This window comes from Oncorhynchus tshawytscha, linkage group LG01 (assembly GCF_018296145.1).
Source record: "Oncorhynchus tshawytscha isolate Ot180627B linkage group LG01, Otsh_v2.0, whole genome shotgun sequence".
In the NCBI taxonomy this organism is placed as follows: Eukaryota; Metazoa; Chordata; class Actinopteri; order Salmoniformes; family Salmonidae; genus Oncorhynchus; species Oncorhynchus tshawytscha.
Genome location: NC_056429.1, coordinates 85,299,355 through 85,421,250, shown reverse-complemented (window position 1 = coordinate 85,421,250; position 121,896 = coordinate 85,299,355). Strand labels below are relative to the sequence as shown.

The 121,896-nt window shown below is 43.6% G+C and overlaps 3 protein-coding genes across 19 annotated transcripts; all 3 read right to left on the bottom strand.

Moving 5' to 3' along the window:
* Window positions 1–2,687: 2,687 nt before the first annotated feature.
* On the bottom strand, window positions 2,688–11,322 carry LOC112258746 (transmembrane protein 184B). 4 transcript variants are annotated; one of them, XM_024433298.2, is made up of 9 exons: window positions 10,885–11,319; window positions 8,219–8,432; window positions 6,218–6,383; window positions 5,160–5,250; window positions 4,836–5,003; window positions 4,475–4,644; window positions 4,104–4,298; window positions 3,669–3,695; window positions 2,688–3,378 (listed from the first exon to the last, which is right to left on the bottom strand). In XM_024433298.2, the coding sequence occupies exons 2-9, from the start codon at window positions 8,285–8,287 to the stop codon at window positions 3,149–3,151; spliced, it is 1,116 nt and encodes a 371-aa protein (XP_024289066.2). In that variant the 5' UTR covers window positions 8,288–8,432; window positions 10,885–11,319; the 3' UTR covers window positions 2,688–3,148. The 4 variants fall into 4 exon arrangements, with proteins under 4 accessions (XP_024289066.2, XP_042182864.1, XP_042182862.1 ...); XM_042326930.1 differs by lacking the exon at window positions 6,218–6,383 and having other exon boundaries at window positions 11,192–11,322; XM_042326928.1 differs by lacking the exon at window positions 6,218–6,383 and having other exon boundaries at window positions 10,885–11,321.
* A 190-nt stretch (window positions 11,323–11,512) lies between these two features.
* On the bottom strand, window positions 11,513–29,731 carry LOC112258765 (casein kinase I). Of its 14 annotated transcripts, XR_002954780.2 has the most exons (13): window positions 27,840–29,731; window positions 27,413–27,513; window positions 27,068–27,178; window positions 19,150–19,298; window positions 18,108–18,336; window positions 17,150–17,320; window positions 16,061–16,209; window positions 15,471–15,657; window positions 14,409–14,548; window positions 14,164–14,227; window positions 12,951–13,316; window positions 12,695–12,763; window positions 11,513–12,514 (listed from the first exon to the last, which is right to left on the bottom strand). XR_002954780.2 is itself a non-coding variant. In XM_042326892.1 (12 exons), the coding sequence occupies exons 3-11, from the start codon at window positions 27,486–27,488 to the stop codon at window positions 14,195–14,197; spliced, it is 1,245 nt and encodes a 414-aa protein (XP_042182826.1). In that variant the 5' UTR covers window positions 27,489–27,513; window positions 27,840–28,235; window positions 29,332–29,731; the 3' UTR covers window positions 12,539–13,316; window positions 14,164–14,194. The 14 variants fall into 14 exon arrangements, 11 of the variants coding, with proteins under 11 accessions (XP_042182826.1, XP_042182843.1, XP_024289110.1 ...); XR_002954778.2 differs by having other exon boundaries at window positions 12,695–13,316; XR_002954779.2 differs by lacking the exon at window positions 11,513–12,514 and having other exon boundaries at window positions 12,539–12,763.
* A 379-nt stretch (window positions 29,732–30,110) lies between these two features.
* LOC112258695 (trinucleotide repeat-containing gene 6B protein) lies at window positions 30,111–84,597 on the bottom strand. Its single transcript, XM_042328431.1, is given in 23 exon segments — window positions 30,111–32,144; window positions 41,153–41,292; window positions 41,448–41,518; window positions 41,891–42,100; window positions 43,357–43,449; window positions 43,966–44,109; window positions 44,328–44,489; window positions 44,856–45,017; window positions 45,351–45,531; window positions 46,670–46,798; window positions 47,950–48,120; window positions 48,533–48,661; window positions 51,183–51,290; window positions 51,603–51,815; window positions 56,234–56,308; window positions 56,486–56,682; window positions 62,343–62,501; window positions 73,284–74,048; window positions 74,748–76,277; window positions 76,500–76,859; window positions 82,594–82,615; window positions 83,887–83,974; window positions 84,359–84,597. Coding segments are annotated over 23 exon segments (5,862 nt in total). The 3' UTR covers window positions 30,111–31,630.
* Between the last annotated feature and the right edge of the window lie 37,299 nt (window positions 84,598–121,896).

Genomic DNA, 121,896 nt, shown 5'->3' with positions numbered 1-121,896 from the left:
GCTGTTTTTGCCAGTTCTTCCCCACTGGCAGGTTTCATAATGTATGAGAGGGAAGCAGAAAGGAGAAGAATGAAACCATAGTGTATAACAGCAGGGAGCGGTTTCTTTAGGGAACTACAACTACTGTTGACTAGGGAGGTTAAAATAACTTTCAGAAGAGAAAAGCAGATATAATGTTCATGTCAAATTTACTTTCAGAAGAGAAAAGCAGATATGTCTCCCCATAAGATTTCCCACTCTTTCACTTGTGATTTGGAGCTATATTTATCATAAAATCATAAGACATCTAAGAAACAACCAAGTTCTAAAAACACTATTGAATATGAAATAGCATAATAATGACAAGACTCCTTTAAAACAAATAATATTTTTTTCTCTGAATATTATTTAGATGAAAAACAGAAGCATAATATCAGCAGCTTTATGACATAATACAGAAAACTAGTCAAAAGAAGAGAGTTTATAGAGCGACATCTTGAGTCTTCTACATCTGGTTAATAAAATGCAGGACTAGATAAAGAGAGAGAAGATATCAGAAAAATAGAAAATGGAGAATGAAATGGTCTTGTGGTGTGATTCTCTCTCTACCAGAAACTCTAAATGTTTGGGGATGAGTCCAAACCATCATAATATATTCAACGTGTTAGAGGACTCAACTGAATGTTACAGGAGACATCATAATAAGCTCTCTGGCCTTTCCTCTCAAGGCCTAGTTTAGTTCCATAACATGCTACACACTGGCCTCCACATTATAATTAAAGCAGACATTCTGACCATACCTTAATGGCAGTGGTGTAAAGTACTTAAAGTAAAAATACTTTAAAGTACTTACTTAAGTCGTTTTTTGGGGTATCTGCACTTTACTATTTATATTTTTGACAACTTTTACTTTGACTTCACTACATTCCTAAAGAAAATAATGTACTTTTTACTCCTTACATTTTCCCTGACACCCAAAAGTACTCATTACATTAGAATGCTTAGCAGGACAGGAAAAATTGTCTAATTCACACACTTATCAAGAGAACATCCCTGGTCATCCCTACTGCCTCTGATCTGGCAGTACAAATGCTTGGTTTATAAATGAGTCTGACTGTTGGAGTGTGCCCCTGGCTATCCGTAAATAAATAAAAAACAAGAAAATCGTGCCATCTGGGTTGCTTAATATAAGCCATTTTAAATGATTTATACTTTTACTTTGATACTTAAGTATATTATAGCGATTACATTTACTTTTGATACTTAAGTATATTTAAAACCAAATACTTTAAAACTTTTACTCAAATATGATTTTACTGGGTGACTTTCACTTTTACTTGAGTCATTTTCTTTTAAGGTATATTTACTTTTACTCAAGTATGACAATTGGGTACTTTTTCCACCCCTGCTTAATGGGAAATATTGACCCATCCAACAGACAATAGCCTCTCTGGACCCTGGCTTTCCTACGCATATTGGGCCGAGCTATCACACATTCACACACAGCAAAAATTGAGAGGTCAGGATAGATGGAGGTTGGCACTCCACGACACGGCATTCCTTTCTCTAGCAGACAGAATGTGTAGGCTGCAAGCATAACGTGTTACCATGATCAGTCTGTGTTTGATAGATTTGTGTGTGTGTCTGCCTGTGTCAAGTGACCAAATATAAGCATGGAGCATGGACTCAACGTGTCTTTACTGTATAATGGCAGCCAGTCCCGTATTACTCACTACCAGGGGCACAACTTTTACCGGGGACAGGTAGACATCCCCCCCACATTCTGAAATTGCATTTGTCCCCCCGTTTTATCATTGGTATGTGATTTTTTTTTTTAATCTAAAAGTCAGTGTGCTTTAGGACCATGCGGACGGCTCTGAGCGGTCGGGTAGGCAGTTTGGAGTGTTTATCTGACTGAAAATATATATATGTCCCCCCCTCCCACGTCTCAAATCAAAGTTGTGCCCCTACTGTCTAGAATAAACTAAAATCTAAACTATGGATAACGCAATTTATTTTCTCTGTAAGCACTGAACATTCACTTCTGTGTAATGAAAACATGTATACCACACTAAAAGTGAGTCTAAAACTGACCCACACTTCATTACAAAGCTGAATATTTTATTGTATCGAGTTACACTTTATTTGTCTGAAATTGTGCAGTGTTTGTCTAATTGGAATTGTAAGTATATAAAAATGTCCTACATTATAACCAAGTAGCATGACATCTAACTTTACTTCTTAACTTCTTGCGTTGTCTGATCACACCGATCGGTTTCACTAAGGTGTTTACCCTACATGACTTTAACCTACATTAGAGGCCAGCAGAGGTCTGGTGACAGAGTGAGCCTCGCTGGATGAAGGCCTAATCCTCACCATACAAATAATGCCCCAATTACAACAGTATAATCCAGACTACCACACTGCTCGTCTGCCCTCATCCTGCTGGTCTGCATGCTACAGCCACTAAACACTGGAGCAGTCCTCTTCATCTGGAATCCGATCAAGTGCTGTCAAACCAACCATTATCCCTCCCCTTTCCATCCCCCTCTCTCATCTGTCCCTGTCCCATACTCCAGTCCACACAGCTGGTTCTCCCCTAAACCACTCCCCCACACCATCGCTTTAAAATCAACTTTAAAAATTGTCACCATGGGGAATGGTCTTAAAACTGAACATTTTAAACCAAAACGACAAATAAAATGCCATCCATAGCCAAAGTACTTTAATATAAATATAGTATGGGCCATCATCGTCATTGGATGTTAGCTAGCTAGCAGACACATTTTGTAACGATAAAATCACTTTTATTCAAACCATAAATGTCTCTCTAATAAGTGAAGTATAATTCTCTCAGAAAATCCCTATAAGTCCTATATAACCAACCATTGAAGTTTTTCTAGACAATGGTGTCAACCATAACATCAAGTTCCCAATAAGCGTATATTCTACCAAGAGAAGAGTTCCTGTAAAGTCCTGAATTGTGTGTAGTAGAGGATATTGAATGGACCAGGCTAAGTGATATGGTCCTGTATCCCTGTATTGAGGTCGATGCCAACCCCAAACAACACACTTTAAATCCCCTACCAATACTCCATAAGACCAGGAGGTAGTACCTCACCCCAACAGTCAGTAAAGAGGTGATTGGCTGGGGCTGGTGTGTGTTAACTTAGAACTCATCATCCGAGCTGAGCAGCAGGGTCTTCTCGTTGTCGCGGGTGCTGATGGTGCTGATGGTGCGGGACACAGGCGGGGCAGAGTGACCCTGTTCCAGGGTGGACTGCTGGGTGTACTGCTGGTAGGCCGGGGAGAAGTTATGGATAGCATCCTGGACCATGTCTCCAGGGTTCATCGTCTCCTTCAGGCTGCTGGAGATGCTCTTCATGGGGGCACAGCGACCTGAGAATAGGGGGGTGGAGGAAAGGACAACAGGTAAGAGATAAAATATCAAAAAGGTCAAGTAGGAGTTGTATAGTAATTGTGAATAATGTCAAACGTAAACACAGTGAGAAATCACTGCTGGAAGCTGGCTGCAGTGAATGTAAAAACAGCAACAAGGACAACCACTGATTTGACAGAAAGCAACTTTTCATAGAAAGTAAGACAAAGGGAACACAACATTGAACATAGGATTGTAAAGAAGTAGAAAGAAGCGTAAAGCTGAGTAAGAGACTCAGTGGCAGACCTACCAGACTCTCCATACATAGGAACTGGGCCTTGATAACACAGCATGGGGAAAGAGAAAGAAATTATATGGGAAGAAGAATAATAAAGACAAAATGACCCAGAGTATAGGAAGAGGAGGGATGACCAATGAACCAAGATAGGAGTTTATAAAAAGAATGAAGGAAAGGAGGTATTCCAAAAACAAAGATGAATGAAAGATGATAAAGGAAAATAAAGGAGTATGTAGAGGACGAGGACACATTTGGAAACGTATGTTGACAAGGGAACAGAGAGAAAAGAGAGTGTGAGTCAGTGACAAGAGAAGACCTGACATCATATTATAGAGAGAAGATCTGCAAAATGTGAAAATATTACAGTACCACAGTCCAATGACCTAGACCAATGTCAAGTAGGTCGACGCCACAGTAAATAATACAACTAAAACTCAGTCTCCTTACCCTGAGAGTCCAGCCTCTTGTCCATATAGATCCTGTATGTGAATGCATGACGCAGGGCCAGGGAGGCAAAGAACATCTCGATGCAGACGATGAAGTTCTGGTAACCGGCGGCAACCGTTCCCTCTCCCACTGACACCTCGGGTGAGTTGATTTTGGGGATGGCCCCACACTTCTCTAGGATGGCCAGCAACATGCCTGATGGAAAATAAACAGAGATTAATTAACAAATATTGATAATATTGACTTGGGTATGGATATGATATGAATGACCTCATTCATAATCAATTGCCAACAGCGCTTCAATTACCTAAAAATGTCAATCTGTATTTAGATGCTTGGTGTGTATGTGTGTGTGTGTGTGTGTGTCTCACCCTGCCAGAAGGAGAGGAAGATGACAGATTTGACCATGAAGAACTTGAGCAGGGGGCTGTAGGGGCTGAGCAGGTCCCGGGTGGAGAAATAGAAGAGGAAGAGGGCGTAGAGAGACAGGCTGACTGAGATGTTGTAGACGATGGACACATACAGGTACCCACTCTTCACACTGGGGGGGACAGACAGGGACATGACAGTTGATTAGATTTGAGTGTAAACCAGCATTAGGACGAACCTGTATCACTGGATTGACATCTAGCCACACAGAAGCACAGTGTATTTTGGGTAATTGAAAGTCTTATTATAAAGAATTGGTATGAGATATTCTACGATTGCTTAAGAAGAAGCACAGTATCATACTTGAAGTCTCCGTCGCGGTACTTTCCAAAGGCCTGTAGGATGACTGTGACCATGGCCATGAGGGGTTTGACCACACAGAACTGTAGCGTGGCCTGCTTAAAGAACCGCAGGAACCCAATGGAGTAACTCCTCCCCCAGAGACAGCACGTACCGTAAATACAACTGGACCTGGGGACGCAGGAAAACACATTGTTAAATACAGCGTCAGGTAATGAGATGTTCAACATACACACACAAATAGACTACACAAAACTACACACACACTGACTATACACACAGACAGATTACACACACACACACACACGAGTGGAAGAAAAGACTCACTGAATAGGTTTTCCTCTGATCTCAGCCATGATGACGCTCTCTCCTCCCAGGTACTCATAACACAGGCTGAGGAAGTTATAGATGACAAACGCTGCACAGGAGAGACACACACATCGTCAAAAAGGGACCACTTAAGAAGTCAACAACACAAACATTTAAACTACTCGGACATGTTTAACATCATAATTGCCCTCCTAATATGGTCATGGAACAAAATCTCAAACCCAGTACTCTTCCATTCCTCCAAGAGACAAGATAAGACCATGACTGTCATATCAAAGGAAATGGACACACACACACACAATCCATTCTCACCTTTGACTGAACAAATTAAAGACCACCTACAGGATGTATCCAGTGGCCTGTCTATGACCTTCTCTGTCTGTAGTGCATCAATGTGACCAATATGACAGATAGAGGAAATGCCCAGCCCTGATCCCTCACTGCATATGACCAACACACTATACACCATTGTACTATCTATTAACCCCTGAAGGGGGATTCAAGTGTGTGTAACAGACAGTATGGGAGGGTGTGAGTCCGAGTGTGTGTTGGGTGTGTAACAGACAGTATGGGAGGGTGAGTGTCCGAGTGTGTGTTGGGTGTGTAACAGACAGTATGGGAGGGTGTGTGTCCGAGTGTGTGTTGGGTGTGTAACAGACAGTATGGGAGGGTGAGTGTCAGAGTGTGTGTTGGTGAGTGTGTACCTTCTGACTAGGAGTATTGCATAAGCCAGACCAGATAAACAGCTGACTCGCTGATAACGGTGCAGGTTGTCTTCTTTCTCTGTGTGTGTGTGTGTGTCCCAGCAAGTTTGGTTGAGACCTCATCATTAGGGCTGCCCTGTAGGGTGAACAGGGTTGCCATGCAACAGGTTTTCCTACACAGAAATCTGGGCAGGCCTCAGAACAACAAGAGATAGCGCTGAGGCAGAGCAACATTTAGCCATCTGTCCATGGGGCTGCACCATGACCTCCACACACTGGGTGAGGAAGTATCACAATACAGCTGATCTCCATGGTGAAGCCATTCAGTTCTGTTCTACGCTAGTCTCTTACCCTCATAGCAGTCCCTGACGGTGTCAAAGTAGACATAGTACTCCTCATTAGTGAAGAAGAGGAGGCTGAGCCAGGAGTCAAAGGCATAGATGGGCACAATGAAGAGGATCCGCACAATGTGTCTCTGCTCATTAGGAGAACTGTAGTACCGCAGGTGCATGTAGATCTGAGAGAGAGAGAGAGAGAGAGAGAGATAGGGAGGGAGGGAGTGAGGGAGTGAGGGAGTGAGGGAGTGAGGGAGTGAGGGAGTGAGGGAGTGAGGGAGTGAGGGAGGGAGGGAGGGAGGAGGGAGGGAGGGAGGAGGGAGGGAGGGAGGGAGGGAGGGAGGGAGGGAGGGAGGGAGGGCGAGACAGACAGAGATGGAGGGAAGGAAGGAAGGAGATGGAGGGAGAGCGAGACAGACAGAGATGGAGGGAGAGTCAGGGGGAGGGAGGGAGGGAGGGAAGGAGAGAGAGAGAGAGAGAGACAGAGATGGAGGGAGTAAGGGAGGGAGGGAAAGAGATGGCGAGAAAGGGAGGGAGGGAGGTGGCGAGAAAGGGGGAGAGAGAGAGAGAGAGAGAGAGGGGGGGGAAGGAGAGAGACAGAGATGGAGGGAGGGAAGGAGAGGGAGACAGAGATGGAAAGAGGGAGGGAGAGAAAGACACGGTTTGAGTGTGTCAAGCAAAGCAGCGTTGCAGTTCTTCAGTGAGCCTGGCACCTACTACCATACCCTGTTCAAAGGCACTTAAATCTGTTTTGCCCATTCACCCTCTGAATGGCACACATACACAATCCATGTCTCAATTGTCTCAAGGCTTACAAATCCTTCTTTAACCTGTCTCCTCCCCTTCATCTACACTGATTGAAGTGGATTTAACTAGTGACATCAATAAAAGGATCATAGTTTTCACCTGGTCAGTCTGTCATGGTGTTCCTAATGTTGATACTCACTATTGTAAGTCGCTCTGGACAGAAGCGTCTGCTAAATGACTAAAATGAACATTCAGTGTATATAGAGAGAGGAGGGTGGGGATAGAAATAGAGGGAGAGAGTAAGAAACAAAACTTGTAAGATACCAGCAGACTCTCATTCCCAACAGAAGGACAGGTAGCCTTTGACGCGGTGGGTGTGTGCAGTATGTGTTGACTTGTTCAGTTAAACAAACAGAGATTGTGTGTTGTTGCTAGGCAACCTGTGCTCTCTGAGCACTGCGCAGATGCATCTATTCCTCCAGCATCACCCCAGGTGGAACCTGTAGTTACATAACCCTCCCTTCCTCCACTGTATGACCTACAGGGACAGACAACACCTAGACACCTGAGTCGGCCACAGCCAAATGTCGACAGAAACACCAAATGGTGTTTATTTTTAGTGGATTGAGTGTTTTGTTTAGAGATGTGGGGAAGTCAAATCAAATACAATTTTATTGGTCACAATTTTATTGGTCACATGCAGATGTTATTACGGGTGTGTTTCTAGCGCCAACAGTGCAGTAATATCTAACAAGTAATATCTAACAATACACACAAATCTAAAGTAAAGGAATTAAAAATATATAAATATTTGGACGAGCAATGATGGAGTGGCATAGACTAAAATACAGTAGAATATAATACAGTATATACACATGAGATGAGGAATGCAAAATATGTAAACATTATTAAAGTGACTAGTGTTCCATTCCTTAAAGTGGCCAGTGATTTCTAGTCTATGTCTATAGGCAGCAGCCTCTAAGGTTCTAGTGATGGTTATTTAACAGTCTGATGGCCTTGAGATAGAAGCTGTTTTTCAGTCTCTCGGGCCCAGCTTTGGCACTGGCTCTCGTGGTTGTTGTCCTTGATGATCTTTATGGCCTTCCTGTGACATCGGGGGCTGTAGGTGTTCTGGAGGGCAAGTAGTTTGCCCCCCCCGGTGATGGGTCGGCAGACCGCACCACCCTCTGGTGAGCCCTGCGATTGCGGGCGGTGCAGTTGCCGTACCAGACGGTGATACAGTGTGTGTCTGTCTGTGTGCGTGTATTACCTGGTGGCAGGTGAAGAGTAGGGCGGTCCAGACGAAGAAGCCTGACACGGCCTGGGCAGCGGGGGTCATCAGGAAGGTGGGCTGTTCTGAGGTCAGCTGGGGGGCCTCTGGGAACCAGGAGATGTTTGGGCCCGGGGGGCATGGTGGGACGGGGACCAGGGGGTAGTCCTAGCCGATCAGACAGGGGCATGTCACGCCTCCATAGACGACTCATCTGGAGACCAGCGAACAGAGAGAACACATCCTTTGTCTACATTAATGATACATAAACAGTGTAGACATACGTTCCAGTTATACTGTACATGTGGAAAGCAGAGCCTTATTGGAGAGACTGTAACCATCAATCATCAACCAGTTATCGGTACTGTAATTTACGTTGATGAGAGCATCTGATGAAGAAAGACACAATGAGTCAGGTGTGTCGTACTGTTTACCGAAGAGTCAGAAAGAGAGAGAGATGGAGAGAGACCACTGTCAAACCAGTGTTTCACCCTACTACTAAACTGTATAGACAGGGCTTTTCCCTCCTGTCTAACATAATTTGGTTTCTATTGACAGTTTTGGGTTAAACAGGCTGATCTGAAAGCATGTACTGTATCATTCAACTTTTCTGTTAACTACAGTATTTTCCTATAGAAGACCAAATACAAGGAAAATACAAAAATTGCATTTTGTCATCATGAATTCCTATTTCAAACATAGTTTAGCATCAGATGTTTGTATTGCCAGGATCTGCAAGGCGATAACAAACTCAACGTCAGTTGGTGCTGTCATTGGCATAATCATAGAAAAATAAGAAATACAGTCCACTTCAAAAGGCCACACAATAACACGTGAGACTAAAAATAGCCTGCTATGACTCATAATGCATTTCCCAAGCACAACAAAGACCTTGAGACCACAACAGTGGACAGCACATAGAGGACGTGTCTAAACTGACCTATCAGGGCTTGGCTGCCAAACCGCATAGCAACCATAAGTCACATTAACAGCAGCATAGCATGAGTCATGACAAACTGTGCCAGTATATTGTTTCCACACACACAGGCATGCAAACACACAGCTGTGTGTGTGTGTGTGTGTGTGTGTGTGATAGATAGATATATAGGGGTCATTTGTATTGGTTTGCAGAGAATCAGCAGATCAGCATGCAGAAAAGGGCTGGAGTGAATGCATCAGTGGCAGACAGAGGGACACACAGCTGGGAAGTGAAGTTCTGCTGAGGCAAAGGGACATTGTGTCTCATTTGAAAGGAAAAAGGGCAGTCAGTAGAATGATGTGGCTGCCTGACAGACTGAGGAACACATAAAGCAACAGATGGAAGTGTGTGAGTGCGGTAATAATATTAGGTAATGAAATGGGTCACAGCCAGCTAGTGGCTGAGAAAAGAGGAAGAAAATGAAATTCTGCAGGTAGGGAATAGATGACGCTTGGCAGCAACAAGAAGAAAAAAAAGTTTCAATGGCATAAAGTCAAGTGTTTTGTGTGTGGGGGGATGGTGGTGCTGATTAGAATTTGTTTGCACGCACTACAGATGGCTAATACAGGATGAGTAAAGGTCCAGTGTACTACCTTTGTACTGTTCAAAATTTGGGGGTCACTTAGAAATGTCCTTGTTTTTGAAAGAAAAGCAAATTTTTTTGTCCATTAAAATAACATCAAATTTATCAGAAATACAGTGTAGACATTGTTAATGTTGTAAATGACTATTGTAGCTGGAAACAGCTGATTTTTTAAATGGATTATCTACATAGGAGTACGGAGGCCCATTATCAGCAACCATCACTCCTGTTTTCCAAAGGCACGTTGTGTTAGCTAATCCAAGTTTATAATTTTAAAAGGCTAATTGATCATTAGAAAACACTTTTGCAATTATGTTAGCACAGCTGAAAACTGTTGTCCTGATTAAAGAAGCAATACAACTGTCCCTCTTAAGACTAATTGAGTATCTGGAGCATCAGAATTTGTGGGTTAGATTACAGGCTCAAAATGGCCAGAAACAAAGAACTTTCTTCCGAAACTCATCAGTCTATTCTTGTTCTGAGAAATGAAGGCTATTCCATGCGAGAAGATCTCGTACAACACTGTGTACTACTCCCTTCACAGAACAGCACAAACTGGCTGGCTCTAACCAGAATAGAAAGAGGAGTGGGGGGCCCCAGTGCACAACTGAGCAAGAGGACAAGTACATTAGTGTCTAATTTGAGAAACAGACGCCTCACAAGTCCTCAACTGGCAGCTTCATTAGATATTACCTGCAAAACACCAGTCTCAAAGTCAACAGTGAAGAGACGAATCCGGGATGCTGGCCTTCTAGGCAGAGTTCCTCTGTCCGGTGTCTGTGTTCATTCGCCCATCTTAATCTTTTCTTTTTATTGGCCAGTCTGAGAAATGTATTTTTCTTTGCAACTCTGCCTAGAAGGCCAGCATCCCGGAGTTGCCTCTTCACTGTTGAGTTGAGACTGGTGTTTTGCAGGGACTTTTCAGGTAGTGCCTTAAGACCGCTGCGCCACTCGGGAGGTCTATTCATGCCAAGAGGCTAAACAACTGGCAGAGAAACATTGTTTTCAGAAGAGAAACATAGTAGTAACCACTAATGCAGTAAAACAATACATTACTTTAATCCATTTTATTTCTCTTCAAATGGGCAAGTAAAATCACTTTACCTATAATCGATAGTTGAATATAGAGCAAACTTCGGCCGGCGCAGTTTTAGTGCCAGAAAGAAGATAGAAATTGATTTAACTACACAAAGATGCCATCGTTACTCCGACATCCATGTTCATTTTCCAGTCCTGTTCAACTAGAAATCTTTCCGTTCTGATCCAAGAGTTAAATCCGTTTTTTTAAAATCTGTTATGGCTTGCATCTAATTTGAGTGTGTCTTGGTATTTTCTTCATTCTGTTATGAACAATACAGGTAACATATCAGTTTTGTCCTGCTCTGTAAACGCCGTCATTCCTTTCTCCTACCTAGGCGTTTGCCACACAGACGGAATCCACTAGGATTAGCCACAGTAGATCAACTCCGTTCGGTCCTGTCCATTACGTAGCGTAGGTACTATAGAATGAGATGTAGCCTCCTGTTTACACCAATCACATCCAATGAACAGCTAGGGCCAGGAAGTGGATGGGTCGTGATTTGTGACAACGTGCATGCGATAGGCTACATCTATTTGGAGTCGAATCACATTTACGGCCAGATCTGATCCTAGGTCTGTTAAATTTTACATTAGTTCTTAAATAATAAAGAAACATCAAAATGACTTCAAAAGAATTACCTAAAAACACAAACAGACAGTATTATAAGTTGTGCATATCTTTATTGACTCAAAATATAACCCCCCCTCCATTAATATAAACGGTATGAACTATAGTTTAGGCCTATCCCATGAACTGTGTCCGCAAGTGTTGATTCGTGTATTATAGCACGTGATTTACATCGTTATATCTATGTATTTATGCACTATATGTGGTGATGCTGTGCTGTTGAGTTTGAGATGCAACAAGGCAACTTTACAAAAAGGGACACAAAATAATAATAATTATACATAATATTGTTGTAATAAAGACTAAGCATGGTAAAGAACCCACACAACCACATTCCATCTTTATTATGATCTGCCCTGGCCCATGCAGGCATAGGCCTACCTTTCATCTGACTCCCTCCACCCAACCAAACCCTCCAGCAGGTCAATAAATCTCTATTACTACATTGGCATCTTAAAACAACCTAGCACATTCTGGCTTTACACAAAAACATATTTACAGAGATAAAAAAAATCAAATAAATAACAGCAATTGAGCATATAACTTTGAAATCCAACCTCTTCATTTCTCCCATGCTCCTTCTCACATCTTCAGAGTAATACGGCTTGTTGACTTATTATCATAATAACCAAGACCAATACTCAACAATATTCTTGCAAAGCCTCCACCTCTTAATGATAAGGTCCTGTATTACATTGTCCACCATCATTTGAAGGAATATTATTAGCTCTCTGCTGTTGACTAATGTAAATAGAATACTGTGAGCACACACACACACACACACACACACACACACACACACACACACACACACAGCAAAGAGGAGTGAAACCTCAATGTAAATGTGTCAATAATGTTAATAGGAAGTGTTGTAGAACCAAAATGTCCTTGTTTAACACTTGGTTAAAATCTACTCAGAATTATTCCTAAACAGCGAAGACGTTAAGAGAAAATGGGTGACAGTCCATCTCTCTAAGTCTCCTACCATCCCCTTCCTCCTCTGACTTGCGGTCGGTCCTTGGCTTGCTGAAACCAAGAGTACGAAAAACAAACAGTAAGACAATAAGACATTGACATATACAGACTATATGCAACCCCACCTCTATTAAGCAACTCTGATTCAAACGCTTTCACATTCATTCACTTTTACTATTCACCCCCCACCCCCCCATTCCTGAAACTATGTTGTTCCACATCTCTTCCTACCTCTCTCTGCATATCTTCCATTTCCCCCAAATTCCTCTTGACAGATCTTCTTGCCGACTACTTGACCCTCTGTAATATTCCCAGATATTATTATAAACACACACCTTAGCTCGAAATGTAGCTGTCATAAATTGGACATTCAATGTGAGACAAACGGTTTCGACTGTGTGTTTTTAACCAACACATTTGCCCTTACAACACCACCTCAGCAATGAAAACAGCTAGAATAATCAGAATTTGTCCATGTTGTACTGACATCTTTTTTGGGGCATTGAGCTTCTGACAGACGTGTATGGTCCCACGGATCACATAGCCAGCATAATGAGAGTGAACCAGGACTCATTCACCAGCCGAGGCGAAGGTCTCACAAGCCTGGGAAGCAAGGCTAGGCCAAGAGCGTGTCTTTCACTTCTCAATCCTTCATCTTTTCATATTTTCTCCCAGTTAACTACAGTCATATTGGACAGGCGTTCCCGTCTCACATCCATTGCAACTTCCTCTCCTTTTATTCTCCTCTGTCTTCATTCTTTAATCCGTCTTCATTGTCGTTGACCCACTCATGTTTTTTAATCCAACAATTTCAAAAGTAATTGAGTAGGTATTTGATACCCTGCTACCATGGCTGCAAAAAAATAGTGATATATTTACTGTTTTTACACACATTTGCAACAAATTTCATTCAATTAAGCATAAGCATACTTAGGGGCAAATCCAAACTTGAGAGCTGTGTATGTGACTCACTAACATGAGTAGTGGGGCTGTCTGGAATAGACGGTAGACTAGAGCATGGCGCTTGCAATGCCAAGTGTTGTGGGTTCGATTCCTGCTGGGACCACCCAGACATAAAGTGTATGCATGCATGACTAAGTTGCTTTGTATAAAAGCGTCTGCTCAATGGCATATATTATAATACTGTATAAAATAATATATATATATATATTTTTTTTATACTGTATATTGCGATTATATACATTATTATTACACACACAGATAGACGGGTTGGCTAACAACGTCACGAATATGATGTGAGCGCATTGACGGGGCCGGAAGCCGTGCTTTGTTGTGATTCTGAACAGTCAGATGGCAGCTTCTTGTCATTGTTGCTAGCTATGTGGCAAATAATAGGGGAATTGTTTCAGATTGTTTTGAGGTGTTTTGACTGAATTGATATCTATGCTGATATCGTTAAAATTTGCTAGCTAGCTAACCAACAACCGTAACAATGTATTTGAGAGACAACAAGTACTCATTATGCAAATGTGTTTGTTTTCAATAAACGTTGGAGATTAAATATAGTTGACATGTCTCCAATCTAAGCCAACCTGCCTGTTTTGCCCCATAGTTGCGCTCAAGTCGGTTTTGTTGCTAAACAACCAACCCGTCTATATTCTATTATATTCAATTATGCATTGATGTTACAGGTTACAGTTGGTCCATAGTTGACTGAGTGTTGTCTGGCGGGTCCTTACCTGCCAGTGTCCAGAGGGCCTGAGGAGCAGCTCACTTCCCCAGGTGTTCAAATGGCACGCTGACCTGACGAAGAGGAGAGGGGGTTAACAGACGGCATAGGGTTAGTATAAGGTGCAGTGCATTCAACAGACATACTATACATTCACATACACAGGCAGACAAACTTCAATCACTTTTAGCAAGGGAAGCAGTGGGGTTCAGGGGAGCAGAGCGAGAGAGAGTTATACAATGGTAGGTAGCTGACCTGTGATGTGGCGATGCGTGATTGGCCCATCTGTGCGGTGAGATCAGAGGAGGAGATGTTAGCAGGGGCGCCGCGGTGGAGCCTCATGGCCACCTTCCTCTCTCGCTCTGCACGGGACACAGCCTGCGGTGACCGGTTCCCTACACACACACACACACACACACACTTGGTGAAATGAAATCTAGTGCTGGGCTGGAACAAAAGCTTGCACATCGTGGACTTTCCTCAGTTTCCTCAGCTGAGTCCAAACACAACAGATTGTTTAAGAGACCAATGGGGAACTAGAGGGCTACAAACTGGAGTCATGAATTCAGTAAGTGGTTTAGTTTACACACCCTCCCCTCCCTTGTGTTTACACAGTCATTTCATGTCTACTTTATGAAGTAAAAAACCTTCCACACCCGTAGTATTCCTAAGTAATTGGGGTATAGACCTGTAGTAGACTCAGTAGTAGAAAAAGAGAAGGTCCAGACTCTTAGAATTAAAGTACAAATGAAAATAATGTTTTAGTCCAAATGGAATAACATTTTTCTTTGTAATTTTGCCTTCATTCTAAGAATGCAGACCTTTTTCTACTACTGTCTGCCTCATGACTCACCTGACTGGGACTCCTCTGGAGGAAGGGTTACTGTCTGCCTCATGAATCACCTGACTGGGACTCCTCTGGAGGAAGGGTTACTGTCTGCCTCATGACTCACCTGACTGTGGGACTCCTCTGGAGGAAGGGTTACTGTCTGCCTCATGACTCACCTGACTGTGGGACTCCTCTGGAGGAAGGGTTACTGTCTGCCTCATGACTCACCTGACTGTGGGACTCCTCTGGAGGAAGGGTTACTGTCTGCCTCATGACTCACCTGACTGTGGGACTCCTCTGGAGGAAGGGTTACTGTCTGCCTCATGACTCACCTGACTGTGGGACTCCTCTGGAGGAAGGGTTACTGTCTGCCTCATGACTCACCTGACTGTGGGACTCCTCTGGAGGAAGGGTTACTGTCTGCCTCATGACTCACCTGACTGTGGGACTCCTCTGGAGGAAGGGTTACTGTCTGCCTGATGACTCACCTGACTGTGGGACTCCTCTGGAGGCAGGGTTAGAAGCTGCTGCATTGGGGCCATTTCGGATCCTGTCTACTCCCCCAGGGGGGTTGACGCCCGGGGGTAGGGCACGGGGTGCCCTAGGTCCTCCCCCGATCCTCTCATCCGCCTCTCTCCTCTCCCGCTCCCCATCCTCGGCTGTCCTGCTGGCCCCCTGAAGCAGAAAGATGAACATGCAAGTTAGGAAAGGTGGCAGGGATTCAAAATGAATCATGTTTATAATCAACTGTGTTAATGTAATATAGAACTCATGTGTAATTGCATTTAAAATGAGTGGAAATTGAATGAAAAATAAGGACAAAATAGATAAATGGTTAATAAATGATTAATAGACATGCAATAATTGTTCATAGGGATGCAGTCAGTTCTACACTGAAATAGGTGCCGGTACTCATTTTGGGTGCTGGAACTGTTTATATTTAGGTGCAGGAACTCCACAATACTTTTATTTAATATTCTAGAAGAGGAACAGGGGCTCAAACAGTAGAACATTTGAGGTGCCGGTACTCAGCTCCAGTGAGCTCCTGCCCAAGTCACGCACTGGATACAGTACTCACAAACTTAAGCATGTTCCAGTCAAAGACGTAGTCGTAGGAGAAGCCCTGTCTGTGGAACAAGTTTCTGAATAGTTGTCTCAAGTATGAGTAGTCTGGCTTGTCATCAAACCGCAGAGAGCGACAGAAGTTCAGGTAGGTGGAGAACTCAGCTGTGGATAGAGTGGGCCACAGAGGGTCACCAAAGACTTGGGTCAAATACACATTAGCTGTGTTCAAATACCCATACTAACATACTGTATACTACATACTATTAGTTCATTTTAGTATACTGTAAACAACCGGTATGTTTTCAGTTGAGTGTAATAGCGCTTCACCTGTCTACTGGATTTTGATGCTGTTGCGATGCAACCTCTTGCTAGCATAACAAATGACTAGCTAGACATCAGGTGTGTTTGTAAATTCAATCTGGAGTGCCAGAGTGCGCTCTTTTTTCAAAACTTTTACTGACACCGGCCACATTCAACGGTGTTGAGCATTAAGATATTCATCAATTATTCTGCACTCAGCCTCTGGCAGTCAGATGAGAGTGCTCTGAAATCGGAGTAGATAGCTAAGCTTAGTTAGCTAAGCTATGAATGACGTGAATAATCTAGTCAATAAACACTGGGTAGTTATATAGCATAAAGTAAATATACTGGCAAGTTCGATGTACTAGTAGCCAACTACAGTAGGTAGCTAACATACCTGGTACATACTGCTGTAATGATATGCTATGTAGTTCGTTAGGATAGCGTAGCTAACAAATTGTTAGTCAACATAACATGTAATGTAACTTATTTGAAAATTCATTACATTGCTCAAAATGTTTCTAATTAGTTAAATCAGCGAAGTTGTATCTGCTCTCGTCGCACGTCGGCTAAATATTTTCTGCCATTTTTTTCAAATCTGAAAACTTTTTGAAGCCATACTATGACCAATATGTGTACTATATACTCAATTTACGTCACAAACATGGGAATTCAAACACAGCTATTGATTTAGCTTAGCAAAAGACTCCTTGAAGTGAGTTAACTAACACACTCATAGTTAGGGTTTCTTTATCCTTGGTTTACAACACTATGTGTCAGAGATGAGACTTCAGCTACTCACAGGGGTATCCCTTGCAGAGCACCTCGATAGGGGTGGACATCTTTTTCTCACTGATGCGTTCGTACTTCTGTCTCTTGGTGGCGGCCTTGAGGCCCTGCCAGGGCAGAGAGCCCAGGTTGAAGTACATCAGGACATAACCCAGAGACTCCAGGTCATCACGACGAGACTGTTCTGCAGAGGGAGAGAGGAGACACTATACTGATCTTATTTCAAACAAAACCATATGAATGCCTGTAGAGGAGAATAGAAGAGAGAGGAGCGGCCAGGAGGACGGGAGAGTAGAATAGAGGAGTGGAGAGGACGGGAGAATAGAGGAGAGGACGGGAGAAGGAGGACGGGAGAGTAGAATAGAGGAGTGGAGAGGACGGGAGACTAGAGGAGAGGACGGGAGACTAGAGGAGAGGACGGGAGAATAGAGGAGAGGAGAGGACGGGAGAATAGAGGAGAGGACAGCAGAATAGAGGACAGGAGAAAAAGGACAGCAGAAGAGGAGAGAGGAGAGGACAGGAGAATAGAGGAGAGGGCAGGAGAATAGAGGAGAGAGGAGAGGACAGCAGAATAGAGGAGAGGACAGCAGAATAGAGGAGAGGAGAGGACAGCAGAATAGAGGAGAGGACAGCAGAATAGAGGACAGCAGAATAGAGGAGAGGACAGCAGAATAGAGGAGAGAGGACAGGCGAACAATGACAGCAGAAGAGAATAGAGGAGAGGACAGGAGAATAGAGGAGAGGACAGGAGAATTGAGGAGGAAGAGGAGAGGACGTGAGAATAGAGGATAAAGGAAAAGAGAAGAGAAGAGGGGAGTGAGGGAGAAAGGAGGAAGAGAGAGGAGAGAGAAGGGGCAATACTGGTAAGAGTCCTACTACAGTAGTTCTGAGAATCCAGCCATGACTACACACAGCCTATGAAGGGCCAAACACACATGCACAAACACACAATATTGCAAGTAGTACTGAACCTATCCCCAGGTGTGTGTTGATGGATGCGTAGCGCGCGGTGCCGGTCAGGTTCTTGTTCTCGCGGTAGGGGATGTGCTGATGTGTGCGGGCGTCGCGGTACTTCTTGGCCAGGCCAAAGTCGATGATGTATACCAGGTTGCCCTTCTTGCCCAGGCCCATCAGGAAGTTGTCAGGCTTCACATCTCTGTGGATGAAGTTCTTAGAGTGGATGTACTCAATACGGCTGATCTGGAGAAGAGAGGAGGGGAGAAAGTGGGGAAGGGTAGGAGAGAGGGAATGTTGACTATCATCAGTTCCAGTTCTTGATTAAATCCACTAACGTTATACACCGAGTGTCTTTCCATGACAGACTGACCAGGTGAATCCAGGTGAAAGCTATGATCCCTTATTGATGTCACCTGTTAAATCCACTTCAAATCAGTGTAGATGAAGGGGAGGAGTCAGGTTAGAGAAGGATTTTAAGCCTTCTTTTAAGATTTAGGTGCATTTGAACGGGGTATGGTACTAGGTACCAGGTGCACCGGTTTGAGAGGGTCAAGAATGGCAATGTTGCTGGGTTTTTGATGCTAAACAGTTTCCCGTGTGTATCAAGAAGGGTCAACCACCCAAAAGACATCCAGCCAACTTGCCACAACCGTTGGAAGCCATTGCATCAACATGTAGAGGCTGTTCTGAGGGCAAAAGATGATGCAACTTAATATTAGGAATGTGTACCTAATGTGTTGTACACTCAGTGTATATAATCAAGGGCTATCCTTTGAAAATGCCATCACAATAAATCTTACAGATTAACCTATAAACCATATGATATGATAAAAAGGTGGAGGAGATGGAGGAGAAAAATGCCTTTCCTGAACTAACACTCACACTTGGCTTTTCCCCTCTAACCTTGTTGATAACTACTTCATTGAGAAATAATGTACTTACTGTGACTGCGATGTGGTTGTCCCACCTGGCTATCTGTAAGTGGCTCTGGATAAGAGTGTCTGCTAAATGACTAAAATGTAAATGTGATGATGAGGAAGAGGAGTTGTGCTGTACCATCTGGTCAGCCAGCAGCAGGACAGTCTTGAGGCTGAACTTGCGGGAGCAGAAGTTGAACAGGTCCTCCAGACTGGGGCCTAGCAGCTCCATCACCATCACGTTGTAGTCTCCCTCTGCTCCACACCACTTTATGGACGGGATGCCCACTGTATGGAATGGAAGGGGAGAGTGATTTATAAGGATGCCCACTGTAGGGAAAGGAAGGAGAGAGTGATTTATAAGGATGCCCACTGTAGGGAAAGGAAGGAGAGAGTGATTTATAAGGATGCCCACTGTAGGGAAAGGAAGGAGAGAGTGATTTATAAGGATGCCCACTGTATGGAATGGAGAGTGATTTATAAGGATGCCCACTGTATGGAATGAAGAGTGATTTATAAGGATGCCCACTGTATGGAATGGAGAGTGATTTATAAGGATGCCCACTGTATGGAATGAAGAGTGATTTATAAGGATGCCCACTGTATGGAATGAAGGTGAGAGAGTGATTTATAAGGATGCCCACTGTATGGAATGGAGAGTGATTTATAAGGATGCCCACTGTATGGAATGAAGAGTGATTTATAAGGATGCCCACTGTATGGAATGAAGAGTGATTTATAAGGATGCCCACTGTATGGAATGGAGAGTGATTTATAAGGATGCCCACTGTATGGAATGAAGAGTGATTTATAAGGATGCCCACTGTATGGAATGGAGAGTGATTTATAAGGATGCCCACTGTATGGAATGGAGAGTGATTTATAAGGATGCCCACTGTATGGAATGAAGGTGAGAGAGTGATTTATAAGGATGCCCACTGTAGTGAAAGGAAGGAGAGAGTGATTTATAAGGATGCCCACTGTAGGGAAAGGAAGGAGAGAGTGATTTATAAGGATGCCCACTGTAGTGAAAGGAAGGAGAGAGTGATTTATAAGGATGCCCACTGTAGTGAAAGGAAGGAGAGAGTGATTTATAAGGATGCCCACTGTAGTGAAAGGAAGGAGAGAGTGATTTATAAGGATGCCCACTGTAGTGAAAGGAAGGGAGAGAGTGATTTATAAGGATGCCCACTGTAGTGAAAGGAAAGGAAGAGAGAGTGATTTATAAGGATGCCCACTGTATGGAATGAAGAGTGATTTATAAGGATGCCCACTGTAGTGAAAGGAAGGAGAGAGTGATTTATAAGGATGCCCACTGTAGTGAAAGGAAGGAGAGAGTGATTTATAAGGATGCCCACTGTATGGAATGGAGAGTGATTTATAAGGATGCCCACTGTATGGAATGAAGAGTGATTTATAAGGATGCCCACTGTATGGAATGAAGAGTGATTTATAAGGATGCCCACTGTATGGAATGGAGAGTGATTTATAAGGATGCCCACTGTATGGAATGGAGAGTGATTTATAAGGATGCCCACTGTATGGAATGGAGAGTGATTTATAAGGATGCCCACTGTATGGAATGAAGAGTGATTTATAAGGATGCCCACTGTATGGAATGGAGAGTGATTTATAAGGATGCCCACTGTATGGAATGGAGAGTGATTTATAAGGATGCCCACTGTATGGAATGGAGAGTGATTTATAAGGATGCCCACTGTATGGAATGGAGAGTGATTTATAAGGATGCCCACTGTATGGAATGAAGAGTGATTTATAAGGATGCCCACTGTATGGAATGAAGGTGAGAGAGTGATTTATAAGGATGCCCACTGTATGGAATGAAGGTGAGAGAGTGATTTATAAGGATGCCCACTGTATGGAATGAAGGTGAGAGAGTGATTTATAAGGATGCCCACTGTATGGAATGAAGGTGAGAGAGTGATTTATAAGGATGCCCACTGTATGGAATGAAGGTGAGAGAGTGATTTATAAGGATGCCCACTGTATGGAATGGAGAGTGATTTATAAGGATGCCCACTGTATGGAATGGAGAGTGATTTATAAGGATGCCCACTGTATGGAATGAAGAGTGATTTATAAGGATGCCCACTGTATGGAATGGAGAGTGATTTATAAGGATGCCCACTGTATGGAATGGAGAGTGATTTATAAGGATGCCCACTGTATGGAATGGAGAGTGATTTATAAGGATGCCCACTGTATGGAATGGAGAGTGATTTATAAGGATGCCCACTGTATGGAATGGAGAGTGATTTATAAGGATGCCCACTGTATGGAATGAAGGTGAGAGAGTGATTTATAAGGATGCCCACTGTAGTGAAAGGAAGGAGAGAGTGATTTATAAGGATGCCCACTGTAGGGAAAGGAAGGAGAGAGTGATTTATAAGGATGCCCACTGTAGTGAAAGGAAGGAGAGAGTGATTTATAAGGATGCCCACTGTAGTGAAAGGAAGGAGAGAGTGATTTATAAGGATGCCCACTGTAGTGAAAGGAAGGAGAGAGTGATTTATAAGGATGCCCACTGTAGTGAAAGGAAGGAGAGAGTGATTTATAAGGATGCCCACTGTATGGAATGAAGAGTGATTTATAAGGATGCCCACTGTAGTGAAAGGAAGGAGAGAGTGATTTATAAGGATGCCCACTGTAGTGAAAGGAAGGAGAGAGTGATTTATAAGGATGCCCACTGTATGGAATGGAGAGTGATTTATAAGGATGTCCACTGTATGGAATGAAGAGTGATTTATAAGGTTGCCCACTGTATGGAATGAAGAGTGATTTATAAGGATGCCCACTGTATGGAATGAAGAGTGATTTATAAGGATGCCCACTGTATGGAATGAAGAGTGATTTATAAGGATGCCCACTGTATGGAATGAAGAGTGATTTATAAGGATGCCCACTGTATGGAATGAAGGTGAGAGAGTGATTTATAAGGATGCCCACTGTAGGGAAAGGAAGGAGAGAGTGATTTATAAGGATGCCCACTGTAGTGAAAGGAAGGGGAGAGTGATTTATAAGGATGCCCACTGTATGGAATGGAGAGTGATTTATAAGGATGCCCACTGTAGTGAAAGGAAGGAGAGAGTGATTTATAAGGATGCCCACTGTATGGAATGGAGAGTGATTTATAAGGATGCCCACTGTATGGAATGAAGAGTGATTTATAAGGATGCCCACTGTATGGAATGAAGAGTGATTTATAAGGATGCCCACTGTATGGAATGAAGGTGAGAGAGTGATTTATAAGGATGCCCACTGTAAGGAATGAAGGTGAGAGAGTGATTTATAAGGATGCCCACTGTAGGGAAAGGAAGGGAGAGAGGGATTTATAAGGATGCCCACTGTAGGGAAAGGAAGGGAGAGAGGGATTTATAAGGATGCCCACTGTAGGGAAAGGAAGGGAGAGAGGGATTTATAAGGATGCCCACTGTAGGGAAAGGAGGGAGAGAGGGATTTATAAGGATGCCCACTGTAAGGAATGAAGGTGAGAGAGTGATTTATAAGGATGCCCACTGTAGGGAAAGGAAGGGAGAGAGTGATTTATAAGGATGCCCACTGTAGGGAAAGGAAGGGAGAGAGGGATTTATAAGGATGCCCACTGTAGGGAAAGGAAGGGAGAGAGGGATGTATAAGGATGCCCACTGTAGGGAAAGGAAGGGAGAGAGGGATGTATAAGGATGCCCACTGTAGGGAAAGGAAGGGAGAGAGGGATTTATAAGGATGCCCACTGTAAGGAATGAAGGTGAGAGAGTGATTTACAGTGCATTCGGGAAGTATTCAGACCCCTTGACTTTTTCCACATTGTTACGTTACAGCCTTATTCTAAAATTAATTTAATTGTTTACCCCCCTCAAACTACACACAATACCACATAATGGCAATTTTTAAACATTTTTAAAGGGAAATATTGCATACAGTTGAAGTCGTTGAAATTCATTAAAAATCCTACAATGTGATTTTCTGGATTTTTTTCCCCTCATTTTGTCTGTCATAGTTGAAGTGTACCTATGATGAAAATTACAGGCCTCATCTTTTTAAGTGGGAGAACTTGCACAATTGGTGGCTGACTAAATACTTTTTTGCCCCACTGTATTTGACCCCTCTGCAAAACATGATTTAGTACTTGGTGGCAAAACCCTTGTTGGCAATCACAGAGGTCAGATGTTTCTTGTAGTTGGCCACCAGGTTTGCACACATCTCAGGAGGGATTTTGTCCCACTCCTCTTTGCAGATCTTCTCCAAGTCATTAAGGTTCCGAGGCTGATGATTGGCAACTTGAACCTTCAGCTGCCTCCACAGATTTTCTATGGGATTAAGGTCTGGAGATTGGCTAGGCCACTCCAGGACCTTAATGTGCTTCTTCTTGAGCCACTCCGTTGTTGCCTTGGCCGTGTGTTTTGGATCATTGTCACTGTCATGATGTTGGCCTGGGGGGTAGGTTTATGACAGTCATAAATACCTCTTCCCCCCTTTTTCCACTCTCTACCCTACTGAGGTTACATTCGCAAAACCCTTGGTTAACAGAGAATCTGGGAACATCAGAAGGTGGGGGGAAATGAACTATATTCTGGTAATCCGATCAATTGAACATATGCGGTGGTACTTAATGAATATGATGTCAGTTCTGAGATTAGGAGCACTCCCTTTAAGAGTGTGCTCCTAATCTCAGCTCGATACCTGTATAAAAGACACCTGAGAGCCAGAAATCTTTCTGATTGAGAAGGGGTCATATACTTACTTCCCTCATTAAACTGCAAATCAATTTATAACATTTTTGACATGCGTTCTCCTGGATTTTTGTTGTTATTCTGTCTCTCACTGTTCAAATAAACCTACCATTAAAATTATAGACTGATCATTTCTTTGTCAGTGGGCAAACGTACAAAATCAGCAGGGGATCAAAATACTTTTTTCCCTCACTGTAGGTTGGAGTCATTAAAACTCGTTTTTCAACCACTCCACAAATGTTTTGTTAACAGATTATAGTTTTGGCAAGTCGGTTAGGACACCTACTTTGTGCACGGCACAAGTCATTTTTCCAACAATTGTTTAGACAGATTTTTTCACTGTATCACAAGTTTACATACACTAAGTTGACTGTGCCTTTAAACAGCTTGGAAAATTCCAGAAAATGTCATGGCTTTAGAAGCTTCTGATAGGCTAATTGACATCATTTGAGTCAATTGGAGGTGTACCTGTGGATGTATTTCAAGGCCTACTTTCAAACTCAGTGCCTCTTTGCTTGACATCATGGGAAAATCAAAAGAAATCAGCCAAGACCTCAGAAATAAAATTGTAGACCTCCACAAGTCTGGTTCATCCTTGGGAGCAATTTCCAAACACCTGAAGGTACCAAGTTCATCTATACAAACAATAGTACGCAAGTATAAACACCATGGGACCACATAGCCGTCATACCGCTCAGGAAGGAGACGGGTTCTGTTTCCTAGAGATTAACGTACTTTGGTGCGAAAAGTGCAAATCAATCCAAAAACAACATCACAGGACCTTGTGAAGATGCTGGGGGAAACAGGTACAAAAGTATCTATATCCACAGTAAAATTTGTCCTATATCGACATAACCTGAAAGGCCGCTTAGCAAGGAAGAAGCCACTGCTCCAGAACTGCCATAAAAAAAGCCAGACTACGGTTTGCAACTGCACATGGGGACAAAGATTGTACTTTTTGGAGAAATGTCCTCTGGTCTGATGAAACAAAAATAAAACTGTTTGGCCATAATGAGCATCGTTACGTTTGGAGGAAAAAGGGGGAGGCTTGCAAGCCGAAGAACACCATCCCAACCGTGAAGCCATGGGTGGCAGCATCGTGTTGTGGGGGTGCTTTGCTGCAGGAGGGACTGGTGCACTTCACAAAATAGATGGCATCATGATGAGGAAAATTATGTGGATATATTGAAGCAACATCTCAAGATATCAGTCAGGAAGTTAAAGCTTGGTCGCAAATGGGTCTTCCAAATGGATAATGACCCCAAGCATACTTCCAAAGTTGTGGCAAAATGGCTTAAGGACAACCAAGTCAAGGTATTGGAGTGGCCATCACAAAGCCCAGTCCTCATTCCTATAGAAAATGTGTGGGCAGAACTGAAAAAGCGTGTGCGTGCAAGGAGGCCTACAAACCTGACTCAGTTACACCAGCTCTGTCAGGAGGAATGGGCCAAAATTCACCCAATTTATTGTGGGAAGCTTTTGGAAGGCTACCCGACACGTTTGACGCAAGTTAAACAATTTAAAGGCAAAGCTACCAAATACTAATTGAGTGTATTTAAACTTCTGACCCACTTGGAATGTGATGAAAGAAATAAAAGCTGAAATAAATCACTCTACTATTATTCTGACATTTCACATTCTTAAAATAAAGTGGTGATTCGAACTGACCTAAGACAGGGAATTTTTACTCGGATTAAATGTCAGGAATTGTGAAAAACTGAGTTTAAATGCATTTGGCTGTGTATGTAAACTTCCGACTTCGACTAAGTATTTCAGACCTTTTACTCAGTACTTTGTTGAAGCACCTTTGGCAGCAATTACATGTTTTTTTGGGGTATGACACTACAAGCTTGGCACACCTGTATTTGGGGAGTTTCTACCATTCTTCTCTGTAGATCCTTTCAAGCTCCGTCAGATTGGATGGGGGGCGTCGTGCACAGCTATTTTCAGGTCTCTCCAGAGTTTATCGACTGGGTTCAAGTCCGGGATCTGGCTGGGCCACTCAAGGACATTCAGAGACTTGTCAGGAAGCCACTCCTGTGTTGTCTTGGCTGTGTGCTTAGGGTCATTGTCCTCTTGGAAGGTGAACCTTCACCCCAGTCTGAGGTCTTGAGCGCTCTGGAGCAGGTTTTCATCAAGGATCTCTCTGTACTTTGCTCCGTTCATCTTTCCCTCTACCCTGACTAGTCTCCCAGTCCCTGCTGCTGAAAAACATCCCCACAGCATGATGCTGCCACCACCATACTTCTCTGTAGGGATGGTGCCAGGTTTCCACCAGACATGATGCTTGGCATTCAGGCCAAAGAGTTCAATCTTGGTTTCATCAGACCAGATAATATTTTTTCTCATGGTCTGAGAGTCCTTTAGATGCCTTTTGGCAAACTTCAAGCAGGCTGTCATGTGCCTTTTACTGAGGTGTGGCTTCGGTCTGCCCACGCTACCATAAATGCCTGATTGGTGGAGTGCTGCAGAGATGGTTGTCCTTCTGGAAGGTTCTACCATCTCCACAGAGGAATTATGGAGCTCTGTCAGAGTGACAATCAAGTTCTTGGTCACCTCCCTGACCAAGGCCCTTCTCTCCCGATTGCTCAGTTTGGCCGGGCAGCCAGCTCTAGGAAGAGTCTTGGTGGTTCCAAACTTCTTACATTTAAAAATGATGGAGGCCACTGTGTTCTTGGGGACCTTCAATGCTGCAGAAATATTTTGGTATCCTTCCCCAGATCTGATTGTTTTCTTTCCTGATATGCACTGTCAACTGTGGGACTTATGTAGACAGGTGTGTGCCTTTCCAAATCATGTCCAATCAATTGAATTTACCACAGGTGGACTCCAATCAGGTTGTAGAAACATCTCAAGGATGATCAATGGAAACAGAATGCGCCTGAGCTCAATTTCGAGTCTCATAGCAAAGGGTCTGAATGCTTATGCAAACAAGGTATTTCTGTTTTTTATTTGAAATAAATTAGCAACATTTCCTAAAAACCTGTTTTCGCTTTGTCATTGTGAGGTATTATGTGTAGATTGATGATGGAAAACATGTATTTAATACATTTTAGAACAAGGCTGTAACGTAACAAAATGAGGAAAAAGTCAAGGGGTCTGAATACTTCCCAAATGCACTGTATAAGCTAATGTGACTGACCGGGGTTTGATCCCAAGTCCTACGTATCACAAAATGGAGTTAGCCCTCTAAGCTAAAGCCTAGGCGTTAGCTTGAAAAACCAACACAAGTCTTCAGGTTAGGATTTCCCCAACACAGTCACCCCCCACCCCTGACCACACCCTCTTGTCCTAATCGTCTCTCACCTCCTCCCTGCATCATCTTGTAGAATTTGCTCTCGATGTGGAGTTGTGGGTGTTTGGTCTTCACACATTCCAGCTTAATGGCCACCTCCTCACCCGTGGCAATGTTAACACCTGACAGAGACACAGAAAGTGACACATACCATGACCACCTTTTTGATGATGCAATCACCATGGCCTACTCTGACACAATATTTTATTTTTATGCCCAGCTTTGATGTGTTCAATGATGAAATGTGTTGGGACAGAATTTAACGTTTGTATGGAAGGCAGTCCATCCTGGAGTATGTTAATTAAGAGGTCTGTGAGAAAAGTTGTGTTAGAGCTCCATTAAAATGAAGGTCTTACCCAGGTAAATGTCTCCAAAAGAGCCACTTCCTATCTTCCTGCCGAGGCGGTACTTGTTTCCCACTCTCAGCTCCATGGTTCCTGCTTGTCTTCACAATTCACTGAGGGGGCAGACATACAGGAGGACACACAAACTGTCAAACTGTCAATCAAACTGTAGATCGATATAGCAGAAGTAAAATGTGACGCAGCCCAGTTCCACCACAATCTCAAAGGGCTCCAACTCAAATAAGATGTTACAAAAGGGAGAATTGGTTACAAAATGAGAGCTGGGACAAGAGAAGGCCCAAAATGAAGACAGAGTCAGGCATGGAAAAAGGAGAAAACATTATTTAAGCCAAAACAGTGGGAGTGGAAAAAAAAAGTGTGGTTAAAATGTTGATTTAAAAAAAAGTTTCTTAACTTAGAAGAAAGTTGGGTGATTTACCTGTGGATTTGAAGGATCATGAGTTGGGTGATTTACCTGTGGATTTGAAGGATCATGAGTTGGGTGATTTACCTGTGGATTTGAAGGATCATGAGTTGGGTGATTTACCTGTGGATTTGAAGGATCATGAGTTGGGTGATTTACCTATGGATTTGAAGGATCATGAGTTGGGTGATTTACCTATGGATTTGAAGGATCATGAGTTGGGAGATTTACCTATGGATTTGAAGGATCATGAGTTGGGTGATTTACCTATGGATTTGAAGGATCATGAGTTGGGTGATTTACCTATGGATTTGAAGGATCATGAGTTGGGTGATTTACCTATGGATTTGAAGGATCATGAGTTGGGTGATTTACCTATGGATTTGAAGGATCATGAGTTGGGTGATTTACCTATGGATTTGAAGGATCATGAGTTGGGAGAGGGCAAATGCAGGAGAAAACTCAGTGTGAATGTGACTTCATTAATTCAGCACTATGAACAAGCCATCTCACCTCAAAGGAAACCAGTATATACACAAACAATTAGCATAGCCTAATAATCTCAAAGTCCCCAAAGAAACTAAGTGAAATACATTTTCTTCCATCACAATACAGGGAGAAGTTTACTATGGAAAATGGCTGTGGTGGTGTTTAAATGCATACATAGCGAAGGCACACTGACCAGCGGGCACTCAAGATGCCCCGCTGGTGTCTTATTTGTAAAGGTTGTGATTTGTCACAGATGAACACTAAACAGATCAATAGATTAACTAATATAGTTCCATTGTATTCTATTCTACTATTCCACAGTCATACATAATGGTGGTGGATGAGATAAATCCTAACATCGATAGAAGATGAAGCAAGGTAATGATAGATGACACAAACGTTGGATTTGAATTTGTGCCGATAGCAGGAAAATAATCCTGCAGCATGAGTACATGTGAATTATCATTTGTATTATAATTAACGGACATGTTCGTAGGGGTTGGTGTGTTTTTCGTAAAGGGAAATCAATTCTGAAATGTCAAACTTCAGAAGCCTTTTTAAACCTTAAATATACCATAAGTTCTGAATTTCCTGCAACAGTGTGATCAAATTAAGATCCTACATCTGTAGAATCTACATGCAATCCCTTAGAATCTTACCATGATCATTTTACACTGTAAAACCAACTTAATTTAAGGTCAAACTCTTGTTCATGAATGCACAAGTCAGTCCACGGTAAGTAGCCTAGCCTACAAGCCTATTACAAAATGTAGCCCCATTGTTGTTGCAAGGTTGAAGCGCTGCTCCGTAGCAAGATGCCAGAGGCAACAACGTAATTTACTGCAGATCTAACAGAGTAAACCAGACCTGGGAAGCTAGATGAAACCTATCCAAAAAGTCTAATTCATAAAATTCGGGCTACATTAGAAACATTAGCATTCAGGTTGTTTGTCAAAATTTGCACAAAGCCGCACCCTTGGCTTGGGAAAACCTCGGTCGAGAAAAACTATTAACCTACCTTCTGATTCTGACTCGCCTGTTTAGGTCCCTGTACAAACCCCAATCAGAATTCCCAGATTTAGCAGTGGACCCGTGCCATTCCTCCCCTCCTCACCCGTTTGATCAAGCTCTTCAGGAACTGCTGCCTTCCTTCCACCGAGGTGCTGATCTGGACATTATCATTCAAACAGCACCATGGACAGAGAAAGACGACTGCGGAGCTTTACAAACCATTCCTCACCTTCCTGACCCAGATGTCAACGTCCCGCGGTATAGTCTGGTCTAGTCTGCACTGCGAATTACAGATATTTTGGTGTAAACTCAGAAATCCAGCTATCCCCCTCTCGCTCGCCTGTTATTACACCATTGACAATATCAATGATGTCATTCAGCACAAACCATAAGAAAATGCCCGGATTGCCTTAAAGACACCGCGCATCACACAGCTGTCACCTGCACATTTGAGTAATTTAGCAGACGCTCTTATCTTACAGGAGCAATTAGGGTTAAGTGCCTTGCTGAAGGGCACATCGACAAATGTTTCACCTAGTTGGCTCGGGATTCAAACCAGGTAACTTTATGTTACTGGCTCAACAGCAGCCCTGCTGTGAATGTCGTGAGCTTGTGCACGGTCCAAGGCTGCTCATTCTACTGAAAGCGTTATAGTTCGTCTGTGCATGGTGTTCACATTTAATTAATTATGCAAGCCAATAGACTGCTCATGGTAAAGGTTTACTTGATGTTCAATCTAGGACAACAGTGCTTGTGTTTTGTGGTTCAAACCAATGACAACCAGACTTTAATACAACCTTTATTGTCTTGTTCTTGTTTGCTTAAATTAAAATGTCCTCCTTTGTAAAAATCCAAAAAGAAACTAAAATAACCTGAACAGGAGTGATAAAGCCGCCTTAATTTAAATTGATACACAAAACATTTTACAATTAGTAACTTTAACGTGTTTGCAAAACACTGCTCCAGCTCTGCTTGGTTTGGTAGGTTTTGGCATCTTAACATGGATGCCTTCAGTTGGTTGCTTTTTTTTTTTAAATGGAAAAAAAAGCTTATTGCAATTCAGACCAAAAAAAATTTGCTGCTAAAACCACAACTTAAGAGAAATATGCATTAGTGCCTATGTTGTTGAACTTCGAGCCACACACACACACCTGATGTAAGCAGTCACACAAACATTTGTCTCCCTGAAAGGGAAAAGCATTTCAGACACACACTTTCTCTATCACACATCACCAGCACACAATCACGTGCTTGTTAATCATGTTCTCATCGCCAAAAGGAATTCACCATGGCAACAACACACACAGGGCGGTTCCTATGCTTAGACGTTGCTGATGCCTGACAGTTCTTACTCAAAATACCTATCCAGGCAAAGTATCAGCTAACCACTTCATGTTATAACAATTTGTCAGTCAATGACGTGGCAGGCAAACATTGGTTGTTGCGTCACCTCGTCTTAGCTGTGAAACGCACCCACATACTCCTCCCATCATCCCGTCACTCCTCTCATGCACAGTTCCACAGGCAGGCAGGAGGGCACCTTGTACAGCTAGTAACAAGTGATCAGTCATCATCAGCATGGCATTATAAGAACCAACTTGATTGAGTAAGAAAACATAACGAGGTCAGCATTTTGAAATAAAAACTATAAAGAGAGAAAGGACATCTTGGATTTTTCCACAATTTAACCAACATACAACAAGATACATTAGACATCATAGCAGTGACATAGCAGTGTGTAACTGGTGAGAAAGAGTCAGAAAAGGTTGGGCCAGGTAGGTAGGGACTGTAGGCCCGGTGCTGTGAAAACAAGTCACCCTGCAGGTTTGTGTAGTAGAGGGGTGTTGTAATAAGGTGTTACACATCACATAGGAACAGCTCCATGTGTTGTCACGTTGTTGGTTTCTCTACAGGGCCTGAATGATAGGATCTCAGGATACTCAGTGAGTTCTGGTTAATGGGTGAAGAGTCGTCATCCAGATGAGTGAGTAACGGATTCCACCTTGGTCTGTTCAAGTCTTGCTGTTGAAGTCTTCATTTAAGGGAAAAGTATGTATGTATGTTGAGTAGTGTTGGCATGTCACGGTCTATTAATGACACAATGTGTGAGAGTTAACGTCAGAGGCTCTGCATGTTTGTGACTAGTGTCATTTCATCTGTGTGTGTTTAAGTATGTATGTGTGTGAGAACGTGTAAGTGTATGTTTATTCGGTGTGTACGCACACACACACACACACACACACACACACAGTATAAATACATTTATACTGTCTTCACGTGTAGGTTCATGTATTAGGTGTGGTCATTCAGATGGAATCAGCCCCTCCTCCTAGCAGGTCTCCAGGCAGCAGAGCAGCAGGACTCCCCATCTGGTGTGGATCCTCTATGGCAGGGGACCCCCACATACTACTGCTGGGGTACCCACCACCCCCCATCCCTCCCCACAAACCCTGTCTGCTGGGCTCCACACCCCCAACCACCCCAGCACCGTTGCTGCTCCACTGGGCAAACATGCTCAGGCCGGGCCCCTGGGCAGGGGTAGTATCCAGGCAGCCTCCTGTACTGTCCAAACTCTGCCAGCCAGAGCTGATGGGCCCTGAGCTGCCGCCTCCTCCAGGGGCAGAGCTCTCTCCTCCTCCTCTGGTTCTGTCTCGTTCCCTCTCTCCACTCCCTCCGCTGCTATTGGCCCCCACTGCACCTGTCCCTGTGGGCCCCCCCTGGCCTCCGCTGGCCCCTCCCGCCTGGGAATGTGCAAAATAGCGAGCAACCTCTTCCTCGCTCACAAACTTGGCCAAGATGGTGGTATTGCCCAGTACACACCTGGAAAGAGAGAGGAGAGTGTAAGGAGTGATTTAATGTTGTTTTGTGTTCACTGGCTGTTATCTATTAGTCGTAACATTCTATTATAGTAACCCCCTCATTAAGTCTATGCAGGTTTTTCCCATTTCCTATGAAATCACTGTATTCCTAGCCCACCAGACAGTCTGCATGGAATGTCTTTGATTTTCAGTCTATGGTTGGTCCATCTATTGAACCAGTGTTTTCTTTCCACCAGCACAGGAGTAGCCAGCCAGAAGGCCAGCAAGAAAGCTAATCTGAAAACAAGACTCCCTAAATTCTATCAGCATATCGATTGTGCTACCAGGGCTGGTAAAACCCTGGATCATTGTTATTCTAACTTCCGTGATGCATATAAGGCCCTCCCCCACCCTCCTTTCAGAAAAGCTGACCACGACTCCATTTTGTTGCTTCCAGTCTATAGACAGAAAGTAAAACAGGAAGCTCCCGCTCTCAGGTATGTTCAACGCTGGTCGACCAATCTGATTCCACGCTTCAAGATTGCGTCGATCACATGGATTGGGATATGTTCCGCATTGCGTCAAACAACATTGACAAACACACTGATTCGGTGAGCGAGTTCATTAGCAAGTGCATTGGCGATGTCGTACCCACAGCAACTATTAAAACATTCCCCAACCAGAAACCGTGGATTGATGGTAGCATTCACGCGAAACTGAAAGTGCGAACCACTGCTTTTAACCAGGGCAAGGTGTACGGAAACATGACCGAATACAAACAGTGTAGCTATTCCCTCCGCAAGGCAATCAAACTAGCTAAGCGTCAGTATAGAGACAGTAGAGTCACAATTCAACGGCTCAGACACAAGAGGTATGTGGCAGGGTCTACAGTCAATCACAGATTACAAAAAGAAAAATCAGCCCCGTTGCGGACCAGGATGACTAAACTTCTTTGCTCGCTTTGAGGACAATACAGTGCCACTGACACGGCCCGCCACCAAAACCTGCGGACTCTCCTTCACTACAGCCAACGTGAGTAAAACATTTAAACGTGTTAACCCTCGCAAGGCTGCAGGCCCAGACGGCATCCCCAGCCGCGTCCTCAAAGCATGCGCAGACCTGCTGGCTGGTGTGTTTACGGACATATTCAATCAATCCTTATCCCAATCTGCTGTTCCCACATGCTTCAAGAGGGCCACCATTGTTCCTAGGAAAGCTAAGGTAACTGAGCTAAACGACTACTGCCCCGTAGCACCCACTTCCGTCATCATGAAGTGCTTTGAGAGACTAGTCAAGGATCATATCATCCACCCTACCTGATACCCTAAACCCACTCCAATTTGCTTATCGCCCCAATAGGTCCACAGACGATGCAATCGCAACCATACTGCCCTAACCCATCTGGACAAGAGGAATACCTATGTGAGAATGCTGTTCATCGACTACAGCTTGGCATTTAACACCATAGTACCCTCCAAACTCGTCATCAAGCTAGAGACCCTGGGTCTCGACCCCGCCCTGTGCAACTGGGTACTGGACTTCCTGACGGGCCGCCCCCAGGTGGTGAGGGTAGGTAACATCTCCACCCCGCTGATCCTCAACACTGGGTCCCCACAAGGGTACTTTCTGAGCCCTCTCCTGTACTCCATGTTCACCCATAACTGCGTGGCCATGCACGCCTCCAACTCAATCAAGTTTGCAGACGACACTACAGTGGTAGGCTTGATTACCAACAACGACGAGACGGCCTACAGGGAGGTGGTGAGGGCCCGTGGAGTGTGGAGTCAGGAAAATAACCTCACACTCAATGTCAACAAAACTAAGGAGATGATCGTGGACTTCAGGAAACAGCAGACGGAGAACGCCCCTATCCACATCGACGGGACAGTAGTGGAGAGGGTAGTAGGTTTGACGTTCCTCGGCGTACACATCACGGACAAACTGAATTGGTCCACCCACACAGACAGCGTGGTGAAGGTGCAGCAGTGCCTCTTCAACCTCAGGAGGCTGAAGAAATTCAGCTTGTCACCCAAAGCACTCAAACTTTTACAGATGCAATCGAGGGCATCCTGTCGGGCTGTGTCACCGCCTGGTACGGCAACTGCTCCGCCCACAACCGTAAGGCTCTCCAGAGGGTAGTGAGGTCTGCACAACACATCACCGGGGGCAAACTACCTGCCCTCCAGGACACCTACACCACCCGATGTCACAGGAAGGCCATAAAGATCATCAAGGACAACAACCACCCGAGCCACTGCCTGTTCACACCGCTATCATCCAGAAGGCGAGGTCAGTACAGGTGCATCAAAGCAGGGACCGAGAGACTGAAAAACAGCTTCTATCTCAAGGCCATCAGACTGCTAAACAACCACCACTAACATTGAGTGGCTGCTGCCATACATGTAAAAAATGTATCACTAGCCATTTTAAACAATGCCACTTTATATAATGTTTACATACGAGATGAGTAATGTAGGGTATGTATATACTGTACTCGATACCATCTACTGCATCTTGCCTATGCCGTTTTGTACCATCACTCATTCATATATCTTTATGTGCATATTCTTCCCTTTACACTTGTGTGTGTATACGGTAGCTGTTGTGAAATTGTTAGGTTGGTTATTGCTGCATTGTCGGAACTAGAAGCACAAGCATTTCGCTACACTCGCATTAACATCTGCTAACCATGTGTATGTGACAAATAAAATTAGATTTGAATTGAATAAGTAGCCGGCCAGGCTCCCTCGGTCTGTGGGGGGGGCTAGTTTTTTTTTGCCGAACAAGCTCTATTTTAGTGGCCTCTGGTACATTCTCATGCTAGATTGCGTTTCCAACCAGCAACTATCAGGACATAATGCTGGTCACATTTGTTTTCATACTTTTAGAGGTTTCGATTCATCAGCTGTTGTACAATATGGTAAAAACCACACGGAAAGTACATTTTGACTGCACTCGGTCTTTAAAATAATCCTGTAAGTATGCAGACTTCCACAGGCTTCATTCAAGCTTCCATTTATGAGGCATTTTTTGTAATTCTGTTGAATTTAAAAAAACTTTCACCCCTTTTTAATCTCTCTGCGCACGGAACCCGCTAGCGGGCTGAACTTCCACAACATACGGTGATCGCTACATGAAGTCATATTAAACATTCATGAAAATACAAGTGTCTCACATGTATCGAAAGCCTAGAATCTTGCTAATCCAACTGCGTTGTCAGATTTAAAAAAGGATTTACTGCGAAAGTATACGATGCGATTATCTGAGCATAGAGCCCCATAAAAAATTAAAACATTTAACCAGCACAGGCGTAACATAGTCACAAACTGCATTAAAATAAATTGTTTATCTTTGACGATCTTCATCTGTTTGCAATTCCAATGCTCATTGTTACACAATGAATTATCTGTTGTTCGATAAAATCCGTTTTTATAGCCTAACATGAAACATTGTGTGAACCGCTTGTGTTGTGAATTCCGTCTCATTCCATTTGACGACATATTCCAGGTAAATAACGTCACACAGAACGTGACTTTTCCAGTCATGTTTGGTTTCACTGCAATCAACTGCTTTGTTTGTAACACAATCAAACCTGATGGGCCATTTCGCAGGACGTATTGACTGAAAGAAATCGATTTGAAGACAAGTCATGACATCATTGTGCACCAATGATTTGCCCGCTGTTTCGTTGATTGACTGTCTTTTACCCCAATGACCACTGATCGTCTTGAAATCTAGCTGGGTAGATAGCCAATGAGCGGAGCTAAACGGCAATACGCCATGTTTATGTGTTGCAAGACCAACCCATGTAGTAAGCTCCAGCGTAATGAGAGTCATTCGCTATTGAAGTTTCATACCGGAAGGAGAAGCACATATTACGCACTGCATTGTTTGGTGAACGCGCAGATTCAGCTGTTTATATATCAATCATTATGGCGACTAAGTCAGGGAAAGCTAAATTTAAGTCTAGATATACAGATGTACACACAATTTTAGAATAAATTGATTGGGAAGGTGAGACAGAGTGTTGTAGGACGCTTCATTTAGCAATTGTGGAGGAATATTTTTTGAACGGGAGAGGACATCGTTTTGGACTGGTAAGTTCTTATCAAATCAAATTTATTTATATAGCCCTTCGTACATCAGCTGATATCTCAAAGTGCTGTACAGAAACCCAGCCTAAAACCCCAAACAGCAAGCAATGCAGGTGTAGAAGCACGGTGGCTAGGAAAAACTCTAGAAAGGCCAAAACCTAGGAACCTTATCATGCTAATGCCCTTGTTTGAATTTAATAATATAAAATATTATGTGATTTTTTATTTATTTTAGAAGCAATATATAAACATGTAATGTCATGAAATGTGAGATGCGCGTGTCTGCCACCCCAACCCACATGAAATAGCCTATTTGAGGCTGAGGAGAGGGCAGGACCACATCAATGGCCAAAGTGAAATGGAGACAGTAGATACAGCTGGTCTGTCATAATATAAAAGAGACAGTAGATCTAGCAGGTAATAATAATATATTCAACCTTCAACTCTCGCTCTATATATATCTATCTATCTATCTGTCTATTATACCTGTTGATACAGGGCTCATATGTGAAACTATTCTAACTGAACATTTTCTTTCACAGTGACACTGACTCCGAATGGGAGTCTTATCCGGTGTCCTGTGTGAATTTAAGTATGCTCTCTCTAATTCGTTCTCTCGGAGGACCTGAGCCCTAGGACCATGCGTCAGGACTACCTGGCATGATGACTCCTTGCTGTCCCCAGTCCACCTGGCCTTGCCGCTGTTCCAGTTTCAACTGTTCTGCCTGCGGCTATGGAACCCTAAACTGTTCATTTTTACTCTTGAGGTGCTGTCCTGTTGCACCCTCTACAACCACTGATCTCCACCCGGCACAGCCAGAAGAGGACTGGCCACCCCTCAGCCTGGTTCCCCTCTAGGTTTCTTCCTAGGTTTTTGCCTTTCTAGGGAGTTTTTCCTAGCCACCGTGCTTCTACACCTGCATTGCTTGCTGTTTGGGGTTTTAGGCTGGGGCTATATAGATTTGATTTGATAGAGGACTGAAGGTCTTCCAAATATTGAAAGTGTGTAAATAGTTATATTTATTTACAAAATAACATGGGTATGTTTTTTTAATCAATAATTATTATTTTTCAAAACTAAAATCTCCATCTATTTTTCTCCATTTTTTTTTTTTGTGGGGGGGGTGTTAGAATACGATTTTGGTATTTTGTATATAGTTATTTGCTTCAAAATGTATACCTTCACCAATTTGGCCACTTGGGCTACTTGTGTGGGACACCTGGGTGACTTCATGATAAATGTCATGTAGCACACTGATTTTGGAAGTTATCATTCTGAAACTTTGCACAAGTACTGTTACCCTCTTATATTTTTCACTGAAATTGTCCCCACCATCCTATCTGAATGTTTGTTTTATCTTGTTCATTTTAAAGATACAAAAATTAAAAAACGTATGTTTTTTAAAAATCTAAACCAGATCTATTGTGTTATATTCTCCTACATTCAATTCACATTTCCATAAACTTCAGTGTTTTCTGTCAAATGGTACCAAGAATATGCATATCCTTGGTTCTGTGCCTGAGCTACAGGCTGTTAGATTTGGGTATGTCTTCAGGCGGAAATTGCACAAAGTAGGGGGAGCTGTAAGAGGCATCACTGCCGGCCAAACTCTCCCCTAGCCCGAACGATGCTGGGCCAATTGTGCACCATCCCATGGGTCTCCAGGTCGCGGCCGGCTGTGACAGAGGCTGGACTTGAACCAGGATCTCTAGTGACACAGCTAGCAACTGTGAAGCAGTGTAAGAGGCATTTTTTAAGCTATCTCCAATACAGGTATGACTGAAAAATGAAGCAAGTGTTAATCATGGGCTTTGCTATACAGAAAGCAGCAGTCAACACTGATTAAATCAGTAGGCCTATGCTAATATCTTTGAAAATACCATCTAAGTATCATTAGCTTTTAAAACAATTAAATCAGTTCTCCTTTATCATATTTTGGACCAGTGAGGCTCTTTTTAGTCTACTAATGGTTCCTGCAGTGAGGAGGATTCACCATCCTCATTGAATTGTTAATAATAATATATTTGCGGATAATCCAAAAAACAAAAAAAAGATGGTATGCAAATTAAGGGGGCCAAATGAACAGCTCTCTTAACGATGCTCTTACCTACCGACAAGTCACTCACTTTAACGTCACTGTCTGGCAAGTCCTTACAAACAAGATCTTTAGTTTACTTGTCCGAAAAAGATACCATGGACGTATACTGTGCAATCGGAAAGTATTCAGACCCCTTGGCTTTTTCCACATTTTGTAACGTTAGCCTTACTCTAAAATGGATTAAATCGAATTTTCCCTCTTCTATCTACATACAAAACCCCCATAATGACAAAGCGAAAACAGTCTTTTAGAAATACCTTATTTACATAAGTACTCTGACACTTTGCTATGAGAATTGAAATTGAGCTCAGGTGCATCCTGTTTCCATTGATTATTGTTAAGATGTTTCTACAACCCTGTGTCCACCTGTGATAAATTCCATTGATTAGGCATGATTTGGAAAGGTACACACCCGTCTACATAAAGCCCCACAGTTGACAGTGCATGTCAGAGCAAAAACCAGGCCATCAGGTCGAAGGAATTGACCTGAAAATAGCTGTGCAGCGACGCTTTTCATCCAACCTAACAGAGCTTGAGGTTCTGCAGAGAATGGGAGAAACTCCCCAAATACAGGTGTGCCAAGCTTATTGCATCATACCCAAGAAGACTACAGGCTATAGTCGCTGGCAAAGGTGCTTCAACAAAGTTCTAAGTAAAGGGTCTGAATACTTTTGTAAATGTGTTTTCCATTTTACATAAAAATTCCAACAAATCTCTTCGTTTCATCATTATGGGGTATTTTGTATAGATTGAGGGGGAAAAACTATTTAATCAATTTTACAATAAGGGTATTTACCTTTATTTTACTAGGCAAGTCAGTTAAGAACCAATTCTTATTTTCAATGACGGCCTAGGAACAGTGGGTTAACTGCCTGTTCAGGGGCAGAACGACAGACCTGTACCTTGTCAGCTCGGGGATTTGAACTTGCAACCTTTCGGTTACTAGTCCAACACTCTAACCACTAGGCTACCCTGCCGCCCCGTAACAAAATGTGGAAAAATCAAGGGGTCTTAATACTTTCCGAATGCACTGTATGAAAGACTTTATTCGGTCAATTCGACACCTTTTATAAACTAGTCAAGCTTGCTGTTTGTAAATCAAAGCACAGTAAATAGCCTACGCACCACCAATCCGTGGCAGGGCCAGTTGGCCAAAAATCGAATGGCCCGAACATCATTTCTGGGTCATGCAGGGCCTATAGCAGCGCTTCCAAAACTCGGTCCTCGGGACCCCAAGTTTTGGTGTTTGCCCTAGCACTTACACAGCTGATTCAAATAATCATCCAGCTTTGACCAATAAAAATAGCTGTGTAGTGCTAGGTCACAAACCAAAACGTGCACACCCCTTGGGGTGCAGAGGGCAGAGTTCGGGGAAACGCTCACCTATAGTTTGGCATACTTTATATTAATAGGCTACATTTGGTTATGATGTGTATTAAAGCTGTGTAATATAATTAAGTCATTACTATATTCTTCAGGACTACAATGTATTCATTGTATTAATTTATTTTTATTTCTAAAATATGTCACTTAGAGAAGATTAGAAAATGGGATGTTGGGTTGTAGTTTGAAATACTTGCTACACCAGAAGTTAATGGTTACATATGAGGAATGTATATGATGGGGTCAATTAAGGGTGGATATGAGCCATGGGCTTTGAGAGTTACAAAGTAAGGGAAAAGGCAATCACATTGTTGCGGTCACTGATAAAGTTGGATAGCTATGGATTAGTGAGGAATGTGGACTCAGGTCAGGTCGGATGAAGGGAGAAGGAACAGTTTATTACACACATCACTTAGCCTGCCTAGCAACAATGATGTAATGTTTTGAGAAAAGGAGATTTCACCTAAAGTTGGGTATAAATACTTGTGCTGATGGGAACATTTCAGCTGTCTGACCCATTGGGTGAATAAACTTGGTTTGCACTTTTCCTAGTTGTCCGTTAGGTTCTAAATAAACAGTAAAAACGAACGCCCTTTAAGACCAATGTTCCAAAAGAGATAGACATGGTGACAGTAGGCTCGCCAAGAATGCTAGCTGTTTATTTGTAGCATTCTTTTTGCAGACTATCAACAGTAGCCAGCATATTGCTAGTATGTTCACTACTGAATGTTAACTTTTGTAAATCACTTTCCCTAAAAATAAATCAACTGAGTAGATTGATGGGTGTTTCTTTTAGCTCTGGACAGCTGTAACTAACGGAAGTGTGGTGGTGCTTGAATGAACGGACAATCATATTGATCAACTACAAATAGCATGACATTTACGAGTGTAGTCTTCAATGGTAGACTGTGAAAGAGCAGGTAAATATTTTACAAGAATGCAAAAATTAGCTAAAATGTTACTGGCCACTGAAGAGATCCACTGGCCCGAAGGGTTTTTACTGGCCCCGGAGGGCCGTCGTTAATGTTGGACCCTGCACTCTAAAGAAAATAAATGACTGTGCTAGAAAACAATAGGTAAGTGGATTTAGACTATATGGGACGTGCAAATTCATCCTCTCTCCAGAAACTCGACTGCAATCACAACACAAACCCAGGTACCGAGAGGCGGGACAGACAGCACTGTCAAACCAGCAGTGTTTCTCTGTTGTCGCTCAATTTGTGACCGACAGGCGCACTTCCTATCAAAATATGTCTAGAAGATGCATGACGTTCATTCTAGCGGGAGAGGGCTCAGCAGACTTTTTCTAACTAGAAAACTGAAAAGTAGCCTAGTTAATTTAAGTGGGAAAAGGAGCCTGTAATCGTCTGTAAAGCCGGCAGTAAAACACAGTGGAACTGCTGCCTGTTCATCTACAGAACTACACCATGATTGACAGGCTAAGAGGAGCTTACATGTGTAGTGCGCTCTGGGCCTTCGCAGCTTCCTGTGGGGTGCTGTAGCGAATCAGAGCGCTGCCCTGGGTCAGGCCAAGGTGAAAGGTCAGCAGGGGGCCATGCTGCATACAGATGGTACGGAGGGTGGAGCCGTCGATCTGCAGGAGTGGACACCATGGAGGGACTGGGGTTAGGGATGACTTGTGCGGTAGAGGTGATATGTGCAAGAGAAGGGATGCTGTATGTGTGCACATGCGTGTGTGTTGTCCCGAGGAATGGTGTGTAGTCTTTATGAGGGATGATGTGTGTGTACCTGTGGAGTGAGATTGCAGAGCACCAGCCAGCAGCTTCCTCTGGAGGTCCCCCCATCACTCCAAGCAGAGCCTATTAGCACCAAAGCACACACGGGGATCAGTTCCACATAGTAGACAACCCCTACCTCTGTACCTGCGGCAGCCAGTTCTGGACCAATGAATTAGAAATAAGCCCTACTGTACTTTAAGCTTGAAGAATAAAATATAAGTTCTCTGAGGCCTAACCACCTAGTTATGCAATTTCTCTGGGGCTCTGTCCCAAATGGCACCCTATTCCCTTTATAGTGCACTACTATTGACCAGGGCCAAAAGGGAATAGGATGCCATTAGGGATGTGGAATCAGAGCAAGGCAACAGACATCTGGGTACATTTAATACTTCACCAGGTAGCAGGCAGGACAGACCAGGGTGGAAAGACTCAAACACCCTGTTATGATATTACCAGGGCCATATCTGGTTTCCTGGCTCCCGCTCGAGCTGCCCCAGCCACGGGCCTGCCACGGGCCACGGGACGGTGAGGCCTGCTTCTGATTGGTGAGTCCCGGGGGTGGGCGTGGCAGCTGCTGGGACTGTTGGTTGCGATTGGTCTTCCACATCTTGTTGTGTCCAATGGGCTCAGGGGGCCAGCTGGTCTTGTACTCTGTGTACTTTGCTAAGGGCAACAGGGAATTAACTAGTCAGACCAGACCAGCAGGATAAACTCAGACAGTTGAAACTTGACGACATTTGAGAGTAAATAAAAGGAAAAGCAGAGTGTATATTTCGAACTAGAGGTCAACCGATTAATAGGGCCGATTTCAAGTTTTCATAACAATCGGAAATCGGTATTTTTGGGCGCTGATTTCCGATTATTAAAAAAATTACATTTTATTTAACTAGGCAAGTCAGTTAAGAACACATTCTTATTTTCAATGACTGCCTAGGAACTGTGGGTTAACTGCCTTGTTCAGGGGCAGAACGACAGATTTTCACCTTGTCAGCTCAGGGGTTCCAATCTTGCAACCGCACAGTTAACTAGTCCAAAGCTCTAACCATGGCACTCCACGTGTAGCCTGCCTGTTACGTGAATGTAGTAGAAGCCAAAGTAAATTGCTAGCTAGCATTAAACTTATCTTATAAAAAACAATCATAATCACTAGTTATAACTACTGATCCAGTTTAGCAGGCAATATTAACCAGGTGAAATTGTGTCATTTCTCTTGTGTTCATTGCACGCAGAGTCAGGGAATATGCAACAGTTTGGGCTGACTGGCTCATTGCGAACTAGTTTGCCAGAATTTGTAATGTAAAAATAATATTTAGACTTAGGGATGCCACCCGTTAGATAAAATACCGAACGGTTCCGTATTTCACTGAATAAATCATTTGCAATAAATTAATTAAAAATGTGATTTTCTGGATTTTCTTCTCTCATTTTGTCTGTCATAGTTGAAGTGTACCTATGATGAAAATGACAGGCCTCTCTCATCTTTTTAAGTGGGAGAACTTGCACAATTGGTGGCTGACTAAATACTTTTTTGCCCCACTGTACTTCCAGAGAAAAACGAGGGAACAGATCACTCTGACCTTTTTTACTCGCCCGAGCAGAGCTGGTTAGGCTGTTTTCATGTTATCCAGAGCGTTGGTGACTAACGGTGCTGCTGGCAACAATTTAATTACGAGTTTCTTCCAACGTTTACTGACACATTCAACGGGTGTTGGGTGTTCGTAAATTAATTAATTATTATGCGCGCTGGCATACTCAGAAGAGAATGCTCTGAAATCAGAGTAGATAGCCAGAGTGAATTTGCGGACGCACCCTAAGTGAACGTGATAGCTCTTTCGGTGAAAGGCACCTTAAGACTTCATAGCACATCCATAAAGCATACGTAGCACATTCATAGTGTTACTGCGTTTTCAGTCTGTTACCTGAGTTGTGTGCGTTGTTGAGGGGGCTGTCTGAGGCACTGTAGGGCCAGGCACCAGGTGAAGGCAGCAAGGTGTTCAGGGAGGGGTTGGCATCTAGAACACAAACACAACAAGCTTAACTCATGGGGGCCACGGTGGCTCGTGGGTCTGCGTACCCACATCCATACCCCCCACCTTGTGAGCAAAAATTTTTAGCGGCCTCCCACGTGACAGCGAAGATTAACATCAAATCTTTTATGTCATGCAATTCTGCAAAATTTTCCACAGGGCATAGAGACAATTTAGCAGTTTTAAAGCAAATTTGTAAGTTGGACTAAGTTCCAAAAAAAGTATCATCTGAAATTGGTCCACGGACCACCAGTTGCCCATCCCTGATATAGTAAGAGAGAGTATATTATTAACACAACTTGTTAATAATATAGGTTTAACTGGTGCATGCATTGATGGATATGATTTCAGTGGTATACTAGTTTCTTTGACTTTGTGAGGACGAGGGCTGATGACAGCATACTTATGTAATATGTCAGGTCAGCTGGTCTCTTATCAACAGGTGCTCGGAAAGTGGACTTAGTTATACAGTTGCAACTCTGCTTGTGTCTCGGTAGGTACCTGTGTTGTCTCTTAGCAACTGGTGCTCGGTGTCATTGAGGCTGGATGGTCCAGGGATTCCCATCATGCTCCCTGGGGTCATGTAGGGGTCAGACTCGGGGTCGATGCTCTGGATCCCCTTCCAGGGCACGCCAGGCTGGAACTCTGACAAACAGAAATTCTTGATTTTTATTTTGAAAACAAACGGATGAAGCCACCTCACCGACTTAACCCTGGTCCCAGAGAGCTACAGGGTGTTTGTTGCAGGCTTTTGTTCCAGCCCAACAATAGCTGATTAAGGGGATTTGGTCAAATCAGGTGTGTTAGTGGTTGGATAGATCAAAATCCTGCAGATTCAGTTGGTATTTAGAATGGCCACGCACCAGGAGGCCAGCTGGATGGGCCCTGGGGCTTGGAGCCCATCTTGTTCCCAGGAGTACGGTGCCAGTTGTCCCTCTGGAGGGGCATGCCTAGCCCCTCCCCTCCCATCATGTCATACTGGGAGTATGGAGAGCCCCCCCTTCTCATAGGGGTGGACATAGGACCTGAGAGGAAGAGGGGGATTGGAAGAGGGAGAAGAGAAGACAATAAGAGCGATACAGAGGAGAGAGAGATGAAGAAAGATGACAAATAAAGCCAGATGAAAAAGCAGAAGATGGGTCAACAATCAACATATACAAGCTGGCATTTACATTTTAGTCATTTAGCTGACGCTCTTGTCCAGAACGACTGACATGAGCAATTGGAGCTAAGTGCCTTGCTCAAGGGCACATCGGCATATTTTCAGCTTGGGGATTCAAACCAGCGACCTTTCGGTTACTGGCACAACGCTCTTAACCACTAGTCTACCTGCTGCCCCATGTCATACTATAATTCATTCCGTAAACTCACTACAGTGTTAGGACTCTCACCGTTTTTGTTGAGGCTCTCAGGAGGGGAGGGGGCAGGAGAGTGACCCTCCATCATCCATTTGAAGCGGGACTGCTGCCCCCCCATGTCCTTCATCCCCCCTGGGCCTCCCAACACCGAGCCCCCCATGTCCAGACCAGACAGGTTCACTCCTCCACCATAGCCTGAGAAGGAGGGGGACATGTAGGGGTTAGCGCTGATGGCAGGGGGCCTGTATGACTCAATTACATGCAGAGAATCCGTCAGTATGCAATGAAAATCCTCAAGACTGTTTACACTGACAGTAAGCATTTGGTTGGATGGTGTGTACCATGTGTATCCTGTACATACGACAAATAAAACTAACATTGTTAGTGGTTTGTATTGAAAATAAGATGTATAACACAGTTGTCAAAATGAGTTGGACGATCTCTCGGGTAAAATGGAAAATCAAGCATTTTTCAAAAATAAATTATCTATCCTTTACGTCCATTCATGTCATTATTTACAGCGCTCACCAGAGTAGCCCTGTGTTTTCTGGTGCAGGTCCACAGAGCCACCCATGCCTGGATGGGGCAGGGAGTCAGTCATAGACAGTTTGGGGCCTCCTCCTCCCAGGTCAGAGGGTGATAGTTTGGAGCCCCCTCCGACACCCTGTTGTTGCCTCTGCTGCTGGAGAACAGCCACGATCCTGGCCAGCTGAGGAGAGAGATGAGGGATGGGTGGAATTGGGAACCCTGTGAGCAGACATGGCAACATGGGTGCAACACCAGCCTATGACTATTCATGTGAAAAGTCATACAAATCAGAATTCAACGTTTGTGTTCAAAACATATAGTATTTCCTCATGTACAGAGTTTCACCTGATTCATAGCGGGCACGTTTCGTTTCCAGTTGAAATAACTAGGGTTTCGTTCAATGTTCATTAAAAAATGTTGAGGCACTAAGAAAATTTTAGGTTCTTGTGAGCGGAAACTTGAACAGTGAGAATTTCATGCAACTTCCGGTGCGCATTCACAGTGAACACTGAGGCTGTACCCTTACAGTTTGACAGTAGCCAATAGGCTATTTGATCATTAAATGTAGGCCTACCAACAAAACCAATGGAGCAAATCCCATAACAATTTCACATCGAAATAGCTTTTGAATTGTATGATCTGGCCTATATGTGGTGTTCAATGCATGAGACTTACATTATGAAGGTTTGACATTAATTAATGATTTTTTACTTGGCCTGTAACACCATGGACCAAATAGGTGACTGTAAATTGCATTGTATGATGCAAGAAACCCCTTTATAAAATAAAATGTATTATTATTACCATACAGAGAATTAGATAATGTAGGCTACCCCTCTGCCTATTGGCTTATTCATGCCTGTCTCAAAATACAACACTGCCCCCTTTGATTAAGACAAGCTTTTTACCTTAAGGCTTTTCAAAGAAATGTAGCCTACATGTTTTGTGCTCTTGTAGGAAGCAGTAACTCCCCATTGCTGACCTATACTTATGTATAACTGGGATAATAACTCGTTAACCTGCAAAGAACTGATCTGAAAAGTGCCTTCACTCACAGCTGATTAAAAGACCGCTTGTGGGCCACCCCTGCCAATAGAATTCTACTCTGTTGCATTCTGGCTCTGCCTACCACAAAATCACAGACTCAATCTTGCTAAGTTAGATGTGTTTTGGTTTGTTGCATTGAAAAGGGACTGATATAATGTTGATTAGATCACAGAAGAACAGCCACGCACGCTCACTGCTTAGAGGAAACATTGGTTGTGTTGTTTCCAGTGCAATAGTATTAGTAGCAGCTGTAATAGTAATAGCAGTTTGACCTGTTGGGGGTCGGCCTGCTGGCGTAGGTTCTGGGGGAACTTTCTCTGGTTCTGTAGGAGCTGTTGTAGCTGCTGTGGTGAGGTGAGCTGCTGGGGGTTCTGCTGCTGCTGGAGGAGGAGCTGGCAGGCCTGGGGGAGAGGGAGGGGGAGAGACCACTGTAAACACCTGCCCCAAGAGGAACACACAGTGCAGTGTTTCTGCTGCGGCGCTGCTCCACGGCAAACTCATTGGTGCCACACCCCCAAAAGTATGGAACATGAACAAATATTTCTGGCGAAGTGCACATTTAAGACACTAGAAGAGTCCACATTTACTTTTTCTCTGCAAACAAAACGAGCAAAAAAATCTGACAACCTCATAGTATAATAGTTCATCTGTTTAGCTAGTCGGCTTCTTGTCGTGTTCTATGGGAGAGAAATATTCCCTGAGGCGCATTCAAGTTACGAGTGCCATATGGGAGGGAAACATGCATTCTGACTACCTCAAAATAATTTTGGGGAGTGACTTTGTGCTGACAGGTGAAATGTTTTGTTGAGCAAGAGTAGTGGTAACCAGGGAAAGTTTTAGGGGGAGAAAATGGTGACATGAAGTGGTCTCTGCGAGAAGTACAGGCATGTTACCCCGAGTTTCCTTAACAGGAAGGCCCACATATTTACTGTGTTTATCCAAGTTTTTTGGGACATAAAATACATCAATAGGATGCTAACTAGATAAAAGATGACATTTGGTTTCTAGCTAATGATTAGCCCAATAGGCAACCATGTTTCAGCCTATTTATAGCCAGCCACTATGCTGAATAAATTGGGCTGCAGGTAATATGCTTATTGCTAATGGCATACCCGATAATATGGACCATGTATATGGTCCAATATGTTAAAATAATTTTAACAAATAATTGTACCAATATGTTTTTGGGCTCAGTTCTGGAGGCGGAAATAAGCTTCTCAGTCCTTCAACATAAAATGTATTTGGGGAGGGACCGCCAAAACAATCCCCCCACTGCTATTTCTCTCTCCAGAGGAAACATTGAGTGGCTAGAAGAAGAAGGGGTATGAACAGAGGTATGTCTGATAGAGCTGTAAGGTCTCTAATTTGTCAAACAAATTGGTACTTTTACTGACTTGTCATAGGCCTATATAGGTATATAAAAACATTGACGTGTCAGCCAACAAGGCTTTAATCAGAATAAATCTAAGGTTAGTTTTGGTGTTCCTCAAGGCTATGTTCTCTGGCCACTACGGTTTTCATTCTAGAGTTGTATAGGAGTACAGCTACTCACCAGCTGGAACTGAATATGGGGGGGGTAGATGCCGCTCAACATGGCGATGTGCTGGGGGGACAGCTGAGGGGGGAACACACCCCCTCCTACACCCGCCACCCCACTCACACCCCCGACTCCACCCACGCCAGCACTGGGAGGTGCCACCTGCTTCAGCATGGAACCTGGCACCTGGAACATCGGTGTTACCATGGGAACGTGGAACATAAACACAAAGCACCTTCTGTCTAGCACATTCCCTCTAATAAACAGAAAATCAGTGGTGCACTACTCATTGATTTGGTGAGGTTTTCTTCCTCCATCGAGTAAGTTCACCTAATCACTCACATTAGGTAATGATCCAGAGCAGGCTGGCAAAATAAAATCACATCCTTGGAAACAACATGTTGCACATAAAGTTCTGACTAAAAAGCCAACGGACCAAAAAATCTATTGTTCCTGAGCAGAGGTTGGGGCATATAGTAGACTGATTTGCACAAGGGATATTGATCAGCAAGTATTGTGAAAAAAGCTGTGAAAATATTAACATTAAAACAGCTGATTACTTTTACAGTCTGATCAAATACAACAACAAAAACGGTACCTGAGGCGACAGGTACTGATGAGGCACTTGCGCTCGTATCCCAGCGGACGTGTTGATGGGTGGCACACCGGGCTGGTGTCTGGACTGGGGCATTCCACCACCACAGCCGCCAAACATGTTATGACCACCCTGACAGGGGAACAGAGAGGGAGAGGGTTACAAACATGGCTGACTCTTAGACATTAAGACAGGAGAGATGAAGTAGGAAATTACAGATGAAGAGAATGGTACAACAATAAACATGTCTCCATCCAACCTTTTTTTTTTTTAAATGTTACGGCAGGACTGATGAAAACAGAACATTTGTCGGTAAACATTCCAAATGACAACAAAACACACCAGACTAGCTGGGATCGTTTTGTGTAGGTAAAATACATTTTGCGAGAAATGGCTGTGAAAATACATTTTTCTTATAATAACTATCATATCGAAGTAATCTTAGAGTCACCTCATGATATGTTGTGTGGTCCTCCCACTACGACTCAGGAAAGCATGCAATTTGTTAGGCTACAGATTAAATCAAATTATGAACGTCACAGGATGGTGACAGTGGAAGGCGATGAGCTTGATGCTACTTTCCAATAAATATCGAGGGACTTATTCTGGTGACATGATGATCGATGCTTGGCTGCTGTTTGACAAACTCGCTCTTATCCATAATAATCTCAGACAGTGCCTTTGGAAAGTATTCAGACCCCTTGACCCCACATAATGACATATCAAAAACAGTTAAAAAAAAATATTATATATTATAAATATATATTATAAATAAAAACTTGAAATAGTCCATTTACATATGTATTCAGATCCTTTGCTATGAGACTCGAAATTGAACTCCGGTTTCCATTGATTATCCTGAAAATGTTTCAAAAACTTGGGAGTCCACCGGTGGTAAATTCAATTGATTGGACATGATTTGGAAAGGCACACACCCGTCTATATAAGGTCCCACAGTTGACACTGCATGTCAGAGCAAAAACCAATCCATTAGGTCGAAGGAATTGTCCGTAGAGCTCCGAGACAGGAATGTGTCGAGGCACAGATCTGGGGAAGGGTACCAAAACATATCTGCAGCATTGAAGGTCCCCTCCATCTTGGTTGCCTCCATCTTGTGGTTGCCTCCATCTTTCTTAAAATGGAAGAAGTTTGGAACCACCAAGACTCTTCCTAGAGCTGCCCGCCCAACCAAACTGAGCAATCAGGGGGAGAAGGGCATTGGTCAGGGAGGTGACCGAGAACCCGATGATCACTGACAGAGCTCTTGAGATCCTCTGTGGAGATGGAAAAACCTTCCAGAAGGACAACCATCTCCGCAGCACTCCATCAATCAGGCCTTTATTGGTAGAGTGGCCGGACGGAAGCGACTCCTCAGTAAAAAAAGCACATGGCAGCCCGCCTGGAGTTTGCCAAAAGGCACCTAAAGAATCTCAGACCATGAGAAACAAGATTCTCTCATCTGAAAAACCAAGATTGAACTCTTTGGCCTGAATGCCAAGATCACGTCTGGAGGAAACTTGGCACCATCCCTTCGGTGAAGTATGGTGGTGGCAGCATCATGCTGTGGGGATGTTTTTCAGCGACAGGGACTGGGAGACTAGTCAGAATCGAGGGAAAGATGAAAGGAGAGATCCTTGTTGATAACCTGCTCCAGAGTGCTCAGGACCTCAGATTGGGGAGAAGGTTCACCTTCCAAACACAGCCAAGACAACGCAGGTATGGCTTCAGGAAAAGTCTCTCAATGTCCTTGGGGCAGAGCCCGGACTTGAACCTGATCTAACATCTCTGGAGAGACGTGAAAATAGTTGTGCAGCAAGCTGCCAAGCTGGTAGTGTCATACCCAAGAAGACCAGGATGTAATCGCTGCAAAAGATGCTTCAACAAAGTACTGATTAAAAGGGTCTGAATACTTTTCACAATTACATTATATATATATTTTTTTTAAACAAATTAGCAAAAATGTAAAAATAAACGTTTTTGCTTTGTCATTTTGGGGTAGTGTGTAGATTGGTGAGGATTAAAAAAAATCTATTTTAGAATAAGGCTATAACGTAACAAAATGTAGGAAAAGTCAAGGGGTCTGAGTACTTTCCTAAGGCACTGTAGGTACCATTATATGAGCTGTTGGCGAGTGTGCACGTGCCAAAACCAAAGTAGGCACATTCACTAAACAAACCATATTTGTTTTGACAAAACCCATCAGTAGAATTGAAAATGCAATGGAAACCCATTTAACACAACTTGTACTTTATTCAGTACATGGGAATTTAACCGCAAAAGTGATTTTATGTGCACTGTCATCACGCAGTCTTTAATCCACAACAAGTCAGTTTGATGGAAACGTTTCTGGTGGGAAAATGCGTTTTGTTTTTATACAGATTTGAGAATATTTGCATGAAAACCTGTCACCAATCGGTTGGAAACCTAGCTATTGACACAATTACATTAGGATACTTTGTACTTGATGTTTAAAAGGAATAATCTGCAATTGGTACATCCATTTTATTTTTATTAATGATATGTACTCAGATTTGACGAATACAATTTATGAGGGATGTACAGTACTCAAGAGTTGGCTAAAGCAGAACCTGTTTCGGGGACCAGGTTAGCAGTGAAGCAATGAGATGATGGAGACAGAGGGACACAGCCTTACTTGTCTAGGGGGGATAGTGTGGCTGTAGAGGGGGGAGGGTTTGTAGACAGTGGGTGGAGAGTACTCCTCCCCAAGGCACCCATCCTGATTGGTGAACGGCAAGGACTGCTGATCGCAGTGACAGCCAATCGAAGTAGTTGCCCAATTTGGGGGAAGAAGTAGGCAAGACAGGAAGAAGGATACCAAATGATGGGGCAGGAAGGAGGATACCAAAAGAAGACGGGAAAGAAAGAAATACAGAGAAGAAAATGTTAACGGGACAAGAGGGACTTGGAGAAGTCAGAGGTTTGCGCCCCTTTATAGTGCACTACTTTTGGCCAAGGCTTATAAGGCTCGGATCAAAACTAATGTACTATACAGGGAATAGGGTGAAATTTGGGACATATCCAGAGAGGTTTGTGATGTGTCTGAGGTACCAACCTTGTCATAACAAGGCCCAGGGTCGCCAGGCCCAATCTCTTTGGAACCAGGTGAACGGTAGACCATGCCTCCTCCTCCCACTCCTCTCTGCCCTCCTTTACGCATCTCTCCATTGTAGTCATTCAGGCCCATCCCTCGCTTCTCTCCCTCCATTTTCTTATCCTGAGAAGGACCAGGGGCCAGGTCCAGAGGTCGCCCGCTAGGATCATCACCCTAAAAACACAGCACATATCTTCACCACCACCATCAACCCCAACATAGCTATCACGTGGCATCAGGGGGCGTAAAATTAACACCTGTCAAATGAGGGTGAATTGAGGTATTGGAGAGTAAAAATGTATATTTCACAAGCAACGTAGGCGGGTGGTCGATTTGCAGGGCTCTACAGTGCGAGCATTACATTCACATTTGCGAATAGAAATAGGAGTAAAAAGTAAAGGATGAGCACACGTGTACAATCATCGCTGCAACGTTGGGGCTCTGGTGGCGAAGGTCGGGTCATGCGTACTACGAAACATGACCCGCCAAACCGCACCTCTTAACACCTGCCCTCTTAACCTGAAAGCCAACCGCACCAATGTGTTGGAAGAAACACTGTTCAACTGATGAGTCTTTGCTAGAGCGCGATGAGCCAAGTAAAGCCCCCCCGGCCAAACCCTCCCCTAACCCGGACAACGCTGGGCCAATTGTGCGGCCCCTATGGCACTCCAAATCACGGCCGGTTGGGATCGAACCTGGGCCTGTAGTGGCGCGTCTACTTAGACCACTGCGCCACTCAGGAGGCCCTACAGTAGCTTGTTTTGAGATTATTTCTGCGGTTATGTTGCATAGCTGCTAATCGCACAAAGAAAAACTAATATATAAACCACCTCGCGCAGCAACACTGCCTGGCTAGGGAGCTTTGTGCAGTGTGCTTTTTTTTTTTTTTTCATTTTTGGAGGCACTGCGCACAGGCATAAAAGCTGGTCTAATTTACTCAAATCTACAAAGTGAGACTTTGTCCTCGTGTTTCTTGGTCATTTAGATTGCTTTGATCACAAGGTCGGTTGTTTTTCAATGTTAGTTTGAGTCTGCTGCTTCAACTGATAGCGGAGAGATGCTGTCTACTACTAGTCAGATCCAAAATCTGACACAGACACACTTGAGACTCCAGTGACACCATTACCAAGGTAACCTCTCGCCCTTTAACTCATCTGATATATTTTGATTGAAAGACTCACGTCACAAACATTGTAATGAAATTGAGCAATGTATCACATTACTTCTTACTAATACATTTTTTAAAATAAATATTACAGTCAGTTTGTTTTCTCCATAATGAAAAAAAAAAGAACTCAGCAAAAAAAGAAGTCCTCACTGTCAACTGTGTTCATTTTCAAACTTAACATGTGTAAATATTTGTATGAACATAAGATTCAACAAATGAGAAACTGAACAAGCTCCACAGAAATGTGACTAACATAAAGGGAATAATGTGTCCCTGAACAAGGGGGGGGGGTCAAAATCAAAAGTAGCAGTCAGTATCTGGTGTGGCCACCAGCTGCATTAAGTACTGCAGTGCATCTCCTCCTCATGGTCTGCACCAGATTTACCAGTTCTTGCTGTGACATGGTGAAAGAGTGGGGTAACAAGGCACCTGCAAGTTCCCGGACATTTGGGGGGGGGGGCTAGCCCTCACCCTCCGACCCAACAGGTCCCAGACGTGCTCAATGGGATTGAGATCCAGGATCTTCGCTGGCCATGGCAGAACACTGACATTCCTGTCTTGCAGGAAATCACGCGCAGAACAAGTAGGTGGTGAGGGTAGGTAACATCTCCACTCTGCTGATCCTCAACACTGGGGCCCCACAAGGGTGCGTTCTGAGCCCTCTCCTGTACTCCCTGTTCACCCACGACTGCGTGGCCATGCACGCCTCCAACTCATCAAGTTTGCAGACGACACTACAGTGGTAGGCTTGATTACCAACAACAACGAGACGGCATACAGGGAGGTGGTGAGGGCCCGCGGAGTATGGTGTCAGGAAAATAACCTCTCATTCAACGTCAACAAAACAAAGGAGAGGATCGTGGACTTCAGGAAACAGCAGAGGGAGCACCCCCCCTATCCACATCGACGGGACAGTAGTGGAGAGGGTAGTAAGTTTGACGTTCCTCGGCGTACACATCACGGACAAACTGAATTGGTCCACCCACACAGACAGCGTGGTGAAGGTGCAGCAGTGCCTCTTCAACCTCAGGAGGCTGAAGAAATTCAGCTTGTCACCCAAAGCACTCAAACTTTTACAGATGCAATCGAGGGCATCCTGTCGGGCTGTATCACCGCCTGGTACGGCAACTGCTCCGCCCACAACCGTAAGGCTCTCCAGAGGGTAGTGAGGTCTGCACAACACATCACCTGGGGCAAACTACCTGCCCTCCAGGACACCTTCACCATCCGATGCCACAGGAAGGCCATGAAGATCATCAAGGACAACAACCACCCGAGCCACTGCCTGTTCACCCCACTATCATACAGAAGGCGAAGTCAGTACAGGTGCATCAAAGCAGGGACCGAGAGACTGAAAAACAGCTTCTATCTCGAGGCCATCAGACTGTTAAAAAAAACAGCCACCACTAACATTGAGTGCCAACATACTGACTCAACTCCAGCCAGTTTAATAATTAAAAATGTATGAAAAATGTTATCATTAGCCACTTTAAACAATGCCACTTTTATATACGTTTACATACCCTACAATACTCATCTCGTATGTATATACTGTACTCGATACCATCTACTGCATCTTGCCTACGCCGTTCTGTGCCATCACTCATTCATATATTTTTATGTACATATTCTTCATTCCTTTACACTTGTGTGTATAAGGTAGTTGTTGTGAAATTGTTAGGTTAGATTACTCGTTGGTTATTACTGCATTGTCAGAACTGGAAGCAGAAGCATTTCGCTACACTCGCAGTAACATCTGCTAACCATGTGTATGTGACAAATAAAGTTTGGTATGGCTGGTGGCATTGTCATGCTGGAGGGTCATGTCAGGATGAGCCTGCAGGAAGGGTACCACATGAGGAGGATGTCTTCCCTGTAACACACAGCGTTGAGATTGCCTGCAATGACAACAAGCTCAGTCCGATGATGCTGAGACACACCGCCCCAGACGACAGACCCTCCATATTGATCCCGCTCCAGAGTACAGGCATCGGTGTAACGCTCATTCCTTCAACAATAAATGTGAATCCAACCATCACCCCTGGGGAGACAAAACCACAACTCGTCAGTGAAGAGCACTTTAACCAGTCCCGTCTGGTCCAGCAACGGTGGGTTCGTGCTCATAGGCGATGTTGCTGGCGAGGACCTGCCTTACAACAGGTCTACAAGCACACAGTCCAGCCTCTCTCATCCTATTGCGGACAGTCTGAGCACTGATGGAGAGATTGTGCGTTCCTGGTCTAAGTCGGGCAGTTGTTGCCGTCCTGTACCTGTCCCGCAGGTGTGATGTTAGGATGTACCGATCCTGTGCAGGTGTTGTTACAAGTGGTCTGCCACAGCAAGGATGATCAGCTGTCTGTCCCGTCTCCCTGTAGCGCTATCTTAGGCATCTCACAATACGGCAATTTATTGCCCCGGCCACATCTGCAGTCCTCATGCCTCCCTGCAGCATGCCTAAGGCACGTTCACACAGATGAGCAGGGGCCCTGGGCATCTTTCTTTTGGTGTTTTCAGAGTCAGTAGAAAGGCCTCTTTAGTGTCCTAAGTTTTCATAACTGTGACCTTAATTGCCTACCGTCTGTAAGCTGTTAGTGTCTTAAAACCTTTTAGGGATAGGGGGCAGCATTTTCACTTTGGATGAATTGCGTGCCCATAGTGAACTGCCTCCTACTCTGTTCCAGATGCTAATATATGCATATTATTATTACTATTGGATAGAAAACACTGAAGTTTCTAAAACTGTTTGAATTATGTCTGTGAGTATAACAAAACTCATAGGGCAGGCAAACTTCCAAACAGGAAGTGGAAATTCTGGGGCTGGTTGATTTTCAACTCATCACCTATTCACATCCAAATAAGATATGGATCTGTTCGCACTTCCTACACCTTCCACTAGATGTCAACAGTCAGTAGAACGTGGAATGAAGCCTCTAGTGTGATGTGAGACCGGATGGCAGCTATTTGAGTCACTGGTCTGGCAGAATGCCAGTTCCTGGTTACGTGCAGTATTCATTAGATCGCCTTGCGTTCCATTACTCTGTAGACAAAAACAAATGCTCCGGTTGGAACGTTATTGGATATATATGATAATAACATCCGGAAGATTGATTCTCTACTTAGTTTGAAGGGTTAATTGAACAAGCATGGGAAACAGTGTTTAAACCCTTTATAATGAAGATCTCTGAAGTTATTTGGATTTTTAAGAACTATCTTTGAAAGACAGGATCGTGTCTTTTTTTTGCTGAGTATATTTCGCCATCTACCTGCCGGGTTTATGGACCAAAAAGTACATTTTAGGCCCTGCTTGGCATGACATCGTCATTGTAATAGCTACAACAAAACATCTCCCACTATGTCCAGTATCTCAAAACACAACCTATGCCTGCCCATGGACCCTAAACCTTGTATTTGCTTTGAAACTTACCAGGAGCCCCATGTTGGAGAACTGTTTATTCATGGGGTTCATCCAGGAGTCTCCTCCTCCACTCTTCAGTGGAGCCTGAGACAAAAACATACAGATATAACATTTATGGCAGTAGTTTGTTCCCTAGCACAAACATTGTCAAACAAATAGTCATCTTCAAACCAAAAGACCTCATCAAAAATCCAACTCCTATCAAGTATTTGAATGAGGCAACAACCAAACAAACCTCCCCCACTTTGAATGCTTTTCTACCTTGTTGGGCTTCTTGCCCCCGTGACCTTGGCCCCAGCCCCCACTGTTGTAGGAAGAGCTGCTACCCTGGGACCCAGCGCTGCTCCACACCCCTCCACCTCCCTCCTCCTCTTCCTCCCAGCTGGAGTGACGAGAGGCCGCCACAGAGCCCTGGTCGCCCTCACCCCAGCTTCCTTCTTGCATAGACTTTGAACCTGCTAGGGATATAACAATGAGTAGCATTATTACACCATAAGAACATAATGCCATATTAACAAAATGCTGTGTTATGATGACAATGCAAATCTTTGACTGTCTGGATATTTTGGGAGACAAAACCATGTCACTCTGCAAGGGTGACTCGTCACACAGCTACGCTTATGATATACAGAGCACTTGGAAAGTATTCAGACCTTCCCTTTTCCACATTTTGTTACAGTCTTAATCAAACTTTGTCACGAGCCGAATACAATAAGTGTAGACCTTACAGTGAAATGCTTACTTACAAGCTCTTAACTCTTGAACTGCACTGCCGGTTAAGAAAATTTACCAACTAAACTAAAGTTTAAAAAAATAGTAAAAAGTAAACAAAAACATACAGGGGATACAGAGTCAGTGTGCGGGGGTGCAGGTTAGGTCATTTGTAAATGTATGTAGGGAAGAAGTGACTACGCATAGATAACAGTGAGTAGCAGCAGTGTACAAAACAAATGGAAGGGGGAGGGGTCAATAATAGTCCAGTGGCCATTTGATTAATTGTTCAGCAGTCTTATGGCTTGGGGGGGTAGAAGATGTCAAGGAGCCTTTTGGTCCTAGACTTGGCCTTCCGGTACCGCTTGTTGTGCAATAGCAGAGAAAACAGCCTATGACTTGGGTGATTGAATTATGGGCTTTCCTCTGACACGCCTATTATTTAGGTCCTGGGTGGCAGGAAGCTTGGCCCCAGTGATGTACTGGCCCGTACACACTACCCTCTGTAGCGCTTCACATTCCAGGCAGTGATGCAACTGGTCAGGATGCTCTCGATGGTGCAGCTGTAGAATCATTTGAGGATCTGGGGACCCATGCCAAATTGTTTCAGTCTCCTGAAGGGGAAAAGGTGTTGTTGTGCCCTCTTCACGACTGTCTTGGTGTGTTTGGACTAGAGGTCGATTAATTATGGCAGATTTTAAGTTCTCATAACAGGTGATCGGCCTTTTTGGATGCCGATTACATGGCAATCCACGAGGATACTGCGTGGCAGGCTGAACACCTGTTACGCGAGTGCAGTGTCAAAAGGACCTTGTGGCTGCAAGGAGACAAGTTGCTAGCTAGCATTAAACTCATATTATACACACAAAAAAATCTTCACATAATCACAAGTTAACCTAGTAATATCAACCATGTGTAGTTAACTAGCTTGTTCTGCGTTGCATATAATCAATGCGGTGCCAGTTAAATTTATCATCGAATCACAGCCTACTTCAAATTCGCCAAACGGGTTATTTAACAAAAGCACATTTCAAAAAGAGTACAATCGTTGCAATAATGTACACAAGTATATATTTTTAAACCTGCATATGTAGTTAAAATAAATGCATGTTAGCAGGCAATATTAACTAGGGAAATTGTGTCACTTCTCTTACGTTCAGTGCAAGCAGAAACAGGGTATATGTAACAGTTTGGGCCACCTGGCTCGTTGCGAACTGTTGAAAGGCCGTTTATTCCTAACGAAGACCGTAATTAACTTACCAGAATTTTACATAATTATGACATAACATTTAAGGTTGGGCAATGTAACAGTAATATTTAGACTTAGGGTTGCCACCCGTTCCATGGAACGTTTCCGTATTTCACTGAAAAATGTTTTGTTTTCGAAATGATAGTTTCCGGATTTGACCATAGTGTTAATTATATTATAATTAAGTCTATGGTTTGATATTTGTTAGAGCGGTCTGAGCGGGGGTAGGCAGCAGCAGGCTCGTAAGCGTTCATTCAAACAGCAGCTCTTAGCAATGCTTGATACACAGCTCTGTTTATGACTTCAAGCCTATCAACTCCCGAGATTAGGCTGGCAATACTAAAGTGCCTATAAGAACATCCAATAGTCAAAGGTATATGAAATACAAATGGTAGAGAGAGAAAGTCCTATAATTCCTACAACCTAAAACTTCTTAAGTGGGAATATTGAAGACATGTTAAAAAGGAACCACCAGCTTTCATATGTTCTCATGTTCTGAGCAAGGAACTTAAACGTTAGCTTTTTTACATGGCACATTTTGCCCTTGACTTTTCTCCAACACTGTTTTTGCATTATTTAAACCAAATTGAACATGTTTCATTATTTATTTTAGACTAAATTGATTTTATGTACTATATTAAGTAAAAAAATAAAAAGGTGTTGATTGTTCATTCAGTATTGTTGTAATTGTCATTTATTACAACACACACACACACACACACACACACACACACACATTAGATAAAATAAAATGTTCCAATTAAATCGGTATCGGCATTTTTTTGGTCCTCCAATAATCCGTATTGGCGTTGAAAAATCATCGGTTGACCTCTAGTTTGGACCATGATAGAGCAATGGTGACGTGGACACAAATGAACTTGAAACACTAGACCCGCTCCACTACAGCCCCGTTGATGTTAATGAGGCCTGTTCGGCCCGCCTTTGCCTGTAGTCCACGATCAGCTCCTTCGTCTTGCTCACATTGAGGGAGATGTTGTCCTGGCCTCACACCACCAGTTCTCTAACCTCCTCCCTACAGGCTCTCTCACCGTTGTCGGTGATCAGGCCTACCACTGTTCTGTCATCAGCAAACTTGGTGTTGGAGTCGTGTTTGGCCATGCAGTCGTGGGTGAACAGGGTGTAAAGGAGCAGACTAAGTACACACCCCTGAGGGGCCCCAGTGTTGAGGATCAGAGTGGCTGACGTGTGGTTGCCTACCCTTACCACCAGGGGGAGGCCCATCAGGAAGTCAAGGATCCAGTTGCAGAGGGAGGTGTTTAGTCCCAGGGTCCTTAGCTAAGTGATGAGCTTTGTGGGCACTATGGTGTTGAACGCTGAGCTGTAGTCAATAAACAGCATTCTCATAGGTGTTCCTTTTGTCCAGGTGGGAAAGGGCAGTATAGAGTACGATTGAGATTGCATCACTGTGGATCTGTTGGGGCGGTATGCGAATTGGGTCTAGGGTATCCGGGAGGATGTTGTTGATGTGAGCTATGATCAACCTTTCATGGCTTCCTACGCGAGTACAACGGGGCGGTAATCATTTAGGCAGGTTAATGTTGCTTCCTTGGGCACAAGGACTATGGTGGTCTGCTTGAAACATGTTGGTATTACAGACTCAGTCAGGGAGAGGTTGAAAATGTCAGTGAAAACACTTGCCAGTTGATCCACACATGCTTCGAGTACACGTCCTGGTAATCCACCTGGCCCCGTGGCTTTGTGAATAATCTTGCTCACATCGGTGTACGAGAGCGTTATCACAGTCCTCCGGAATAGCGGGTGCTCTCATGCATGCTTCAGTGTTGCTTAACTCAAAGCAAGCATAAAAGGCATTTAGCTCATCAGGTAGGCTCGCGTCACTGGGCAGCTCGCATCCGGGTTTCCTTTTGTAGTCTAATAGTTTTCAAGCCCTACCACATCCGATGAGCATCAGAGCCGGTGTAGTAGAATTACATTTTAATCCTGTACATCCTTGAAGGTACTCAAGAACAAAGTGGCTTCCCTCATTCTTAAATGGAAGAAGTTTGGAACCACCAAGACTCTTAATAGAGCTGGCCACCCGGCCAAAATGAGCAATCGGTGGAGAAGGACCTTGGTCAGGGAGGTGACCCAGAACCTGATGGTCACTGGCAGAGTTAAAGAATTCTTCTGGAGATGGGAGAACATACCAGAAGGACAACGATCTCTTCAGCACTCCACCAATCAAGCCGTTATGGTAGAGTGGCCAAACCACACTCCTCAGTAAAAGGCACATGACAGCCCACCTGGAGTTTGCCAAAAGGCACCTAATGGTCTCAGACCATGAGAAACAAGATTCTCTGGTCTGATAAAACCAAGATCGAACTCTTTGGCCTGAATACCAAGATCATGTCTGGAGGAAACCTGGCACCATCCCTACGGAGAAGCATGTTGGTGGCAGCATCATGCTGTGGGGATGTTTTTCAGCGGCAAGGACTGTGAGACTAGTCAGGATTGAATGAAAGATGAACGAAGCAAAGTACAGAGAGATCCTTGATGAAAACCTGCTCCAGAGTGCTCAGGATCTGAGACTGGGGTGAAGGTTCACCTTCCAACAGGACAACGACCCTAAGCACACAGCCAAGACGAAGCAGGAGTGGCTTCAGGACAAGTCTCTGAATGTCCTTGAGTGACCGAACATCTCTAGGGAGACCTGAAAATAGCTGTGCAGCGACACTTCCCTTCCAACCTGACAGAGAAAGAGAGGATCTGCAGAGAGGAATGGGAGAAATTCCCCAAATACAGGTACACACACACACATATATTCAAACATTTCTAAAAAAATGTTTTTGCTTTGTCATTATGGGGTATCGTGTGTAGATTGATGTGGGGGAAAAACTAATTTGAACATTTTAGAGTAATAATGACAATTACAACAATACTGAATGAACACTTATTTTAACTTAATATAATACATCAATAAAATCAATTTAGCCTCAAATAAAAAATGAAACATGTTCAATTTAGTTTAAATAATACAAAAACAAAGTGTTGGAGAAGAAAGTAAAAGTGCAATATGTGCTATGTAAGAAAGCTAACGTTCCTTGCTCAGAACATAAGATACGAAAGCTGGTGGTTCCTTTTAACATGAGTCTTCAATAATCCCAGGTACAAAGTTTTAGGTTTTAGTTATTATATAACTATTTCCCTCTCTACCATTTGTATTTCATTAACCTTTGACGATTGGATGTTCTTATAGGCACTTTAGTATTGCCAGTGTAACAGTATAGCTTCCGTCCCTCTCCTCGCTCCTACCTGGGCTCGAACCAGGAACACAACGACAACAGCCACCCTCAAAGCATTGTTACCCATGCAGACCAAGGGTAACAACCACTCCAAGTCTCAGAGCGAGTGACGTTTGAAATGCTATTAGCGCGCACCCCGCTAACTAGCTATCCATTTCACATCGGTTACACCAGCCTCATCTCGGGAGTTGATAGGCTTGAGGTCACAAACAGCGCAATGCTTGACGCACAACGAAGAGCTGCTGGCAAAACGCACGAAAGTGTTGTTTGAATGAATGCTTAGAGCCTGCTGCTGCCTACCACTGCTCAGTCAGATTATATGCAATGCAGGACACGCTAGATAAACTAGTAATATCATCAAACATGTGTAGTTAACTATTGATTATGATTGATTGATTGTTTTTTATAAGATAAGTTTAATGCTAGCTAGCAACTTACCTTGGCTTACTGCATTCGCGTAACAGGCAGTCTCCTTGTGGAGTGCAACGAGGGGTGTTGTAGGGGTGTTAACCCCAGTGTCCTGGCTAAATTCCCAATCTGGCCCTCAAACCATCACGGTCACCTAATAATAGTCCTCAGTTTACAATTGGCTCATTCACCCCCCCTCTCCCCTGTAACTATCCCCCAGGTCGTTGCTGCAAATGAGAACGTGTTCAGTCAACTTACCTGGTAAAATAACGGATAAATAAAATTAAAAATGAGAGGCAGGTGGTTATAGCGTTGGACGAGTTTACTGTAAGGTTGCAAGATTGGCTCCCCCGAGCTGACAAGGTGAAAATCTGTCGCCCTAATTAAAATCGGCCATTCCGATTAATCGGTCGACCTCTACACTGTACCTATAGTTAGACAATCAGCCATCATATCTTTGAGGATTTACAGTAGTTAGCTCCCTTACCAGATTTGATGGGGTTGGGTGAGGGGTTTCCCCAGCCAGAGGTGGTCTTCCCAGGTTCTTCCCAGCCGGTGGGGGTCTCAGTAGGTTTCCCCCAGGCTGCAGTGCCGTTGTCCACCGGGGGGTCTGAGGGAGAGCCACCGTCCCAGCCGGACGATGGAGCTACACACAGGAAAACAACGGAATCAATCAATCAGTGAGTGGTTTGTTTGATATGTACTCTATAGGTTTATGAAAAATCGTAACGTTCCATTTGTAAAGTGTTAATGGTTAGTCATTTGTAAATGCATTATAAAACATTCATAAATGGGTTATAGTAGTGCTATAGCCAGTTAGTGCTTGCCAAATAGTGAGCCACTATTTACCTCCAGCTATTAACCATTTATAAAAGCACTTACAAATGCGTATAATATTGAACCCTTATGTATCATAATGGAACAGTATTATGTTCCTTTTTTTGTATTTTACCCCTTTTTCATGATTGCGATCCAATTACGATCTTGTCTCATCGCTGCAACTCCAACAGGCTCCCCAACATGAACCGCCTAACCGAGTTTCTTAACACCCGCCCGCTTAACCGGGAAGCCAGCTGCACCAATGTGTCGGAGAAAACAGTTCAACTGACGACCGAAGTCAACCTGCACAAGGAGTCACCCGGCCCGCCACAAGGAGTCGCTAGAGCGCAAAGAGCTGAGTAAAGCCCCCGACAACGGACAATTGTGCACCACCCTATGGGACTGCCGGTCACAGCCTGGGATCGAACCCGAGTCTGTAGTGACGCCTCAAGCACTGCAATACTGTGCCACTCAGGAGGTCCTATGCAACCTTATTTTCAATGGTTGCAGATACACCATTTTTATTTTCTCACTTAGGTGTGATACATTGTTTCTCTTTCCCAGAAACAGAAATGGTTGGTTTTCAGATCAATGGTCAACTACAATGATGTCTGGCTCCACGTTTAAAACCCTGATGATTTGTGGTCAATTTAGCTATTTATTCCAGGAATGAAGGCCTCAACTGAATATCTCAAGCCATATTATTGGCGTGTTTGACTGGTTTCTGAGAAATTACCTACTTTGTGATGCAGATTCGTGCAGATGCTGTGCTTGAAATAAATACCTGGGACGTGCTCAGAATTTTGTGTTGATACTGACAATGTGACAGGGATTCATGAAGAATCAGAATGGATGTGGCTATGAGAAGTGTGCAAAGGCCAGACAGAAGAGATGACGCAAAATAAACATGCACAAGATAAAAATGCAATTTCACTTTCGGATACAGAATTTCTGATGGATGATTTAGCTTGCTGCCCAGCTAGCTACGTAGCATCTGTCCTACCTAGGAAACATCTAGCTAGCATTAGGTGAAACCTAAAATGGCTTTATAAATATAAAAATTCAGCTAGATGATTTAGCATGAGATAATCTTGGGCATGATAATTTTAACTAGCTAAATTGTTCACGTTTGCTGGCTAGTTAGCTTCACTAGCTAGCAAACGTTAGCAGCCAGGTAGCGAACATCGACATGATAGAAATTCCATGCAATTTGTTTCGCTAGCTTTTTTTAGATTAGAATGTTCATTATCTAACATCAGAATTCAGGTATGTCTAGCTAGGTACCTGGTAAGTGAACTAACTAGCATCCTGTCAGCACACTAGTGGTTCCAATTGTAAGAATCTAGCTAGCTAGTGTATTAGCAAAAATTGTGATAACTAGGTAACCCCTTTAAATCGGTGGTCGCTAGCGATGTGTTAACAAGTAATGTTAAACACTATTATTATTAGTAAGCTGTCGATAAGATTACTAGCTAAGCCTTAATGGTATAAATCATGACAATAGTAAAGTTGTGTAGATAGTGTCTATGCTAAATTGTAATACATTTCTCTTCTCTCCCAAAGATTCCCATAGGGTTTCTGATTCCAGGATGGGAAAATACTTAACAAGAAACAGATGGACATACAGTTGAAGTCAGAAGTTTACATGCACTTAGGTAGGAGTCATTTTTCAACCACTCCACAAATTTGTTAACCTCTTTCAGCTAGGGGGCACTATTTTTATGTTTGGAAAAATAACGTTCCCAATGTAAACGGCCTATTTCTCAGGCCCATATGCTAGAATATGCATATAATTGTCAGATTAGGATAGAAAACTCTAAAATTTCCAAAACTGTCAAAATATTGTCTGTTTCTAACAGAACTGATATTGCAGGTGAAAAACTGAGCAAAATCAAACCAGGAAGTGGCTTCTATTTTGAAAGCTCCATGTTCCATAGCCTGCCTTCGCTCCATTTAAAGGGATATCAACCAGATTCATTTCCTATCGCTTCCTCAATGTGTCAGTCTTTAGACAGTTTCAGGCTTTTATTTTGAAAAATGAGCGAGAAAGATAACATCACGTCAGGTGTACGTAACAGAGCTTGGGCAGCCATTGTCTCTCCCTCTCCTACTGAAAAAGTGCCCGTTGATATACAGTGGGGCAAAAAAGTATTTAGTCAGCCACCAATTGTGCAAGTTCTCCCACTTAAAAAGATGAGGCCTGTAATTTATCATAGGTACACTTCAACTATGACAGACAAAATGAGAAAAAAATCCAGAAAATCACATTGTAGTATTTTTTATGAATTTATTTGCAAATTATGGTGGAAAATAAGTATTTGGTCAATAACAAAAGTTTATCAATACTTTGTTATATACCCTTTGTTGGCAATGACAGAGGTCAAACGTTTTCTGTAAGTCTTCACAAGGTTTTCACACACTGTTGCTGGTATTTTGGCCCATTCCTCCATGCAGATCTCCCCTAGAGCAGTGATGTTTTGGGGCTGTTGCTGGGCAACACGGACTTTCAAGTCCCTCCAAAGATTTTCTATGGGGTTGAGATCTGGAGACTGGCTAGGCCACTCCAGGACCTTCAAATGCTTCTTACGAAGCCACTCCGTTGCCCGGGAGGTGTGTTTGGGATCATTGTCGTGCTGATAGACCCAGCCACGTTTCATCTTCAATGCCCTTGCTGATGGAAGGAGGTTTGCACTCAAAATCTCATGATACATGGCCCCATTCATTCTTTCCTTAACACGGATCAGTCGTCCTGGTCCCTTTGCAGAAAAACAGCCCCAAAACATGTTTCCACCCCCATGCTTCACAGTAGGTATGGTGTTCTTTGGATGCAACTCAGCATTCTTTGTCCTCCAAACACAACAAGTTGAGTTACCAAAAAGTTATTTTGGTTTGATCTGACCATATGACATTCTTCCAATCTTCCTCTGGATCATCCAAATGCTCTCTAGCAAACTTCAGACGGAACTGGACATGTACTGGCTTAAGCAGGGGGACACGTCTGGCACTGCAGGATTTGAGTCCCTGGCGGCGCAGTGTGTTACTGATGGTAGGCTTTGTTACTTTGGTCCCAGCTCTCTGCAGGTCATTCACTAGGTCCCCCCCGTGTGGTTCTGGGATTTTTGCTCACCGTTCTTGTGATCATTTTGATCCCACAGGGTGAGATCTTGCGTGGAGCCCCAGATCGAGGGAGATTATCAGTGGTCTTGTATGTCTTCCATTTCCTAATAATTGCTCCCACAGTTGATTTCTTCAAACCAAGCTGCTTACCTATTGCAGATTCAGTCTTCCCAGCCTGGTGCAGGTCTACAATTTTGTTTCTGGTGTCCTTTTGACAGCTCTTTGGTCTTGGCCATAGTAGAGTTTGGAGTGTGACTGACTGAGGTTGTGGACAGGTGTATTTTATACTGATAACAAGTTCAAACAGGTGCCATTAATACAGGTTACAGGTAGAGGACAGAGGAGCCTCTTAACAAACTATAGTTTTGGCAAGACGGTTAGGACATCTACTTTGTGCATGACACAAGTCATTTTTCCAACAATTGTTTACAGACAGATTATTTCACTTATAATTCACTGTATCACAATTCCAGTGGGTCAGAAGATTACATACACTAAGTTCACTGTGCCTTTAAACAGCTTGGAAAATTCCAGAAAATTATGCCATGGCTTTAGAAGCTTCTGCTAATTGACATTGAGTCAATTGTAGGTGTATCTGTGGATGTATTTCAAGGCCTACTTTCAAACTCAGTGCCTCTTTGCTTGACATCACAGGAAAATCAAAAGAAATCAGTAAAGACCTCAGAAGAAAAAAATTGAAGACCTCCACAAGTCTGGTTCATCCTTGGGAGAAATTTCCAAACACCTGAAGGTACCACTTTCATCTGTACAAACAATAGTACGCAGGTATAAACACCATGGGACCATGCAGCAGTCATACCACTCAGGAAGGAGGTGCGTTCTGTCTCCTAGAGATGAACGTACTTTGGTGCAAAAAGTGCAAATCAATCCCAGAACAGCAGCAAAACCCTGTGAAGATGCTGGAGGAAACAGGTACAAAAGTATCTATATCCACAGTAAAATGTGTCCTATATCGACAAAACCTGAAAGGCAGCTCAGCAAGGAAGAAGCCACAGCTCCAAAACAGCCATAAAAAAGCCAGACTAGGGTTTGCAACTGCACATGGGGACAAAGATCGTACTTTTTGGAGAAATGTCCTCTGGTCTGATGAAACAACAATAGAACTGTTTGGCCATAATGACCATCGTTATGTTTGGAGGAAAAAGGGGTAGGCTTGCAAGCCGTAGAATTACCATCCCAACCGTGAAGCATGGGGGTGGCAGCATCATGTTGTGGGGGTGCTTTGCTGCAGAAAGGACTGGTGCACGTCACAAAATAGATGGCATCATGAGGAGGAAAATTATGTGGATATATCGAAGCAACATCTCAAGACATCAGTCAGGAAGTTAAAGCTTGGTCGCAAATGGGTCTTCCAAATGGATAATGACCCCAAGCATACTTCCAAAGTTATGGCAAAATGGCTTAAGGACAACAAAGTCAAGGTATTGGAGAGGCCATCACAAAGCCATGACCTAAATCCTATAGAAAGTCTGTGGGCAGAACTGAAAAGGCAGGTGCGAGCAAGGAGGCCTACAAACCTGACTCAGTTACACCAGCTCTGTCAGGAGGATTGAGCCAAAATTCACCCAACTTATTGTGGGAAGCTTGTGGAAGACTACCCGAAACATATGACCCAAGTTAAACAATTTAAAGGCAATGCAACCACATACTAATTGAGTGTATGTAAACTTCTGACCCACTGGGAATGTGATGAAAGAAATAAAAGCTGAAATAAATCACTCTACTATTATTCTGACATTTCACATTCTTAAAATAAAGTGGTGATCTTAACTGACCGAAGACAGAATATTTACTAGGATTAAATGTCAGGAAATGTGAAAAACTGGGTTTAAATGTATTTGGCTAAGGTGTATGTAAACTTCTAACTTCAACTGTAGAAGGGGACCATGAGACCCAATGTTGTATTTTAAATAGTTAATATCTTGTCAATTTCTAAGCTGACTTGTAAAAGTAAAGTGGAGAAAGACCCCACCTGTTTATCTGAATTAGTTAGGCTACTCACTGTATCAATGATAGGCTACATGAGTCACTGCCATTATCTCCCACCCCAATGTATCCTATAAATAAATAAAAATCTTACTATGTATTGCATGTTTGCCTAGGTCAGCGCCTAGTCACAGAAAACCATAGCCATTTTCCAGCCAAGGAGAGGGCTCACAAAAGTCAGAAAAACCGATTAAATTAATCACTTACCTTTGATGATCTTCATCAGATGGCAATCATAGGACTTCATGTAACACAATACATGTTTGTTTTGTTCGATAAAGTTCATATTTATATCCAAAAATCTGTTTACATTGGCGTGTTATGTTCAGAAATGCATGGTCTCAAACAAACATCCGGAGAAAGTGCAGAGAGCCACATCAAATTACAGAAATACTCATAAACATTGATCTAAGATACAAGTGTTTAACATACATTTAAAGATACACTTCTTAATGCAACCGCTGTGTCAGATTTCAAAAAGGATTTACAGCGAAAGCACACAACGTGATTATGTTAGGTCTGCGCTTAGCCACAAAAACCACAGCCATTTTCCAGCCAAGGAGAGGGCTCACAAAAGTCAGAAATAGCATTAAAATGAATCACTCACCTTTGATGATGATCTTCATCTGGTGGCACTCCCAGGTCTCCAGGTTAGACAAATGTTCATTTTGTTCGATAATGTCCCTCTATGTCCAAAAACCTCAGTTTTGCTGGTGCGTTTAGTTCAGAAATCCAAAGGCAATGCGCACTCTCAACATCAAGATGAAGTCAAAAAAGTACAATAAAAGTTAGTAGAAACATGTCAAACGATGTTTAAAATCGATCCTCAGGTTGTTTTTGTCATAAATAATCAATAATATTTCAACCGGACAAAAGCTTTGTCAATAGAAAAGGAGAAACAAGAAATGCACGCTCCCGATCACACGCAGGACTCATGGCTGGAAATTTCCACTGGGATCATTGAAAGTGCTTTATCTCCCTAATTGTTCAGAGTAAAAGCCTGAAACAATGCCTAAAGACTGGCCACATGTAGAGGAAGCCATAGATATCGTGAACTGGGTCCTTAGTCTTTGCATGGTGGGGATAGGCTTTCAATGGAAAAACAGCCTTTCAAAATAAGACTTGAAAACCTACAAACCTCAGATTTCCCACTTCCTGGTTGGATTTTCCTCAGGCTTTTGCCTGCCATATCAGTTCTGTTATACTCACATATATTATTTTGACAGTTCTGGAAACTTTCGAGTGTTTTCTATCCAAATCCACTAATTATATGCATATCCTAGCTTCTGGGCCTAAGTAGCAGGCGGTTTAATTTGGGCACGCTTTTCATCCAGAATTCTGAATCCTGCCCCCTACCCTAGTGAAGTTAGCCAACAACGCAATTAAGAAAAATAACAATAACGAGGCTATATACAGGGGGTACTGGTACCGAGTCACTTTGCGGGGGTACAGGTTAGTCGAGGTAATATGGACATGTATGAAGGGGTAAAGTGACTATGCACAGAGACAGCGAGTAGCAGCAGCTACTTTGCAAATAGTCTGGGTTAAGGAGCCTTTTGGACATAGACTTGGCCCTCCGTTACACTCGCTGTGCGGTAGCAGAGAACACCGCATGGTATAGGGCCATACGCACTACCCTCTGTAGTGCCTTGCAGTCGGATGACGAACAATAGCCATACCAGGCAGTGATTGTGCAGCTGTAGAACTTTGAGGATCTAAAGACCCATGCCAAATATTTTCAGTCTCCTGAGGGGGAATAGGCGTTGTCGTGCCCTCTTCATGACCGTCTGCGTGTTTGGACCATGATAGACATCAAGGTAAGTGGCATAAGGTATACTTTTAGCAGTTATGTTAACTCATTTATAAATGTTTATAGGTCTGTCACTTTAAAATAAGGTATACTTTATATGAGAGAAGATTCAACACTTTGTTAAACATGTTCAATCAATGAATGGTGGGTATGAAGACCAAAACATTCAAATTTGTGACAGGATACCACCTCCATTGTTTCACTAAGCAATGGTACTACGGTTACCATTTCACACCAGGGCGTTACCCATACTTGGGACTATCACAGAGAAGTGGTAAGTGTGTTAATATAACCTGGTAAACGGTAATATGTTAGGAATGATGATTGAATAACATCCTGGATGTAAATTTGGATAGGGATCAGGGTTTCAAAGGTGGGTCAAGACACATCATGATTGACAACCTCTTCTGTTACTGGGACAGAGCAACAACGCATCACACCCAATAGTGGTAAAAAAAAGTATTGGTCAAATGTGCAACTATTGAAAATAAGGTCTTATAAGTGTTTGTAAGTGCATTTATAAAATGGCTCATAACTAGAGGTAAATATTGTCTCACCAGGCAAAAAACTGAGAAAAAATCCAACCAGAAAGTGGGAAATCTGAGGTTTGTAGTTTTTCCAAGTCTTAGCCTACCCAATATACAGTGTCTGTGGGGTCATATTGCACGTCCTAAGGCTTCCACTACATGTCAACAGTCTTTAGAACCTTGTTTCAGGCTTCTACTGTGAAGTGGGAGAGAATGAGAGCTGATTGAGCCATGGGTCTGCCAGAAGGCCATGTGCTCAATCAGGCGTGTGCCCGTGAGAGTTAGCTCCGTTCCCTTTCATTTCTAAAGACAAAGGAATTCTCCGGTTGAAACATTGAAGATTTATGATAAAAACATCCTAAAGATTGATTGTATACATTGTTTGACATGTTTATATGAACTGTAATATAACTTTTTACTTTGGACCTAGAGCCTGCTCATTTGGATTCCTGTCCTAAATGCGAACAAAAAGGAAGTATTTGGACATAAATGGACTTTATCGAACAAAACTAACATTTGTGGAACTTGGATTCCTGTGAGTGCATTCTGATGAAGATCAAAGGTAAGTGAATATTTCTAATGCTATTTCTGACTTTTGTTGACTCCATAACATGGCGGGTATCTGTATGGCTTGTTTTGGTCTCTGAGCGCTGTACTCAGATTATTCCATGGTGTGCTTTTTCCGTAAAGCTTTTTCTGACACAGCGGTTGCATTAAGGAGAAGTATATCTTTAATTCCATGCATAACAGTTGTATTTTCATCAACATTTATGAGTAGTATTTCTGTAAATTGACGTGGCTCTCTGCACTTTCACCGGATGTTTTAGAGGCAAAACATAACACGCCAATGTAAACAGAGATTTTTGGATATAAATATGAACTCTATCGAACAAAACATGCATGTATTGTGTAACATGAAGTCCTATGAGTGCCATCTGATGATCACCAAAGGTTAGTGATTCATTTTATCTCCATTTCTGCTTTTTGTGACTCCTCTCTTTGGCTGGAAAAATGGCTGTGTTTTTTTTGTGACTAGGTACTGACCTAACATAATCGCATGGTATGCTTTTGTTGTAAAGCCTTTTTGAAAATCGGACACTGTGGTGGGATTAAAATGGTGTCTAGGGCCTCCCGGGTGGCGCAGTGGTTGAGGGCGCTGTACTGCAGCGCCAGCTGTGCCACCAGAGACCCTGAGTTCGCGCCCAGGCTCTGTCTTAACCGGCCGCGACCGGGAGGTCTGTGGGGCGACGCACAATTGGCCTAGCGTCGTCCGGGTTAGGGAGGGTTTGGCCGGTAGGGATATCCTTGTCTCATCGCGCACCAGCGACTCCTGCGACTCTAGTGCGCGCTAACCTTCGTCTATCCCGAGCCCGTATGGGAGTTGTAGCGACGAGACAAGATAGTAGCTACTAATACAATTGGATACCACGAAATTGGGAAGAAAAAGGGGTAAATTCAACAAACAAAAAAATATATATATTTAAAAATGGTGTATAATACATGCATGTTTGAGGAATTTTAAATTATGAGATGTTTGAATTTGGCGCCCTGCACTTTCACTGGATGTTGTTCAGGTGGGACGTCCCACGTACCCTTGAGGTTAATAGGCAAGCCGCCGAAAATACATTTGACCGGTCATGCTTATCGGATAGGTTAATTTGCATATTAAATTGCCACCTGTGTATTTCCATTAGTCATCTTATTTATCACATGCATACAGAGCCTAGTTTGAGGAGCGGCGTAGCCTACCATGTCAGACAGCTTACAGTGCCTAGTTTGAGGAGCGGTGTAGCCTACCACCTGTCAGACAGCATATAGTGCCTAGTTTGAGGAGCGGCGTAGCCTACCACGTCAGACAGCATACAGTGCCTAGTTTGAGGAGCAGAAAAGCCTATCATCTGTCAGACAGCGCTAGAGCAGCTCCTCATTGGGGTACAACCTGCTTTTGTAAGCCCAGTCATTGCACAACAAATAACAATTCTAAATGCAATTGTGTTAAAAACATTGACGAACACGATTAAAAAGGTAGCCATTTCTATTTCTCAATCTCAACTCTCAATTAAAGTGCGCCACTCATTTGGCATTTGAGTATATAGGTTATAGTCAACAGTAGGCATGCCACCAGTGCGTCACCCACCGCTTTGCAATGTGAGCTTGAGGCAGTTATTTGAAAGCTGAACATTTTTACTTTACTTCAAATAATGAGGCATGCCTTACCTTGCTTCAAAGTAGCCTTGCAAAAATCCATCCATAGAAACATGGAGGCAATTATTTTAGAAAGACTTCCTGATGCCATTAACCAGCACTTCTAAACGGTTCTATTGGTTTTCATATCAACTTTCTTTCATTGTCCAGAAGTCAAAGGCACAATCCTTGTCATATTGGCAACACATCCTAGTTGTTGTTACAGATTCCCCATCTTGCTACATTTCTAACACAGATTTTCATGTCTGTCACATATGGAACAGCTTACATTAGGTACGGTGTTTCTAAATTGCGGGAAATGACTTTTTATTAGCAGCTTCATTACAGGAGTTGCATGTTCAATCATAGGCTGTAGCATTTTGCCTGTAAGACAATATGCTTGCTATTGTTGAAAGTTCCATTAAGCTCTTAATGAAAAATGTCCGGAAAAGGTGAAGGGAGAGGTTTCACTCACGGCAAAATCTGTCTAAAACAAGCCAAATGCGTTTCTGTGTCGCCTGCCTTCCAGCCTTGGGACAACTACCATTGTCAGGGCTGTGAAATAAACATCTCAACATTATACACATACCACTTGATAGTATTTTCTGTTGGTCACGCCATTTTACTGTTTGAAGAAAATGTAACCGTTTGTTAACCAGTCCGGTCCATTAGTCGGCAGCAAAATTGACCAAAATTTGAATACCTATTTCTGATGCATTTACAAATGATTAAATAATGATTCATAACAATTACAACCCCTTTACAAATGGAACCTTATGGTAAAGTGCTACCAAAAAATGTAAAGGAAAATAGATTTAAAGGTTTATCAATTATGGATTTAACATCAATCCTTCCGCTCCACATGTCTATAAGATAATAGGCTCCATCTCATATTCACACATCAATACGAACAGCTCAGATTCATCATAAAGTATAGCACATTAGCCAACAGCTAGTCTCTTACCCATCCCTGGAGCTTTCCCAGATTTGATGTCCCTGCCTCCCATCCCAGTGGGCTGCCTCCCAGGCCCAGGGTTGATGTCCCTGCCTCCCATCCCAATTGGCTGCCTTCCAGGCCCAGGGTTGATATCCCTGCCTCCCATCCCAGTGGGCTGCCTCCCAGGTCCAGGCTGCTGTAGAGCTGGTAGCCCCTGCAGCTGTTGGGTCGGTGGTCCTGCTCCCTGGCCCTGCATTTCCGGCTGATGACCAGCAGGAGAGCCATTCTTCTCCCACAGGTTGACAGTCTTCTTATTAAACTGGCTGGGGTCTCCCCAAGCCGATGTCCCATCGTCAATGTCCATCTTCCGGCTAATGAATTGCGGTGAAGGTTCCTCCCACCCGCTGGACTCTGGTCCTTCCCCTCCCCCAGGGCCACTGGGGATGGGTCCGGCAATCCAGCCCGAACTGCTTTGGTTCTGGTGCTGGGCACCCGGTTGTCTCACCCAGCCCCCTCCTCCTCCTCCTCCTCCTCCCGGTTCCAGCACTTGTTGCGGTGGGGGCTGCTGGGGCTGCGAATGTTGCTGCGGTGCCATGACGCCTTTCACAGAAGCCGTCTGGCTGTTTGGCATCGGTGACGGGTGCATCTTCCCACCTCCACCCCAACGCCCCTGGTGGGGTTTGGTGCATCCTATGTCCCCCCACCCCTCCTCCGCCCCCCACCCGTACCTCCTGCCCCCAGGATCTCCTCGGGCGCCCTCGTCCCAGCTACCCCACGTACCGACTTCTGAGTCTCCCCACCGGAGTTACCTCCACCTTTCCTATCCTCTCCCCATCCTCCACCACTGGATTTAGGTTCTCTCTCCCCCAGTCTCCCCCACCCCTGTCCCTCTGCCCACCCCACCCTCCATCCCGCCCCATCTCCTTCCATCCTCCTCCTGTCCCCTTCTCCTCCTGGCCGCCTCCCCAGCCACCAACTCCTCCTCCACCTTGGTTACCCTGTTGTCCATTATCTCCCCAACCTCCTCCACCACCACCTCTACTGCGTTCCCTCCCACAACCCCACTCAGACCCTTCGTTCCCCCATCCTTTTCCTTGACTCTCCCCTGGTCCAACCCCACCCCAGCCTCCTGTAGGCTTCCCCTGGCCTGGTCCAAGGCCGCCACCTATACCTACTCCAGTGGTCATTGACCCAGATTGAGTGACGCCAGGGTTTCTCATGTTGGAGCCTAGGGGAGGTGGCCCTTGGTTGGGCATGGAGTTGCTGCCACTACTGCTGCCGTTGTTACCAACCTCCCAGCCCTCCCCGGAGCCACCAGGGGTCCCCAGGGAAGGGTTGGAGTTCAGGTTGGGAGCAGAGCCAGGGAGAGGGGTAGGAGCCATTGGATCAGTAGTTGTAGCAGAGCCAGTAGAGTATTGAGAAGCAGGACCCATGGGAGGTGAAGCGTTTTGGGATGAAGCAGACGACCCAGACCCTCCTTTTCCTGGTTCTAGGTCCCAGGCCACGTTCTGTCTGATCTGGGTCTGGCCCCAGCCCGTGTTGGAGAGGACGCGTGGGTCCAGGTCACTGCGGCTGAGCATTGCCTGTAAGGCCACGTCAGGGTTGGGCGGTGGGGGGTGGGAATACCGGTGGTGACCGTACCCGTGGTGCTGATTGCCGCTGCCTCTGGAGTTTCCCCCACCGCTGGATGAATTACCTCCTCTACCACCCTTGCCCCCCCCCCACTCCCCTGTGTCCCCCCTGCCACTCCGTCCCCCTTCTGATTGTCCCAAGCTCTTGTCGTAGTGGTGGATGTTGTCGGAGAGGAAGAGGCAGCAGGGGGGTTGCTGCCCCCACTGCTGCTGCTGCTACTGCTGCGGCCTCCGACACCACCAGCCTCCCCTCCTGGATTTCCACCTCCACCCATCCCACCTGAATTACCTCCCCAGTCTCCAACTGAAGACCCTCCTGCACCCCCTCCCTGAGATACCCCGGGGGTTTGAGTGCTACCCCCACTTCCAGCACCCCAGGATTTCCCTCCATTACCCCCCTGAGCGCTGTACTTCCACCCAGAGCCTCCACCACCCTCAGCAGCTCCCCCTTCCCAACCATCAGTCCTTGAGGCACCCGTTTTGGAGTTAGCAGCAGGGAAAGGCTGGCCTCCCCAAGAGGAGGATGAGGTTTGGGAGGCAGCGAGGTTCTCTCCACCATTGCCTCCTCCCCCACAGTCTGTATCGGCTCCCACCCCTGTCCCCTCGTTTTTTGGTCCTGCTCCGGTCTCCAGTGCCGCTCCACCCCAACCCCCATCCGACGTGTGCTCTCTGTCTCTGGATTGCATTTGGTGAAGTTGGTGCTGATGAGCGGATTGATTCACAGCTAGAGGTGGGTTCCCCAGGCCCGGGGCAGACAGAGACCCCGCCAGGCTCTGGAGAAGGGAAGGGGGGGGGCCACCCTCAGAGGAAGCTACCCCAGCCCCATCCTGCTGCACCAGAGCAGGCCAGGCGGAAGGGTTGGCATTTGGGTTGAAGTTGGCACCAGGGATCACCCCACTGCCACCAAGGGATCCATCAGGGCCCATTGGCAGAGGGGAGGCTTTGGGAATGGAGGGCACTGATGCCCCTGGAGGACCCTGTGAGGCAGCAGATCCCCACACCACACTGACGGACAGCATACATTCATTGGGCATTGAGAACGAGGAAGTGGGTGATGGGGGACTGCCAGGATCGCCACCTTTCCGCGAGGCACTGCTGTTCGGCACTCCACCACCGCCCTCACCCGACGAAGCACTACCACTTCCTGTCCCCGAAGCTTCACCTCCTCCTGCTCCATTCCCGTCGCCAACGGCAATGCTAGGCCATTCCTCCAGGTCTGAGCCGTCCACGATGACCTTCTCCCTGCCCTGAGAGGAGGGCAGGCTGCCAGAGCCAACCCCCCACGTGGAATTTGCATAATTGGAAGTAGTAGAAGAAGCAGCGATTGATGAGGAGGATGAGGTGAGGGGCAGTGAGGGTGCAGCTGGACCCACATAGCCTGGACTAGAATCTGGATGGGAAACAACAAAGGCACATTATTAAAATGGAAGGTTAAATAAAGATCTACTGTTGCCCAATTGTATAAGTCTTGGACACAGAAATAACTTATTTTTTTTTACCAAAACGTTATACCAAGAATCAAATAGGAAGGTATAGGATTCACTTTTAAAGTATTTGAACAGAGTCTAAACTTGCATGATGCTCCATGTCGGGACTCGTTCCAGACACCTACCTGAGGCAGCAGCCATGGTTGCATTGGGGCAGTCTCCCCCTCCTCCGGTGCCTCCCCCCAGTAGCATGGAGGACAGCGGCGGCTGGCCCCTCTTCAGTAGCACTTTGTGGTCTTGCTGGCAGCGGAATCGCGGGGGCACTTCGCGGGGCATGTAGCGCTGGGAGGCCTGGGTGCCTGCTGCGGGGGGCTGTCCGTTGGCCACCGCCGGCCGCTTCGCATTGTTCCCACCCTGGGGGGGGGCGACGCCTGCAGCCGCGGTGGCAGGGGAGGGGGACGCCGAGGGGGTGGGTCCAGGGCTGGGGGAAGCAGAGCTGGGGGCGGCAGGAGACTGGGTGGACGAGGGCTTGGTCAATTCTGGCACTGCATGGCGAAGGAGAAGAGAGTTATAGAAGTCATTAAGTTGCATATCGAAAATAAATAGTGGTGTGAAATTCAAAGGAAAATGTCCTAACGGATAATAAACAGTGTACAAAACATTAAAAACACCTGCTCTTTCCATGACAGACTGACCAGGCGAATCCAGGTGAATGCTATGATCCCTTATCACTTGTTAAATCCACTTCATAAATCAGTGTAGATGAAGGGGAGGAGACAGGTTAAAAGAAGGATTTTTAAGCCTCGAGACAATTGAGAAATAAATTGTGTATGCGTGTCATTCAGTGTGTGAATGGGCAAGACAAAAGATTTAAGGGCCTTTGAACCAGGTATGGTAGTAGGCGTCAGGAGCAACAGTTTATGTCAAGAACAGCAACACTGCTGGGTTTTTCATGCACAGTGTGTGCATCAAGAATGGTCCACCACTCAAAAGGACATCCAGCCAATTTGAGGAAAGCATTGGAGTCAACATGGGCCAGCATCCCTGTGGAACGCTTGACACCTTGTAGAGTTCATGCCCTGACGAATTGAGGCTGTTCAGAGGGCAAAAGAGGGTGCAACTAAATATTAGAAAGGGGTTCTTAATGTTTTGTACACAGTGTACAGCATTGCATGTAGCCATCATCTTCATTTGAAATAAGGGCAGCAGGTAGCCTAGTGGTTAGACTGTTGGGACAGTAATAAAAAGGTTGCTTGTTTGAAACCGCGAGGTGAACAAAAAAAATCTGCCGTTCTGACCTTGAACAAGGCAGTTAACCGCCACCAACAACGGCAGCCCCCCGCACCTCTCTGGGGGGGTTGGGTTAAATTCAGAAGACATTTTTGTTGAACGCAATTAAACAACGGGCCAGACCGGGGTTCAAATAAATGCATATTTCAAATAATGTGGCCGAATATAGTGCCGTGAATAAGTATTTCCCCCTTTCTGATTTTCTCTAGTTTGTATATTTTTGATTTTAAATGTTAGATCTTCAACCAAAACCTAATATTAGATAAAGGGAACTGGAGTCTACAAATATCAAAAAATATTTTATTTATTTAACAAAGTTCCGCAACACCCAATTCCCCTGTGTGAAAAAGTAATTGCTAACCATTAATTGGTTGTGCCACCTTTAGCTGAAATTACTGCAACAAAATGCTTTGTGTATTTGTTGATCCTTCTCGCACATCGCTGTGGAGGAATTTGCCTATTCTTTCATGCAGAACTGCTTTAACTCAGCGACATGAGGGTTTTCAAGCAGATAGCATTGTTGATTTCACCAGTCACATTATGAAGCTTGCTGGTAGTCCCCAGTCACATGCTGCTTGTTTACAAGCACACAATGACGGGAGACTGGAGCCTTGATTCTCTTCACTGTTGTGCAGCACACACCAAGTTATCTAGTTTCAGTATGGAAATTACAACTAAATGTTTGCCAGCTAGATACAGTATCTTAATAACTATTAAGTTAGCTGTCTAAAATGTGCTAAATGTACTGCAGATGTGCATATGGTTTGCTAATGTAGTGGTTAGCTTTTTGTTAAATCAAGCTTCTCTTGGTAACCGCAGAGAATACCCTCCTGGATCAAGAGCCTTGCTATCTAATATTTGTTTTGGGTGTGCAGCAAACTGAGTAGCATTTTTTTTGTTACTTGTATAACTTTATGCGATGGGATGTCTGTCCTGCAAATGGTTTGTCAGAGACTGTTTAAAATGTTTGCAATGGGCACGTTAGCATTTAACTAATATCCTCTATAGGATTTTACAAGTACTTGTTAGCAATGCCTAACTTCAAATAACAGCAAGAGGCCATTGTGTTCATCCCGAGATATTACCAAATATCTCGGGATGGCACAAGGTCGGTATGAAGGTATGACCATCTGGATACCACCCAAGCCTAATTTGAAACTATTTTCTACTTATTTCCCCTAGGGCCATACAGAGCTGGGTTCAAATACATGGGAGTATTTCAACATTTGTATTTGGGGGAAAAACACTTGTCTGTGCAGGCGAGAATTTTTCAAATACAGTACCAGTCAAACACCTACTCATTCAAGGATTTCTTGATTTTGACTAATTTCTACATTGTAGAATAATAGTGAAGACATCAAAACTATGAAATGTACTAACTACAAAAAGGTGTAAAACAAAACAAAAAATATTTTAGATTCTTCCAAGTAGCCACCCCTTGCACACTCTTGGCATTCTCTCAACCAGCTTCACCTGGATTGCCTTTCCAACAGTCTTGAAGGAGTTCCCACATATGCTGAGCAATTGTTGGGATGCTTTTCCTTCACTCTGCGGTCCAACTCATCCCAAACCATCTCAATTGGGTTGAGGTCAGGTGATTGTGGAGGCCAGGTCATCTGATGCAGCACTCCCATCACTGTTTCTTGGTCAAATAGCCCTTACACAGCCTGGAGGTGTGTTTTGGGTTATTGTCCTGTTGAAAAACAAATGAGTCCCACTAAGCTCAAACCAGATTGGATGGTGTAACACTGTAGAATGCTGTGATCCCATGCTGGTTAAGTGTGCCTTGAATTCTAAATAAAACACAGACAGTGTCACCAGCAAAGCACCCCCACGCCTCCTCCATGCTTCACGGTGGGAACCACACATGCAGAGATCATCCGTTCACCTACTCCGCGTCTCACAAAGACGCAGAGTAGGCGGTTGGAACCAAAAATCTTTCATTTGGATTCACCAGACCAATGGACAGTTTTCCACCAAAATGTTAATACATACAGCATTTAACATAAAGTGAAGTATTTTTTTTGGAACTGAAGTCTCATAAGTTAGGAGTCCATTGCTCGTGTTTCTTGGCCCAAGCAAGTCTCTTCTTATTGTGGTCCTTTAGAGGTGGTTTCGTTGCAGCAATTCGACCATGAAGGCCTGATTCATGCAGTCTCCTCTGAACAGTAAATGTTGAGATGTGTCTGTTACTAGAACTCTGTGAAACATTAATTTAGGCTGCAATCGGAGGTGCAGTTAACTCTAATGAACTTATCCTCTGCAGCAGTGATAACTCTGGGTCTTCCTTTCCTGTGGCAGTCCACATGAGCCAGTTTCATCATAGCACCTGGTTTTTGCGACTGCACTTGAAGAAACGTTCAAAGTTCTTGACATTTTCCGGATTAACTGACCTTCATATCTTAAACTAATGATGGACTGTCATTTCTCTTTGCTTAGTTTAGCTGTTCTTGCCATAATATGGACTTGGTCTTTTACTAAATAGGGCTATCTTCTGTATACCACCCCTACCTTGTCACAACACAACTGATTGGCTCAAGCGCATTGAGGAAAGAAATTCCACAAATTAACTTTTAACAAGGCACACCTGTCAATTGAAATGCATTCCAGGTGACTACCCCATGAAGCTGGTTGAGAGAATGCCAAGAGTGTGCAAAGCTGTCATCAAGGCAAAGGGTGGCTACTTTAAAGAATCTCAAATATATTGATTTGTTTAACACTTTTTTGGTTCCTACATGACTCCATGTGTTATTTCATTGTTTTGATGTCTTCAATAATATTTTACAAAGTAGAAAATACACTGCTCAAAAAAATAAAGGGAATACTTAAACACAATGTAACTCCAAGTCAATCACACTTCTGTGAAATCAAACTGTCCACTTAGGAAGCAACACTGATTGACAAATTTCACATGCTGTTGTGCAAATGGAATAGACAACAGGTGGAAATTACAGGCATTTAGCAAGACACCCCCAATAAAGGAGTGGTTGTGCAGGTGGGGACCACAGACCACTTCTCAGTAACCTATGCTTCCTGGCTGATGTTTTGGTCACTTTTGAATGCTGGCGGTGCTTTTACTCTAGTGGTAGCATGAGATGGAGTCTACAACCCACACAAGTGGCTCAGGTAGTGCAGCTCATCCAGGATGGCACATCAATGCAAGATGTGGCAAGAAGGTTTGCTGTGTCTGCCAGCGTAGTGTCCAGAGCATGGAGGCGCTACCAGGAGACAGGCCAGTACATCAGGAGACGTGGAAGAGGCCGTAGGAGGGCAACAACCCAGCAGCAGGACCGTTACCTCCGCCTTTGTGAAAGGAGGAGCACTGCCAGAGCCCTGCAAAATGACCTCCAGCAGGCCACAAATGTGCATGTGTCTGCTCAAACGGTCAGAAACAGACTCCATAAGGGTGGTATGAGGGCCTGACGTCCACATGTGGGGGTTGTGCTTACAGCCCAACACCGTACAGGACGTTTGGCATTTGCCAGAGAACACCAAGATTGGCAAATTCGCCACTGGCGCCCTGTGCTCTTCACAGATGAAAGCAGGTTCACACTGATCACATGTGACAGACGTTGACAGTCTGGAGACGCCGTGGAGAACGTTCTGCTGCCTGCAACATCCTCCAGCATGACCGGTTTGGCGGTGGGTCAGACCGGCTGGCATTTCTTTGGGGGGCCGCACAGCCCTCCATGTGCTCACCAGAGGTAGCCTGACTGCCATTAGGTGCAGAGATCCTCAGACTTGTGAGACCATATGCTGGTGTGGTTGGCCCTGGGTTCCTCCTACTGCAAGACAATGCTAGACCTCATGTGGCTGGAGTGTGTCAGCAGTTCCTGCAAGTGGAAGGCATTGATGGTATGGACTGGCCCGCCCGTTCCCCAGACCTGAATCCAATTGAGCACATCTGGGACATCATGTCTCGCTCCATCCACCAACGCCACGTTGCACCACAGACTGTCCAGGAGTTGGCGGATGCTTTAGTCCAGGTCTGGGAGGAGATCCCTCAGGAGACCATCCGCCACCTCATCAGGAGCATGCCCAGGCGTTGTAGGGAGGTCATACAGGCACGTGGAGGCCACACACACTACTGAGCCTCATTTTGACTTGTTTTAAGGACATTACATCAAAGTTGGATCAGCCTGTAGTGTGGTTTTCCACTTTCATTTTGAGTGCGACTCCAAATCCAGACCTCCATGGGTTGATAAATTTGATTTCCATTGATAATTTCTGTGATTTTGTTGTCAGCACATTCAACTATGTAAAGAAGTATTTAATAAGAATATTTCATTCATTCAGATCTAGGATGTGTTATTTTAGTGTTCCCTTTAGTGTAGTAAAGAATAAAGAAATACCCTGGAAAGAGTAGGTGTGTACAAACTTGACTGGTACATGCCAATACTTTCCAAATGTGTTCCAATATTCAACTACTTGTGAGAATGACAGAAGAGGGAAAGAAACTGTTGTTTATCTGCTGGATAGTGTGTCCTGCGGTGACAAAGCACAAAACCAACAGCATAAACAAATAGTCTAGGTCACCCAGAACTAAAATCTTTCATAACTGTGTCAGATGCTTGATGAAGTTCTGGGGAGAGATGTACATGTTAGAAAATGTACTTTAGAGATTAGCAAGGTCTCCACCCTTCTGAACGGAAACTCAGACAGTTTCGGGCCAATCTACCCTCCCCTTGCAAAATTCAAAAGAAGCGATCACCTGCGAAATCGTGATTTGTCCAAACAACCAGTAATGAAAAATCTGCATACTGGAACAAATTTCCTCATTAGTAGTCTTATCCCAAAGTTTGTCGACAGATGTTACCATTTATGTTACGTGCATCTGTCTACGAGAACAATAAACTGAAGGAATAAGACTCAAACAAAAATTGCTAGCGTTGAGAATGACAAGACCGGCATAAGCTGACAGAAACAGGTGGGACCTTGTGAACATAGCAACCAGGTGAATCTAGCAGAGGATACAAAGACACTGCTCACCTTTGTTTTTTTGCTCTGCAACCTGAAACAAGATAAACGTACATCAGTTGCCAAATATGGAAATATTACAATAAACGCAAGAAAACATGAATGTGCATATTCTTATTCATTAATCACAAACAGCACTGTTTGAACAGTACAGGGGTAGGCACGGTTATTTGTGTACTCAAATATCCAAACGGATGATAGTGCTAGATTACTTGGGAGAGTATAATTTATTTGAAAGGCTTTGCCTAAAATTCAATAAAATTATATGACATTGCTACATAGCCTATAAGGATAGAGCTTTACATTTAAAATGTTATGAGTTTATGAGTGTGGCCCATAAAAATAAAATAAGTCACCAGTAGCCTTCACACGTGTAGCTTGTTGTTACTGTCGGTCAATCAAAACGGCGCTACAGTCAGAGGCTTCATGTGTAGCAAGTGAAGACGGAGATTTCTAATCAATGCAAAACAAAATTACATTTACGGAATTAAGTTGGCTAAACGAAAAGGAGTTTACTACAATGATCAACCAACAGGTAGGCTGTCATATGAATGGAGTTATTGTAGACATTGGACAGAGAGTGCAGCAAAAGAGCCTCAAATAGCCTTGCCACTGTAGCTTGCTAGCTGGCTAACAGCTGGTTCTTTACAACGATTTGATGAAGTCAAGACAGGCACTACCAGATGGTACGATAACCTATGGCAGCAACAAGTTGGTCTATCTAACTATCGTGAGTCAATTTGGCTGCCCCCCCCCCCTCTCTCCATGCAGCACAGCAGCCCTCTCGAGTCGCGTAAGCACGTCTCCATTCAAGTAAAAAAATATACAATACACAATTTTTTTTTAATCTCCTTAAAACACATGGATTTCCAAAGTAAAGATATCTGAAAAAATTACGATATTAATCCAACTTAAATATTTTAAAATGCCCATCCCTACACAGGTGGGCGATGAAAAGCAGTAAAATGTGTGGCAGTGGCAGTGACTCGTTAAGAGTACTGTGGTCTGGACAGAGTGCCAGGCATAACAAGACTAATCGACGATCTAGTCATTAAATGTAATTTGTTGAGACTTGTGTGTATTGCATACAACTTTGAAATACTGAATGTGCCCCAGCTGGCCAGGCCATCACAACTAGGTGAGATCATGTAGCCAATAATCTGGGTCATCAGAGTACTTGTGTGCAAACTTCAGTTCTAAGAAAATGGTAAGACTGCAACAAATTAAACTTGCCACTTTTGTTCTCCACCTTTATTTAAGCATCATTCAGTGTAAAGTTGGATGTTGGCATGGAAACATCTTTACCTTCTGAGAGGCTTCCCTTTTCCTTTTGTCTTCTTTCTTCCTTTTTTTGTCTTCCATGAACTACTGTTCCCTTTCCTGATACTCCTTTCTGGGGGAGAGAAGAAAAACACATGGCTAACCACAAACCAGTACAACAGTCCTTAGAACAATCAGTGTTCCTTGTGCCGCCACAATTGCTAAATGATTCATGACCTAGGTCTCAGAAGATTACTGGACACGTGCTGTACTGTTCATACAGTAATTATCCACATAATTAACCTGCAGGAAATTCCAGGCTTATCCTCCCCACAAAGCCTTGTTAGCCAATGTAATAAGGAAGGGGTTTTCAGGTCTTGTCATAAGCTTCAAAGGCTAAAGGCCCAGTTCTGTTGAAAAGGCAGGGTCACACTTGCTTTTATTTGTTTTAATAAAATGTGCATCTTTATTTATTTTTTACTCCAGATACAAACTTCTACATACAAACAACGACTACATCTCCTCTGCCCAGACCAGCATGTTCACAACCTTGCCCCAGACCAGCATGTTCACAACCTTGCCCCAGACCAGCATGTTCACAACCTTGCCCCAGACCAGCATGTTCACAACCTTGCCCCAGACCAGCATGTTCACAACCTTGCCCCAGACCAGCATGTTCACAACCTTGCCCCAGACCAGCATGTTCACAACCTTGCCCCAGACCAGCATGTTCACAACCTTGCCCCAGACCAGCATGTTCACACCCCCATCCCTAGTGCCTGCATGCTCACAACCTTACCCCAGCCCAGCATGCTCACACCCCTACCCCATCCATAGTGCCTACTCACACCCCTACCCCATCCATAGTGCCTACTCACACCCCTACCCCATCCATAGTGCCTACTCACACCCCTACCCCATCCATAGTGCCTGCTCACACCCCTAACCCAGCATGCTCACACTCCCATCCCTTGTGCCTGCATGTTCACACCCCCATCCCTTGTGCCTGCCTGCATGTTCACACCCCATCCCGTGTCCTCACCCCTACCCCAGACCAGCATGTACACACCCTCATCCCTAGTGCCTGCATGCTCACACCCCATATCCTGGCCCAGCATGTTCACAACCTTACCCCAGACCAGCATGCCCACACCCCTACTCCAGCATGTTAACACCCCCCATTCCTAGTGCCTGCATTATAGTTGGCCACTTGGCCTTAAATTGCACCAATGGTGTTTCTCAGTTGCCCATGCTATTTTAACAGTAAGTAATTTAGATTTATGTGTTAGGGGGGTTTAAACGTTTTTAGTATGTTTTTTTTTTTTTTCTAGGTGAGTGATACCCAATGGGCTGGATGATTGTTATCTCACTACACCCCATATACCATGTCTTGAAATATACAGAAAGAGAAATGTTCTTGCTACGCCAATAACTTTGGACTTAGCATTCCCAGAAAACATGGATTATTGAGTCACTATTAGTTTTATTCTTAGGACATTACCGCTGTTGTGCTGTAGAATGTGAATTTTCTCTTGCATAATACATTTTATACATCAGTTATGCTCCAACTTTCCACACCATCTTGTGCCAACATCAGTTCTTTAAGTCTTGTTTCCAATAGCTTATATTTTTTTTCAAAGAGAATGACGGTTAGATATGCTCACTGCAAGGTTTTGTATTTCTTCTTAATCATATGAACATCCTTTTGTGACTCAAATAGGATTACCTGAAGGTTGCTCTGATGTCCAAAATATTCTCTAAATTCATTTTTTAAACTTATGTGTTAATGTTTGTTAGCCAATACCACGGTTTCCCAAACCCGGTCTTGGGTGCACCTTTTAGGTTTTGCCCTAGCACTACACAGCTGATCTAAATCAAAATCAAATTGAATTTATTTGTCACATACACATGGTTAGCAGATGTTAATGCAGGTGTAGCGAAATGCTTGTACTTCTAGTTCCGACAATGCAGTAATAACCAACGAGTAATCTAACCTAACAATTCCAAAACTACTACCTTATACACACAAGTGTAAAGGGATAAAGAATATGTACATAAAGATATATGAGTGAGTGATGGTACAGAACGGCATAGGCAAGATGCAGTATATGGTATCGAGTACAGTATATGCATATGAGATGAGTAATGTAGGGTTTGTAAACAAAAGTGGCATAGTTTAAAGTGGCTAGTGATACATGTATTACATAAAGACGCAGTAGATGATAGAGTACAGTATATACATATGAGATGAGTAATGTAGGGTATGTAGACATTATATTAAGTAGCATTGTTTAAAGTGGCTAGTGATATATTTTACATCAATTTCCATCAATTCCCATTATTAAAGTGGCTGGAGTTGAGTCAGTGTGTTGGCAGCAGCCACTCAATGTTAGTGGTGGCTGTTTAACAGTCTGATGGCCTTGAGATAGAAGCTGTTTTTCAGTCTCCCGGGCCCTACTTTAATGCACCTGTACTGCTTGATGAGCTGGTTATTTGAATCAGCTGTGTAGTGCTAGGGGGGGACTAAACATGCTCCCAGGGTTGGACCCAGGAAACCATGGCCTATACCATAGCCCTGGTGACAGCATTGTAAGGGATCTGAAGTCTGGCTGCATTGACACATCTATTAGAATTCAGGTACTGTTTCTGAAAGGCCAGACATGCTAAATAAGGTTGCTATGTAGCTAAAGGAATCCATAACAATGCATGTCAAGCAAAAACAGTGTTTGCACATCAAAGACATGACACCACACTATTGATAAGAGTTAAGTGGACATAAAGGACAATGCTTTGCAAATTACCTGTAACGGAAAACGAAACTGATAATGATTAGTGTGCAGCTGTTTGTGGCCCTTCTTTCTCAGTGACATAGCTAAAGCCACGGGCCACAGTTGTCATGATTTCGGAGGCTCTGGTCAGAGGAAGGCTTATGTAACTAGTTAGCTGCAACAGCTATCCTTCACGCGTGTACATATATGTCAACCTTTCGTGCATGGGAATAAACGACATAGCTAGCTAACTATACAAGTATGAAGGTGCAACAATATAGCTAGCTAACTTATCGAACATCGCAGCTTGCTAATGCTAAGCCCTGGTGTTGGCCATTCAGCAACCGTGGCTAGCAACAAAAATGCTGCATGTCGATGGTTGTTGGCTATCGTTATGAAGGTATGGCGGGCTAAAAATTGACATGACACGGACGACGGGCTCAGATCAAGAAACCAAGTAGCTAGTTAACTATCCGCATAATACTGGTAGATAGCTAGTTAGCTTAGCTTGCTAATGGAAAATGAACCAACATTCACATTTTAGTGTACGCGGGGTCTTGCACCGACCAAGCAAAGTAAATAAAATAAGACGTAGCTACTTAGTTAGCTATATCGACCAGCTAGCAAGACATATTGTAACGGCTAACGTTAATTGCTAAACTGAGCTAACTACCAAGACAACACCGTCTTCATTTTTGAAAATACAAGTATACCAGCATAATTTACTGCAAGATTGCGACCCAGACTCCGGAGTTATCTAACTAGCTACATTGCTTTGATTCCGCTCGCGAATTAAGTAATCTATCCAAAGGCAAGATAACTTCTCTAGATGCTCACTCGAGCAAAGACATCCATTCGGTTGTATAGCAAACTAGCTAACGTTGGTCATATTTTAGCACCTTTGTCGACAGACAGCTAACGAACAACTTTAGACATTAACTAAATGATACTCACCTCAGGAATCACATATAAAATATATCTGACGTGCTAGCTAAAGAAGCTAATATTATTTCCCCTTTCATCTGCGGTGGCTAAAGTGCTTCAGTGAAAAACAACAACCTAAACGAATAACGAAGTATGTGGCTAACGAAGAAAAATACTCGTTGGTGCTTTTGATTTGTAAATACTATGATAACGTAAACCTAGCTAATGTGCAGAATAATTCGTTTTTAAAGCTCTGGAAAGTCGGTTGGTTGACGGTCGGCCATTTTGCTGCTCTGTATGAATCGAATGTTTCGCCTACAAGAGTTCTAGCACATATATAAAATGAGCCAGATATTTCACCGGATGAACAAATGTGAAGCATCCGGTTGGCGTTTCCAAACACTACCAAATTTGATGATGAGAGGAAGCCCAGTGGCCGGCAGTGGGAGAAGATGGAGCGAAATGGATTTGGGCCGACATTCTGCACATTTCCTCATCGATTAAACATTTGATCTCAATACAGTTTTCTGTTTCCAAAACTACAATCCGTTACGAAAAGATTGGACTAATTTTACTAGATAAAAAAAAAATTGCGTTCTTTAGAAGGAGTGCAAAGGCGAATTGAGTTATTGCGCACGCCTACTTCACTGAGTAGAAGTTCCCTAACTCAAATATGCAAATATATGTTAGAACGAGGTTCTCGCTAGCTCGTGCTTTGGCTCTGCCCACCTCCTTGCTTGTTCTGCCTACTATGATTAATTTGCTCCCATTGGAAACGACAGGCTCTCGTCTATCTTGGGTTAGTTATAAAAATCTTTGCTTCTATGGTTTCGGCAGCAGCAAGCTCTCTCTCTCTGACCGGAGTATAAGGGCTTGTGGTGAGGCCGATTTTTGTCCTTCATTTAAACAACGTTGGAGTTAGTTTCTTTCATATTTTATTACCATTAGACAATACCCCACAGTCAAATAAAAAAACCTTACAGTCAAATGAAATACCTATTTTAATCATTTTCATATGGGTTGAAGTATGGACAGTGGACACTGACTGGCAACAACTCACATGTGCTGCTGAGGGCTGTTTCGTAATGACGTCATATTTAAAATTTCGGCCATAAAAATGCACCAAAAGTTTTAAGGTCATGGATTTGGTATTCTAAACGTCTAGATGCCCCCCGCCCTCCCTATTATTTAGAGGCATTGATTGGAGTAAAAAGTCCTGAGAGTGGCGCATGACTTCACTACACATTTCCTGCTTTTCTCTCCTGAATAATCCTTTCCCTTGGAGCTCATGTCACCATATCAGGTTGGTAACTGGGCATTTCCTTGTAAAACGCCCCATTAGGACTAACATGTGAAGTTCATTGGAGCATAATAAAATATTTGTCAAATGAAAGCTAACAGTCTATATTTCTGGGAAAAGTAAAGGCTTTTATTTCTGGTAAAACAGTCGGAAAAGGGGTCTTAGAAAACATCCACTAGAAAAAGTCTTAAAATATATTAGAAATACATCATCAAAACACATTAATGTTGAACTAAAGACCCCTGCCAAATTATATCAACATGTATTTAGTTTTGGATAAATGATTTGCCTTCTGTAAAAAACATTGCCCTGGGCCTTGTAATTCTGCCCCAATATCTTTAAGATATTTTCTAATCTCCCTCATTTTTTTTTCACCTTTATTTAACCAGGTAGGCAAGTTGAGAACAAGTTCTCATTTACAACTGCGACCTGGCCAAGATAAAGCAAAGAAGTTCGACACATATAACAACACAGAGTTACACATGGAGTAAAACAAACATACAGTCAATAATACAGTACAAACATAAATAAGTCTATATACAATGTGAGCAAATGAGGTGAGATAAGGGAGGTAAAGGCAAAAAAAAGGCCATGGTGGTGAAGTAAATACAATATAGCAAGTAAAACACTGGAATGGTAGATTTGACAGTAGATGCATACTCATGCAAAGTAATACTCATACTCATGAGGAGGGAGGAAAATGAAAGTTAACAGAAGTAACAAGTAAAGGTAGACCTACCAATTAGTTATAGTGCTTTTTCTGATATCAAGTTTGTTTATGAATTATTAAGTGATTGTCAAATCGGTAACGGAATTACCGCAATTGAATTTTCTACAATGGGAAATCATAATAGTCACAAACCACAATCGGGTCACCTGCTACTGTCCTACCTTCCACTGGCATACTATTGTGTTCAGTTCATAACTGTTTTCTTAATTTTTCTGTCATCTGGTGGTCAACGCAAGACTGTGAAAACAGTTGAGACAACCCCTCACTCTCCCCCTCTCTCTGTTGCTCTCTCTCTCTTCTCTCTGTCCAGTTAAGGCTTTAAGTTAAGCATCCTCACCCACTGAGCACACACCGACACCGGACGTCCATGGATATTGAAAAGTAGTTGACATTTGGTCATTCCGCCCTGGCCTTCTGGCCTTGATTTCAATGTCCACAGAGGTCGTTTTTTGGCCTGGACCAGCCTTCATTTAAACCTCCACAGACATGGATTTATGGTCCGGTCCTGACCGGCCTTGATTTGGCCCAAACATAGACGTCCATGAGGGGTTCAGATTTGGTCTGAATATTTCAGTTTGGACAGTACAGCACAGTACTGTGCGGTATAGTAGAGCACAGAATAGTACAGTAACGTAAAGAAAGGTAGAGTATATTAGTTCAGTACAATACAGTACAGTAGAGTTCAGTACAGTCGAGTTCAGTACATTACAGAGTTCATTTCAGTACAGTACCGTAGAGTTCAGTTCAGTACAGTGCAGTAGAGTTCAGTACAGTACAGTGCAGTAGAGTTCAGCACAGTACAGTAGAGTTCAGTAGAGTTTAGTTCAGTAGAATTCAGTACAGCACAGCACAGTAGAGTTCAGTACAGTAGAGTTCAGTAAAGCATGGTAGAATACAGTAGAGTTCAGTACAGCACAGTACAGTAGAGTTCAGTACAGTACAGTAGAGTTCAGTAGAGTGCAGTAGAGTTCAGTACAGCACAGTAGAGTACAGTACAGTACAGTACAGTAGAGTGCAGTAGAGTTCAGTACAGCACATTAGAGTACAGTAGAGTTCAGTAGAGTTCAGTACAGCACAGTGGAGTACAGTACAGTACAGTAGAGTTCAGTAGAGTGCAGTAGAGTTCAGTACAGCACAGCGGAGTACAGTAGAGTTCAGTAGAGTTCAGTACAGCACAGTAGAGTACAGTACAGTACAGTAGAGTTCAGTAGAGTACAGTAGAGTTCAGTACAGCACAGTGGAGTTCAGTAGAGTTCAGCACAGTACAGTAGAGTTCAGCACAGTACAGTAGAGGACCCTAGAGTTCAGAACAGTAGAGTAGAGTTCAGTAGAGTACAGTAGAGTTCAGCACAGAACAGTAGAGTTCAGTACAGCACAGTACAGTAGAGGACCCTAGAGTTCAGTACAGCACAGTACAGTAAAGATCAGTAGCGTGCAGCACAGTACAGTAGAGTACAGTAGAGTTCAGTACAGTACAGTAGAGGTCAGTACTGTAGCGTTCAGTACAGTAGAGTTCCGTACAGTCGAGTTCAGTACAGTTGAGTACAGTACAGTGGAGTAGAGTACAGTAGAGTTCAGTAGAGTACAGTGCAGTAGAGTTCAGTACAGTACAGTATAGTAGAGTTCATTACAGAACAGTACAGTAGAGTTTAGTTCAGTACAGTAGAGTTCAGTAGACTTCAGTACAGCACAGCATAGTATAGTTCAATACAGTACAGTAGAGTTCAGTAAAGCACAGTAGAATACAGTAGATTTCAGTACAGCACAGTACAGTAGAGTTCAGTACAGTACAGTAGATTTCAGTAGAGTGCAGTAGAGTTCAGTACAGCACAGTAGAGTACAGTACAGTAGAGTTCAGTACAGCAGAGTACAATAGAGTTCAGTACAGTAGAGTTCAGTACAGCACAGTACAGTAGAGGACCCTAGAGTTCAATACACTACAGTAGAGTTCAGTACATTACAGTAGAGTTCAGTAGAGTTTAGTTCAGTACAGTAGAGTTCAGTAGAATTCAGTACAGCAGCGTTTAGTACTGTACAGTAGAGTTCAGTTCGGCACAGTACAGCAGTGTTCAGTACAATACAGTGGAGTTCAGTACAGTACAGTACAGTAGAGATCAGTAGAGTTCAGTACAGTACAGTAGAGTTCAGTAAAGCACAGTATAGTAGAGGACCCTAGAGTTCAGTACAGTACAGTAGAGTTCAGTACAGTTCAGTACAGTACAGTAGATTTCAGTACAGTACACCACAGTAGAGTACAATAGTTCAGTACAGTAGAGTTCAGTACAGCGCAGTACAGTAGAGTTCAGTACAGCACAGTACAGTAGAGTTCGGTACAGTACAGTTCAGTACAGCACAGTAGATTTCAGTAGAGTAGCGTTCAGTACAGTAGAGTTCAGTACAGTAGACTTCAGTAGACTTCAGTACAGTACAGTACAGTATAGTTCAGTACAAAACATTAGAGTTCAGTACAGTAGAGTTCAGTAAAGCACAGTAGAGTACAGTACAGTACAGTAGAGTTCAGTACAGTACAGTTCCCTACAGCTGAGTTCAGTACAGTCGAGTTCAGTACAGTACAGTGGAGTAGAGTTCAGTACAGTACAGTACAGTAGATTTCAGTACAGTACACCACAGTACTGTAGAATAGAGTTCAGTACAGTAAAGTACAGTACAGTATGGTACAATAGAGCACAGAAGAGTACAGTAAGGTAAAGTAAATAAAAGTAGAGTACAATAGTTCAGTACAGTAGAGTTCAGTACAGCACAGTAGAGTCCAGTACAGCACAGTACAGTAGAGTTCAGTACAGTAGAGTTCAGTACAGTAGCGTTCAGTACAGCACAGTACAGTATAGTTCAGTGCAATACATTATAGTTCAGTACAGTACAGTAGAGTTCAGTAAATCACAGTAGAGTACAGAACAGTACAGTAGAGTTCCGTACAGTTGAGTTCAGTACAGTCGAGTTCAGTACAGTACAGTGGAGTAGAGTACAGTAGAGTTCAGTACAGTAGAATACAGTAGAGCATATTAGAGTACAGTAGTAGATTGTAAAGTACTGTTCTGAACTCTACTGCACTCTACTGTACTAAACTCTACTGAACTATAATGAATTGTGCTGTACTGTGCTGTACCATACATACATTAGAATAATAGCCAGTTTGTAACATAGTACCCAAACATGCATAGGTGGATATTGCATATTTCTACCTTTGTGTACCTATTCAGGATACATCACCATGAAGAGAATGACAATCATATTTATAAATATAAATTTATGTATAGTAAAGATTAGGGACCCATGCTGCTATACCTATAATTATGTTACTTGGTGTAAATCCACTTCACTTACTGTAGTTCAATAACTAAAATAGCTTTTTTTTCAAACTCAAGGTTTCATGTCATAGCTGACACCCATTTTTTCTGCAGACATCTTTGAATCTCAGAGCAGATATATAACAGAGTTTTTGGAAAAAATGTATGAATAAAAAAACGGAGGTTTTACTTTTATTCTGTTATGAAACTCTGCATCTGCACAGTTCTTGCAGTAAATGTGTTTTTGTAAAATTTTCTGTAAAAATTGTAAAAATTTGTCCTTGTGAATAGAGTTTGGTTTGCTAAACTTAGAAATCAATGGTTTTTGAGTCTCAGCATAATTTTTTCCATGGAATTGCCCAACTGCTATAGAGCCCCAGAGTGGAGGTGTCGTAATACCCATAAAACCTAGCAGTCAAACAGGGAAATGGTTCCGAGAATTTTTCCACCATAAATTTTTCCCATAGGAAAAACACTTAAAATAAGGGCTGTGTTTCTTGTAAGCCTACCTTGGCGTGACGTTTTGATAACCATGTAAATCTCTCTCAGACAAGGTGACTTTTATCAGTATATTCGGCCCTATTTACTCTCAGATTCGAAAATGCTAATTAGCATCAAAGTAGACATCATGCAAAACTACAAATTGCTGCAAGCTCCTGCACATCATCTCTAGCTGACACCTTTGTTAACAGTTATTGTGTCAATTTAAAACTTACACAAGACAGTTCACAGAATTGTCCATTTAAAGAAATGTAGCCAATTTATTCATTAGTACATTTAGCTAACATTAGATAGTTAATCCAGAGATTCTTGCCTTTGCCTTGATTTGGCAGTCTCATCCAGATCATCATGGCATTTGTAGTTCTTTATGATAGCCACATTAGCAGCTATTGGGCGTTAAATTCTTTGGGGGTAAATATAGGCAAATATATTGATAAAAGTCACCTTGTCTTCGAGAGATTTACACAGTTACCAGTATGTCACGCCAGGCTAAGCCTACACAAAACACAGCCCTTATTTTCAGTGTTTCTAAAATGCCCTATGGGAAAAATGAATAGTGGGAAAAAATATTGGAACTATTTCCCCGTTTGACCACTAGGTTTTACGAGTATTACGACTCATACTGTGGCTACTCTATTGTGCATCAAGAAGGCACAATATGGAATTATCCTTCACTTGCCACCTCAAGGTGGAATCTGGAAAGCAGTTGGGGCGAGTACAGATATGGGAGGCTGCAGTTTTTCGTTGTTCCTGGCGTCTCAGAGTTCCTGGAAGAACACGGCTCCGGAACTCTCTGCAGCAGCCCAGTTCCAGGAAGAGTGTGCCCAACAGGAAGATGAAAAGTGTGCCACACAGTGCTCTAGGCCTGAACCTGAAAACTTCCACCCTGGCTCCTCCCTGGGTTGTATCACCACACAGCATTATTTGGAGAATATCGCCCAGGCCATCAACCATGCCTTACCAGCAAACACCTGCTGTTGTCACCATTAAATGTACCACATTATCTCATATCTGTCTTCCAATCTCCATTTCCCCTTGTTTATCTATTCTCTCTCTCTCTCTCTCTCTCTGTCTCTCTCTCTCTCTCTCTCTGTTGGAGAATATGAGTGGTCAGGGCAGCATAGTGGACGGTTAGTTCAGTGAGACGAGGTAAGAGACCAGAATAGGGGTGTTTCTGGACACCTGCTGGTCAGGGCAGCACAGTGGGCAGTTAGTTCAGTGAGCTGAAGTAAGAGACCAGAATAGGGGTGTGTCTGGACACCTGCTGGTCAGGGCAGCACAGTGGGCGGTTAGTTCAGTGACCTGAGGTAAGAGACCAGAATAGGGGTGTGTCTGGACACTTGCTGGTCAGGGCAGCACAGTGGGTGGTTAGTTCAGTGAGCTGAGGTAAGAGACCAGAATAGGGGTGTGTCTGGACACTTGCTGGTCAGGGCAGCACAGTGGGCGGTTAGTTCAGTGAGCTGAGGTAAGAGACCAGAATAGGGGTGTGTCTGGACACTTGCTGGTCAGGGCAGCACAGTGGGTGGTTAGTTCAGTGAGCTGAGCTAAGAGACCAGAATAGGGGTGTGTCTGGACACTTGCTGGTCAGGGCAGCACAGTGGGTGGTTAGTTCAGTGAGCTGAGGTAAGAAACCAGAATAGGGGTGTGTCTGGACACTTGCTGGTCAGGGCAGCACAGTGGGCGGTTAGTTCAGTGAGCCGAGGTAAGAGACCAGAATAGGGGTGTGTCTGGACACCTGCTGGTCAGGGCAGCACAGTGGGCGGTTAGTTCAGTGAGCCGAGGTAAGAGACCAGACCTGATTAGGGGTGTATCTGGACACTTTTTGATCTGACTTTCTTTTAGTTTTTTCTTATATTTCTCAAAAATTGTTGTCAAACACCTGATAAATCTGCTAAATATATATAAAATACAATTACTGAAAACATTAATAATTTAGTGTGATCAAATAGATTTTTTCTCCATGAATGACAAACTCATAATCATCATGTCATCACATCCTACACCACCTCTTTCTCCCCCAGGTTATGACCTGTCTGCAGAGGGAGGGGTGAAGTCGATGCTGGAGGAGTTTGACCAGACAGTTGGACTAGATTACCTCAGAGCTATCCACTTCAATGATTCTTAAGGTCTGCCATCTTATTTTTCTGATGCATATCAAAACCAAATACAGCAATATAGTCTTGTCAGAATGACAATACCAATATCATACCTAAACTATCATGGTATTTATTGTGGATATAAATAATGTTGATACTGTATAAAGTGAGTTGTAATGTTAAGTGCTCATCTTGGGTGTGCCTCTGGATGGTTGATTAACAGGTAAGCTGGGTTGTCACCTGGACCGCCTTGGGGACATTAGACAGGGTCAGACTGGAATATCAGCATTCCGTGACATTGTGAACGAGCTAACACTGGACAACCTCCCCCTGATCCTGGTGACCTCAGGATGGTGAGAAGAACAGGGAAGAGGGTTCGGGACTGTGGAGGACAGGACAGGGTGGCAGGGGTTTTATACCAAGTCTTTGGAATGTGGATTGAAAGCACTTGGTGGCGATAAAGAAAAAATATAATCAATTGAGTTTTACCATGCTGCCCTATCATGATTTGTTCATGTTCCACCTTAGTCCACAGTCCAGGATTTGAATATGCTGAGCAGATTGAGCTGCTCTATTCCCTTTGTGAGAAGACCTCCTAGAAGATAAAACACAGCGAAAGCTGAACACAACCCTCATACCACCTCTGATCAACCATTATACAACCTTTGAATAATGGACAAAGATTTTTTAATTAATGAGTCCGACGCAAAGAATACACTGCTTCTCCGAGACCAGGCCCAAATCCCTGTCATTCGTGTGAAGAAATTATGGAAATACAGGGGGCGGAGATCGGGGTGCCTTGTGAGAATTTGTCAGCGAGTGGGTAAACCGACCTCTACCATCTGTTCTATTGGCCAACGTGCAATCACTGGAGAATAAACTGGATGATCTCTGTTTGAGACTATCCTACCAACATTACATAAAAAAATGTATATCTTATGTTTCATAGAGTCGTGGCTGAACGTGGACACGGATAATATGCAGTTGGCAGGGTATCGTGCATCGGCAGGACAGAACAGCTACGTCTGGTAAGACGAGGGGTGGGTGTTTATTTGTCAATAACAGCAGGTGCGCAATGTCTAATATTCAGGAAGTCTTGAGGTATTGCTCGTCTGAGGTAGAGTACCTCATGACAAACTGTACATGTGTCAAGCAGACCATTATAGTCCCTGCACCCAAAAAAGCTAAGGTAACCTGCCTAAATGACTACGCCCCGTAGCACTCATGTTGGTAGCCATGAAGTGCTTTGAAAGGCTGGTCATGGCTCACATCAACACCATCATCCTGGAAACCCTAGACCCACTCCAATTTGCATACTGACCCAACAGATCCACAGATGAAACAATATATATATTGCATTCCACACTGCTCTTATGTGAGAATGCTTTTTATTGACTATAGCTCAGCGTTCAACACCATAGTGCCCACAAAGCTAATCACTTAGCTAAGGACTCTGAGACTAAACACCTCCCTCTGCAACTGGATCCTGGACTTCCTGACGTGCCACACCCAGGTGGTAAGGGTGGGCTACAACACATCTGCCATGCTAATCATCAACACGAGGGCACCTCAGGGGTGCGTGCTTAGTCCCCTCCTGTACTCCCTGTTCACCCATGACTGCGTGACCAAGCACAACTCCAACACCATCATTAAGTTTGCTGATGACACAACAGTGGTAGGCCTGATCACTGACAATGATGAGACAGCCTATAGGGAGGAGGTCAGAGACCTGGCGGTGTGGTGCCAGAACAGCAACCTCTCCCTCAACTTGAGCAAGACAAAGGAAATGATCGTGGACTACAGGCAAAGGTGGGCCGAATACGCCCCCATTCACATTGATGGGGCTGTAGTGGAGCGGGTTGAGAGTTTCAAGCTCCTTGGTGTCTACATCACCAACAAACTATCATGGTCCAAACACACTAAGACAGTCGTGAAGAGGGCACGACAACACCTTTTCCCCTTCAGCAGACTGAAAAGATTTGGCATGGGTACCCAGATCCTCAAAAGGTTCTACAGCAGCACCATCGAAAGCATCCTGACCGGTTGCATCACGACCTAGTATGGAAACTGCTAGGCATCCGACCATAAGGCGCTACAGAGGGTACAGCGTACGGCCCAGTATATCACTGGTATATAATTTGATTTGATTTTGATCTCTGAATAACCATTACACCACCATCTCTGAGATTTCTATTTTGGACCAAAACTTGGAATGATTCAATCTTCTTTGTTCCATTTGTTTTTGTTCATATCGATTTGTTCCAGTATGTCTATTTTCTAAGGGAATTGATTTTGCTTCAGTTGATTAAAATGAGATGATAGAAGTTAACAAATGGTCAGTTGTTCCTTCACCTTTCCAGCAGAGGGTACTATGGACACAGAAATGCAACATTATGACAGTCTAATGGCCATTGAGTTGTTCAGTTACTGTAACATGAGTGTTAGCAAAGGAGGAAATACTCATTATTTAGCATAGGAACTATTATATGAGGGACCTTTTTGATCCAGTCATTCTCTAACAGGGCAAAATATTTGTCCATTAACAAATGGGTTGCAATTTTGAACCTGTTATAGGAGCCTATATAGTATCTATTTCTTTCTCTTCCACTCACTACCCTTCCTCTCCATTCTCATCATTCTCAATGTGAAATGGGAGACCCCGGCCAACGATAGTCCTCTGTCCCCCCCCCCCTCTCCTCCCCCTGGCCAGCTGTTGAATACATACCCACCCTACAGAAGATGAGTAGTCACACCAAATGACACCACACATCCCCCACGAGACATAACACTATCACACACCGTACTGGCATGGGAGGTATGTATAGACATACATCTATACATCATGGGAGACATGCCATGCAAATCATTCCTCTCTCATGTACAGTAATCACCTTAATATATTAGATTGGAACACTTTACACTTACAGCCAGTCATGGCTGTCTGCTATACTGATACTGTGTTGAGCATTGAGGGAGAGGCAGGATTAATGTCTTTCAACGGGGTGTGAACAGAGACAGGAAGCGGAGGTGCCTGGCCCAGGAATGTCTCTGCCTCTCTTCTGGCCCCGCCCACAGGAAATGCCAGTCCGCTGTGCGTCTGGTTCAACAGGCCTTTTCTGGAGGACCTCAGACAGGCGTCTGGAGTGCATCCCAAATGGCAACTTTTCCCTATATGTATTGACCAGAACCCTTTGGGCTCTGGTCAAAATTAGTGCAATATAAAGTGAATAGAATGCCATTTTGGAGGCAGCCCTGGAGTGCGCTACAGTAGGGCAGGGCAAGGGGTATGACCCAGTGAGGAAGCAGACTAGGCTGGGTTACATTCTTATAGTTTGGGTGTGATTTTCCGGGAGAGAACAGTAGTAAGACAGACAACCTCATACCAGTATACCAGTTTCCGGGAGAGAACAGTAGTAACACAGACATCCACATACCAGTATACCAGTTTCCGGGAGAGAACAGTAGTAAGACAGACAACCTCATACCTGCACCACAGGAGGTTGGTGTCACCTTAATTGGTGAGGACTGGCTCGTCGTAATGGCTGGAGTGGAATAAGTGGAATGGTATCAAATACCATTCCATTCTCCCCATTCCAGCCATTATTATGAGCCGTCCTCCCCTCAGCAGCCTCCTCTGATGGTACACATCCTCTTTTGTTGTGACCCCCTGATGGTTTTAAGGTACATGTCCAAATGTGAAGTAATTCACAAGAGATACTGCATGATGTTATCCTACCTTTAGAAATCCTATTCATCCCATTCTTTCTCTGTCTAACTGGAGAGATTTGAGTTGAATGTGTCCTCCCCTACTTGGAAGTTCAAGTTCAGCTCAGTGAGTAGTCCTCCCTGAGAGTATTTCTATAGCAGCCTTAAGCCACCCATTTAATTATAAGACATTGTAAATACTTCCAGATACTCTTGGTCAGACCATGCAATGCCATGGTGGAAGACTTCACCGATACACTAAATAAAAGGATTCTGAATCGTCATTGGAGAAACACTTACAGTGCCTTCAGAAAGTATTCATACCCTTTGACTTATTCCACATTTAGTTGTGATACAAACCTGAATTCAAAATTGATTCAAATGTTTGTTTTTTGCTCACCCACCTACACACAATACCCCATAATGACAAAGTGCATTTTTTGTTGTTGTTGAAATGTTAGCAAATTTATTTAAAATGAAGTACAGAAGTATATAATTTACATAAGTATTCACACCCCTATTCAAATACATAGAGTTAGAATGACCTTTGTCAGCAATTACAGCTGTCAGTCTTTCAGGGTAATTCTCTAAGAGCTTTGCACACCTGAATTGTACAATATTTGCAGTTTCGATCAGATCAGCTTTCATATTGCAGATAGATTGCAGCTTCCATCAGTGTGATTGTCTGCATCATTTCCAATCCTCCATATTTTTTAAAGATTATTTTCCCCTAACCCTACCATCCCTCCCCTACTTGGAGTAAGCTAATGGACAACAACACTTAGGCTTCGATTCACAGCTTATATACACTATATACATTTTATGGACACAGTATTTTACATTAGTTATCTTTTGTTTGTTTTTAGTCCAATCCTTCAGCTTCCCTCAACCCCTCCCATCTGTCCCTGAACACCATGCAGTTTTGATTTCTATTTGCTATATGTCTTTTAACTGTGCTGTTTCACAAAAGTTCTGAACCTTTCTATTCGCATAGATTCTACATATTGTAAATTAAAGATAAACATTTTGCTAAGAGTGTTATTATACTATTGATTGATTGACTATGACTTTAAATCACCCAGCAGTGCTATTTGCAGAGTTAGCTCCAGGTAAATGTTGCAATTATTCATCCATTCCTGATCCATTCGCTGACCAGATCGCCAGGTAGGTGCACGGTGTTTCCTCCGACACATTGGTGCGGCTGGCTTCCGGGTTGGATGCGAGCTGTGTTAAGAAGCAGTGCGGCAGGACGCATGACTTTCAACCTTCGTCTCTCCCGAGCCCGTACGGGAGTTGTAGCGATGAGACAAGATAGTAGCTACTAAAAACAATTGGATACCACGAAATTGGGAAGAAAACGGGGTAAAAAATAATGATAAAAAATATATTTTTTAAAACACACAAAAAAACAACATCTGCATCTGAATGCTTTCGACTGAAATGTGTCTTCCGCATTTAACCACACTCCTCTGGACAGTACCAAAACAAATTATCTAATGATTCTGTCTCTTCGCAGAAAATTCTGCAGAGCTGGGAAGGTTGTATCCCCCACATATATAACATTCTATTTGTTGCAGGAATTTTATATAATAATTTAAATAGAAAACTTAAGTTTTGAATCCAGCGTTATTTTGAGTGTCAATTCATAGAGCATGTGCCATGGAATCGGTACATTGAAAATCTCTTGCCAACTATTTTGCAATCTATATGGCACAGCTGTCAATTTTTTGGTCCTTAAATTAAATTGGTATAGTTTTATTTTATCACAATTTTCTTAAGCAAATTTAGTTTTTTTTAATGCAGGACCGACAGACAAGTTCCTTACTTTCTTCTCCTTCCATTTTTGCGGTAATGCTGCAGCTAGTTGATTGTAACTTTGTGTGGAGCAGACATTTCCATATATTCCTATTTATGATATAATTTACAAAGATTAAGATTAATATATATATATATAAATATATATATATTTATTTTTTAATTATTTAAAAAATATTTATTTATTTATTTATTTTCCAAAATATATATATTTTTTAATCAATTAGTATATTTGAGTTTAACCATAATATTTGTTTTTGTCACACCCTGATCTGTTTCACCTGTCCTTGTGCTTGTTTCCACCCCCTCCAGGTGTCGCCCATCTTCCCCACTTATCCTCGGGTATTTATTCCTGTGTTTTCTGTTTGTCCGTGCCAGTTCGTCTTGTTTGTTCAAGCCTATCAGTGGTTTGTGTCGCAGTGCCTGCCTTTTCCAGTTTCTCGCCCTCCTGGTTTTGACCCTTACCTGTCCTGACTCCGAGCCCGCCTGCCTGACCACTCTGTCTGACCCTGAGCCTGCCTGCCGTCCTGTACCTTTGCTCCTACTCTGGATTATCGACCCCTGCCTGTCTTGACCTGTTGTTTGCCTGCCCTTATTGTTACAATAAACTTTGTTACTTCACACAGTCTGTACTTGGGTCTTACCTTGATACCTGATAGTTCTGTCTTTTCTGGTGGCTTGTTTTTAAAAAGCGATATTTTGGAGATGATTTCAGATGATAGGTTATTGCCCTGCTAAAAGGTGAATTCATCTCCCAGTGTCTGGTGGGAAGCACACTGAACCAGGCCTTCTTCTAGGATTTTGTTTAGGTCCAGTCTTTCTTTTTTTATCCTGAAAAAGTTATTGACAATTACAAGATGCAGCCACCACTACGCTTGAAAATATGGAGTGTTACTCGGTATTGTGTATTGGATTTGCCCCAAACATAAAACTTTATTCAGGACAAAAAGTGAATTGCTTTGCCAATTTTTGTGCTGTATTACTTTAGTGCCTTGACGCAAACAGGATGAGTTTAAAAAATATATTTTTATTCTGTACAGGCTTCCTTCTTTTCACCCTGTCAATTAGGTTAGTATTGTTGTTGATCCGCCCTCAGTTTTCTCCTGGCACAGCCATTAAACTCTAACTGTTTTAAAGTCACCATTGGCCTCATGGTGAGCGGTTTCCTTCCTCTCTGGCAACTGAGTTAGGAAGGACACCTGTATCTTTGTAGTGGCTGGGTGTACTGATACACCATCTAAAGTGTAATTAATAACTTATCAAAGAGATATTCAATGTCAGCTTTTTACATTTTTTACCCATCTACCAATAGGTGTCCTTCTTTGCCAGGCATTGGAAAATCACTCTGGTCTTTGTGGTTTAATATGTGTTTGAAATTCACTGTTTGACTGAGGGACCTTACAGATAGATAATTGTATGTGTGGGGTACAGAGATGAGGTAGTCATTCAAAAATAATGTGGAACACTTATTGCACATAGAGTGACTCGGTTCAACTTATTATGTGACTTGTTAAGCAAATTTTTACTCCTGAACTTCTTTAGGCTTGCCATAACAAAAGAGTTGAATACTTATTGACAAAAAAAAAATCTCACATATTTCCATGTTGCATTATGGGGTATGGGGTAGGCTATTGTGTGTAGGCCACTGACACACAACAAAATGTTGATAATGTCAAAGGGAGTGAATACATTCTGAAGGCACAGTACCCATGATACTCCTATTAAAATGCAGAGGATGAAGTTATTAGAATATTTCAAACTTACTTAAACATTTACATGGACCACTATTTGTGGTACATGAGGAGCTTTACAATTGTCAATATCGCAACAGCGCCTCTTCAACCTCAAGAGGCTGAAGAAATTTGTCTTGGCCCCTAAGACCCTTACAAACTTTTACAGATACACCATTGAGAGCATCCTATTGGACTATATCACCGCCTGGTACGGCAACTGCACCGCCCACAACCGCAGGGCTCACTGCTTGCCCTCCAGGACACCTACAGCACCCAATGTCACAGGAAGGCCAAAAAGATCATCAAGGACATCGACCACCTGAGTCACGGCCTGTTCAACCTGCTATCATACAGAAGGCGAGGACAGTACAGGTGCATCAAAGGTTGAACCGAGAGTCTAAAAAACAGCTTCTATCTGTAGGCCATCAGACTGTTAAATAGCCATCACCAGCCTCCACCCTGTACCCTGCCCTGAACTTAGTCACTGTCACTAGCCGGCTACCACCCGGTTACTCAACCCTGAGTAAGGGCTCCTGCCCTATATACATAGACACGGAATCACTGGTCACTTTAATAACGGAACACTGGTCACTTTAATAATGTTAACATACTCTTTTACTAATTTCATTTGTATATACTGTATTGATGTATATATACTATTCTAGCTATGTGTGTGTGTGTTTATGTGAAGGGAGGAGAGCAGGGTAGAGACAGTCTTTAACTGGTCAGTAAAGGCCCTGCATGCGTGGCTCCTCAGTAAGAGACAGGGTTTAGCACTGAGCCAAACTCCATATCCACAGTATGACTGTCCCCCTGCCAGGGACTCCCAATGGTGATACCACACACACACATACACATACACACATATACACATACACACACACACACACACACACACACACACACACACACACACACACACACACACACACACACACACACACACACACACACACACACACACACTACAACTAAAGTTCCTCAAGGAATGGTAAATGTATAACAGGGTGGAGTCCCTCCTGCATTTTCAAAACTGTGAATTTATTCCAAACTGCCCAAGACATCATATGTCAGACTTAAGATATGGCATTCCTTCCTTTCTTAACTGTGTGTGTGTGCGTGCATGCTTTCCTCCCATCATGTGTTTTCAGAACATTTTTGCTGTTCAGTTGTGTAGTCAGGTGCGGCATATCTGTGTGTACAGTAACGAGCAGTGCTTTGAGAGTCTGTCTTAGGAGAGTAGATGTGAGCTATAAACAGAGCTGTTGAAAGGAGCATTGTTAAGTAAGGACTATTAAAACTCGAGATAGGCCAGAGAGAGGCCAGAGAGAGGCTTGAGAGAGAGGCCAGAGAGAGGATCAAGAGAGGCCCGAAAGAGGCCCGAGAGAGAGAGAGGCCCGAAGGAGGCCAGAGAGAGAGAGGCCCGAAGGAGGCCAGAGAGAGGCCAAAGCCGTATAAAAATACTTTTTAAACCTCTCCGCAGGGTCATTGTGGATTTTACATGCAGTAAACCAGCGTCTCTGTGGAGAGTGGAGAGAGTTGGGTCTCTATATAAGGAGGCCTCCTGTGCCTCGCTCTGTTTGTGTCCCAAATGTCACCCTATTCCATAGGAAGGGCCCTGATCAAATGTAGTGCACTAAATTGGGAATAGGTTACAATTTAGGATGCAGATTCTCTCTCTGGCTCCAGGGTAAGTAAGGAATGCTACCCAGAGGTGGTGGCTAGGGCTGGGCTGGGAGCCATGCAGAGACAGGCTGTCACAGCACAGCAGTAGGACTACCACAGTCTCCTCTCCAGGCTAGTCCACATCAGGCCCCGTCTCTGTGTCTGTCTGCCTCCCTGGCCTGGCATCATCCCCACAGCACCATCTGTCTCTCTGAGGATACACAGACCATTACAGAGACCAGTACAGGCTAGTGCAGAGACCAGTAGAGACCACAACAGATACTAGCATGGATTAGTTAGAATAGCGAAGACCATCATGGATCTTCAAATACTAAGTATAGCAGATACATAGACCAGAACGGTCCATTTCAGAGACCAGACCATGTCTACTGCCACAAACCCACTCTATGTCTACTGCCACAAACCCACTCTACTATGTCTACTGCCACAAACCCACTCTACTATGTCTACTGCCACAAACCCACTCTACTATGTCTACTGCCACAAACCCACTCTACTATTAATACGCTACTCTTCACCACATGTTGAGTACTAATTACTTTGAGTTAAAAACCAACACACACAGACACTGAAAACAGAACAGGAGAGAGTATTATCCACATGTACAAACACACATTTCATGTCAGTATGTTGCATGTCTTTTTCACGCAGGGAGAAGTCAAGAGTGTGTCTGGTGTGTGTGTGTGTATGACTGTGCATGCTTTGAGGAATGTCTGTGATCCTGACCTCTATTTGGACCACTGACCTGATAGGCTTTATGTGTCTGCTCCACCCCTGGCTTCACACACACACACACACACACAAACACACACAAACACACACAGCTAACCTTGTGGAGACACACAATTCAGTCCCATTCAAAATCCTATTTTACCTAACCCCTAACCCTAACCTTAACCCTAAAACCTAACCTTAAACCTAACCCTAGTTCCTAACCCTAAACCTAGCTCATAACCCTAAACCTAACCCTAATCCTTAACGTATATATCTAACCCTAACTCTAAACCCCCTAGAAATACCATTCGACCATGTGGGGACCAACAAAATGTCCCCAGTTGGTCAAAATGTTTTTGTTTACTATTCTTGTGGGGAATTATGGTCTCCACAAGAATAGTTAAATACGTCCACACACACACACACACACACACACACACACACACACCAAAAATGTCTCAAACTAAATAAACACATACTCTCCCCTGCTCTCTGTTACCACATGGACAGATGCAGGCTAAGAGGACAAAACTGGCTTTTGCCAGCTTAGGCTCAGCTTAGTCCTGATACCTGACCACTGTGACTGACCCAAACTTAAGGAAAGCTTTGACTCTGTACAGACTCAGTGAGCATAGCCTTGCTATTGAGAAAGGCCGCCATAGGCAGATATGGCTCTCAAGAGAAGACAGGCTATGTGCACACTGCCCACAAAATGAGGTGGAAACTGAGCTGCACTTCCTAACCTCCTGCCAAATGTATGACCATATTAGAGACACATACCCACATAGAATTCAAAAACAAATCACAATTTGATAAACTACCATGTTTATTGAGTGAAATACCACAGTGTGCAATCACAGCAGCAAGATTTGTGACCTGTTGCCACAAGAAAAGGGTGACCAGTGAAGAACAAATACAAACTATAGTTATGTCTATTTATTTTCCCTTTTGAACATCATTACAAAACTGTATATATATATACACATAATATGACAATTGAAATGTATTTATTATTTTGGAACTTTTGTGCGTGTAATGTTTTCTGTAGATTTTTTATTGTTTATTATCTATTTCACTTGCTTTGGCAATGTAAACATATGTTTCCCATGCCAATTAAGCCCCTTAAATTGAAATTGAATTGAGCGAGAGATATAGATGTGTGTGTGTGTGTGTTTCAGTTCATTTTCCTGTTTTAGACTTACATGAGCATAAACCTGGACCTTACAATAGCCCATTGTCTCTGGTTCCCGCCACATTTCCTTTTAGGTCAGAATTCACGGAAATAGGGACACAGTCCAAACAAATACCAATGGCTACACCTCCACCCCTAACTCACTACTGCATTTCTGGAGGAATCCTGTGTCTACAGGGGTTTTGTTCCCCAGAGAAAGCTAATCAACGTTGCACCCTGACCTGAAAAAAAGCCACGTGCAATTGTGCCTGTGTGTGGGTACATACAGATAAATGGGCGGATGAGAGTAGTAGTCCATGTAGCATGTTTGGTCCTAATCAAAGGTAAGTATTTGAGGAAGGCAAACTGATTCTAGATCTGTGCATACAGTACAGTCACCCTCCACCCAGAGAGATTCCACAGCAGATCATTGGACTAAGGGATATAGCCCCCATCCCCCTTCCCCTCCCCCTCCCTTCTACCCTTCTGAAAGCAACATCTGGGACTCATAATAACCAAATCCAACTCTGCTCTCCAACTCCTAACAGAGCTCAAATACCGCGGCTCCATGGCAAAGTGTCTCCGGGTCTATGCTCTGCTCCATTAGATAAATATTTGCTTTCTGGAAAACAAGAGAGGGAGCAAATTACCAGACAAGTTAACTGTTGATGTTCCTGCCGTTCAGAGACCAGGGAAACAGAAAGTGGATATAGAAAAGTTAATTTATGATGTGAATATAAACATATACAGTGCCTTCAGAAAGTATTCATACCCCTTGACTTGCTCCACATTTTGTTGTATTACAGCTTGAATTCAAAATTTATTCAGCAGATTTTTTTTGCACCCATCTACACACAATACCCCATAATGACAACGTGTAAACATGTTTAGACATTTTTGCAAATTCATTGAAAATGAAATACAGAAATGTCTAATTTACATAAGTATTCACACCCCTTTGCTATGACACTCCAAATTGAGCTCAGGTGTGTCCAATTTCCTTTGATCATCCTTGAGCTGTAACTTTAACTTGATTGGAGTCCCCCTGTGGCCAATTAAATTGTTTGGACATGATTTAGAAATAAACACACCTGTTGTCACGTTGTTGTTCCTCTTCATCTGAAGAGGTGAGGCGAGATGGATCGGAGGACCAAAATGCGGCATGGTGTGTGTTCATGATGAATGTTTAATTAAAGAAAGAACTGAACACTGAATACAAAAACAATAAACAAATAAAGACCGTGAAGCTATCATAAGGACTGTGCTGACACAAGCAACTAACATAGACAATTACCCACAAACAAACAGTGCAACCCAGGCTACCTAAGTATGATTCTCAATCAGAGACAACTAATGACACCTGCCTCTGATTGAGAACCATACTAGGCCGAAACATAGAAATCCCCAAATCATAGAAAAACAAACATAGACTGCCCACCCCAACTCACGCCCTGACCATACTAAATAATGACGAAACAAAGGAAATAAAGGTCAGAACGTGACACCTGTCTATATAAGGTCCCACAGTTGACAGTTTATGTCAGAGCAGAAACTATACCATGAAGTCCAAGGAACTGTCTGTAGATCTCTGAGAAAGAATTGTGATGAGTCATACATCTGGGGAAGGGTATAAATCCATTTCTGGAGTGTTCAAAGTTTCCAAGAGGACAGTGGTCTCTATCAATGGCAAATGGAAAAACATGGAACTACCCAGACTCTGCCTAGAGCTGGCCGTCCAACCAAACTGAGGAACCGGGCAAGAAGGACCTTGTTCAGGGAGGTGTCCAAGAACCCAATGACCACTCTGACAGAACTACATAGTTCTTTGGCTGAGACTGGAGAACCTGCCAGAAGGACAACAGTCTCTACAGCACTTCGCCAATCTGGGCTTCATGGGAGAATTGCCAGACAGAAGCCACTCCTGAGAAAAAGGCACGTGGCAGCACACCTGAATATTGTAAAAAATCACATGAGACTCTGAGAGCATAAGGCAAAATATTCTGTGGTCTGATGAAACAACATTTTTAATGTTTAGCCTGAATGAAAAGCGCTATGTTTGAAGAAAACTAGGCACAGCACATCACCGTCTAACACCATCCCTACCATGAAGCATAGTGGTGGCAGCATCATGCTATGGGGATGCTTTTCAGCGTCAGGGACTGGGAGACTAGTAAGGATAGAGGGAACAATAAAAGCCAAATACAGGCAAATCCTTGATGAGAACCTGCTTCAGAGTGCAAACAACCTTAGACTGGGGTGAAGATTTACATTCCAACAGGACAATGACTACAAGCATAGAGCCAAAGCAATGCTGGAATGGCTTCATAACAAGAATGTGAAAGTCCTTGAGTGGCCCAGCCAACGCCTAGACTTGAATCCCATTTAAAATCTGTGGAAAGACTTGAAGATTGCTGTTCACTGCCACTACCCATTTAACTTAACAGAGCTTGAGAAAATCTGCAAGGAAGAAGGGGAGAAAATCCCCAAATCCAGATGTGCAAAGCTGATACATGTGTGCAAAGCTGTAATTGCCGCCAAAGGTGCTTCTACAAAGTATTGACTCAGGGATGTGAATACTTATGCAAATCGGATATTTCTGTATTTCATTTTCAATAAATTTGCAAATATTTCTAAAAACAGGTTTTCACTTTGTCATTATGGGGCATTGTGTGTAGTTGGGGGGGAAACATCTATTTAATCCATTTTGAATTCAGGCTGTAACACAACAAAATATGGAATAAGTCAAGGGATATAAATACATGCATATACACACTCACCTTTCCACCTTTCTTCCACTAAGCCCATGGCATCATAGGAAAGGAAAGTGTAGGTCAGGAAACAGACTTCATGAAAACAAGATGTTTGGTATTTTTCATCTGGCCATGACTTCCATGTGACTGCTATCAGTCCAAAACATATCAAAAGTGCATTTGTGTCTACAGCTTCCTTCAGACTTCTCCCTCAGGTGGCTGAAAAACAGTAGCTGCAGGTACTTTAGGAGTCAAATTAGTCTGGGCCTCAACATGGCCATTGGGCCTCAACATAGCAGCTCATTGCAGCTTTAAAAATAGATCCAAGATCTCCCACAAATGGCACATTGAGTTTTAGAAGAAAGGTCTTTGTTTCTGGCCATTTTGAGCCTTTAATCAAACCCACAAATGTTGATGTTCCAGATACTCAACTAGTCTAAAGAAGGCCAGTTTATTTGCTTCTTTAATCAGAACAACAGTTTTCAGCTGTGCTAACATAGTTGCAAAATGGTTTTCTAACAATCAATTAGCCTTTTAAAATTATAAACTTGGATTAGCTAACACAAAGTGCCATTGGAACACAGGAGTGATGGTTGCTGATAATGGGTCTCTGCACGCCTATGTAGATATTCCATAAAAAATTTGCAGTTTCCAGCTACAATGGTCATTTACAACATTAACAAGGTCTTATCTGTATTTCTGATCAATTTGATGTTATTTTAAAGGACAAAAAAATAGCTTTCTTTCAAAAACAAGGACATTTCTAAGTTACCCCAAACTTCTGAACGATAGTATAAATTTGTCAGGTATGTGCTTATTTTCCAACCACTTGAAATTATACAGTAAGATAAGCATCCTGCTAGATCCTGAAGTAAATCATGAAATACATTGAGTAACAAATGTGACGAGTTTGGTAAACGAGTTCATCATAGCTTGCTGACCTTCTACTCTGTGTGAAAGTCATTTCCTGGAAAGACATCCTTGTCTGGGAAATATGAATCATTTTTTACTGCCCCCCTTTCCTTCCTTAACTCTCCCCTTCCCTACTTCCTCTCCTCACCTTCTCCATTTCTTTCTACCTACAGTATATCCCTTTCTCAACTGATTTCCCCCTCTGCCCATCTCTCTATTCTTCAAGTGTCATCTTTTCTCTCTCTTGAAATGATATTTTTTCGTCAGTCACGCTCTCTGAAATCTGATGCAATGACCAACTCTAATTATGTTTGTGTATCTGGAAGAATATCAACACTGTTTTTCTGTCCATTTACATTTACACAAAGTCAAGACACGAACCACAAGCAAAGGCTTGGAGCAGATTGACACTTCCAGACACAGATCTCAGGAGACAACAGGAGACAACAGTACAAAACACACAGCCAGACACAGATCTCAGGAGACAACAGGAGACAACAGTACAAAACACACAGCCAGACACAGATCTCAGGAGACAACAGGAGACAACAGGAGACAACACACAGCCAGACACAGATCTCAGGAGACAACAGGAGACAACAGGAGACAACAGTACAAAACACACAGCCAGACACAGATCTCAGGAGACAACAGGAGACAACAGGAGACAACAGTACAAAACACGCAGCCAGACACAGATCTCAGGAGACAACAGTACAAAACACACAGCCAGACACAGATGTGTCATCTTACATCCACTTAAAAGTAAGTCACAGGGGGTAATACTATGAAATGAAAGCCTGAGCCCTGAGAGGTCTCTCTCTCTCTCTCTCTCTCTCTCTCTCTCTCTCTCTCTCTCTCTCTCTCTCTCTCTCTCTCTCTCTCTCTCTCTCTCTCTCTCTCTCTCTCTCTCTCTCTCTCTCTCTCTCTCTCTCTCTCTCTCTCTCTCTCTCTCTCTCTCTCTCTCTCTCTCTCTCTCTCTCTCTCTCTCTCCTCTCTCTCTCCTCTCTCTCTCTCTCTCCCCTCTCTCTCTCTCTCTCTCTTGTTGTTGCCCTGGTTATGGTGTAATTACACCCTCATCATGCTCAGGAAGCCAATCTGTATCTCTATGTAGGAATGGTGGCCCAGTCTAAACACAGTTTAGGGGGTGTGGGGGGGTAGCTTGTCTCACCTCGCTGGCTGATCACTGCGCATGGAGGAGGGAGGTTGCTGTCTTCGCACCCTATTGCACAGCTGACACACAGCGCTGATGGTCTGTAACACAAGGAGGGAGAGAGGACAGAGAGGCAGCCCAAGGGACAGAGATGTAGACACAGAGAGTAGAGAGAGAGGACAGAGAGGGGCAGCCCAAGGGACAGAGATGTAGACACAGAGAGTAGAGAGAGAGGACAGAGAGAGGCAGCCCAAGGGAAAGAGATGTAGACACAGAGAGTAGAGAGAGAGGACAGAGAGGGGCAGCCCAAGGGAAAGAGATGTAGACAGAGAGAGACAGATCCACAAAGAATTCGAAAACAAATCCAATTTTGAAAAACTCCCATATCTACTGGGTGAAATTCCACAGTGTGCCATCACAGCAGCAAGATTTGTGACCTGTTGCCACGAGAAAAGGGCAACCAGTGAAGAACAAACACCATTGTAAATACAACCCATATTTATGCTTATTTATTTTATCTTGTGTCCTTTAACCATTTGTACATTGTTAAAACACTGTATATATATAATATGACATTTGTAATGTCTTTATTGTTTTGAAACTTCTGTATGTGTAATGTTTACTGTTAATATTTATTGTTTTTCACTTTATATATTCACTTTATATATTATCTACCTCACTTGCTTTGGCAATGTTAACACATGTTTCCCATGCCAATAAAGCCCTTGAATTGAATTGAATGGAGAGAGAGAGAGAGAGGGAGAGAGGAGACAGAGAGAAAGAGATGTAGACACAGGGACAGAGAGTAGAGAGAGTAAAAGCAAGTATTTCCCGTGACTGTGCCTCAAAACCAAATGTTTTCCTGGCCCACCACTCCACCCTGGACTTGAACCGCCTCTATAACCAGGTTCACCTCTACAAGGCAGCAGTGCCCACCTTTGCCCGGACTCTAAAGGACATCACTCTCTAACGTATCCCAAACACTTCACACAGGAGTAACAGATCAATAGACACAACGCCCAGACCAGGAAGACACCCTCCCAGACCAGGGTCCAACCACAACCACAACCACACCCCACCCAATCAACATCCCCCCCACGTCAACCATGCCCACACCCCATTTAGGCACCCTCAGATCAGACCTATGCCCCTCCTGCCCACCTCATGCACCCCACCCCCACAAAGAGGGCCTCAACATGGAAGTCACACATACGCCCAGGCAGTCAGCGAGCAAACAGGCCCAACCCCCACTCCTACACTAGCCCAAGCCAATGGCATGTACCAGATGATCAGCAGGCTCTGCTCACACTTCCTAGCCTGAGGCCAGACCACACGACCAACAACATTGGACAATTTATGGAACACAAAGCCTTCACTATATCATCTTGGAATATTCAAGGCCTGAGGTCATCTGCCTTTGGCCTTAAGAGCAGGAACCCGGACTTCACCAAAGAAATCGGAAATACAGACATTGTCATCCTACAAGAAACATAGTATAGAGGAGACGGACCCACTGGTTGCCCTCTAGGTTACAGAGAGCTGGTAGTCCCATCCACCAAACTACCAGGTGTGAAACAGGGAAGGGACTCAGGGGGTATGCTAATTTGGTATAGAGCAGACCTAACTCACTCCGTTAAATTAATCAAAACAGGAACATTTTACATTTGGCTAGAAATTCAAAAGGAAATTATCTTAACAGAGAAAAATGTCCTGTGTGCCACCTATGTCCCCCCACTAGAATCCCCATACTTAAATGAAGACAGCTTCTCCATCCTGGAGGGGGAAATCAATCATTTCCAGGCCCAGGGACATGTACTAGTCTGTGGCGACCTATATGCCAGAACCGGACAAGAACCTGACACACTCAGCACACACTTTTTGGCTCTATAACAAATAATAAAGAGCAAAAACATATTCAGGATCAAATACAAATCTTAGAATCAACTATTAAAGACTACCAGAACCCACTGGATTCTCCAATTACCTTGAATGAGCTACAGGACAAAATAAAAACCCTCCAACCCAAAAAGGCATGTGGTGTTAATGGTATCCTTAATGAAATGATCAAATGTACAGACAACAAATTCCAATTGGCTATACTAAAACTCTTTAACATCATCCTTAGCTCTGGCATCTTCCCCAATATTTGGAACCAAGGACTGATCACCCCAATCCACAAAAGTGGAGACAAATTTGACCCCAGTAACTACCGTGGGATATGCGTCAACAGCAACCTTGGGAAAATCCTCGGCATTATCATTAACAGCAGACTCATACATTTCCTCAATGAAAACAATGTACTGAGAAAATGTCAAATTGGCTTTTTACCAAATTACCGTACAACAGACCATGTATTCACCCTGCACACCCTAATTGACAACCAAACAAACCAAAACAAAGGCAAAGTCTTCTCATGCTTTGTTGATTTAAAAAATTTGACATGAGGGTCTGCTATACAAATTGATGGAAAGTGGTGTTGGGGTAAAACATACGACATTATAAAATCCATGTACACAAACAACAAGTGTGCGGTTAAAATTGGCAAAAAAACACACACATTTCTTCCCACAGGGCCGTGGGTGAGACAGGGATGCAGCTACAGACCCACCCTCTTCAACATATATGTCAACGAATTGGCGAGGGCACTAGAACAGTCTGCAGCACCCGGCCTCACCCTACTAGAATCTGAAGTCAAATGTCTACTGTTTGCTGATGATCTGGTGCTTCTGTCACCAACCAAGGAGGGCCTACAGCAGCACCTAGATATTCTGCACAGATTCTGCCAGACCTGGGCCCTGACAGTAAATCTCAGTAAGACCAAAATAATGTTCCAAGAAAGGTCCAGTCGCCAGGAACACAAATACAAATTCCATCAAGACACAATTTCCCTAGAGCACACAAAAAACGATACATACCTTGGCCTAAACATCAGCGCCACAGGTAACTTCCACAAAGCTGTGAACGATCTGAGAGACAAGGCAAGAAGGGCCTTCTATGCCATCAAAAGGAACATAAAATTCAGCATACCAATTAGCATCTGGCTAAAAATACTTGAGTCAGTCATAGAGCCTATTGCCCTTTATGGTTGTGAGGTCTGGGGTCCGCTCACCAACCAAGATTTCACAAAATGGGACAAACACCAAATTGAGACTCTGCATGCAGAATTCTGCAAAAATATCCTCTGTGTACAATGTAGAACACCAAATAATGCATGCAGAACAGAATTAGGCCGATACCCACTACTTATCAAAATCCAGAAAAGAGCCGTTAAATTCTACAACTACCGAAAAGGAAGCGATTCCCAAACCTTCCATAACAAAGCCTTCACCTACAGAGAGATGAACCTGGAGAAGAGTTCCCTAAGCAAGCTGGTCCTGGGGCTTTGTTCACAAACACAAACACACCCCACAGAGCCCCAGGACAGCAACACAATTAGACCCAACCAAATCATGAGAAAACAAAAAGATAATTACTTGACACATTGGAAAGAATTAACAAAAAAACTGAGCAAACTAGAATGCTTTTTGGCCCTAAACAGAGAGTACACAGTGGCAGAATACCTGACAACAGTGACTGACTCAAACTTAAGGAACGCTTTGACTATGTACAGACTCAGTGAGCATAGCCTTGCTATTGAGAAAGGCCGCCGTAGGCAGACATGGCTCTCAAGAGAAGACAGGCTATGTGCACACTGCCCACAAAATGAGGTGGAAACTGAGCTGCACTTCCTAACCTCCTGCCCAATGTATGACCATATTAGAGACAGATATTTCCCTCAGATTACACAGATCCACAAAGAATTTGAAACAAACCCAATTTTGATAAACTCCCATATCTTGTGGGTGAAATCCCAGTGTGCCATCATAGCAGCCATATTTGTGACCTGTTGCCACAAGATAAGGGCAACCAGTGAAGAACAAACACCATTGTAAATACAACCCATATTTATGCTTATTTATTTTCCCTTGTGTACTTTAACCATTTGTACATTGTTACAACACTGTACATATACATAATATTACATTTGTAATGTCTTTGTTTTGAAACTTCTCTATGTGTAATGTTTACTGTTCATTTTTATTGTTAATTTCACTTTATATATTATCTACCTCACTTGCTTTGGCAATGTTAACATATGTTTCCCAAGCCAATAAAGCCCTTGAATTGAAATGTAGACACAGAGAGTAGAGAGAGAGAGGGAGACAGGAGACAGAGAGAAAGAGATGTAGACACAGAGACAGAGTAGAGAGAGAGGGAGAGAGAAAGAGATGTAGACAGAAAGAGAGTGTTGGAAGTCAATACAAGTATGAAAAACCACCGACAAAACCCATTCCTCAATCAAGACAATTATCCTAAAAGATAATGTAGGGTGTTACCATCATATACAGTGCCTTGCGAAAGTATTCGGCCCCCTTGAACTTTGCGACCTTTTGCCACATTTCAGGCTTCAAACATAAAGATATAAAACTGTATTTTTTTGTGAAGAATCAACAACAAGTGGGACACAATCATGAAGTGGAACGACATTTATTGGATATTTCAAACTTTTTTAACAAATCAAAAACTGAAAAATTGGGCGTGCAAAATTATTCAGCCCCCTTAAGTTAATACTTTGTAGCGCCACCTTTTGCTGCGATTACAGCTGTAAGTCGCTTGGGGTATGTCTCTATCAGTTTTGCACATCGAGAGACTGACATTTTTTCCCATTCCTCCTTGCAAAACAGCTCGAGCTCAGTGAGGTTGGATGGAGAGCATTTGTGAACAGCAGTTTTCAGTTCTTTCCACAGATTCTCGATTGGATTCAGGTCTGGACTTTGACTTGGCCATTCTAACACCTGGATATGTTTATTTTTGAACCATTCCATTATAGATTTTGCTTTATGTTTTGGATCATTGTCTTGTTGGAAGACAAATCTCCGTCCCAGTCTCAGGTCTTTTGCAGACTCCATCAGGTTTTCTTCCAGAATGGTCCTATATTTGGCTCCATCCATCTTCCCATCAATTTTAACCATCTTCCCGGTCCCTGCTGAAGAAAAGCAGGCCAAAACCATGATGCTGCCACCACCATGTTTGACAGTGGGGATGGTGTGTTCAGGGTGATGAGCTGTGTTGCTTTTACGCCAAACATAACGTTTTGCATTGTTGCCAAAAAGTTCAATTTTGGTTTCATCTGACCAGAGCACCTTCTTCCACATGTTTGGTGTGTCTCCCAGGTGGCTTGTGGCAAACTTTAAACGACACTTTTTATGGACATCTTTAAGAAATGGCTTTCTTCTTGCCACTCTTCCATAAAGGCCAGATTTGTGCAATATACGACTGATTGTTGTCCTATGGACAGAGTCTCCCACCTCAGCTGTAGATCTCTGCAGTTCATCCACAGTGATCATGGGCCTCTTGGCTGCATCTCTGATCAGTCTTCTCCTTGTATGAGCTGAAAGTTTAGAGGGACGGCCAGGTCTCGGTAGATTTGCAGTGGTCTGATACTCCTTCCATTTCAATATTATCGCTTGCACAGTGCTCCTTGGGATGTTTAAAGCTTGGGAAATCTTTTTGTATCCAAATCCGTCTTTAAACTTCTTCACAACAGTATCTCGGACCTGCCTGGTGTGTTCCTTGTTCTTCATGATGCTCTCTGCGCTTTTAACGGACCTCTGAGACTATCACAGTGCAGGTGCATTTATACGGAGACTTGATTACACACAGGTGGATTGTATTTATCATCATTAGTCATTTAGGTCAACATTGGATCATTCAGAGATCCTCACTGAACTTCTGGAGAGAGTTTGCTGCACTGAAAGTAAAGGGGCTGAATAATTTTGCACGCCCAATTTTTCAGTTTTTGATTTGTTAAAAAAGTTTGAAATATCCAATAAATGTCGTTCCACTTCATGATTGTGTCCCACTTGTTGTTGATTCTTCACAAAAAAAATACAGTTTTATATCTTTATGTTTGAAGCCTGACATGTGGCAAAAGGTCGCAAAGTTCAAGGGGGCCGAATACTTTCGCAAGGCACTGTACATTCAGATTTACCATGGCTACATTTACACACAAATACTATGATGGGGAAATCTGGATGGAAACTACTGAGTGAGTGAAAATAGCCGAGCAGGGCTTTGAATAGCTTTCAGTGATTTAAACATCCTGTGTTATATCTTAGAAGTATGGAACACGGCACACTGGACTCCAACACACACTGTTTGTTTTCCCTCAAGTTAATTGAGAAGCCAGAGTCCTGAGTGAAAAGTCAGCTTCAGGTCATTAATCAGAACTGAGCTTCCCAAAAAAAACAATTCATGATTAGCTGGCCTGAAGCCTTCCATGTTGTTAAAGTGTGTGTGGCTTTTTTGGGCGAATAGCTGGCATGCTTCAGCACAGGGTTGTTTGTTTTGGGATGGAGAGGAGGGGTAGGAAGAGAAAGCCTGTTGGAAAACAAGGAGAAAACGGAGAAGAAAGAAGAAGGAAAGAGAGATGGCGATAGAGAGGAAGAAGTAGTGGGAGATGGAGAGAGACAATAATGGAGAGAGGGAGATGGAGTGGGAGATGGAGAGAGGGAGATGGAGAGTGAGATGGAGGGAGTGGAAAAGAGAGAGGGAGATGGAGAGCAGGAGATGCAGAAAGTGAGAAGGAGAGATGGAGATTGAGAGAGTGAGAGGAAGAGGAAGAAGGAGATGGCGAAGGGAGATGGAGAAGGAGATTGAGAGATGGAGATAAGGAGAGGGAGATAGGGAGAAAGAGGGTGAGAGGGATATGGAGAGGGAGATGGAGGGAGGGAGATGGAGAGGAAGATGGAGAGGGAGATGGAGGGTGGGAGATGGAGAAGGAGGGGAGATTGAGAGAGGGAGATGATTAAGGAGAAGGAGAGGGAGATAGGGAGAAGGAGATAGCGAGAAAGAGGGTGAGAGGGATATGGAGAGGGAGATGGAGCGAGGGAGGGAGATGGAGAGATGGAGATGGAGCGAGGGAGATGGAGAGGAGGAGATGCAGAAAGGGAGAAGGAGAGAGGAAGATTGAGAGAGTGAGAGGAAGAAGGAGATGGTGAAGGGAGATGGACATTTGATATGGAGAGAAGGAGATGGAGATGGAGAGGGAGAAGCAGAGGAAGATTGAGAGAGAGAGAGGGAGATGGAGATAGGGAGATGGTTAGGGAGAAGGAGAGGGAGATAGGGAGAAGGCGATTGCGAGAAAGAAGGTGAGAGAGGATTGCGAGAAAGAGGGTGAGAGAGATTGAGAGGGAGATAGAAGGTGGGATATGGAGAAAGGCAGATTGAGAGGGAGATGGAAAAGGATATGAAAAGAGAGATGGAGAGAGGGAGATGGAGAGAACGATGGAGAGATGGAGAAGGAGGGAGGGAGATGGAGAGACGTGAGGGATATGGAGAGAGCTAGATGAAGAGAGGAAGATGGAGAGAGGGAGATGGCGAAAGGGAGTTGGCGAAAGGGAGTTGGAGAGAGGGAGTTGGAGAGAGGGAGTTGGAGAGAGGGAGTTGGAGAGGAAGAAGGAGAAGGAGATGGAGAAGGAGCGAGGGAGATGGAGAGAAGGAGATGCAGAAAGGGAGAAGGAGAAAGGGAGATGGAGAGAAGGAGATGCAGAAAGGGAGAAGGAGAGAGGAAGATTGAGAGAGTGAGAGGAAGAAGGAGATGGTGAAGGGAGATGGACATTTGATATGAAGAGAAGGAGATGGAGGGAGAAGCAGAGGAAGATTGAGAGAGAGATTGAGATGGAGATTGAGAGAGGGAGATGGAGTGAGGGAGATGGTTAGGGAGAAGGAGAGGGAGATAGGGAGAAGGTGATTGCGAGAAAGAGGGTGAGAGGGATTTGGAAAGGGAGATGGAAGGGAGATAGAAGGTGGGAGATGGAGAAAGGGAGATGGAGATGGAGAGAGGGAGATGGATCATAGGGAGATGGAGGGAGATAGCAAGAGGGAGATGGAGAAAGGGAGTTGGAGAGGGAGATGAGAGAAAGAAGGAGATGGAGAAGGAGCGAGGGAGATTGAGAGAAGGAGATGCAGAAAGGGAGAAGGAGAGAGCAAGATTGAGAGAAAGAAGGAGATTGTGAAGGGAGATGGACATTTGATATGGAGAGAAGGAGATGGAGAGGGAGAAGCAGAGGAAGATTGAGAGAGAGAGATGGAGATTGAGAGAGGGAGATGGTTAGGGAGAAGGAGAGGGAGATAGGGAGAAGGTGATTGTGAGAAAGAGGGTGAGAGGGATTTGGAGAGGGAGATAGGTGGGAGATGGAGAAAGGGAGATGGAGAGAGGGAGATGCAGAGATGGAGAGGGAGATGGCAAGAGGGAGACGGAGAAAAGGAGATGGAGAAAGGAGATGAAAAGAGAGATGAGAGAGGAGGATGGAGAGAGGGAGATGGAGAATGGGAGATGGAGAGATGGAGAAAAGGAGATGGAGAAAGGAGATGAAAAGAGAGATGAGAGAGGAGGATGGAGAGAGGGAGATGGAGAATGGGAGATGGAGAGATGGAGAAGGAGGGAGGGAGATGGAGAGACGTGAGGGATATGGAGAGAGCTAGATGAAGAGAGGGAGATGGAGATTGAGAGGGAGATGGAAAGAGGGAGATGGAGATGGACAGAGGGAGATGGAGAGAGGAAGATGGAGAGAGTGAGATGGCGAAAGGGAGATTGGGGGAGGGAGATGGAGAGTGAGAGGGAGATTGAGACAGAGATTGATAGAGGTAGATGGAGAGAGGAAGATGGAAAGAGGAAGACGGAGAGGGAGATGGAGAGAGGGGTTTGGAGAGGGAGAGATGGAGAGGGAGAGAGGGAGATGGAGTTGGAGAGAGGGATGAGAGATGGAAATTGAGAGTGAGAGGAAGAAGGAGATGGTGAAGGGAGATGGAGGGAGATGGAGTAAGAGGCGGAGATTGAGAGAGGGAGATATGGAGATGAGCGGGGGAATCGGAGAGATGGACATGGATAGAGGGAGTTGGAGAGAGGGAGATGGGGATAAGGAGATAGCGAGGGAGAGGGTGAGAGGGAGATAGAGAGAGGAAGATGGAGAGAGGAAGATGGAGCGAGGGAGATGGAGCGAGGAAGATGGAGCGAGATGCATAGATGGAGATGGAGGGTGGGTTATGGAGAGAGGGAGATTGAGGGAGGGATGGAGAGAGAGATGGAGAGAGGGAGATGTAGGCTAGGGAGATGGAGAGAGAGATGGATAGAGGGAGAAGGAGGGGGATGGAGAGAGGAAGATGGAGAGATGGAGAGGGAGATGGTGATGGCAATGGAGAGAGGGAGATGGAAAGGGAGATGGAGAGAGGGAGATGGAGAAGAAGATGGAGAGAGGGAGATGGAGAAGAAGGAGAGAGGGAGATGGAGAAGAAGATGGAGAGAGGGAGATGGAGAAGAAGATGGAGAGAGGGAGATGGAGAAGAAGGAGAGAGGGAGATGGAGAAGAAGATGGAGAGAGGGAGATGGAGAAGAAGATGGAGAGAGGGAGATGGAGAGATGGACGTGGAGAGATGGAGAAGGATAGTGAGATGGAAAGAGGCAGATGGTGACGGAGATAGAGAGGGAGATGGAGAGAGATGGAAAGGGAGATGCAAAGAGGGAGATTGAGAAGAAGATGTAGTGAGGGAGATGGAGAGAGGTAAATGATGAGAGGTGGAGAGAGGAAGATGGAGAAAAGGAGATGGAGAAAGGGCGATGGAAAGGGAGATGCAGAGAGAGATGGAGAGAGCTGTAAAGATGAAGAGGTGGAGAGGGTGAGGTGGAGGATAGCGAGATGAATAGAGGGAGAAGAAGATGGAGAGAGAGAGGGAGATTGAAATTGAGAGGTGGAGGATATTTTACCTGTATTTAACTTGGCAAATCAGTTAAGAACACATTCTTATTTACAATGACGGCCTAGGAACAGTGGGTTAACTGCCTTGTTCAGGGGCAGAACGAAAGATTTTTATCGTGTCAGCTCGGGGATTTGATCTAGCAACCTTTTGGTTATTGGCCCAATGCTCTAACCACTAGTTTACCTGTTGCCCCAGGAGAAAGGGGGCCGTTAAATTCTACAACCACCTAAAAAGAAGCGATTTCCAAACCTTCCATAACAAAGTGTAAGGGTTTTCCTGTGGTGAAAGAGAGGCGGACCAAAATGCAGCGTGGTGGTTATTCATGTTTAATTTAGAAAGACGACTATACATGAACAGACTAAACAAAACAAGAAAAGTGAAAACCTAAACAGTCCTATCTGGTGCAAACACAGAGACAGGAACAATCACCCACAAAACCCAACACAAAACAGGCTACCTAAATATGGTTCCCAATTAGAGACAATGACTAACACCTGCCTCTCATTGAGAACCATATCAGGCCAAACATAGAAATAGACAAACCAGACACACAACATAGAATGCCCACCCAGCTCACGTCCTGACCAACACTAAAACAAGGAAAACACATACGAACGATGGTCAGAACGTGACACAAAGCCATCACCTACAGAGAGATGAACTTGGAGAAGAGTTCCCTAAGCAAGCTGGTCCTGGGGCTCTGTTCACAAACACAAACACACCCCACAGAGCTCCAAGACAGCAACACAATTAGACTCAACCAAATCATGAGAAAACAAAAAGATAATTACTTGACACATTGGAAAGAATGAACAAAAAAACAGAGCAAACTAAAATGCTATTTGGCCCTAAACAGAGAGTACACAGTGGCAGAATACCTGACCACTGTGACTGACTCAAACTTAAGGAAAGCTTTGACTATGTACAGACTCAGTGAGCATAGCCTTGCTATTGAGAAAGGCCGCCATTTGCAGACATGGCTCTCAAGAGA

Coding starts and splice junctions, on each gene's coding strand:
- LOC112258746 (XM_024433298.2), bottom strand. CDS start 8,287: ATGACCCCCGCTGCCCAGGCCGTGTCAGGCTTCTTCGTCTGGACCGCC. Junction 5,004..5,159: donor ATCAGAGGAAAACCTATTCA/GTGAGTCTTTTC, acceptor CTGCGTCCCCAG/GTCCAGTTGTATTTACGGTA. Junction 3,696..4,103: donor CAAGAGGCTGGACTCTCAGG/GTAAGGAGACTG, acceptor TGTGTTATCAAG/GCCCAGTTCCTATGTATGGA.
- LOC112258765 (XM_042326912.1), bottom strand. CDS start 27,488: ATGGAGCTGAGAGTGGGAAACAAGTACCGCCTCGGCAGGAAGATAGGA. Junction 27,179..27,412: donor TTTTGGAGACATTTACCTGG/GTAAGACCTTCA, acceptor TGTCTCTGTCAG/GTGTTAACATTGCCACGGGT. Junction 18,337..19,149: donor TGCTGCTGGCTGACCAGATG/GTACAGCACAAC, acceptor TCTCTTCTCCAG/ATCAGCCGTATTGAGTACAT.